The sequence below is a fragment of the Ictidomys tridecemlineatus genome, unplaced genomic scaffold, assembly GCF_052094955.1.
Source record: "Ictidomys tridecemlineatus isolate mIctTri1 unplaced genomic scaffold, mIctTri1.hap1 Scaffold_639, whole genome shotgun sequence".
Lineage (NCBI taxonomy): Eukaryota > Metazoa > Chordata > Mammalia > Rodentia > Sciuridae > Ictidomys > Ictidomys tridecemlineatus.
This window is the reverse complement of record NW_027524431.1, coordinates 21,351-165,529: the sequence shown is the minus strand read 5'-3', so window position 1 is coordinate 165,529 and position 144,179 is coordinate 21,351. Positions and strand designations below refer to the sequence as shown.

Sequence of the window (144,179 nt, the reverse complement as noted above, 5' to 3'; positions counted from 1 at the left end):
AGATGGGGATCCTGACAAAAAAACACAATACAACATTACATCTGAAACATAAATTAAACAAAGACTAAGAGAAATTTTAACTTTCTTTTTGTGAAAAAAGCAGCAAAATGCATCCCTGTTTTACAATTTCACCTTTAAACAGATCAGACTCTCATTATTAGCTTCCAAAAATGTATTTAAATTCCAATTCCAATGTGAAGATTAACACCAAATTATATATATAACTTATTCAAAATGTTACTTGATACAGCTATAAAACCTCAAATTACATGAATAAATACCAACCAAATTTGTTATTTTTATACAAATAAGAGATTTTGCTACACATAATTTTAGTTTGGAGAACACTAACTTTGCAAAGCTTTGCATTCAACTAAGTTTAACTTTAAAGTGCAATTTAGAATCCAGAGTGTATAGTAACAGTAATCACAGGTCTCTATGGATTAACAAAATCAATAGCCTTAAGTTTCTTATACATTTAGGAAACAGGGTTAATGATAAGAAATTGACTTACTCAAAGCAAACATATATAAGACAGGTCTTCAATTGAGAGCATGGTCCTTCAATGTCAGATACAATGTATAAAAGAGAGCACTTAGTGTTTATCTTGCCAGTAAACTTGCATATACTTTCATTTTATAAACTTTTAAAAAATATTTTTCAGTTGTAAGTAGACACAATACCTTTATTTTGTTTGTTTATTTATTTGTTTCTTTGTTTTTATGTGGTGCTCAGGAAAGAACCCAGGGTCTCTGTTCTACTGCTAAGCTACAACCCCAGCCCCTCATTTTATAAATTTTTACATAATACTTATACAAGGCTTAGATAGCCATAGTTCTCAGTATATGTGACTAGGTATAATGAATACATTATACCTAGTCACATATACTTAGGGTGACATCTATATTGGTAGGTTTAAGTAACAGTTGTTTGATTAACAAGTTACAAAGTAATTATTTCAGACTTTCAAAAAGATACAAACCTTAATTACTTTAAGACTTAGTTTCCACAAGCCCAACAAATAGAATAAAATTATCTTGATAGATAAATTATAGCCAAATTAAACAAACACACACCTTCCCCTTCCCCAAACTTTCTGTAACTTACTTAGACATTCACAACTTTACATCCTTAGTTTTGTCACCTTTAATCTGGGACGTTAGCACAAGAATATTACTTTACCAGACAAAATATTTTCTCATTCAGAAACATTTCTCTTACCTTCTAATTTTCCATACTAAAAAATGTATTTCTATACCTGTAATTTTCTTTTATATTTACTATTTTGGGAACCTTTTTAAAATTTATATTCTGAAACAATCCTTATGAATGTTATCTGTGCATTTAATTTACATAACAAATTTCATCCCAGGAGAGGGTTGGACAATCCAACATATACAATAATTATGATTTAATCTTTTTCTCCTATGTTGCTTTCAATGACATTTTTGAGCCTGACCTGTCTCCATGAACACTATCACAATGCCATCAACTTTAAGTGAGTTCCCCACTGTCACTTGTACCCAGAGGCTCCATTTGGGCCTTTTCTTATACTAGCAGACTGATATGCAATGAAAGAAGCCCTTTCCATTTTTCTCTTTAGGAATTCTTGAAGATCCCTTTGCAGAGGCTGCCTATGGAACACAGGTTGTCCTTAGTTTCTGTCTTTTTCTTTTCTGGGTGCAGTTATTTGTCCTGCCAGACTCCCCAGGCTTTTAGTTTATGGGATAGTGTTGTAGCAAGAACACTGCTTTGTCCCAGTGATGAATTTGCCCTGGCCAAATGGAGTGTCCTGTCAGATCTTAACAATGGAGACTATTCCTGTCCCCAAGTCATAAACTGACAGAGCTGGGACCTACTATCACATCCTTTGTAGCCAGAGACCTCCACCCCCCACACACACCAGAACAAAATGGGCAGAAAGGCAGGACAGAGTCCAGGCTTTCTTTGGCTATTGTTCTAGAGCCCAGGCAGTTTTCTGTGATTTTCCCCCAGGTTTAGGGCTGGTGTCCATGACCCACAGTGAGATGACCTGCAGCTGACAGGGGCCAGGATGAGGAACAGTGCTAGGAGTTCCAGCTCTGGGTTTAAAGACTGAAATCTTTTGACCCTTTCCTCTGGTGTCTTGCTATCCTTGCACACCAGCAGCAACACCTTTGGCACCTTATGCTTAGTTCCTGATGGTTGAGAACCCTGATCTTCTTAAGTGCCTGCCCATACGGGATCCTTCATATACTTTACTCCTGATAGGCCTACTTCAACTTCTGAATTGTATAATAATCCAGAAAAACCATTCAAAGGTAAGACTGTGTTGCAGTAAACTGTCTTTCTCTTAGACAGGTTTATACCTATTCATGGTGAAAGAAAAGTAATCACTGCACTCGGAGCAATCAAGGGATCTTTATTGCAGCAGTGTCTGATTGACTCGGAGAAAAAGAGGAGAGAGAGAGGGCCCAGCAGGAGAAGGTTTTTAATAGCTCTTTACTGTGCTAGCTGCCTTGTTGGTGTACAGTGATTGGGTCACACTGTAGTTGATAAGGGTGTCATCTTCTGCCTTCAAGCAGATTGGGCATGGGCTAGGTGTGGGTTTCAAATTAAAAAACAACAAGAGGAAGTAAAGGGAAAAGGTGCAAAATAATCATCCCAAAAGGAAGGGCTAATGAAGGGTGGGAACCAGACAGGTGAGCGCTGAGTGTTCAGCCTGCCCCACAGCTAAAATTTGTTCAGCCTGCTCTGCAACTAACAGTACTTCCTTATATGTGAAAGGCACTGGGTTTGACATTTAGCACCACATAATACTAAATAAGATAAAGGTATTGTGTCCATCTACAACTATAAAAACTTATTTTAAAAAATGTAAAACCACAGAATGGTGCTGTAATTTGGTGGCAGAGCACTTGCCTAGCATGTGCAAGGCACCGGTTTTCATACTTAGCATCACATAAAAATAAAATAATTTTAAAAAGTAAAACTATGAAAATGGTATTACCTAATATTTTCCATAAGGTTAGCCCACTATTCAAGTTTGTCTGAAACATGAATACTGTTCAGTCTTACTGTGTGCACATTCATCATAGCCCAGGAATGGAACTTACTTGAACGGGAAATTAGAACTCACTGAGAACACTGAGGACTGTCTTTATCCTGGCTCTCTGCCCACACCCAGCACTCCCATTTTCCTGTTTCCAGGTCTATTCTCTTCCTCTAAGTCCAAGATTCACTCCACTTAGCTGAACACTAGAATTCTTGTCTCTGTTAAAGTTAGGCAGAAAATCATTCAGTACTTGAAGCTACCAAACATGAATGGCAATACAAGAGTGGCACCCAGTCTGAAGCAAGGGATGGTGATCAGAAAAACATGGAAAGGACCAGACATTGAAGGGAGGTTTATAACCAATTATTTTAATTTCTGACTGTAAAATTGATTCATACTGATCACACACCATTTGAAAAGTAAGAATGCATAAATAACAAAATTAACTTACATGTACATTAACAACCCAAAGATAATTAGTGTGAGTGACATTAGGAAGATAGCCATGTAGGAGTGCTTCAGCTTCATCCTGCCCCTCCCATAAAAATTCACCCCACAAATATCCACAGACAAGAGTGACCGGAGACAAACATTTAAATCCAGAAAAGCAAGGTTCAAGTGGTAAGAGAGACCATTTTTTTCCCAAGTTCTCCCTTCCCCAGCTGGAATGAAACCACACATGGCCCATCCCCCTACACACCAGGGTTTCTACAGTGGAAAATGTGAGGTGGAGGTGGACATTCAGCTTCACCACCATTCTGGAGCCCTTCACAAGAGGCAGGCCCCTGTCTCTCCCCACTAAAAACATTGAGAAACCTTTCAAAACTGGATCAACTGTAGCATCTATAAACAAAGACAGAAGAGAGAGAGAACTCACAGCAAAAGATGTGTAGATATTGGTGGATGCCCTATGCTCTGGCCCAGGGCACACTGCAAAATTCTGACCTGGCCGGGCAGTTGTGGCAATCCTGGTCATATAGTGGTAACTAGTGGTCCAACAGGTTCTTCAGAGAGACCAATCCAGATAGTCTGATGGGACTTTCTGAATAGGATGCCTCTTGGAAAACCTCACAGGACAAAGTTAACTAGGAAGAATGGAGTAAGTATACATACTTCAAGCTTTATAGTGTACATGACAAATATACACAATATTATCTGTCCATTTTTTAAAATAATAAAAATTTAAGTTTCAGCCAATTAAAAATAAAACAGAGGTCAGTATGGTGGCTCATGCCTGTAGCAGCTCAGGAGGCTGAGGCCCTAAGTAAGCAACTTACTGAGACCCTGTCTCTAAATAAAATATAAAAAGGGCTGGGGATGTGGCTCACTTGTTTAAGTGCCCCTGGGTTCAATCCTTGTTACCTCCCCAATATATATATATATATATATATATATATATATATATATATTTTCACATTTCCCAATCAATTAAAATATAGCCCATAGGGCTAGAATTGTAGCTCAGTGGTAGAGCACTTTCCTTGCAAGTGTGAGGCACTGGGTTCAATCCTAGGACCACATAAAAACAAAGGCATTGAATCCATATACAACTAAAAATGTTTTTAAATACTTATTTTTTAGCTCTAGGTGGACACAATATCTTTATTTTATTTTTATGTGATGCTGAGGCTCGAACCCAGTGCCTCAAGCATGCCAGATGAGAGCCTACCACTTGAGCCACATCCTCAGCTCCCAAAAAAATTTTAAATAGAATAAAATATACCTATAGACTACATAAATTTATCTCTCATGCAAGCCTGCACCCTCTGGCCTTAGCCACACACTCAAGATAAAAAATTTTATGGGATTATTTGTTATCCTCCCAGGGAGTCTTAACTCAATTTCAACACATGGGAATCTATTCTCCACTGGAAATTTTGTTAATTTTAGGCTCACTATGAATACTGTCACATTCTTGTTGAGAAAAATTGGACCGCTTTGCATTCCTACCATAGTAACAATTTCACTTCCCTTGTCAACGCTGGGTCTTAACAATTACAAGTTTTTACAAAAAAGTTGCCCTCGATGAAATGATGCACTTTTAAATTGGATCAATTTGCACAGCATTTTATTCTAGGAAATTGTATACAGGTTTAAACATGTATGATTATTGCAATGTTCTCTTTTTGCTAAAGTAACTAATGGGAGACCATCTTCATCTTCATCAAAGAGCTGCCTGCATATAAATCTGATGGACAGTCCATAGATTGCCATGCAGAAGGAAAAATAAAAGTCCTTATAAAATGAGCTAGTCTGGGAGGATCTTTAAGATGTAATATTTTAAGATATATACTGAGAACAGCTGAACGTATATGGGCTCCATATTTGCTTTGAAAATAAACATTAATACTAGACACAGCTCACCTTTCCCTAACGAGAAGTGTTCCCAAACTCATTCCAAGTTTTCCTGTCTGATGTCAAAAAATAAATGTATTTGAAAAGCCACTAGTATTAGTTATCAACTCCCCTGATTCTGCAGTGTCCGACAATCAACCTAGTTTATTGTCAAATTAGAACAAGAACATGATCCCAGCTCAGAAGCTTAAAGGTGTCGCTTGCTTTGGTAGCAAAGAAAAGCAGAGTGTGCTGGACATGACTAAGCTGGGCCCACTTCTCTGCCCCCTAGCTTCCCTGGGCCAGGTCCCAGGATCTGAGTGGGCGCCTGCTCCTCACCCACCTCCCCACCAAGTACAGCAACAGCTGCCTGACAGGACGTTACCACTAGACAAAAAACTGCTGTGCTTTTTTAAACACACATGTAAGAAAAAAAAAGAAAGAAAAAACAGCACAACTTGTTTGGGACGAAAAGACTTGCAAAACATGTTTTTGATAAAATCATTTAAAAAATTTTTTTAGTTTATTTATTTTTATTTTGTTATATGTGACAGCAGAATGCATTACAATTCATACTACACATATAGAGCACTTTTTTCATATCTCTGGTTGTATGCAAAGTAGAATCACACCATTCGTGTCTTCATACATGTACTTAGAATGATGATGAAGTACATGAAGATGTATGAAGGCACGAATGGTGTGATTCTACTTTGATCAAACCATTTTTATGGAAAAGAAAAGGGCGGAGACTAGAAACGATGATGCAGAAATCAAGGGAAAGCAGCCTCACTCCCTTCAGTGAAAAGTCTCGGGCAAGAGGAAAAGAGAAATTTCAGTAAAGTACTAAAGCGGAGGCCTAGAAAGTCTCCAGGATGCACGCCCACCACAGTGCCTAGCCCGGCCCACACCCCCGCGCCTCCCCCGCACCCAGAAATTCCCAGCACCCCCTGCTCACCCTTACCAGCATGCACAAATTCCCTGCTCCCCGCTCCCCACTCCGCCCCGAACCCCGCTCCCCCCTGCTCCGGGTGGATCCCAGAGCCCCACTCCAGGGCCCCAGCCCCGCCCCCTGGCCCCAGCTCCGACCCCTGGCCCCAGCTCCTCGGGACTGCCCGGCACCCCTCTTCAAGCTGCGCCCACAGAAGGTCTGTGCTATGGGCCACCCGCCTAGCATCCAGCTTCCCGCCTCGTCCTGACTCCTGCCTCCTGCCTCCAAACCGGTCTTAGCCCAATGTATAGAAGTCTCCACGCCCAGCTCCGCTCTCTGCCCCCGCGCCCGCGGATCTTTTAAAAAGCAGCCGGCACACACAGGCACCCCCTCGCGCTCCAGTGTAATCCACACATGGCTCTGGATACCCTCACCTGGCTGCTCTTTTCTGTCACCCTAGCTCTGCTTCTACTGCCCGAGTGTTTCTGGCCGGCGCGGACCGGTGAGTTCAACTGAAGAGGACTTGGACCAGGTGGGACTGAGCCTGCGGGGGCGGTGGAGGGGCCTGAGGAGGGGACCCAGGCTCAGTCCTGCCATCAGGTGTACATACGTGATGCCTGTCACATGACTTTCTGCCACCCCTTAAGTTTTATCTTGTCTGGTTCTCATCCTCAGGCCATTGAGAGGAGCTGGAAAGAAAAAAGTAAGGGCAGGAGATGGGAGGGGCAAGAGGAAAGGAGAATGCAAGCTGGCAATCCCTGGTGATGTCTCCCAGCCTTACCGCTGTCTCCCCAAAGCATGCCTGAGCCACAGCGACCAGGGCCAGGTGCACAGAGGCGTGACCCCACAAGATTAGGACAACAGATATCCCTAGGCCCGTCTCTGCTCTACAGACTCTCATCCCAAGGCTCTTCACCCTTGAACTTCCCACCACACTTTGCCTGGGGATCTCAGAACATGCGCCCACAGAGCCTCAACTGCCACCAGCCACAATCACTTTTCTGTGATTCAGTGAGCTACCACCCAGCTCACCTCCCTTCACAGCTTTTCTCATCTAGCCATGCCCCATCCAGGGCCTCCCTACCTTCCCATCCACCTAGGAGACCCTAACCTCCACCAGGACCACCTGGCACCATATACCCATGCCTGAGGACATACCCTGCAAACATCCCCACCTCACCCACAGATCCTAACACAAGAGGAGGGGGCCCCATTTTTCCAAGTATGACCTTGGTAATGGTATAGAGCTGGGGTCATCTAAGAAACAGATAGTGCAAAGACCTCTTCAAACCCCAATTCTTTTGATCAAGTCCTAAAGATTTCAGACATTTTGCCAGAATAACAAAAATGAGTTTATTGAAGAGATAGGAAAAGGAAAAGGCAGCACTCTCAAGGGAGAGAGTGGGTTCTCTCAGAGAGGAAAGAGACAACCTGCCTCTCCTGTGTTCCAGTTGTATTGGGGATCCCAGGAAAGTTTCCTGCCCAGGCCCATCTCTTGGCATATATATATATATATATATATATATATATATATATATATATATATATATATATATATACACACACACACACACACACACACTTTAGGTGTAGTGGGACACAATACCTTTATTTTATTTATTTTTATGTGGTGCTGAGAATCGAACCCAGGGCTCTGCATATGCTAGGCAAGCACTCTACCTCTGAGTCACAACCCCAGCCCACCTCTTGACTTTTGACTGACATCAGGGTGACATCAGATTTCAAGTTAGCTTTGCCATGACAACTCTCTCTCCTTGGCCCATGCTGACTGGTTCTAAATGGAATTTTAATCATTTTTATAGGTTTTATGGTTAGAAGGAATTATCTTTATATTCCAAAATCTGTTCTGTGAAACACCCTTCACATAGCTCTCCCTTCAAAGTAACTTGGGTTCCTCTTATCAACATTATTTTCTGCCTAAATTTCTTCCAGATAACAGGTACTTTGCTGAGGAATGTGACATATCCTGTCCAGCAGAGTTAGATAAATTGCTTTTTAGCAAAGAAAGCATATGGGGGTCAGCACAGTGGGACATTTTATAATTATTATTAAATTATTCTCTTGACATCATGTTCCCACCATTGTCAACTGTCTAACAGCAAAGGTGCTATCTATACGTTTCTGTTGTGGGAGCATCTATAGACTCCTGACCTTGGATCCTAAGCCTATGTAGTCTACCTCTTGGGGAGCCAACATCTTATAGTGGTATAAAGTAGGCACAAGTTGCAGACAGTAAAGGCAGACAGTAAGCACTTTCAACTCTGCAGAACACACTATACCTGTCCCTATATCAAATACTCAATTCTGCTTTACTGTGAGAGGAACTAAAGACAACATGAAAATGGATGGGGCACTAGATTTGCCCACTGTCCTAGTCATCTGACCCTAGATAGAGTGTCTCCAATGTTGGTGCCCATTCCCAGGTTGTCTTCCCCAAATAGTTGCTGGTTGTCACCCAGCAAGCACTTTGGCCCTTACCAGTCATCATCAGTGACCTCCTAGACAATGTTGATGCCCTTCTTGCCAGGTTTTTCATTTTGTTTTATTTTTAATTGCTACATATAAACATAAAATTATATATATTAAAGGAGGTGCCATGTGAAGTTTTAATACTGTGTGAGATTTAAATCATGTTAAATGTGTCTGTTGCTACAAGCATTTATAATTTCTTTATGGTGAAAACTTTCAAAATCCTTTCTTTTAGCTACTTGAGATACACAGGACTTTGTTGTTGTCTATACTCACCCCACTGTGCCATAGCACACCAGAACTTCTTACTCCTACATAACTGTAACTGTAACTTAGGACCCCTCAGTCAACATTTTCCCAGCCCTCCTTTTTCAATTACCATATACAGCCTCTGGAACCATTCTCAATTCTCAACTTTTGGGATCAACTTTTTCGGATTCTATCTTCAAATGAGATCATATGGTACTAGTCTTCCTGTGCCTGACTTACTTCCTTAACATAATGATCTCTATTTCCATCAATTGTGTTGAAGATAACAGGATTTTGTCCATTTTATGGATGAATAGTTTTCCAGTGTGTGTTTTGTATCACATGGTCATTATCTGTTCATCAGTAGATTGTTTCTGTTCTTTGTCCTTTGTGAATAGTGCTACAATAAACATGGGAGTGCAGGTGTCTTTGGCCTTTGTGAATAGTGCTACAATAAACATGGGAGTGCAGGTGTCTTTGATAGACTATATTTATTTCCTTTGGCTAATACCCAGTAGAGGAATTCCTGGATCATATCCTGGTGTTATTTCTTAATTTTTGAGGACACTCCATACTGCTTTTCCTAGTGGCTCTATGAATTGACATTCCCACCAATAGTATATAAGGGTTCCAAGCCAGCACTTATTATCTTTTGTGTATTAATAATGACCATTCTTAGTGGAGGGAAATGATATCTCATTGTAGTTATGATCTGCATTTCAAAGACAATTTTTAGTACTGAGTACTTTTGCATATGCCTGTTGGCTATTTGTGTGTCTCTTCTGAGAAATGTCTGCTCAGATTTTTCTCCATTTTTTAATCAGGTTGTTGGGTTGTTATTTTTTTTAGTTCCTTATGTAGTCTGGATGTTAACCTCTCATCAGATGTGCCATTTACACACATCTTCTTCCATTCAGTACAGTGTCTCTTCACACTGAAAATTGTTTCCTTTGATGTGCAGAAGCTTTTTATCCTGGTCTAAGTCCAGGCCTTGTGTAATGGTATAGTGAGGATGCCTAAAAATCTGTTCCTCATAGAACTTTTGATAACAAGTACAAATGTTTTCAACAATCAGCTTTGTCAGGCCTCTGAAAATCAATCAAAACTTACACCAACGTGAGGAGAATTTATTCAAGAAAAATGGCCAAATTTCAATAAGAACAATGAGATTTATGGCATGTTAACATGACCCATTCCCATTCCCCACACCCATCTTGGAAGTGGCCTGGAAATGGAGCGAGTGCACAATGTTCTAGGAAAACTAGCATCCCAGCCCAGAAGGTGCACTCTGGCCTTGGTGCACTCTGGAGTTGCCCCATTCATAGGTCTCATCATTATTTGACTACACAGAACTCATTCTTGGCAAAAGTGGGCAAGGGGAATTCCTACAGCAAGTTTGTCTTATATATATATATATATATATATATATATATATATATATATATATATATATATATATATAAAGATATATATATATATATATATTACTTGTAGATGGATATAATAATTTTAATTTAATTATTTATTTTTATGTGGTGCTGAGGATCAAACCCAGTGCTTCACATGTGCAAGGCAAGCATTTTACCACTGAGCCACAACCCCAACCCCTACCTTCTCGTTTAAAAGCAAACTAATTTTATACTTAAGGGACTCCATCTTCATGGCCTAATGCTGCGACCTGCACTGCAGTTAATTCAGGAAACCAGATGAGGGGCAATAGGGGATTAGAAAAGACAAATAGATGGTAGAGTGCTTGCATTGCATGCACAGGTCCTGGATTTCATACTTAGCACCATAAAAAAAAAGACAGACACAGAGGGAGAGAAAAAGCTTGGACCTGGTAGATATTACACTCTGGTGGAGTGCAGTGACCATGAGTCAGCTCAGCACATTTATTATATGTTTTATCATTAAAAGGGTTTTGTGAGAAAGTTTCTTTAAAGCAAGCAGAATCAAGATCATAGCTATAAGCAGCCCAATTATGATAATTAGCTTGCACCCATAACTTTCTACCCTTGAACAGCTGGCATCTGAACCTCAAGGTCAAGAACTGGATAACTCTGTGGCTAACAACCTCCTATTGAGCAGGGTGTCACCACAGCAACTGGGCTATCTCAATAGCACCTTCTCCCTGAGAGTTCCCAAGAGAGGCATCACCTCTGTCACAGGACAGTTCAAGACTCATACTTCAGTCACCACTCCCAACAACCAATGACTTTGTCACAGGAGAAGAAATTTCTGGAGAAGGGGTCTGAGGATTCCATGAAGCAGGCTGACTCAGCTCAGGACTAGCTGAGTCCTTGGCATATGCATCAGAGAAGAATTTCAGCATGAGCCAGACAAAGATATAGACTGGGCTTTATTTAGGAAAGTAGATACACATCCAAGGGAGAACGCAGCTGACTTGAGTGAGGAGCAGCCCTGACTTGGGCTGGGGGCCCAATATTTAGAGATGAGCTGTACTAGAAGCTGGAGTGGAGGTGGATCCAGGGTGGGGCTGCAAAATTTCTCCCAAGTTTTTCTGCACTTGTGTATTTCCCTCATTTTACAAGGGCACGGGCCAAGGTTTGCAACTGTGTCTTCTGCATCTCGGTGGCATGATTCTGCACTTCAGTGGCTTGAGGGTGTTTCCCTTAAGATTCCATATTTCTCTCTCTTTATCCTAAATCCCTAATACACATTGTTGATTAGGTTTCAACATATAAATTTGAGGACAACTCAAATATTCAGGCTATAATAATCCTTCTGCTGAATTGTCTCACCAAATAGATGAAGAAACTTGAATAAGGCACATAGCCCTTGTATTTGTCACTTGAATATTATCAGAGTAAAAACCAAAGGCCTAGGTATCTCTATAGTCAGGCCAACCATTCCCTACTCTGTCCCCTGCTCACTTAGTCCCTACCCCAGTGCTTACTCGCTGGTCTTCAGCATATTGCAGAATTCTCTAGCCTAAGAGCCTTTGCACTGCCATCCTTTCAGACTGGACTGTTCTTCCCTGAGGAATCTACTTGTGTCATTCTCACATCTAGTTCTCAGGTGACACACCCTTCTATGCCTCCCCCTTTTGAATCCTTTATTCATTTATTCTTTATTTAATTTTTAAAATTGTCATATATATATATATATATATATATATATATATATATATATATATATATATATATATTTCCCCCTTTAACCATTTTGTTTGTAAAGGTATCTATTTAAAATTGTAATACCTCCACCTGCTGGAACAGTCCTGAACCTTCTCAACCTGAGTTTTTCCCCTCCCCTCATTCTGTGACCTATTTAAACACACTGTGCCAGATTTTGATTGCTACTGTAATAAATTACATATATATATTCTTTCATTGTTCTGAAGATGTAAACACCAAACTCTCACAGGGTTATAATCAATAATCATTTCTTTGTAAGGCTGTATTCCTTCAGAAAACTCTAAGAAAGAATATATTTCCTGGCCTTTTCCTGATTCTATTCTTTAAGTCTATTGATGTGATGAATTCCAAAATCCTAAATGGAACACTGGACATCTTTTTTGTTTTAAGTTTAGTTTTAATTTACACTTCTCTAATTGCTAGAGATGTTGTCATATAGTTTTTGACCATTTGGATTTCTTCTTCTGTGAAGTGCCTGTTCATTTCCTTTGCCCATTTATAGATTTTGTTTTTTAAGTTTTTTGAGTTCTTTGTATATCCTGGAATATGATCCTCTGAGGTACAAGTTGCAAATATTTTCTCCCATTCTATAAACTCTCTCTTCATGTTCTTAATTGTTGCCTTTGCTGAGAAAAGGCTTTTTAGTTTAATGCCATCCCATTTATTGATTCTTGATTTTATTTCTTGTGCTTTAGGAGTCTTCTTGAAGAATTTGGTTCCTAAGCTGACATGATGAGAGATGGGCCTATATTTTTTTCTACTAGGCACAGAGTCTCTGCTCTACTATCAAGGTCCTTGATCCACTTTGAGTTGCGTTTTGTGCAAAGTGAGAGATAGGGGGTCAATTTCATTCTGCTATGTATGGATTTCTAGTTTTCCCAGCACCATTTGTTGAAGAGGCTGTCTTTTCTCTAATTTATGTTCATGATGCCTCTATCTTGTATGAGATAACTGTATATATGTGGGTTTGTCTCTTCTATTTGTTTGTCTCTTCTATTCTGTTCTATATATTCCCTTCATACTGGACTGTTCTTCATAAATGTTTTTATGCCAATACCATGCTGTTTTCATTACTACAGCTTTGTAGTACAATACAAGGTCTGCTATTGTGATGCCTCCTGCTTCACATTTCTCACTAAGGATTGCTTTGGCTATTCTGGGCCTCTTATTTTTCCAACTGAACTTCATGACTGCTTCTTCTATATCTATGAAGAATGTCATTGGAATTTTAATAGGACTTGCATTAAATCTGTATAGGACTTTTGGTAGCATGGCTGTTTTGATAATATTAATTCTGCCTATCCAAGAACATGGAAGATTTTTTTTTCCATTTTCTAAGGTCGTCTTCAGTTTCTTTCTTTAGTATTCTATGGTTTTCATTGTGGAGGACTTTTACCTCTTTGTTAGATTGATTCCCAAGTTTTTGTTTGTTCTTTTTTTTAGGTTATTGTGAATGGAATAGTTTTCCTAAATTCTCTTTCAGCTGATTCATCATTGGTGTGTAGGAATGCAATTGATTTATGGGTGTTAATGTTAAACCCTCTTACTTTGCTGATTTCATTTATGACTTTTAGATGCTTTTTGGTGGAGTTTTGGGTCTTCTAAATGGAGAATCATGTCTTGGCAAATAGGAATAGTTTGAGCTCTTCTTTTCCTATTTATGTTCCTTTAATTGCTTTCTTTTGTCTAATTGCTTTGGCTAGGGTTTTAAGAACTATGTTAAATAGGAGTAAGAAAAAGAGGGCATCCCTGTATTGTTTCAGTTTTTAGAGTGAATGCTTTCATTTTTTCCCCATTTAGAATGATGTTGGCTTGGGTTTAGCATGGATAGTTTTTACAATGGTAAGCTATGTTCCGATTATCCCTATTTTTATCCTGTTTTGAGCACAAATGGATGCTGATTTTTGTCAAATGCTTTTTCTGCATGTACTCACAGAATCATATGATTCTAGTCTTTAGGTCTATTGAATTACATTTATTGATTTCCATCTGTTGAAAAAAACCATGCAGCACTAGAATTAACCACATTTGATCATGATGCAGTATCTTTTTAATATGTTTTGATATGCTACTTGCAATTATTTTATTAAGAATTTTTGCATCTATGTTCATCAGGTATATTGATCTGAAAGTTTCTTCCCTTGAAGTGTCTTTGTCTGGTTTTGGTATCAAGATGATATTAGATTCATAGAATGAGTTTGGAAGGTCCCTCTTCTTTCTTACTTCATGAAATAATTTGGTGTAAGTTCTTCTTTGAAGTTCTGGTATATTTTGGCTGAGAGCCTATCTGGTCCTAGGCTTTTCTTTGTTGATAGCATTTTGATGGTGTCTTCAATATCATTGTTTGAAATTGGTACATTCAAATTTTTTATGCCCTCCTGATTCAATTTAGTAGATCATATGTATCTAGAGATTTAAGACAGAAACTTTTGACAAACTGGTAAACTGTTTCCTTAAAGAAACTTCCTCCAATACCAGAGATCTTGAATAGCCTCCAGATCAATCATCCAGAAACATCTCTCCACATAATTGAAGAACTTGGCTTCCATTTTGGGAAGAGAAGGACCCTTTTGTACTTTCTTTCATTTCTGTTTTTTTGCTTTGGCAGAAGTGGGTCTTTGGTTTTTCAGGAGTTTTTCCCTGTGTTCTGGAGGATTCTTGACCTCTTGATCTAGGTGTCAGTGGTTTTTCATCTTCCCTGTTCTTATGTCATTGTTGTGCATTTTTAGCTGGAGAGTCACAAAGAGGTTTCCTCACTAGTGCTTTTATTTAGTTTCTTCATCAACAAAATCATCATCTTTAGTAGCAACAAGTTTTACTGCTTTCTGTTGAACCTTACTACTGCTTCTAGGGTCCAACTGCTTTTCACATTCACTAAAGAGCTTGACATCCTTCTATGCTTCTGACCTGGGATCTTCCTCCACAGTGTGCATAGACCAGGGACCACACTTCATATCAAGACCATACATGGTATAATTTTCAAGTCTCCAAGGGAAATTATTTACTGCACAGACATTTTTCAAAACTGCCACCATTGCCTTACTGGGACTGCCTTCATAATCCATTGCCTTTGTTTCAGCAAGGTGCAGTTCATTCTTTGCACCACCCATCAAAAGACCATTCTTAAAAATTACTTGTGTTCATTTTCATCATTATCCACCTGAAAGTGATCATCTTTGTCAGCCTCTATTTCTCAACCAAAAAGGTAATTCTGGGGCTCTAGGGCTCGTGTCTGTATTGACTGAATCTCTCATTGTGGGGTATTGAATGCAAATGGATCTCAGTCTTTAAGAAGACGGGTTTGAAAGGTTAGAGGTAATGGGACAGAGGAGAGTGAGGTTGGGAAAAAATACAGACATGGGAAGAAAGCAGATAGCAAAAGAGGCAGGGAAAAGAGAAGAAGCAGTATGTAGAAGGAAGAAACTCATATAACCTCCAGCAAGCTCTGCTTCCCCTACAGAGACTGGGTATTCACAGTGAATTTTGTTTTTTAACATCTGCATTTCTAATTTTTAGAATTCTATTAATAAGTAATTCTGTTTTGCATCACCTGCTAAACATGCCTTAAACAACCTTTTTCTTCATTGAGTTTCAATAGACTGGTCCTTAGTCCTCCAATGGTAGGTTTGGGGCATGCCCACACCCTAGAGGCTAATTTTGCGCATTTCTCTGAGACTTATTCTCAATAGAAAGTCTCCAGTATATTCCAGTAGCTATCTTCTTTTGCTACTTATGCTGCTAGTAGAATCTTGGAAGACTGTGAGTCATAAGTGTTAGCAAGAACTGGTTAGGGGTTGGGTTTGTAGCTCAATGGTAGAGCACCTGCCTTGCATGTGTGAGGTACTGGGTTTGATCCTCAGCACTACATAAATAAATAAAATAAAGGTTTCGTGTCCATCTAAACTAAAAATAAAATAAAAAATAAAAAAGAACTGGTTGGGAACAGAGAGAAGAGATTGGGGCTCCATGCTGGGCACAGATAAGTGGATACCTCTTCTAAAGAATGGGGAAAGGGTGTGGTTTGGCTAGAGAGGTTCCCTGGAATCTGATGATCAGCTCATAGGGCACCAGCCTAGGACACCAGACTAGGTTCTGTGCTCCTGTGTGGCAGCTCCCTTCTGCTGCCATGTTCCTGTATCTACTCCATGATGATCTGCCTGAACACCAAGACCATGATGAATTGACCTGTGATCCCTGATGCCTCCTTTTTCTCTCTGTTGGAAATACTGACTGTTCAGCTAGGTTTTAAGTTTCAGGAGGACAGATACCATCTTGTATTTTTTGTAACCAAAAGTTAGTAGAGGTCACTGAAAGTGCTTTCAGATTTTCTCCTAGTAACACTGTGCCTGTGAGGGGTCCCTGATAGAACAAGAGCATCCTACAATCTCAGTTAAATGTGACACCAAAATAAGGATCTAGAAGATTAAGGGGGTCTAGGATAAAGAGTCCTCTATCTGCCAGCCTGGCCCTTCAGAGGGAGTCTGAGAGTCACAAAAGGATGGAAACTAATGGCCCTCTTCTCCCTGTCCTGAACCTCACATCCATATTTCTCTCACAGTTACCCACTCTCTTTGCCTCAACTTCACTGTCAAATCTCAGTCCAGACCTGGGGAGTCCTGGTGTGAAGTGCAGGGCTCAGTGGATAAGACTGCTTTCCTTCAGTATGACTGTGAGAGCAATAAGATCAAACCTTTGGGTCACCTGGGAAGGGAGGTGAATGCCACCAAAACATGGACACAATTGACCGAAATGCTGAGAGAACTGAGGCAAGATCTCAGGATGATCCTGCTTGACATGGACTTGGAAAAAAAATAAGACCATGGGTAAGTATGGAATGGGGTGAAGAGATAAAACAGGAGAGAGGAAGGGATGGAGTGTACATGTGGAGGAGGCTCTGGATGTATTTGTGTAAAAGAGATTAACATTGGCCCAGCCTTAGAGGGATGTGGGGCTTAATGGGCAAGAAAGGGCAAATCTGGAAGAAAAGAATAAAGGCCTCTAAATGTGCAGAGAAATGCTCAACTTATTGGGAGGTGATGAATCTATCAAGAGTGAAAGATGATAGTTTTGTTGTGTATTGCAGGTCATCTCACCCTGCAGGCCAAGATGTCTTGTCAGTTTGAAGGAAAAAATCACATTGGTTCATTCTGGAATTTCAGCATTGATGGACAGCCATCTCTCTACTTAAATGTGATGCACATGGAGTGGACAGTGATTAATCCTAGAGCCAGAGGGATCAAGGAGAAGTTGGAGAATGAGAAAGAACTGACAGAACGTTTAAGGAAGGTCTCCATGGGAGATTGCAATCAGTGGCTCGGGGAATTCTCAGAGCACTTGGAGGAAATGCCAGGTAGAGAGCTGAGTTACTATGAAACTCAGCAGGATGGGAAAGATGTGGGAATTCTCTTTAAAGGTCTGATGACTTCCCTGTGGGGTGTGAGCATGTGCATATAATGGAAAATTTGATGGGCTGAATGACTGACTTCTTCATCGGCTTCTTGACTGGACAATCAGTGATAGCCATGTGGAGTTGTCACTAGCCTCCTTTCTCATCTCACCTCCCAAGGTCTCTTCTTTACAGAAGCCCCCATTGTCCATTAATCAATGATGCAGTCATTAATGGTCGGCCAACTAGTTCCCAGGTATATATATATATATATATTTCTGTAAACTTCCAGGCCTTCTCTTGTTACAACAAATTGGATGGACTTTTGCTGTCCCCTCCAGTTGTAATGTGAGCTGTATAAGGACATAGCACAACCTCTGTTCATCTCTGTAGCCCCAGGACCTGGTAGAATAATTGTCCCATGATGAGTCAGTATATATGAGTTGAATGCACTGTATGGGGAAAACAGGTGCTGAACAATGGATATTTTTAATTTTGACAGGGATTTTGCTCTTTTGTTTGTTTTAGCACCAACATCAACAGTCCCAGTTACCAGTGGGTCTCCACGTACCTCATCTGTTTCAGTGACCAGCTTAGGGATCATCATTGTCTTAATTTTAGTCGTCAGTCATCATCATCTTCATGCCCATCAAGTTGTATAGGAAATCAACAGACACCATGAAAGGTGAGGAATAGTCTGTCCTCTGGCCTTTGGGTGGTGCTGTCTCAGTCTGGTAGGGCCTTAGGACAGGTGTCCCACCAGTTTCACCCAAGCCCCTGGCCACTGATATCTCTCCACAGAAGTAATGCCCTTCCTTAGCCTTGAGCACTGCCCATTCCACAGTAATGCTGGAATGACTGCTGCTGAGTAGAGGAGGCCACTGTAGGTAGCACAGCAGTGCAGTGAGAGGAGGGACACATAGGAGTCTCCTCCTGAGTGGGGCAGTGCCTCAGATCTGGAGAATCTGGTGGGTGTTGGCTCCAGATCTTTGGTTGAGGAGTTATTTGCTCTCTGGGAAAATATAACACAGGTTAATAGTTTTCCTTAATGTGTAGAAGCTGTTCCATAATCTACTATGTCTTCTGTGGACCATGGGAAGGCAACATCATCAGACCACCCTTGGTGGCAAGAAGTGTCCTTAGATGACTGTCTCTACTCTGCCACTCTTTCCAACAAACTTTCCTCCATTTGAGTGGAATTGGAAAGCCTGTAGACATTTTCCTTATTTATAGAGGAAGATGATTTAAAAGGATATTTATCTTGGTTTAATGAGGTTTATCTATGTATTCACACTTATTTTTGTATATAATTAAGTTACTGATGGACAGAAACCACAAGTCAACTCTGCTAACTCACTAGATATTATGACACAAATGATTAAGGCCATAGAGTGAAGTGACATGTGGATATATTAACATCTTGTTGTGACACCTGGCACAAAAGCTCTTAGCAACCTTCATTGCAACCCAGAGGAACAAGGCATGTTCTGTCCAAGAAAGATTGGATCTGAAGCCCTGGAGGTGGGCAGGAGGCTCTTTCAGATATTCTTTCCTTAAGGGCTCTGCCGCAGCCTTGGGGATAAGAGCTGCTCCCCAGACACATCATCTATGAATCTTTAGAGCTGTTTCCCTCTCAATAGATAATCACTGTTAGAATTAATAATTCCTCATACTAAACATTGCCTCTATAAGTTACTTTAGTTTTAGTTTCACAATTGGACCTAGAGTGACACCACTGCTCTCCAAATCATTATTCTGTATTATTTTGGCATGGCCAGTGAGTAACTCACCACACAAATGCCCCTTCCCAATGCATACTTCTCAGTCTTCTCTAAAACTACCAGTGAAGTTCCCAGTGACTGAATACGCTGAAGCAGAAGGATCACAAGTTCAAAACCAACCTCAGAAACTTTTTTTTTTTAATGGCATCTTTTTTTTCTTATAATATTTTTGTTTTGTTTTAGTTATTTATTTTTAGTATTTTTATTTGCTCTTTTTAATTATACATGATAGTAGAACGTATTTTGACATATCATACATACATGGAGTATAACTTCCCATTGTTGCGGTTTTTACATGATGTGGAGTTACACTGTTCATGTATTTATATATGAACATAGGAAAGTTATGTCTGATTCATACTGTTTTTCCTTCTCCCACCCCCCTCTGTTTCCCCATTTACCTTTGTCTAATCCCGAGAACCTCCCCTTATTGTGAGTCAGCCTGCAGCCTCAGTAGCTTAGTGAGGCTAAGCAAGTTCGGAAGACTGTATCAAAAATAAATAAATTTCAAAACACTGGCAGTATAGCTCCGTGGTACTGTGCCTTTGGATTCAGTTTCCAATATCAAAAATTTCTATTTCTTAATAAAAAGTAAAATTGTATAAGTAAATATTACCTAATATTTTCAAAAGATTAGTCTACCATTCATGTCAGTATGAAACACATGAGATCATCTGAACAGGTAAATGTTGTTGCCCCTGTACACCCAACATAGGAAGCCTATTTAAGAGCTGGAGGAGCACACTTGTTTCCTCTTGGAGTTCTCACAATTTGTCTTGAAAACTGGTTCAAGAATCTTTTACAAAAAATTATATTTTCCAAGTCTCATAACAAGAAGACTTAGGTAGTCCTTCTAGAACTCTCCTCTAAACCAGCACTTCTCAACTACAGATGATTTTGTCCATCAGTGGAACATTTGGCACTTTCTGGAGGCAAATTAGGCTATTACAACTGGGTAGAGGGTGTGAACTATCTGGCCCAAATGGCAGTAATTATCAGGCTAAGAAATCTCTCAGAATTTGGACTGGCCTGTGCCCATTGCCCATAACACATTACCACACGTCACTCACATCCTCCTTGGGTGAGGAAGTGGGTACCCATCAGAGGGATGGACTGCTGTGAAATAAAAGCAAAAGGCAAGAATTATATATTTTCAAAGCAATGTCATGACCTGTTTAGCTGACCAGAGGGGTCTGACTTCTAACAAAGAAAAAGCCCATGCTTGCTTATTTATAGTGGTACAGAACAAAGGGGATAGATAGAGATTTCCTTGGGGCAGGAAGGTGGACAGGATGAGAGTGGAGACAAACAGGTTGTTTATCCTTGGCAGGTTATGCCTATTTCCAGTGGCTGTGTTTGAACAGGAGCTTAGAGCCAGGTCAGGATCCCAGCATGATCTGGGATATCTCCAACTAGAGAATTCTACCCAGGAGTCCTGGAAGACTGACTTCCCTGCCTTAATGGCTCCAACATTGTACAGTTTGCATACAGTTCACACATGGCTCCTAACACATAACACAGTTCCAACAGTGGCCAATCTTATTGTCTGCACATTCATCAAAGCCCAGGAATGGAACTTATTTGCACAGGAAATTAGAATTTACTAGAATACTGAGGACTGTCATTATCCTGGCTCTCCCCAGGGGCACTCCTATTATCAGGTCTATTCTCTTCCTCTAAGTCCAAGATTCACTCCTTTTGGCTGAACTCTAGAATTATTGTTCAAACTGAAGTAAGGCAGAAAATCATTCAGTGCTTGAAGCTGACAAACATGAATGTCAATACAAAAGGAGCACCCAGTTTGAAGCAAGAGATGGTGATCAGAAAAAAATGGAAAGAACCAGACACTAAAGGGATGGTTTATAACTAATTATTGTAATTTCTGACTGCAAAATTGATTCATACTGATCACAGATTGTTTTAGTCAGCTTTTTCACTGCTATGACTAAAAGACCCAACCAGCACAACTGTAGAGGAGGAAAAGTTTATTTAAGGGCTCACAATTTCCAAGGTCTTATTTCACAGAAGGCCAGCTCCATTCCTCGAAGCTCATGGCACAAGAGTGTGACACAGGGAAGCAGCTCTCATGTTATCAGAAAGCAGAGAGAAATATTTGCCAGAAACAAATATATACCCCATAGCCACACCCCACTGTCCTTCAGTAATCACTCAGTAATCCCATCAGGTATTAATTCGCTGGCTGGATTAAGGCTATAACCCAATCATTTCTCCTCCAAACCCTCTTGCATTGTCTTACACATGAGCTTTGGGGGGATACCACATCTAGACCATAACACAGACCATTTGAAAATCAGTAATATATAGCCAGGTGCAATGGCACCTGTAATCCCAGCAGCTCAAGAGTCAAGGCAGGAGGATTGCAAATTCAAAGCCAGCCTCAGCAATTTAGTGAGGCCCTAAGCAATTCAGTGAAACTCTGTGTCTAAAGGGCTGGGTATGTGGCTCAGTAGTTGAGTGCCCCTGGGTTCAATCCCCAGTACCCCAAACAAACAAACAAACTTACATGTATGTTAACTACTCAAAGATAATTAGTATGGGTAGCATCAGGAAGATCGACAAATAGGAGTGCTTCAGCTTCATCCTGCCCCATTCATACAAATTCACCCAGCAAATTTCCAAAGACAAGAACATTACCCTGGGAGTGAGCCTAGACAACGTTTCTCAAGAAATGCAGGATTCAAAGGGTAAGTGAAACAGCTTTTCCCATGCTGTCCGTCCCCCAGCTGGAATGAAACCACACACATCCCCCTACACATAAGAGCTTTTACAGTGGAAAATGTGAGGTGGAGGTGGACATTCAGCTTCACTGATATTTTGGGGCTCTTCACAAGAGGCAGGCCCCTCTCTTGCCACCCCCCCAAAAAAAAATTGGGAGAACTTTCAGAACTGGATTAACTGTAGCAACTGTAAGCAAAAAAAAAAGAGCCCACAGCAAAAGATGTGCATATCTTGGTGGTTGGCCTATGCTTTGGCCCAGGGAACACTATAAAATTCTAATATTTACCGGGCAGCTGTAGCAATCCTGGGCATACAGCGGCACTAATGGTTCAACAGCTGCAGCAGAGAGACCAATCCAGATAGTCTGATGGGACTTTCTGAATTGGATGCCTCTTGGAAAAACTCACAGGACAAAGTTAACTAGGAAAACTGAAATAAATATACATACCTCAAGCATCATATTGTACATAAAAATACATACAATGTTATCCATTTTTTAAAAATTATAAAAATTAAAGGCTCAGCCAACTAAAAATAAAAAAGAAAGCTGGGTGTGATGATGCATGCATGTAATCCCAGCAGCTCTGGAGTTGAGGCAGGAGGATTGTAAGTTCAAAGCCAGCCTCAGCAATTTAACAAGGTCCTAAGTAAACAACTTAGTGAGACTCTGTCTCTAAATAAAATATTAAAAGGGCTTGGGATGTGACTTAGTGGTTAAGCGACCCCTGGGTTCAATTCCTGCTACACACACACACACACACACACACACACACACACACACACACATATATATATATATATATATATATATCACATCCTCACATTTCATGAGCAAACAATTAAAATATAACTTATAGTATGCATAAAGTGTCTCCCCCATGCAAGCCTGTATCCTCTGGTATTAGCCACACACTCAAGATAAAGTTTGATTAGATTTTTGTAATCCTCCCAGGAAGTCTTAGCACAGGAGAATGTATCACCCCTCCCCCCGGAAGTTGATGAATAATGTCACTTTTGTGTTAAAAATCGTTGTACCAGTTAGCACTCCTAGCATAGTAACAGTTCCACTTCCCTTTCCAAAGCTGGGCCTTAACAATTACAAGTTTTTACAAAAAAATTGCCCCGATGAAATGATGCAGTTTTAAATTGGATCAATTTGCACAGCAATTTATTCTAAGAAATTGTATAGAGGTTCATACACATATGGTTATTCCAAAGTTTTGTTTTTTGTTTGGTTAAAATAACTAACAGGAGACTTTCTTTATCTTCATCAACAGACAGCTACTTACATATAAATTGTCAGTCATTCCATTCATTGCCTTACAGAGTTAAAAAGAAAAGTACCTGTACAACGCAATGGTCTGGGACTATCTTGAATATGTATTATTTTAAGATATAAACTGAGAACAACTGAATGTATATGGGCTCATATTTGCTTTGAAAATAAGCATTAACCCAGCTCTCCTTTTCATAGTGAGAACATTGTTCCTATAACCTATTCCGAGTTTGCCTGTCCGATTGCAGAAAAATAAATGTACTAGTCGTCTACTGCTCTGATTCTGCAGTGCCCAACAGTCAATCAATCTTATTGTCAGATCAGAACAAAAACACAGTCCCAGCCCGGAAGCTTGAAGGAGTCTCTGCTTTGGTGGCAAACAGCTGGGAGTGTGCTGGACCTGACTAAGCAGGGCCGACTTCTCCGCCCCAGCTCGCCTGATCCAGCTTCCAGGCTCGAAATGAGCACTTTCTCCTCGTCCACCCCCCCCCCAGTACAGCAGAGGTTACCCGACAAGACGTCACCACTACACACAAAACTCCTGTGCTTTTTTAAACACACGTTTAAAATGAAGGGGAAAAAAAGCAGCAAAACTCGATTGGAAAAAAGTTGCAAAACATGTTTTTGATAAAACCATTTTCTATGGAAAGAAAAGGGGGGAGACTTGAAACTCGGGTGTAGAAACCTAGGGAAAGCGGCCTCTGTCCGTTAAGTAAAAAGTCTGAAATTTATCACCAAACCTCTGCAGCAAAGGCAGGAGAAGCCTCGGGAAGCTCCGCTCCGCGACCTGCCCCGCCCTTAGCAGGCCTCCCAGACCTGCGACCGGCCCCGCACCCTGCTCCCGCCCCTGTCCTGCGCACCAAGGGTCTCCGTGCCAGTCCCGCCTCACCTCACCCCGCCCTGTCAAGCTCCCCGTCCCGCGCGCGGTCCTCGCGCCTCACCTCCGCCCGCCCTTGTCCTGGGCGCGGTCCCTGCGCCTCACCTTGCCCCGCCCCTGTCCCTTGCGCGGTCCTCGGGCCTCACCTCGGCCTGCCCCTCTCCCTCGCACAGAAGGATTACGCGCCCCGTTCCGCGCGTGGACCGCACACCTCGGCACCCTCTTGCGCTCTGTCTAGTCCAGATATGGATGTGGGTACCCTCACCGCTCTTTTCTGTCAGCACCGGTGAGTTCCCACATTACAATTTAAGGGGTGTGGCAGAGGATCACTGGGACAGGGTTCCAGTCCAGACACCAGATCACAGGACTGAGCCTGGGTCCCTCCCCAGGCCCCTCCACCGCCCCCGCGGGGTCAGTCCCACCTGGTGCAAGTGTCTGGCTCTTCTCCTGAGGCCCTCGAGAGGAGCGAGAAAGAAAAGGGCAGGAGGTGGGAGAGACAATAGGGAAGGAGACCACAGGCTGGCAGTCTCTGGTGACATCTCGCAGCCAGGAAGCGGAGCCAGAGCCACAACCCCCAGGACCAGGTGTGGTCGTGCACAGGGGCGTGATCCCCCCAGGGTCAGGACAACAGACACTCCCAGACCCAGCTCTGCTCTACAGACTTTCTTTCACCCACTGCAAACCCTCAGCATCCCAAGGCTGTTGACTCTTGAACTTCCCACCACACTTTGCCTGGGGATCTCAGCACATGCGCCCACAGAGCCTCACCAGCCAACAGCCACAATCACTTTTCTGTGATTCAGTGAGCCACCACCCAGCTCACCTCCCTTCACTCCTTTTCTCATCTAGCCACGCCCCATCCAGGGCCTCCCTAGTTCCCTTCCTCCTAGGGACCCTAACCTCCACCAGGACCACCTGGCACCATATGCCTCTGCCTGAGGACATACCCTGCAAACATCCCCCACCTCACCCAAGATCCTAAAGCAAGAGCAGGGGCCCCATTTCTCTAATGACCCTGGTGATGTTATACAGCTGGGGGTCTTCCTAAAAACTGAGGCAGCTGGAAGACCCCCATCTTCAAACCCTGATTCTTTTGATCAACTCAGAAAGGTTTCAGACATTGCTCAAAGTAGGAAAAGGGACATTCTCAAGGGAGAGAGTGGGTCCTCTCAGAGGGGAGAGACAAAGAGCACTCTCCTGTGCTCCAGTTCTTTCTTTGGGGGGTGGGGGCAGGAAAGTTTCCAGAGAGTCCCACCAGGCCCACCTCTTGGCTCTTGACTGACAGCAGGGTGACATCAGAATTTCAAGTCTGCTTTGCCATGACAACTCTGTCACCTTGGCCCATGCTGACTGGTTCTATCTGGATTCTTAATCATTTTTACAGGTTTTATGGTTAGGAGGAATTATCTTTATCTTCCAGAATCTGGTCTGTGAAGGGACACATAACTTGGGTTATTCTTGTCAATGTTACTTCCTGCCTGAATTTCCTTGTAGATAATAGTTTGCTGAAGAATAAGACATATTCTTTCCACTTTGGTTAGTCAGGGCTGCAGGTAAATTGGTTTTTGGCAAAGAAAGCATGTGGGGGTGAAGAAAGCATGTGGGAATCAGCACAGTGGGACATTTCATAGAATTATTCTCTAAACGTGTGTTCCCACCCTCCTCATCTGTCTGTCCCCTAACAGCAATGGTACATCTATACATTTCTGTAGTAGCATCTATAGACTTCTGACCTTGGATCCTAGCCTCATCTAACTCTTGAGGATCCAGCATCATATAAGGGTATAAAGTAGGCACAAGTTGTTTACTTTCTCCATAAAGGCAGATAGTAAGGGGTGGCAGGCCTCTGCAGGCCACACTATAACTGTCTCTATATGAAGTACTCATGAGAGCAACTGAAGACTACATGCCAATGAATGGGGCACTGGCATAGATTTCTATGCCCTAGTTTTCTCACCCTAGATTAGGGTATCTCCTGTGTCTCCAGTGTTGGTGCCCATCCTTATGCTGTCTTTCCCAAGTGATTCTGCAGATGCATATTTTATGCTCCTGTGGCTTCAGATGGTCTGGTGTTTAGGAGGGGTTCCTGTAGATTGAGGCCTACTGTACCCCCACCCACACTCACACCCTTTGCTGCCCAGTGGATTCTTCGGTTCATGCGGATTATAGGGTACACTTTCTAAAGCCACAGGTGTGAGCTCAAGGTGAAGTGATACACTTAGTAGAGGACAAATGTGTGTTCTCCAGGATGGGATACTATTTTAAACATATTGGTCTGGGGAAAGTAGTGTCAGAAGATTGTACTTGACCCTCTCTACTAGGGTATCCCTGATTCCACAGGTGACTCACTAAGTCCATGGATGATTCATTTCAGTTACAAATTCAGAGAATTTGAAATAACCATTGAATGGATCTGTGGCCCCAGACATCTAGGAGAAGAACCTGGGACAGGTCCATTCCTCGCCCCATGTGAACCTTGTCAGAACCAGGGGGCCATCATGATGCTTCTTGAGACAGGGTCTCCCTATGTTGCTTAGGCAGATGAACTCCTAGTCCTCCTGACTCAGGCTTTTGGTACCTGGAATTACAGACACATGCTACCATAACAGGATCAACTTTTAAAAATTTTTGTTATATACATTTTTAATGGTTGATTTTTTTGCCCATTTCATTAAACTCTTATTACAATATGATCATTTCTGTGCTTTTGTTTCTGATATGAGTGAGACATGATCTTTTTGTTACCTGCTCCCCATTCTTGGTATCTATTCCATTGTTGTGTAAGTGATCAATATTTATTAATATTACTTATTAATATTGAGTTCATTTAACAGTTTAGTAACAATGATCATGCAGAAGTATAGAAAAGATGTTCTTATATTAAAAAATAAACAGTACTTCTTAGTGAGATAAGAAATATTAGGATTCTAGTCAACTAGATCAAGAAGGTCATGGAGAGAGTGAATGTCCATTTTAGATTTTCCCTTGCCATTTTGTATAAATTTATTTAGGCTGTAATTCTCTCATTAGCCTGTAAAGGAAGTAGCATTCTCATTTTAGAACTGGGAAGATTAGAGTATTTATGTAAATGTTGAAGTTATTGTTGTAATTGAAGGGCTAGGTTTTGATCTAAACCTTCTACTTTGATCTCCTGCTGCTTCCCCTTTGCTTGTCAGACTTAAGTTCCCACAGTCCTTTCTGTGCCTTGAATAAGACAAACTGTTTCCTACTTGGAACCTTTGTTGTTGCTCCAGCCTGTTCTCTAATACCTGGGAAGCCCTTATGCTAGAGCCACTTGTGGATGATTCCTCTCATCTCAGGTCTTGGCTCAAATGTCTTCTTACAGTATAGTTTTGAAAGGCACCCTGTCTACCTTAGCTACTCCACCAAGTTCTCTCTGCTTTTACACAGCATCCTGTTTGTATCCTTCATACCACTAATCAATCTTACATTATCTTGTTTATTTGTTGGCATATTTATTGTCTACTTTTCCTTAGTAAGGTCTAAGGTCCAGATATGAGTTCTTGATAACTATGTGTATCTTTAGCACCTAAAACAGTGATTGGAACATTGTGAGTACTCGGTATGCATTTATTGAGATGAAGAAAGAGATAAAGGATGAGGAAGAGCTAAAGGGAGAGAGAATAAGAGTGAGTAATGAGAATCTAGGTACAAGTTTCCAACTTTTTTCTCACTGGATGATTGACTCCTATTGGAATAAGTTATGTAATTACAACCTGTTCTTTTTGAATTTCCTTATTTAGGAATCCAATATGCCATACTCCTTTTAACTCAAATCTGCAAGACTCCAAAATTAAAGTCTGAGTAATTAGAGTAAAAACCATGGGTTGCACAATTAATAATGCTAAATATTCACCTTGAAATAATTGCAGGTAGTCACTAGGAACCCATAAATTGGGGAATGAAACAATAAATTTCATAAAATACTTTTCCAGATACAGATAGAATTGTAGAACATCTGTCTGTAGGCTTACATGCCAGAAAGTAATCAACCAGGACACAAGAGGTAATAGCATTATGTTGTTTGATGACTTCCCTGAGGAGAAAGTCTGCTGTGTGTGTGTGTGTGTGTATGTGTATGTGTGTGTACACACGTGTAAAAAATATATATATATGCATGTATATATGTATTTACACATATACAATAAATTTCATCATAAAAGGAATATTAGAATTATAACCTTGCTTCTACAAACCTTACCAGTGTGATAAGTATTGAGGAAAATCTACTGAGGATAAAGAATAAGATGTGATTATCTATTTCTCTTTAATTAGTCATCTTCAGTATCAATCTTTTAATTAAAATACTTCAGGAGAAGAGGTATTCTCTTTCACTGGTACCTCATATCACCTAGGACCTTGTACATTGGAGAACTATTTTATGGTTCATTTTCTATGAGGGCTCTGAGACTTTCCTTGGAGATCTTACAGTACTCTGAAAATACTGGTACCTGCAGTCCACAATGGACATTTTTATTTTGCTATGACATTCAGTAGTCAATTGCAGAGTCTTGAAATGATAGTGAAGCTCGGAATTTAAAATACATATATTAATGTGTGGTTAATACACTATAAAATATGATTAAAAGTATCAATTTAAGATATAACATATAAGACTAACTAATATATAAGTCTAAGATTATGATATAAGTCTAATGTTGGTCTATGTATTTTTTCTAGTCCTAAAGAATATTCTCACATATAATAAAGAATTTCCATTTGATGTTCAGCCTGTCCCATTAAGGTAAATAAATAAGCATCCATATTTTATCTTCTGATTTTATTATCTATTTTATGCCTGTTTTTCAAATATTTCTGTATTTTTTCCCTATCAAATTTGGTATTGGTGATATGGCTGATACCATTGGTAGCAATGAGATGATTGACATTGACATTTATATCAACATTAACCTAATAATCAGCATCTTATCTGGGAAGTTAGTGGCTATGAGGGTTAGCTGGTGTATTAAGTGGAGTAGCTCACTAATTTTTCTGTCCTTTTTTATATAGGAGAATTTCAGCCCCTGGTGAGGAAGAGCATTTGGAATTTGAAGAAGATGAAGAAGAAGGTGGTGCTGGAGCAGGGTCTCCTGATTCTTTTCCTGCTAGAGTGCCTGGTGGGTACAAAAAATGTACATTATATAATTCAAGGTCAGGTGTTTGGAACTTACTTTTGTACTTGTTAGTGGCGGGTAAAACATCTCCAGGTTTGCCAATCTTAAGCAAATTATCATGGCCATTCTGATAGCAGTAGCTAATGGTTTATTGTGAAAGTATCTTACTATTTGTGTCAGGGATCCTCAAAACATCCCGGGTTTAGTGATTGGCTAGGAAGACCCACAGGACTCAGCATATAGCTGTACTCACAGTTGTATTCTGAGTCATTACAACAAGAAAACACAAGAACAAAATTAGCAAAGGGTAAAAGCACACAGGCAAATTCCAGAGGAAACCAAACTTCTAAGAGTCCTCTCCCAGCAGAGTCAAATATGTACTTGATTCTCTCAACATTATTTCACACCTGTAAAATGAAAAATATTGTCTATTGGGGAAACACTGTAGAGATTCAGTGCACAAGACACTTATTGGGGTTAGCATGAACCAAAACTAAAGACTCCAGGAAGAAAGCAAGTGTTCAGCACAAACCATATTGTTTGCATGGACGGTTTAGGCACAGTGATCTTCTTAACAGGGCATGATGGGAATCCTGCTGAAATCCAGGTTCCCAGATGCTAGCCATGGACCAACATTGTAAGTAGGCTTTCTAGAGTAACTGTTTGCTATGTTAATTCTTTTCTTTATATATCTAGCTGTTCTTTAAATAATCATACATGATTGTGAAACCTGGACCTGGAGGAACAGATACTATACAGTTGCCCTTAACAGGGAAATAAAGAATACATAGCAAGTTCTTTTTATTTGTGGAAGATTTGACAAGGTTGTAAAATACCCTAGTCAAGCACCCTGAGTGAATTTTTTGCCTCTTCCACTTCTATAATTTCTTCTGTTCTTATACAGTGCACAGTTTTTACTTCTGATGAACTAGTTCATTTTTTGGAAGTGTGGAAATAACACTGTACTATTGTGATGCATTTTTTATGCTTTATGGTATAATTAAATATAATATACATATCATCCAGAAAACTTCATAATTAAAGTCATATTCCAGTAATTTAAATACTCTTTGGTAGAAGACGTTTGAAATATAAACAGTATAGGCTTAGACAAACAAGATACCTGCGCTTTTGAGTCTAACATCTGCCAATCAGTAGTTGAGTGACTGTACTTTTTTCTTTATAAAAGGAGATGTTGACAATGCCTAATTCATAGGGTTACAATGAAAATTAAGGCACCACATACAAAGCATTTGGCATGATACTTTTCATTTGCTGGGGTAGTGGTGGCTACTGTATTTTCATTATCACTTCTAAATGGTGCTAACAGTCCTACACCATAGGGTTATTGGAAAAATTACAGTCACTATAAAATGTTATTGTTAGTGTTTCTTTGATACAAGGTAATTATTTCCAATCTGTTTGTCCTTATGAAGAAAGAGCTATATTTTACTTGTCATATTTGTAGGAAATTTCAAGATTGCTGAGATGATGAGGTAAATAAATTTGCTAAAATTTTTCTGTATTTTTTATTTCCTTTTCAAACCACATGCTGTACTTGAAATAGATTCCAGTTCTATAAATTTCTGGTTTGATTATTTGTTCACTAGCTATACTTCTGTAGCAAACAAGATCCTTGAAGCAGATGATGTAAGTCATGAAATGGACAGATTAAGGTCTTTATGGGTTTCAGGTTGCTGAGTTGAAAAGAAACTCTGTAAATTAAGTCTATTTGCTATGAAAGATTAAGCCCAAAGTAATTAGATTTTTGTATTCTGATATAGCATTTTGGTATTTTATTTCAGAGATACAGAAAGCTCACTAAACCTTTCTATTCCCTGAATTATTTTCCTCAAAGTAAGAAAGAGTACATATAGTTCAATTGGCTATATTTGATTTTCGATCATATTTTCCAGGGCCTGTGTCATTATAAAATTAAAAATGTCATTGAAGGACAATTTGACCTTTAACTTAATTGTAGAATGGGGAAAATTGTTATACTGTGGACATCCAAGATTTCATTCATGATAAGGCTGTTGTGTCTATATTATCATGGCAGGGTGCTCCTAAGAATTATAACATTTTTATTATCTTTATTTTATGTAATTTATATAATTGTAAGTTTGTTGTATTTTTTTTTTTTGGTACTGAGGATTTAACACAGGGGTACTTTACCAGTGAGCCACATCCTCAGCCCTTTTTATTTTTCATTTTGAGACAGGATTTCACTTAGTTGCTGAGGGCCTCACTGAGTTGCTGAGATTAGTCTTAAACTTGGGATCCTCCTGCCTCAGCCTCCCAAGTCACCTGGATTACAGGCTTGTGCCATAGCATCTAGCTTATTATGATCTTTTGAAAAAATATTGATTAAGGTGTCCCTTACATATATAAAAGGCATCTTTTTTTAGTGTGCAGCTTTATGAGTTTTGACAAACACACATGCTAAACACTACTACTGTTAAGCTAATGAGATGAAGTATAATATATGACTATGGTATGACCAAGAGTAGTTTATTCCCATTTAAAATTAAAAATGAATTTTTATCCAACCTTTCTTGAAAAGAATAAAAAATTGTTAAACCTTTCTTTGACATTAATATCATTTTCAAAGCCTTCAATTCTCATAAGACAAACAGTAACTTTTGTGTACTGCTTTAAACACTAACTGGCTTAAGTACAAATAGTAGTTTAATTTTCTTAAGGTAATCTCAGTAGATTTCATTTAAATAGAGGATATAAATTTATAACCTATTATTTATTACCTGAAAACTTATTTATCATTTTGAATATTAAAGCTTCTAAATGATAAACCAAAGTAATACAAATAAAAAAAAATAGCTGATCAGGATTATATGCTTATAATCCTAGCTACTTAAGAAATTGAGGCAGGAGGATTGCAAGTTTGAGGCCAGTGGGGGCAACTTAGAGAGACTTTGTCTCAAAATAGAAAGAACTAGGGATGTAGCTCAGTGGTAGGGTGCTTGCCTCACCTGTGTGAAGCCCTACATTTGTTTCCTAGTACCACATGCACAAATAGCCATGACACAATTTTAGACAAAATTTAAAAAAACATTTCTGAGTGACCTAAACATAAGCCTAGCAATCTCAACATTATTCTAAATTTGTATTGGTTATTCATCTTTTATATAGTCTTAGATATGTACAAAAACTGTTTTTTGAAACTCAAAATGAAGAGTGAATCTTACTTCTTTAATATCAAGCCTGTACTTGTTTCTTTCCTGCATAAATATTCAATTCTGAGTTGAACTTGAGAGTTAAGCAAATATGGATTTCATTTTCAGCTAAAGTGCAGTGTTTTTCTTACTCATGCATATAGGAAGTTGAAAACTGCAACAAAATATTCATTGCTGTTCCATGAATATTAGGGCATCCTTATTTCACAGAATTTCAGAATATATTTAGGGTTAAGCAGTAAATACTACCAAAGTGTGCAGTTAAACTCTGGCTCTCCGTGCACTTCCTTTCTCTCAAAGTCTCAAATTCTCAGACTGAGCCGAACAGTCAGAGCCAGAGTCCCTTATCCAGTCATGTACTTATATTGAAAGGAAAGGAAAATACCATTCAATGTTATCTGGAAGTTCTCCTAGCTATTTTTCAATAGTTTTAAGGCTTGTTAATATTCTATTACTCTCAAGCAGTTTTGGAAACATTTTAAGATTTCTTTTTTATAATTTGTCTTGTTTGTTTGTAGTACTGGGGATTGAAGTCTGGGGTGCTCTACCACATAGCTACATCCCCAGCTCTTTGACTTATTTTTTTTTTATTTTGAAACAGGGTTTTGCTAAGTTGCCCAGGCTGGCCTCTCCTGCCTTAACTTGCCAAGTTCCTGGGATTACAGGCATGCACCACTAAGTCTGGCTAAGTTTTTTTTAATCCATGAATCTTGTCACTTGAAGTCAAAAGGTTTTCTCCAGAGCTTTGCAGAAATTGGTTTATAGGAAATTTCTATTGAGTATGCTCTTCATCAAGGCTCTAAGCAACATCTGGCCTGCTTTGTCTTGAAAGTCCTCTGGCCACTCAAATTTTTAACCCAACACCTGTAGTAACTCTTCCTTGCATGCTAAATGGCATCTGTGTATGAAGCATATACCCACTGATTCATCTTAGGTTTTGTGAGAGTATTTATTATTTTTTCCAGATATGATGGTTACACTTAAGAATTCAGCCATTATCCAAATCACATATTTCTGAACACAGAAAAATACATATTTCTAGTACCAGTCAATAAAGAAAATAAAAACAAGAATATATTCATATAACTTATATACAAACAACTTTAATCAGGTATAATTTTTCACAGACCTAGAAATATTATTATTTGAATGCTAATGACCCCTAAGATTTTTATCAAACTTTTAATATAATTTCAAAGTGAACAAACTTCTTATGATTTTACTCTTTATCTTGAAAGGTTGGACCAGTTTCTCAACTACTAATCAGTTACCAACCAAAAGAAATTGTGCATGTGTTTTCATATTTTCACACAATTTGTATGTGTGTACAAATTGCAGATGTGCAGTACAAATTGCAAAATTTTTCTCTTGCTAGATTTTTAAGACCCATTTCATGTTTTGTGCCATTTACAAAATGTTATGACCAAATAATGATTTGATAATACCATTATTTTAAATTATGTTAAAATTATCCCAAAATAATAGAAAATATTATTTTATATATATCATTTTTATTGGATTTTAAAATTACAAAGAAATGTGCACTTAAAAAATGTGTGTGACAGACTTTGAATTTGTAGTATCAAACATCTGAATTTAATTACAAGTATGATAAATCTAAAACAAAGAAGACATAAATATATAATCACACACATATGATAATGCTTAGTTTACATTTTAGATATCAGGTTCATCTCTGTCCTAAAAGTATGGACAACAAATTTTGTACTCCTTATTCATGACATTTAATTTACCAAGCACCAAGGCAAAATGAAGACTGACTCACCTCTTATTGAAGTAAATGCCTGTGACAAACATTTGTACAATATCATGTAAAAAGCAAATTCAAATCAGTGTTTTAAAAAATATAATCTTTGGTAATTTTCCTCTTTTAATGTTCTGACCTAGAAAATGATGTACTATTTTGGAATGAAGACTGTCATGCCATTTCCAATTTTGGACTAGAAATTGTCCTTATAGTATGATATGAGATATAAACAATAGAAATTTTTAAAAAGCAAAAATAAAAAAGTTGAAAGAAAAGAATGACTTCCTCTTCTGCATGTGAGGACAGGGTCTTAAGGATCCCATTGACCTTCATATCCATGTCACTCCAGACTCATCCTCAGGCTGGTGGTCCTTTCATTGTCTGATTCTCCATGATCTCTATGGCCATCCTACTTGATACTTAGACCTTCATTTTTCTCAGCATCCTCTTGGAACAAAGAAGTTATGGGCAGGGGGTGGGGGGCTTCAGATGTTCTCCCATTGTTTTTCTGTACCTGTTGCAGGTAGAGTGGTGCTTCATTGCTTGGTCTGTGTCAGTGCTGTGGGGTGACCAGCAGAGGCCGAGGCCTTACTTGCACAATTCCCTTTCCTCTCCACAGTGGCAGTGGCTGTAACATTCTTGGCTAGGTCAGACGCTTTTACACAGTTTTTAAAACATTCTTGAGGGAACTTGTCTATGTTTAACAAACAGCCATTTGGGGGATCCATAGCTACCTTCACAAATTGTTTTCCACAGATGAAGCACAATGAAATAGAACAACTTGAGTTTTTACCCAAGTACCACCTGTTAATAAACAGTTTCCATCAACAAGATGGACTTTTTGGTATCCCCTATTACAGTAGTGTGGTAAAATGGTTCCAAACCTTCTAATTCATTGTCATTACTTTATCAGAGTTGTCTTTAGGTTTAGGCTTAGAATCTTCCTCTCGCAGAAAATCACACTGAATTGAGTAATTCCTTCCAACTCTTTTTGACACCAGTGAGAGCATGCTTGCTCTGGTTGGTGCATAAGAGGTGGTTGGGGGCAGATAAGTCAGAAAAAGACATGCTTTCTGTGTTCAGTACAACTTGGGGCTCACCAGCTATCAATGGCTTCCTTTGTCTTGCAGTAAAAACTGAAAGTGGAATTAACCAAATGAACACAGTCCTGCTGCTCACTGCTATATGAGTGTTAAAGACCTATCATATTGCTATCTGGGCTGCTCAGTCTCTGTCCATTCCTGTGAATGTGCATTGCCCAGTGTACAAAGTTCAAATGTTACTCTTTTTTAATCACTCCCTTACTTGGAGTTCTTAGTGACAGCTCAATAACATCCATGGGATGTTATTGAAAACTTGGTTTGGACAGCTGTAGCCATTTAGAATTTTCCATATTTAAAAGTATGAGGCATAAATAGTGGCCTCACAAAAATGTCTATATTCTAATCCTGGGAACCTGTGACTGTTATGTTTACATGGCAAAAGGAACTTTGCAGAAGCTTGAGATGGGGAGGTTCTCCTGCAGTTCCTTTTAAGGCTTTAGGGACAATTAAAATAAAGATGTTAAAATGACACATGATGGTTAAAAGCATGGACTCTGTAGCCAAACTTCTGTGTGATTATGGATAATTTGTTTTTCTATGCCTCACTTTTCACCTCTGAAAAATAGAACTAAACTATTGTTGTGAGGATTAGATGAGAGGATTAGGATAGTATGTGGCACATCACAAATACTCACAAGTGTTAGCTATTTCTTATTTACATAGCAATTCCATGTGGAAGAACATTTCTTCTAATCTTTGCTCTAGATCTGAGAGCAGATGATCTAGCTGGAATAGCACAGTTTACACTGGATTGTGTGTAGTGATTTCTTTCTTATCCTTGTTAGTCTTCGAATTTTATGAATGTAGTTGACTTGTTCTCATATTACACTATGTAATTGGATATGTTAATTCTTCACTTAGAAATCTTCCTTTTAATGCATTGGCTCAATTTACAACTATCATGGTTTTATCTTTGATGCAAAAACATGCATATAGATGGTATGGTATTATTTTAGCATTTGATCTTCTTTTATGTTTATTATTTCTTCACTCATTGATATAGATTCTCTAGCCATTTGTTTACTAGAGCATGATAACCTCTAGAACTGAAAATTCAGTCATTCATTCAATAAAATATTTCTTCAACAAAGATCTGTTTATTCCTTGTGCATACTACAAAAGGAACAGTTCCCACACCTTTCAGGATGCTTATTGTGTAGTCAGCAAGACAGAGCCAAAAGCACATGATTATGATTAGAGATGTGCACCAATGTCATAGGTTGGCAAAAAAGAAGGGCTGAGGGAATTCAATAAATCTAGCCAGATTTAGGACTCACTGAGTATGTAGGAGTTGACCATGCAGAGAGAGAGAGCACATCATAGACCATTCTGAAACACCTTAAATAGGCACCTTTCTATGTAATCTATGATCTTAATTACACTCAGCTTCCTTCATAATGGAACACAATGTTTGCTATTCTACCTTGAATTAAACAAGAAATTCAGACTTGAAATCACTGCCTCCATATTAAATTATTCGAAGCATAATGATTACATTAAACCTTACTGTGTAGTCTCAGGCAAAAAGATTGTTGGTAAGGAATGTAGCATCAGCCCTACCATTTCAACTGAAAGACCTAGATGATGACAGGTTATAAAATTGACTCACCCCAAAGTAACAACAAGTTTAATATCAACTTGGAAAAAAATAATCTTAACATCAAAAAGACTTTGAAAGTTGTAAAGCAATCATCTTTTGAATGTCAAAAAAGGTAGTAAAGAGGTAATACATAAAAGAAGTAACATTCTTGGGGGTTTTGGGGGGTGGGGTGGGGTGGGTTCTTTTTTTGTCTTTTTTAGAACTGGGGTTTGAATCCAGTATTTTGCAAATGCAAGGCAGACACTTTGCCACTGAGCTACATCCCAACCCAACATTCTTAATATATAAAGAAAAATTTTAATTGTAATAACCAAAGCAGAATACATGAGAGGAACAGACAATATGAGCGAGCGCACGAGCGTGCACACACACACACACACACACACACACACACACACACATTTAAAAAACATCCGTTAAACATAAAAAGATACTCAACTTTATTTTTAATAAAAAACAGAAATTAAAGCTACTGTTGGTGAGTCTTAGGGGAAATAGGTACTTATTAATCACTGGTGGGAACAGAAAAATGGTGAGGTTCCTTTGGAGGGGAATTGAGCATTCTCTAACAACATATAAGTACATATTTTTTCCTTAGCAATCCCATTCCTGAGAATTTACTTTGAAGATGCACCCCCAAAATACAGGAAAAAGAGGAGGAAACATTTGCATATACACAAGATTCTCTGTTTAGGTGTTTTTTATAATGATAAAAAGTTAGAAATAAAGTAACTGCCATATGAAGATTGACTGAATAAACATAGGATGCTGTAGAAAATAATTCAGAAAATCTCCATGAACTAATGAGTGATTTTTCAAATTATTGTTAGCAGAATTTATCAAGGTAGTTCACATTAGCAGATTAAGGGGAAAGATTTCATAAAGTTGTCAACAATGCAGAAAAAGTTTTCAGTTAAGTTTGAAATACAGCCTTGATTTTAAACAATTCTTGTCAAAGAACAGAAAAACATCCTTAACCTGATAAAACATGGCTACATGACATTTACAGCCCAAAATCGTTTAATGATGAATTTGAACAAAACAAGAGTGTCTATTATTTCTTTTCATCAGCATTGTTTTGGAAGCTCTAGCTACTGCACTAGGACAAGAAAATGAAATATAAAAGGGGGGATGTTCTTTATTTGCACATTTATGAATATATAGAGAATATATGCAAAAAACCTATTCATAACTCATTAATAAGATAATGTGGTTCCTGGATAGAAAATCTGTACAGACAAATCAATTTTATCTCAAACAAGTAATAATTGCTTAGAAAATGAACTATTATAATATTTATAGTAGTATTAAATAATATCAAGGACCTTATTATAAATTCAACAAAAGAAATATAAGAATTTTATGTAGAAAATAAACCTTTATTGAAAGAAATAAAAGAATATCAAAAGGAAAAGGAAACTGGAGCAATCTTGAAATTAGGGAAAAAGATGGAAGAGTGACTTAATAATTGTTATGGTTGGTGAGATGTTGAATTGTACATTCTCTTTTACTTTTTTCATTTCTCTCAATTGAATTGTTTATGAGAATGCATTTTATAAAAACAGTGAAGTCATTATTCTTTTTTTCATTTGTTCATAATAGTTATTCTTGACATTAGATTCATTTGGACTAATTATAAATGCATGGGATATAATTTGCTCCAATTAAGTCCCTTCACCCTCCCCATCCTCCCTCCCACTGTTCCCTTTCATCTACTTTACTGATCTATTTATTTACATTTTTTAAAATTAGTATGTTATAGATATTCAAAATGATGAGTTTCATTATAGTATATTCACATATGTGCATTGAAAAGTTAATTTGGTTTCATTCCACAGTTTTTCCCTACCCACTCCCCATTCCCTTCTTTTTCTTTTATTGATTTTATTTTTTTTAAATACACGACAATGGAGTGTATTACAATTCTTATTACACATATAGAGCACTTTTTTTATCTTTGTATAAAGTATGTTCATGCCAATTCACGTTATACATATACTTGTTTTTTTTGCATTACAATTCTTATTACACATATATACCACAATTTTTCATATTTCTGTTTGTATATAAAGTAGGTTGACATCCAATATGTGTCTTCAGACATGTACTTTGGATAATGATGTCCATCACATTCATTCCACATTCATTAGGAGGCTAATCCCCTGCCTCCTCCCTTTCCCTCACTCCCCTCTTCCCTATCTAAAATCCATCTATTCATCCCATGTTCCTCTTCCCTACCCTATTATGAGTCAGCCTCCTTATATCAGAGAAAACATTTGGCATTTGTTTTTTGGGGATTGACTAACTTCACTTAGCGTTATCTTCTCCAATGCCATCCATTTACCTGCAAATGCCATAATTTTATTCTCTTTAAAAAACGTTCATAGTGTATATATGCCACATTTTTAAAAATCCATTCATCCACTGAAGGGCATGTAGGTTGGCTCCACAGTTTAGCTATTGTGAATTGTGCTGCTATAAACATTGATGTGGCTGTGTCCCTGTAGTATGTTGTTTTTAAGTCCTTTGGGTATAGTCCAAGGAGAGGAATAGCTTGGTCAAATGGTGGTTCCATTCCCAGATTTCCAAGGAATCTCCATACTGCTTTCCAGATTGGCTGCACCAATTTGTAGTCCCACCAGCAATGTATGAGTGTACCTTTTTCCCCACATCCTCTCCAATACTTATTGTTGTTTGTCTTCATAATAGCTGCCATTCTGACTGGAGTTGTATCTTAGTTTTGATTTGCATTTCTCTGATTGCTAGAGATGTTGAAATTTTTTTCATATATTTGTTGATTGATTGTATATCCTCTTCTGAGAAGTGTTTGTTCAAGTCCATGGCCCATTTTTTGATTGGGTTACTTGTTTTTTCAGTGCTTAGCTTTTTGAGTTCTTTATATACCCTAGAGATTAGTGCTCTATCTGATGTGTGAGGGGTAAAAATTTTCTCCCAGATGTAGGCTCTCTGTTCACCTCACGGATTGTTTTCTTTTGCTGAGAAAAAAAACTTTTTAGTTTGAATCCATCCCATTTATTGATTCCTGGTTTTAATTCTTGTGCCATAGGAGTCTTATTAAGGAAGTTGGGGCCTAACCCACATGATGAAGATTAGGGCCTACTTTTTTCTTCTGTTAGACGAAGAGTCTCTGGCTTAATTCCTAGGTCCTTGATCCATTTTGAGTTAAGTTTTGTGCATGGTGAGATTTATGAGTTTAATTCCATTTTGTTGCATATGGATTTCCAGTTTTCCCAGCACCATTTGTTGAAAATGCTATCTTTTCTCCAGTGCATGTTTTTGGCACCTTTGTCTAAAATAAGATGATTGTAATTTTGTGGGTTAGTCTCTGTGTCCTCTATTCTGTACCATTGGTCTACCAGTCTGTTTTAGTGCCAAAACCAAGCTGTTTTTGTTACTATTGCTCTGTAGTAGAGTTTAAGGTCTCATATAGTGATACTCCCTGCTTCACTCTTCCTGCTAAGGATTTCTTTAGCAATTCTTGGTCTCTTATTTTTCCAGATGAATTTCATTATTGCCTTTTCTATTTCTATGAGGAATGCCATTGAGATTTTGATTGGAATTGCATTAAATCTATATAGTGCTTTTGGTAGTTTGGTCATTTTGATAATATTAATTCTGCCTATCCAAGAGCAAGGTAGATCTTTCCAGAAATAGTAAATGAATTCAGCAAAGGAGCAGGATATAAATCAACACCCATAAATCAAAGGCATTTCTGTATATCAGTGACAAAGCCTCTGAGAAGGAAATGAGGAAAACTACTCCATTCACAATAACCTCAAAAAAATGATACTTGAGAATCAATTAAAGAAGTCAAAGATCTATACAATAAAACTACAGAACCCTAAAGAGAGAAATCAAAGAAGATCTTAAAAGATGGAAAGATCTACACATTCCCTTCTTAAAAGGAGAAAAGGAGGAGGAGGGAGGGAGAGGGGGAAGTTGGGCAGGGTCAGATCAGAATATGATAACCCAAAGGGTGGGGTTTGGCCTGCTGAGAACTTCTAACTGAAGGAGATTGGAATCTCAAAAGCAAGCTCAGCAGCAAAGCCTTTGCTCTCCTCCTGCCCTCCTGTCCGTTCACCCTTCTCTCCCAAAGCCAGTCATAAAACCTAGAAAGTGCTCTCTCTCTCTCTCTCTCTCTCTCTCTCTCTCTCTCTCCCTCTCTCTCTCTCCCTCTCTCTTTCCTTCCTTCCCTGCTATTCCCTTCCTGTCCCCCTACCCTCCCTTCCCCCCTCTCTTAAAAACCCTCATTCCAGACAGGACCTGCCTTAGGTCCAGAAGGAAAGAAGGCCAAGAAGATGACCAGACAGGGCTTGCTGGGACCCTGGCAGCCTTTTACCATTAGCTCACACCCCCTTTTCCAGTCATTTCTACATGGCCATCCATTCTTCATGGAACATAAACATAAAAACAGGAGTTTTCCCTGGATCTCTAGGTCTTTATTTCTGAAGGCTTTTAGGTCAAATAAAATTCTATTAAATAATTGTAATGATTTTTAAAATGTAAAGATATATACTAGTTCATAAATTAGAAGAAGCAGTTTATAAAGATAGACTCTTTCTGAAACTCATCTGAATTTTTATTGCAGCTATAGAATGAAGATACTGTATTAGTGGTAAGAGGATAAACAGTCCGGTAAGACAGAATAGAAAACTCAGAAAGTGATTGCCACATGATTTATGATTGAAGTGGGACTGCAGATCAGTGGTGGAAAATGTCAGTCTTTTTAATGAGTAGTGCTGAGACAATTGAGTATTTATGTGAAATTGAATGAAATTAAAGCCCCTACTATACACTGTAGTCAATAATTCTGTGTGACATATGGAATTAAGTGTGAATGGCAAAACAATAAAATGCTTTCAAGATAATACCTTTATGATTTTGGAGTGGGGTAAGTTGTCTTAAATATGACATAAAAAGCACTGATAGTAAAGGAAGATATTAAGAAATTTGATATTACTAGCAGTAAGTATTTATCATAATCAGAAGACACCATGGCAGAGAAAAGTCATTCTTAACATTCAAAACTAATACTTGGTGTTAGAAGTTAGCAATGGTTGCTATCTTTTGGAAGAGTGAATTGGATATGGTGGGGGGAAGGACACTCCCAGGAGGCTGATCATATCTTTCCTAGATCTGATACTAGTTATACAGGTGTATTAACTTTGTGGAAGTTCAGCAAACTGTACTAACAATTTGTACATTTTAAAATGTATATGCTCTACTTCAACAAAAAGTCTTTATAAAGGAAAAGTACTAAGAAGCTATTTGTAAAACATTTGTCCAGCAAAATAATAGAGACCTCCTACAGCTCAATAAGATAGATATCTCAATAAAAAATCGAGCAAAATAATTGAACACACTTCAGAAAAGAGGAAATCATATATTTGATTTATTCTAAAAGGTGCTCAACCTTATTAATCTTCAGAGGAATGCAAATTCAAATGATTGATTTCTTTATACCAAAATTGGCTAACATGAAGAATCTGAGAAAACAGTACCTAGTGAGGATGTGGAGCAATGGGAACACTACTGCACTTGGGCTAGGAATAAAAATTGGCACAACCACCTTGGGAAATGGATTGTCATTACATAGTAGGTATGGAGGTAACATGCCAGGTGACTTAGTGATTCCTCTGTTTCAGAAATGGGTGCTTATGGGAACCAGAAGATGTTCAGAAGAGTATTTATTATAGCCTTGTTAACTATATCCAAACACTTGAAGTAATTCAAATGTCTATCAACACAAGAATGTGTACATAAACTGTAGCATATTTATACAGCCATGTACTACATAATAGAATGAACTTTTCTGCAGAAAAATTCATATATGATATACATACATGTGAATATGTATGTATATAAATATAAATGTATACATATTCACATTTTTCATAAAATTTCAGAGGTGTTTTTTAACTCTCTGAAGTTCATCCCAGATGTCCAGGTACAAGCCCCTCTTCTAAAAGTACCCTCATTTGTCAATCAAAGAAGATGCATAAAAGGTATTATGTATATATTTAATGATATCAGCCTGAGCCCATTTAGGTTTGTTAATGCAACAGTGGACTGCAGCCTCCAGGCCTTCCCATTATTGCATTTGTCTGTATTGTCTTCATATTTGTTTAAATTAGAAAGTAATACATTTTTAACAGCACTGTTGAGGTATAATTTGCATTTCATAACATTTCCCTTCTGTAAGTATAAAATTCATCGATTTTTGACACCTCTATAGAGTTTTGCATCTGTCATCACTATACAAGTTGAGAACATTCCCATCACCTCCCAAAATTTTCTCAAGCCACATTTGCCATCAATCAAATGTGTATTTTCAAATGTAGTGTGTTTATTGCTTCATGTATTTCAAATAACTCATCATTAAAAGTAGCATAACACATTGTTGAATAGAAACTTGAAAAACATCAACCAAAATCTTTTGTTAAGTGTATTTTGAGGTTCTGTATACATACTTGATTAAAATCAGCTTATTTGCATCTGTTCTCTATTGCTAGTTTCAAAAAAGGGAACATACTGAACAGTTGATTTCTTCCTTCATATGTCCTTGGTGGGTGAATGTTGTCATGTTGTTCTGGGTAGGTTTTTAGTTTTAAAAATTTTAGTTGGTTTTGGGGAAAATGTTCAGTTATACAAATGGCCATTTTATATGGCAGTCTCTATAGTACTAATTTCTGAGAGAATAACTCATACAAAATAGAATGAAGAATAGAAGTTAGACTATATAGTTAAATTAAAACATAAATATCAAATTGTAAATTATTTTCTTTATTAGGAGTAACTAAAGAGAAGAATGTATTGATCAACTCTGATATTAAATGTCTCAGACTTTAGAACAGTATAACAAGTATTTTAAAAGCTTTTCTCGTCTTTGTTCTACCACTTCATATTAAGATGCTGAGTATAATATAGAAGTACATATGGAATATAAATATTATGTGAGCATATTATACAATTATGTATAATTGGGCTTCCTCAAGTAATCTTTTTAACATACTTTTATTATACATACTATATACTATTATTATAGAAATGATTATTTCTGCTTAAAGGTGATTTATGGTTGGGAAATGCAGATATATTATGTGTAAAATTAAATATTTTTCTAAAAAAGTATAACATCAGATGTTCATGAATTTCGGAAATAAAAATACATAATGCCTAGCTAGTTCCTAAGAGGTAGGCTATATCTTCTGTTTGTCAAAGTATTTACTCTGAATTGTTGGTGGAGCTAACTTTTACTGAGGTTTCTCTGTTGCCAGGTACTTTATTACCAAGGTTGCCATCAGAACCGGGAATGACATTACTCACTATCAGGATTGAGAAAATTGGTCTGAAAGACACTGGACAGTGCATCGATCCCTATATTACAGTTAGTATAAAGGGTAAATAACTGGCAAATTGCATTATGTTTTTTCTCATATGGGACAAAGTTTTTGACAGGGGATGGTCTTGTATATGTGACAACTTACTTTAATGCATTCTATAATGAGGCAAAATCCTAGAAGAGATCATAACAGAACATAGTTCGAAAGACTTACAAAAAATATTTCCTACTTATACACTCACTTTTGCTTTTGAGTTTGTATAGATTTTTGCTCTTCAGATTCCATCTAATGTGCAGACTAAACATACACATTGTCCTTAACAGCAGCTACAGTCTTCAGGATATAGATTAACAATAGCACCCCTCACCTTCTCCTATCCAGTCTATATTCATTTCTCTCCACAAAGCCCCATTTCCTATTTTCCCATCTCTCCTGCTTCAGCCCCTTCTTCTTCCTGTGCTACTGAGGTATCTACTTAGGTGAATCCTACAGAGGCAGATGAAAATCAGGGGACAGGGAAGTAGGGTGCAACCATAACATCCATGCCCTGAAAGCAATCCCGTGGGATGATGATGTGATTAAGGAATAAATTATACCATTTTACAGAAATAACTATAGTTAGTACAAACGGCTTATTTTAATCTGTAGTTTTGCACCAAAGGAACAGATCGGTGCTGAAATTAAATGGAGGAACTTTTATCAATTGCAGAAATAAAGTCAGATCCATGGGTTCATTAGTGCTAATTAAAAGAAAAATATGACCACAAAGAAAAACATTTATTTAAAGAACATAATCCACAGCACTAATACTGGTACACTTTTAAATTCCGAGGTTACCAGTTATCAAATATATAGTGTACCGGAAAATATTTACATTGTTTGATAGGCCATTTATAAAACTGCATACTCATTGAGAAAGTATACTTAAAACACAAAAATATTTAATGATGTTGTAAATGTTAAATTACCTTTGCATATGTTATACTGAAATATTTTTATGTAAATATTTTTTTAATTATTAAATGTACTAAATTGTTTTTTGAGCTTTTTGAGACACATAAATGAATAACACATAAACACTGAGGAGTTATTAAATGAGTCCATGTTGAATTTGACTAAACTGAGATTTTTAAACCCGGAAAATTAAAACTATATATAACGTGCCATCTGGTTGTTGTAAATTCAGGGTATGTTGTAAACAGTATAACCAGAATTTAGATAATATATATGAAAAATTATTCATTAACCAAAGGGTTTTTGTTGGCTGTTCTCATCCATTTTTGGTTCTTAACAGGGAAATTATGATAAGGTTAGGTTTAAAGGCTTTTCTAAATAAGTCATATACTTGATCAAAGTTAGAAATTGGTGGCAGAGCTCCATTGTGGCAAATTATATACTCCAGATTTTTTTGGCATAGAAATATATAGTGGGATATTCCCTATGAAAAAAAAAAAACATGTTTGTTCTTTTTACCACTTCACTATGAAGATCAAGTTTTGTCCACTTGGCCATGTAAAGGCTTCCTACCACTTCACTATGAAGATCAAGTTTTGTCCACTTGGGCCATGTAAAGGCTTCCTTGTCCCCTTCATGAGGTCTCCTATCCAGTCTATATTCATTTATCTCCACATACCCCATGAACTTTAACAACTCTCACATACTTGCTCACACCAAATAGGAATCTCTTAGCCTGAGAATCTCCTCTCAGCTCTTTCCATGCCTCTTTAGGAACTGTAACCTTTGCAGTTTCTATATTTTCCGTCTGTATATGTGAATGCTCATAAGCAGAAACTTAATTGTTTCTCCAGATCTGAATGACATAGATTTAACTCCTGTGCAAGATACTCCTGTGGCTTCAAGAAAAGAAGATACATATGTTCATTTTAATGTGGACATTGAGCTCCAGAAGCATATTGAAAAATTAACCAAAGGTTTGTAATTATCAGTTACTGACTTCTTAAGGACACAGTACTTATCTGGGTTTGTGTTCATAGTATACTTAACACAAGATCTTATGTCACATAGTTATGAATATTGACTTAAAGTCAAATCAAAAATTTTTTTTAAATATGAGAATTAGCAGTTGCATTATCTAGTTGTGTAATAAATGTGGTTAAATATTATTTGATAGGGAAGTTTTTCTCATAATACAGAGTTAAGGAAGCAGGTTCCCTAATAATTACCTTAAGTCCTTTTAGGAACCTAATGATTACTTTCTAACAGTTAAAGAATTATTTTTTTTTCTTTCAATAAGATGCATTGGGTAAAAAGATACTATAACTGGCAGTTAGTTTGTAAGAATATGGAAAGGACAATCTGGGCGTGGTTTCAGGAGGGAGAGAAATGATATAAGGTAGAATTTTTTTTAAAGGAACTCTTAAATTTCTATTCTATCTAATACAGGTGCTTATTGAAACCATTTCTATAGGTACTGCTGATACTTAAGTAACTTCTGTTTTTCTTGTGGTATTTAATATTTTATATTCTTTGGTAGTTTATGATTCTACCTGTGTACATAACTTACATTCTTGCTATACATTTTTGTTGTACTTTGTAGAATTAAATGATATGGAGAAATGTCACTCAGACATGCTAGTACCAGAGCTTGGAGTGACAGCCACAGTGAGTTATTAACAGTTGTGTCATCAGACTGTTTGACACATGTTACTTTGTAAAATCATAGGCTTCTGGTGACACATAAGAAATGTGTGGTCTCTGGCTTATGTTGTTTGTTTTAATTCCTTAGGTGCAGCTATCTTCTTTGATTTCAAACACTACAAGCCTAAAAAAGGTTTACCAGCATCAAGTGTTTTGCTTTCATGGAGATGGATGAGATTAAACCTGGGCCAACTGTAATAGAACTGTAAGTGATATACATATAGGATTCATACTGTTCTAATGGTTACTAGTTCATGTTTCTTCTTAGTCCCTCTTATCGAGAATGTAACATTGGAGTAGATCAATCATCAAAGTATTTTAAATCTATTGTGGTTACAGATACAAGAAACCCACTGACTTTAAAAGAAATTGCAATTATTGACCAAGAAACCACTTTATCTTCATCTACATCAAACTTTGCACAAGGAATGATTCTGACATGAGTAATGTGGAATTTCTGTGAATTTTACCACTCAGTAGAAACCATCATAGCTCTGTGTAGCATATTCATCCTTCAGGAGGCAGGAAGTGAACCATATCTATAGGCCAGTGAGTCCATTGCAAAGCTGTACCACAGAACTAAAGTCCAGCACCTCATTGTTATGACTCCTTTAGATACAGATTTATTGTAGATTTTGAAACTTGTTTTTACTTTTCTATTAATTGTGCAATTAATAGTCTGTTTCCTAATTTACCACTGTTCCTACCCTGCTTCCTGGAACAATATTGCTGTGGTAGGTATGCTCATCTTCAAACTTAATACAGCAATAAGAATGTGCTAGAGTTTACACATTTGCTCACTTTTGCTCCAATATGGTCTTTTGATTTGAATTAACTTCAAACTTTTGAATTGAAGTGGGTAGGATAGTATTAGATTGCTTTGAAAGGAAATTGGATCAGTTATGGTCTGTCTTTTAGGCTGTTCCTTAGAGCTGGCCTAAATTCACCCTCATCTGATAGTTCTACTTAGAAATAGTGTGCCTTGATCAGATCAATATCTTATATGGGAGTGTTCCCCAGATTGTAGGTGTGATTTTTTTCCAGATGACCAGATTGTTTTTCTGAAAGTGAGCATATTTTTAGTCATGTTGATTAGTTGTTCTATATCACATTGCTATTGTTTCTACGGTTAACATTAAATGATTCTAGGGTTAACATTAAAACTATCTCTCTCAGAATAATTACAAATTTTTGAGTGGGTTTACGTCGTCTAAATCATGTCATCTAAAAATAATTGAGTCAGATGCTAATGAGATACTGCAGGAACAACTGCTGTTTTTCTGACAACTGATTGTGAAACCTTAAAACCTGCATACCTTGTCTTTATAAAGTGATGAGTATGCAAAATTTGGAAAGATATTCTATTTTTTTAATATAGGTAGATACGACTGCCATTTATTTCCTATTTAGATATATTGACATTCATATGAAAATATGCAGGTTATTAGCCTATTATAATTTCACTATTTACATTACTTTTAACTTGATGAGACATATATAAAACTGTCATAGTACACAAGGTGGATATTTGATACACAGAAAATAAAGATTTGTGAGGAGCTTTTTTGTGGGTTACATGTAGAACCCATGTATTTTAATATTCACTATTTTAAATGAACAATGCATGAAGGGAATGCAATACTTGACCTATTTTTAAACTAGTGTAAACCCTAATCATACCATCAATTTGCTTTTTAAAACGAATAACAGTTATTTTAGCCCTTGCACTTCAAGAGATCTAGTCTTTAATTTTTCAGTTGTCTGTTAGGTCAGTTTTGTTTACTAGATGAATGTTAATAAAACTATATGAGCCTGAAAGAATTCTCAACCAAATTTAGTCTTTTCTTTCATCTGGATTGGGTTAATTTCACAAGTGCAAAAATAGTTCAGTATACAGTAGTTCTAGGAAATGAAGAATTTGCCTTAATAAAATGTTCACTCAACCGAAACTCTGAGTAGTCAAAATTTCCAGACTGTAAACTTCTCAAGAGAAGGGCCTCATCTTCTCCATGTCATGTAAACTTTCCAAGGTGCTTGGCAGCACTCTACTCTGTACCCTGTGGAGTGCTCAGTACCTTTTTGTTTGATGTTACTGATGTTTGATGTTGCTTCCTTAAAATCTACTATTAAAATGTAGCAAAACTGATACATTGTTCTTTCTGTTTTCTCATACTATAAAATATGTATATCAAAGTGATAATTTAAAAAAAACAAACTTTTTTTGGTTGTAGATGGACACAGTACCTTTATATTTATATGTGGTGCTGAGGATCAAACCCAGTGCCTCACATGCAACCCCAGCCCCTCAAAGTGATAATTTATATGAAGAAATATTTAGCATCCTTCACATAAGAATGCTTTTTTTTAACCTCGATTTATTTATGTGGTGCTGAGGATTAAACCCAAGGCCTTGCCTGTGCTAGGCAAGTACTCTACCACTGAGCCACAACCCCAGCTGCCACCAAAGAATGGGGTTATATGGAAAAAAAAGAGGATGCTTTATATGAATGTCTTTCATCAGCATTAAACAAACTTAAATTGAACATTGTCGTCAGCTTAGCTTTAATTCAGACCTGATTGACCAACCCCCCCAAAAAAAGGTGATTTTATCTTGAAGCAGTTAACACAAAGCAATCTGTATCTCACAAATTAGTTGTTTAAATTTACTTTCTAGTGTGGGAGGGGATGAGTCACTGGACAATAATTACAACTATAGCAGTAATATTTTCAGGTTGAAACACTACTGCTTCACAAATTAAATGATTTTAGTAACTAAACTGAAACACAATTTGCTGGAGAGGACTTCTAAAACTTTTGAGATACAAAAGTATAATTGAATCAGGGGACAGTATTCTCCACACAACCTGTATATGGGCAGATACCTTGGGCTTTGCTACAGAAGTGGTACAATCAACCAGATGGATGTAAGGAGAGGCAACTATGGGTGGGTTCAGAACTGCTCAGATAAACTACGTAGAATGCATTATAACTTACTAATAGAATAAATACAAAAAAGGCTTTAGAGGGAAAACTACTGTTGCTTTGAATAAAATAATAAATCTGCCTTTCCTTGAAAATCTATCTTCCTAGCTGACATCACCTTTATTTAAATGCTATTTTAAAATTAGAAGTTTTAGTAACTTCAGCATTGCCTTGTGTCCTGTAGAGGTTTAAAGATACATTCAAAATTGGTGTTTGTGACTTAAATTTTATTTTACATGGTTAAAAATGGCATAAGCTATTATATGGTTTTCCTCTTACACACACAGCTGCTGCTTCTAATATTAAATGGAGGTTATGTAGATTGAATTCTTCCTAAAGGACTCAAATTCTTTTTATTCTGAGTTATCTTCAGTAGTTTAGAGATTTTGTTTCACACTGAAGCTTTTGCCCCTATTTTGAGAATACTTAGGGGACATAAAAAGAACAATGATATGTTATGTTCTAGGTTTTAACAATCCTATTACTTTCTAGAATTTAAAAGAATGGAAGAATATGGTCTAGCAGTAAAAAAAAGTACTAGGCTTTTATAATTTTATTTAAATCTTAAACCTCTTAAAATGTACTGTTAAAATTGCCGTAATTAATATTACAGTTCTGGAGAGCTAGTTCTTAGAAACATTGTTTTAAAGACAGTAGTTACAGATTCAGGATTTGCTTTAATTGATTTTTAAATAAAATATATTTGAGTATCTATCAAAAAAAGAATTTAATTCAGCCCATATTTGCTGATTATAGACATTATAAGTTTATGAGTTTCATTCATTCTTAGAGGATTATACTTTTCTAATTTTTTTTATCATATTCCTTGAAAATCAGTGGCAAGGTATGGGAAAGAGAAGAGTGTGTTGTGTACATTTTTAAAAAGAAATTTCCTTATTTTATAGACACAACATACCACCTTATATTTTACTGTTATAATGCAATAATGGCAAAAGCAGTAGAACTTCAGGTCAAACAACTCTTGCTACTAATGTAAACTCATTCTCAGAAAACCATTCTCACATAGACAGTGGTTAGAAAAAAGTACAGGAATGTGCTACAAAAATAGAGCCACAAGACTTCTCACAAGTAAAAGAAATCCTCTATAGAAGTCCACAGTTGACCAAGGTCCAGCCTCCTTAACAGTGAGCAACAGGGAATATGCTGCCAAGTCACCATCTTCAGTTCTGAGAGTGAGTTTACATGCTTCCCCAATGGCACAAAGTCTCATGACGATCCAATGAATCAACAGACACTTGGGAAATATTAATAAACAATTTTTTATGAACTATTACAACAAAGAACTTCAGCAAGAAGGAAAATGAAGTTTATGATCTTTGAGTAAACATTTTTAGCGTAACAGTCTCTGCGACCAGATATTGAAAGAGAAAAAAATCAAGCTTATAAAACACCATTTCTCTGTTATCAACTGCAATACACTAAAAATAGGATAATGGAAATACATGTTCTTAAAGCATTTCCACAAGAAATGTCCATAATTATGACATTCTAAATCATTTAGCAATTGTATATGCTACATTAACTAAAACAAAGATATTCCTTATTGCACATTTTAAAATTGGAAGAATACTCTAGCTTAAGTGGGGATATTTAGGGGGAAAATATTTTGGCTCAAAATGTATACTGCGCCAAGGCAGCTTTATTCTAAAAACATAAATCTTTTAAAATAAACTTTTATATTTTGAAGCCAATAATCCTTTAACTCGATGAATAGTTCATAGTCCATTTTCTGACTAAGTGTCAGAGGTTAAATTTACAGGCCCTGTTTTAAGGCCTGTGAACATCCCTCACACCTGAGAATCAGGTGTAGGTGGAGCTTCATCTTTAAAGCCTGAATGCATTAAGTCTTTTGCAGCAGGTGGTGGCCCATAGTCTTGGGGACCATGAGTTGGAGGTGGTAATGGGGCACCAGAAATGAAGTACTCTCTTGGTCCAAATGAGCCTAAAGTTCTAAATGGTGCTGGTGCAGGTTCTGGAAAAAAATCACAAGGGTCAAAAGGCAAATCCCGTTTTCCAGGTGAAACACCTGGTGCATATTCTCTGAAGCCTATTGGTGGATGAATACCAGGACCTGGAAAATAAAAAGGAAGTTATGTAAATACCCAGAAATTTCTGAACTAGGGTGATTTCAAGTATGTTGATATTATAGTCTTTAATTTCTCTCAAGCCTAGAACATCAACTGGTGAACATCCTGACTTGCCAGATGAGGCAAACTGAAATGGAACAAGTTTAGGTTATAGACTTTGGCCAACCAGCCATGAAGCAACATATTAAGGATTTAAATATGGCTCTACCTAGCTCCAGGCTTGTCGTTTTTCTTTTCCTACTATATAATTGCAGAATTATTTCTATCTCACAAGAGCTCCATTTATATTTGGAAGTACTATATTACCATGAAAAGATGATAGATTATGAAATAAGAACTTTACTACATCAAAGAAATTTTGATAAAAGGAAATCCCACTATTTATTACTCTATCCATTAAAAATTCATGAAGTATTTCAGCATGGACTTTACACATGCCATCAGAATCAAGGTGCAGGCCCTCCAGGAAAAGGCCTTCCACAGCCACCTAATTAAATCAGCAACATTTATTAGATCACTGTTAAATCCTCCTCTTTAACACTTCCCTCTGACTTTTCTCAAGGTAAGGAGGGTTTGACTTTTCCTTTTCTATATTCTATAACCTACTGCTTATGCTTCCATTATGGGTGATTACAAACTTTATGTTGTAGGATTTTCATATCTGTGACAAAATTTTAAGTTATGGCATGCATCTCATCCACCTTTCCATCTATTGCAGTGCATATCAACAGATTTTCAACAAACATCTGCAGAAGTAATATTTCTGGCTTTTCTGTATATAGCCCCTTATCCTTGTCTATGAGAGATAGCTATTGCCTATCTCAGTATAAGATTATGTAGTGTCCCATATGTGCCAGAAAACTGGAGGAAAAGTTAAAATGTACTCAGCTTTATCCTTTCATTGTTAAGACCTGAGATAGCAACCAACTGTTTTAGCAAGCAATAGAAGTGGAAGATGAATGTGATTTATAAGTCAATCACTACTATTCAGATCATCATACCAAAAGGTGGAGGAATTGGCTGAGGCCCAAAAGGCCCACCGAGCTGAAGTGGCAGTCCATACCGAATGGGAGGTGGTGGAGGCCATCCCATTGGGGGTCCCATGGGGGGGTCCATGAAGGGTACCCCTGAGAAAGGAGGGGGCCCATTCATAGCCATATGAACCTGCAATTTAAGATTTGAAAGAAGTTAAAAGTTTTAAAATTCCTATGTATTAAGACAAAGTACCAACACCGATAAAAGCTAAAACCCCAAACAGGCACCTGTCCAGAGAACACCATCAGTGCAACAAAACTCTACCCACCCCTCCTGTGTATTCCCACTGACAGCTTACAGAAGTTGGAAGGATGCCACAAGAGGGACCAGTTTGTTACTGATTATATCTGCACAGGAAAGGGAAAGGCAAGAGGACTGGCAGAGGTTGTTAACAGAGGTGATTTCTGACCAGTATGTCATGTTGTATTCACTACAATCTATTTCAAAGGGACTCCCCCCCTCCCCATCACTTCCCTTTCATCACAATAGCTCATTACTTCCATATTAAGAATGAACAGAATAAAATGAAAAATCCATTCTCTACCCATGTAATAATAGCTACTATTCAGAGTATCTTCGGTAAGTCTTTCATATATTATTCAACCTCTGAGATCTTTAAGTAGACTGTCTTGTTTTAAATAAGAGGGAACAAAAGCAAATGGAATATCATAATTTGTTGAAGGCCACACTGCATATTAAAGAAACTCAATCCCAGGTTTGCCTCCAAGCCATGCTTTTCCCACCTCTACTCCTCTCTAACAATGGGTCTTTGCTCTCTTTTAAATCTTCTACTACAAAGGGGTTTGGGGTCTTATCTAAGCTGCCCTTAGATTTCTCCAGAGATGTATATTCCTAGAATATATATACACTGGAACTTGAGAAGTATTTTCCATCACAGTGCTATATACACAAATTAGGAAGAAAAGGCTTTAATATTTACTTTCATTTACTGTACACCATTTGAGATATTGATTTATCATTTCCTATGAGTAGTGGGTTTGAAACTAAACAATTAAAAATTTATTTTATTATAGAGCTTCAGAAGACCTACCAGATATAATAGCAACACAGTTACAAGAGAATACACTTATGTGAACAAATGAGACCATTGCTTGGGACTGGCTCAAGAGGTCATTTCAGATTATCATTGTTTCACTGAAACAGTATTTCACTTTCAGAAAATCTGATACCAATCTAATTCAAATCACTCAAAATAGGGTTTGCACAAATGGAGGAATTCTTAAATAACATTCTTCCAAACAAAAATAAAAATGATGAATTATATAATTTATAATGAATTTACTTTGCCTTAGAAGATTCAACACAAAACACCATATAAAGTTAGAGTGATAACTTTTTACATTCTGTAGTTCATTATAGTTGTACACACTTAAGCAACATTCCCAAGTTAAGGAGAAAAGTAAGCTCAATATTGCATGCAGTTTAAAGCAAACAAGATCAGTGTCATGCTCTGAATATCCTTCCCAGAAATGCACAGAATAAAACCCAATTCAGTTCTCAACCTCTAAGTACTTACTCCAACTGGATGCTCAGTCAAAGAAGTAATGGTGGAGACTGAGGGGGTCTCAGGTTCTTGGGGAACAGTTTGCTTTTTAAAAAACAAATGGGATAGTACAAATAGAACACAAAGAAGGATAAAGCAAAGAGAAAGTACTGTAGGAAAGCTACATGTTCCTGCATGACCACATGATTCACAGTAACTACAAAACTTACCTTGCCCTCATTCGTCACCTTAGCTGGAGAAGAACTTCTGGAGCTGCTGTTCATGTGAGCTGGACCACATCCTGGGTCTGTTAGAGATCAAAGAATGGATTCAGACTTATTCTAACATGAAAAGAATAAAAATCCTCCATCCACAATTACAGATTCTTTGAAATTACTTGGTCCTTTACCAGAGGCAATGGGTTTCCCAGATGCCTCAGAAGACCAGTACGAGGTAAAGGTCCATCCATTGACCCTTGGGAAAGAAAGATCAGAGCCCTTGTATGTATTTTTCAGAAGAAATAAACCACTGGTGGACAGGTCAGGGTTCAACAATAACTGGAAAGCAACATTAAAAATGGGTTGCCCAGGGGTTGGGGTCATAGCTCAGTTGTAGAGTGTTTGCCTAGCATGTGTGAGGCACTGGGTTTGATTCTCAGCACACATTTAAAAAATAAATAAAGATATCATGTCCATCTACAATTAAAAATATTTTTTTTAAAAAAAATGGGTTGCCCAATACATAAATCACAATTTATAAAGAGACTTAAGAAAAATAAAGAACTGCCTTGGGTTGATAGAACAGCAGATTAATAAGTACTGGTCCTAAACTTTAAGCTATAGACTTGAAGTATGTGTAGGCTGTTTTTTCTTTAGTCTGTATAACCTGAATTCCAATCTTACCAAGGCTACAGTCCTATTTAGAATTGGAAATAAGACTCAGTATTTCATGTTGGAAATATGTATGCTACATAAAGTTTAAGGCTACTTTTATAATATTTTGGAAAGGAACACCATAGAGATTTAATTTAAAGATAAAGGTTTACACTTCACAGTGTAAAATTTAAAAGAAAAAAACAATACAGGGACCTCCAGGAAAAAAAAAATGTTTTCTATTCTAGAACAGATTTTACAGAAAACATTCACTAAGATAACGTAAGAAATTATCTTCTATGTATTGTACAGGCCCAAATTCTATGTTTTTATTAGAATATTCAAAAGGGAAAAAAAAACAAAACCTTGAAGCAGTTTACTATAAAGCAACATGTGAATGCTCACCAAATCCGTTTCTGGGCATATCTTTTCGATTAAGAGTAGCAGAAGGAGGTCTTCCAGCTGGCTCTGCTGTCAGTGGAGGGGAACATTCTCTATCACTCACGGGGGATGGACCAAAAGAGCCATTATGGTTCAGTGGACCTAAAGACAACAATGCCGTGTTACTACTTTAAGGTAGCCTTCTCCCTGACACCAACCCTCACCTCCTGCTTTAGCAAATCATTCAGATTATTTCATAATCATTACAGACAGAAATAAAAAGTAATTTACATACATTCTGCACCAAGAAATAAAATAGCTCCTTTTACAAAGTGCCCCCTACCTCTCAGAGGAGGATTTTGTAAATTTGGTCTTCCCGGCATAGGTTTTACAATCATGGGTTCATCTTGCTGCATTGCCATCTTTTGGGTCATTTCCAATAGTCTTGAATATTGAGAAAGAATGGGCTGAATTATGAAACAGCAATCTATTCCTTCATAGATAATATCTAGCATAACCTTAAAACACTATAAAACATATAGTAAGATACCAAAATCACATACTTCTGTCTCAAATTAGCAGCTTCCCTTTTCTCTTCAGCTATAGCTCTTTCTGCAGAACGAGCTTTGAGCTATTAAAGAGAAAATATTCAAATTCAGTTGCGGTAGGCTATGCACAAAATAAAGAAAATGGGGAAAAAATCTTACCCAATTATCATGAGCTTTCTTCTCCTGCACAGCAATCTGAAAAAGACAACACATTAAAAAATATGTTTTTAGGGACTCATTATAATAGCCTATAATTGTCTGTATTAGATACAAAGAATTCTGCAACTATAGGACAGTATTAATTACTACCTGGTTTTTAAATGAGCGCTCGGTTTTCTGTAGTTCTTCTTCCAGTTCTTCAATTCTCCGCCTAAGAATTACAACAATTGAATAACATTTGAAACATTCTGACCATTTTCCCTTTATTCCATCAGCTATACTTTTAAAGACTTTATCATACATAAGAAAAACATTTCTATGGTTATATGAATCCAGTGTGATCAAAACTAATACTAACTACAGACCAGGTGCAATGCCACATGCCAGTAATCCCAATGATTGGGAAGCTGAGGCAGGAGGATCACAAGTTCGAGGTCAGTCTCAGCAATTAAGTGGGAACCTATGCAACTGAGACCCTGTCTCAAGGGAAAAAAAAAGGTCTAAGGATGTAGCTTAGTAGTAAAGCACCAAAAATAAATAAATAAATAAAATAAAAACCTAATACTAATAACTTCTTTATCATTTAATTGCTAAAGATTCTGAATGATAAATTATAATTTCTGTAACTGTTCATCAGTGTGTTCTCAAGTAATTCTGCTAGAAATATCTTCCTCCTTAAAACATTTTTTATTTTTTTCAAATTATATCCATAGAAGATTTCCAAGGTCTATCAAATGCCACACTTTTGTGGGTCTTGATACATCACACAGCAAACTGATTTCTTAAAGAATTACTACAACAATCAAAACCCGCAGAATTGTTTGCATTGACCAAGTTCCCTATGATCTTTCCCCCATTGGGTGTAAGTAAATTTTTTGTTAACATTTTTCATTTGTAAAGTTGAAATTTATTTTTTCTCCTGTGTGAATTGAATGTATTCATATCCTCTCGTTATTTATACTTCCATGCTATTTTCTTCTATCTACATAATGTAAAAAAAGATTAAAAAAGAAAGCTAACACTAGATCATTAGACATTGACACCCTCCTTTAGAAACTGAACTCACTTGTAATTTTTAACTTCCTGTACAGCGGAAACCACCGTTTCATCTGCAGCTGACAGCCGCTGCTCTTTTTCTAGTCTCTCATATTCTTCGTGGCTTAGTTTCCTAAAATAAAGCCAGTTATCAAATCAAAAGTTTCTCTTTGTAAATATCACTTCCCACAATTCTATAAAATGCTTAGGCACATAAAATAGAAATTCAAACCTGCAATTTCGTAAATCAAACTCTGGCAAATCACTTACATTTTCTAACTTCTCCTCTTAATTCTCTACTTACCAGTAAATAAAATAAATGTGAAAACAACATGTGCCCCAGGGGCAAGTATCCTGTGTGTAAGATAATAAAAACTCACTTTACTTCAATGTGGAAGATCAGGACTGATCAACCTAACATAATTAAACATATTAGGATAAAGCAGGGGATAATTCTTTTCTCGTTTCTGCCATGGGTAGGACACTAAGTATATCTTTGTCATGGAGGAACTCTTTTCTCAATCCAAGACTGGTACCATAATAAAGATATAGTCAGTCAAAGAAAAAATCTTCTAGAATATGTCTTTTTAGCTATGCAATTAACGACAGAACATTTTTCACACTTTAGATATCTATTTCAAAAGAATTGCAATTAAGCAAAAAGACAAACCTGAGTTTTGATAATGTCTGAAAATAAGCCAAACTGACCCACGATCAGAGTATTATCTACTGACAAGTTTTAACTCTGATCATGAAACTCAAGATGTTCATCTACTGAGACAAAGGTAGCCACATTTAATGATTTAAAAAATACTATTTTCTGCTATCCTTGTATTACTTTAGCCATAGTTCCAATTCAAAAGATAATTAAATTGAAACTTAATTTTCCATAAATCAGAAGAACTATAGTAAAAAAGGATTATTGATACCAAATAGAAAAAGGGGATTATATATTCTTATATAGCTTCTCATTTAATTCTTCAGCAAGTATTTTATGAGTGGCTATAATATACTAGTTACCTTGTAAGATGCTAAAGAATAAAAGATCTCACTGTTTCAGGTATAAATGACACCTAAAGGAATATAATAATTTTCCCCACTGGCTTAAGAAGGAATATGGAGAAAACTGAATCTTGAAGGACAGAGAGAATTTTGTTTCCAATTATCAAAGAGTTAGTCTGAGAGCACTAAGAACAATCAAAACATCTTTATAAGAATATAAAAATGTGTTTGAAAGGATCCAAGCTAAAAAGGCAGTGAAGATATATGTATGTGGCCAAGATCCATTAGAAAAAGGAATCTCAGAATTACAAGTAAGGCTGGCACTTTAAGGTACTTTTCTCCTAGATTTACCCACATATTGAAGATAACACAAAGATATAATGAGTTTGAACTAAGCCTTCATCAAATTCCTGGGCTTAGAGGTAAAAACAAGTGTTTGGGGCTACAAATAAAGGGACCCTTAATAAAAGCCCTAGCCTTTGAGTTTAGATTAGAAAGTACTGCACACTTAAGTGATGAACAGGCAAAAAATCCAAAAGGAACAATACTGAAACATTGAAAAGACAAGTCATTTTTGAATTATCTTAATTGCTGACTAAGTTTAAAGTGACAGACAATCTTACTCAAGTAACCTCAACACTTTTATATAAAAAGATAACTTCATCTTAGTCCTCAAATTTCATCTATAATTATCACAACAATGTTAGCCAATCAAAACTGATCAGGCACTCCATAAGACAAAATTCTGTGAGAAAAAAATCCCACAGAAAAGGAAACCACCTAATGGGGTTATCCGCACATGTTTTAAAATCACTGTGCTTTATATACTCAAAAAAGTAAAGTCAAGATTATGAATTTCAGGTTTGGGAATATAGTTTAGTTGTTAGAGTGCTGCCTTGCATGCACAAGGCTCTGAGTTCAAACCCCAGCACCACAAAAGAGGAAAAAAAAAAGATTATGAATTTTGTCAAAGGATTAGAAACTATAAAACCAAGAAATAGTTGAGTGTGGTGACCTACCTACAATCGAAGATACTCAGGAGGCAGAGGCAGAATGATGAGATTAAAGATAGCTTGGAAAGCAGTAAGACACTAGTCCCTTATGAGAAAGAGCAAGGAGTCTGGGGAGGTAGCTCAATAGTAGAGCACATGGCTCAAGGTCCTGGGTTTGAGCCTTAGTACTGAAATAGGACTGGGGTTGTGGCTCAGTGGTGAAGCACGTGCCCCACATGTGTGAGGCACTGGGATCAGTCCTCAACACCACATAAAATAAATAAAATATTGTGTCGGGCTGGGGATGTGGCTCAAGCGGTAGTGCGCTCGCCTGGCATGTGTGCAGCCCGGGTTCAATCCTCAGGACCACATACAAACAAAGATGTTGTGTCCGCTAAAAACTAAAAAATAAATATTAAAATTCTCTCTTTCTCTCTCTCTTAAAAAAATTCTATAAAAAATAAAATAAAATATTATGTCCATCTACAACTAAAATAATATTTTAAACCCTGAACTTTTTAAAATCCTAAACTCAATGAATGATTTTAGCAGCAGATTTGGGAAGTAAAATAAATCCTAGCGCTTTTAAGACAGGTCAGAAGAAAATATCCAGAAGAAGTAAATCCAGAATGTAGGAGGCAGGGGAAATCAAATTCTAATATGCATTATTATAATCAGAAGAGAGAATGAGGTAAAATCAACATTTAAAAAAAGACTCAAGAAATATTTAATGGTCCCAAACAACATAACTGCAAGAGGAAAAAGTGGGTGGGGTGGGGAAAACTACACCTAGGCACTTCCCAATAAAACTGATAAAAAAACAGAGAAATGACTACAGGAACTAGGGGAGGGATAAGACCAAACAACAATGATAATGGACTCCATAAAGAAAAAATTTAGAACAGATGGTAATTAATTGGATATTTTTAAATTGCTAAAACTAAGTAACAGTCAAAATTCAGTAGCCAAAAGAGAGATCCTTTAAAAATGGAAACTGGTTTTAACTCTAATCATGAAGTTCATGTCAACCTAATACAGATTATAAAGGTAGCAATATTTAGTGGATAAAATACTATTCTGTTTATCCTTGTACTACTTTGATACACTAATCAAATCTATCATTAAAGGACAATGTTCAAATAGAATGAAAATAATTTCAAATATGAAACCAACAGTGTAGAATGCAGAACTACAGAAACTTTAAATATGTGTATAAATTGAATGAATGTCTTATGGAGTTCACAGTATATGAAGTACTAACATACAATGCCACAACAGTTATCTGATTCGGGAGCTACTTAAAGCCCATAAAAAAAATAATAAACCTATTAATCTATGTCAGGTTTTTATTAAATCCAGAATATATACCATGGCCTTTAAATTATGAGAAGATGAATAAAATTATAATTATAATTATATAATTACAATTATATAATTATAATTCCATTATAATTTATGATTACATCAAGCTTATACAGGGGATGAGGAAAATAATTAAAAATATTTAAACTATTAAAAAGATACAAGGAAGAAAAAAAGAACAGGTCATCAAATAGAAAGCAAATTCTTCATAAACCACAGGCACATATTGACATGGACAGACATATTTTAGAAAGTCCACTCAAGCAGCTATAGAGAAAATTACTAAGAATTTGAAATAAATTATATAAAAATATAAATAATGGAGAATGAAGACAGATGACCTAGGTTAGAAACAGAAAAGATGACACAGGCATGAACTAACATAGTACCTGGGGATGAGTAAAAAGAGTACAAACCACAGATGATGACTGAATGAATTTTGGAGGAGTTGAGGAAAATAGTGCTATAATTTAACTGCATTACAAAGAAAATTAATTGCCATTTAGGTCATTCATATTACTAGTAGGGACAGAGAAAACAAGTGTTCTCTTAAATAAAAAGTGATAAAATGAGAAATGTTTCTTTGAAACAGGCCAGGCATTTAGAACTGGCCTGAACAAAAATTTGAGATTCTAAAAAGGTCGCTTGGAGATCACAGAATTTTAGAAAAGTTAATGGGAAGGTTTCAATATTTAATGCATTAATTAGGCAACAGAAGTCAAAATACCTAAAAATAGTTAGGTCTATAAGAAGGTCTGTCTTTGCTTTAACAAGATATATATATATATATATATATATATATATATATATATGCCGAAGAGTAAAATCAGGTGCAAACAAACAAAATCTGACACAAAAAAACCTATTTTTAGAGAATTCAAGTATTTTTGTGGATTAAAAACTTCAAATGAACTTTCAAAAAATAACTAGCTCCACACTGAGAAGATTAATATATAAATATATACTACAAACAAGTACTTCTGTAATCATAACTCCTAAGGTCCTTGCCACAGTTCAATTTTTAGTGTGAACATCTGAGATATTCAAGTCCAAAACTTGTACCATCAATAAGTAAATATTATTCCTTTTTGAAGTTTTTATTCTACTAAAACATGTCATTCCAAATCACTCAGTATTTTTAAAGGTCCAGAGTTAGAGATAAAAGTTCAAAACATTAGAATTACATAACTGATTACAATGAAAGGTAATTAAAATAAATAGTGGGATCATAGAAAGGGCCTAGATCTTTTGAGAGGTATTTCCACATCAGTGACTGTTAATACCAGTTTACCACTTCCTGCCTTCATATGAATTTGACAATTGATTACGATGTCCTCACAGCCTTAGTTTATGGTTCCAACTACCTCAGGACTCTTAAGACTGACGATGGAAAGAAAAATGCAACTTATAGGACACAAAACACAAAGGAAAAAAGACAAATCTCTACTTATTACAACTAGAAAAAATTGTAAATAATCTTAAGAAAAGATAAAATTATCTGTTAGTTCACACAGTGATAACAATAACAAACAATGAAAATCTTACTTTTGTAGTGCCATCTCATTTTGCTGGTAGAGTTCATTTAAAATCTCCACTTTCTGCCTAAGAGTTTTGCATTCCTCTTCCAGTTCAGCTTTAGAAGACCGTAGTGAATTGCAGTCACTTTCTAATTTCTTTATTTGGTCTGTAAAGGATAAAACAGCTTATCTCTATATGTGTACAAGGACTTAAGAACTTGTTTGAGGGAGTAGTGCCAAGAAAAGTAAGAAGCATGAAAGCAAGAAGCCATTCTTTATCTTTCCAATAAAATTTTAAGTCTTTTCAACATGGCAATTTCTTCTCAAGAAGAACCCACCTTCTAGATTACATATTGTGGACATCAAGGTGCTTTGCTTAAGTTGTAAAAGTTTTAGATCCTCTTCAACTACTGATATTGTAGTTTGTGTCTAAAAATTGCAGAAAAGAGAGGTATTCTTAAAAGTGAGGCATAGGAAGAATTCACAGGCACTATGGGACTCTTACAAAGAACTATACCCGAGAGACATCCATCATCTGCTTAATTTGATCTTTGATCTTCTCGTTCCGATCACCTAAAAAACAAAAGACTTTTAGCTTTTCCTTTCCTTACTTTTAACTCTATATTCTCCTAACTTCCCCAAACTAAAGAATGATTGTGTTCAAACACCGGAAGAAAAAAAAATCAATTAAATAATTAAACTGATTAGACTAATGACTTTTAAGAGAATTGCAAGCTTAGATTTAAAAAAAAAAAGAAAGAGGTGAATTTCAGACTGGGGTTGTGGCTCAGTGGTAGAGTGCTCACCTAGCATGTGTGAGGCACTGAGTTTGATCCTCAGCATAAAAATAAATAAAAGTACTGTGTCTGTTTTTTTTTTTAAAAAGGTGAATTTCTAGTTTGCACAACTAAAATGTTATCTATGTTATTCTTGTAAGATAAAAGCTTTTCTTCTCTCTCAGATCTATCTTCACCTGGGCAAGTAAGTGTCTTGTTTTGAAAGATTCAATCCTCTATTTTCTCCCTGAATCTACTACCAGGTGTGGTTTGAAATACTTGCTATGTAAGCAATATCCAACTTGGGAGAAAACATCTGGAAATATTTTCCTCATCAGTAAACATTGTTACACTCCCTCTCTAGCTTTCTGATAGTCTCTAGCCTCTGTTCTCACAGCCTTAGTTTATGGTTCCAACTACCTCCGGACTCTTAAGACTGACTGTGGACTTAAAACCACAGAGCCATAGAGATGATGAGTATCAAAATCAAGTATCATCTGCATAAGTTAATAAATAAATTTCTCTTACTGTACAATGTTCAATACTTAGAGGTATAGGATGTGACTATTGTAGCTGCAGTGTACTTACTAGTTTTCAATGGGATAGGAAAAGTCAAGTGTTCTTCATATGCCTATTGCTACATTATACCCCAGCAACCCACCTCTGCCAATGCAACAGACATATCTATAGATCCAGTGATATGTGTCTACAACCCTGAAGCTTAAGAAGAAATTCAGCCAGCTGAAAAGTGGCATCTGTATACTTAATTAAAGACAGGAAAGAAAAAAAGGATTCAACCTCCCTGAGACTGATCTTACCTGCTAACTCTCCATTGGTTAATTCATCTGACTCATCTCGACTTTGATCCTCAGATTCAGATTCACATTGTAACCGATTCAACTGTGTGATGTAATTAGTTAGAGCCTAGAAAAGAAGCAAAAGGTTGGAAGACTCTCGATTTTAATTCAAAGATTTCAGGAGAATTCATGAGATGAAACATGTATTTGGAGTATAAACTTACATTAATAGTATCATCTTTAAGACTAAGCGTTACTTGTAAATCTTTCTGTAACTTCTCAAATGATTTCATTTGTTCACTGAGCTCAGCGTGTGATGTACTCCAGTCTTTCACTTCCTGCTGCAACTGAAAAGTCAAAACACATGAATTCCTATGGGTTAGGGAGGGGTTTCTGCACTGGATACATCAGGACTACAAGACTTAGACAAAGAAATACAGAGCCATACTCCTCGGTGGCCTCCCTCAATCGAGGAGGTTGAGACCTTGGTTAAGGAAGAGGGCAGAGTGGCCTCAACTCTCACAGCTGCAGTAAGAACATCAGAGCTATCAGGAAGTTGACCCTGTTTATTGCATTCCCCAGAAAATTGCTGCCAATTCAAATAATTTACCTCCAGCAGGAATGGCTGGGCACATATGACTGTCTCCTAAATTTAGATTCCTTATCATGTAATCTTCCCTTGGCCGGTGAATCAGTAACTACTCAAAAGAGGATCATAAAATACTTAATTTTCTGGTTTAAAAAGTTTCTTTGAGGCTATGCAAGTTAATAACTGATTGACATTTGATAAGAAAAGCAATAATCCAAAAATCCAAAACAGATGGAGACCATATATATGCACTCAATTTGGGGAGCATTGTTTAAACTTTGCATATCTAGAAAAGGTCCTACATGAATATTCCTTACCTCAGAAACAGATCCAAAAAAGATACAAGATAATGATATTCACTTCTCTAGTTTACATTATGTATGACATCAAATTTTATTTACCTGCTCTTTCTTCTTCTTAAGCATGGTATTTTCTTTCTGAAGCTGACAGCATTCCAACTTCACCTTCTCTTCACAAAGCTTAGCTTCATTAAGGACAATGTGAAGCTAATGCAAAACACTACAGTTAGTGAATTAATTCCAAAGAAAAAACAAAGTTATACTTTCCCAAACCACACATCATACAGTTCTCATTTTTTGCACATTTTAGCACACCTCAAATTTTTGGTCTGCAACAAAACTAAGATATAGTATTAATATCCGTTAGCAAGAGTTGGCAGCTTTACCTCTGAAAGTTCAGAAGTATTCACTGAAATGACATCTTTAAGCTTCTCTATAGTTTTCTTATTTTCCATTATCTGCCAGGTGAAAACAGAACACAAAATATGCATTAGGATTTCAGTAGAAATACTGATATATATGTGTGTGTGTGTGTACACACACATATATATACTAAAAAGATAAACACAACAAAATTTTTGTCAAGCCATCCCATTACATTTCAGGTAAATGCAGGGGATCCAGCTTTGGACTAAGCAAAAAATCAAGAACTGAAAGAGATGAGGGAAAATGAAGTCATAAATATTTCATGGCATCCACAACCTTACTGTTTATGAGATAACCAGAAAAAAAAGGTCAAAGTATAGAAAATCATAATGCAATAAGTAAATAAAATGTTTTAAAGCATAGAAAATTAACTAATTAATTACTGTTTCAAGTAAACCAGTTCAAATTAGTAATTTTTTTCTAGTGATAGAGAAAAAAATTTCCCAAGATCATTTTTAAAATTTTCTTATCTGAAGTAAAAAATGATAAAATTTAAGGAAGAATAGACTAATCTCACATACAGAAGAAATCCAAAAAATTTATAAATATACCCGCTCCTTAAGGAAGTGGATATAACTCTGCAATCTTTGTTTGCAATGCCTGGGATTGAATCCTGGGCCTCATGTATGCTAGGCAAGTGCTCTACCATGAGCTGCATCCTGAGCTTGTAACTCTTCATACTTTAACTGTGGGCTGTGCATGGTAACTTCCAAAGAATACAATATGAAAAGGATTGGAAAGAATTTTTACAGTGGAGAAATCTGATAAATACTACCTCAGCTAGGTGATCAAGCTTACTTGGGGGTAGGATATTTTAGAACACACTCTCTACTATCTTTTGCAACTTTTATGTAATTATAGAAACTTATAAAAATTGAAAATGAAACATGAATTGAAAATGAAATAAATTTTTTTAAGTACAGAAAATTGATTAATTCATTACTCTTTCAAGTAAAAAGTAAACAAATACTGTTCAACTGGACAATAGTTTTTTAGTTGTTCTGCATGTTTCCAAGGGCAGAGCAAAGCAATATGAAAATTATCCAAGGTTGAGAATAAAAATATTTCCTAGGCCCATAAAAATAATTTGTTGTATCAGTACTTAAAAGTTCCACAAAATGGGCAGAAGTGGGTTCAACTTCCTTGGCTCCTAATCTTACTTTAGTTAACAGCTAGACTAAGTTTAACTTAACCAATTTTACAAAATATTCCAAAAGCCAAATTGCAGTAACACTTAGCAGCAAAACTCTTACCAAGTCCTGATTCTTAGCTTTCTGTTCTTTCTCAGATTCTAACATAACATGAAGACTTTTAGCTCTCTCATCCAGAAGTTCATTAGCTTTTTCAAGAAGCTTCATTTTATCCTGGAAAAAATAGGTGTCAAGATTACTCACTCATTACATTTACTTTTGAGTTTAGAATGTAATTCCCCCCAAAAAAGGGATTTTTACCTTGTAATTAGTTGTTTCATCAGAAAGAATCATTTTTTGTTTCATGGTTTCTTGAACCTGTTTCTTTGATTCCTTCACCTATGCAAATAAAGCATTCAGAATTAAGATACACAAATTATAGTGCTACTATACAAGTTACTTCCAGACAAGTGACCCTTTCCAGAAGAAAGCAGTACTTAATACATGACTGCTTAGAATTTGGATGATTTGTAGGAAATAATGAAAAAAATTTTAAAATACGATTTTTAAATTAAAACAGGTAGAAATGATTCAAGCTAGAACCAAAGGAGAAAGAAACAAAAAAATAATTATACCTTCTGTTCATAATTTGACAATTTCTGCACTAGTTCTTCATTTTCTTTTATGAAATTGTTCACCTTTTTGGAAATTTGCTGTTCATTGACTAAAAGGGGGAAATATACAAGATTATTACAATCACTAAATGAAATTCAATTATTCAATCTACTAAAAGCAAAGACATGTTATATGGTACTATGAGGAAATACTTCTTAGCATAGCTATTATGCTTTTAAAAAGAAATCTATGCTTATTAGCAATAAGAGTATAAAAATTATTAAAATTTAAGAAAAATATAAGAACAATGATATTTTGCTTGGTGCAATGGTACACACCTGTAATCCCAGTGGCTCAGGAGGCTGAGCTAGAAGGATCCCAAGTTCAAAGCCAGCCTCAGCAAGAGCGAGACACTAAGCAACTAAGTGAGACTTGGTCTCTAAATACAGGAGGTTGGGGATGTGGCTCAGTAGCGTGCCCCAAAGTTCAATCCCAGGTACCCCTCCCATCCAAAATGATATTTAAATTTAAGCTTATTTCACAGATGGGAAATACAGTAAAGTGTTGTAGCTTGATATTCCTCCCTTCTCAAAACACTTTCTTTTCAGAAAATGGAATCATTTAATTCTTTGCAAAGAAAAACAGAAATGAAAACATACTGATTCACATTAACATTCTTTAAATTATCTACTCAATTACTTTATGCATGATTAAATCATTAGCATAGAAATACTCTTCAAATGTAATACATCTGCATTATATCAATATTCAAAGTTAATCTGCCCCAAATTAAAACTTATCATCTCCCTATCCACAATTTGTTCCTCCTCTTTATCTCCTATCTCAGAGTTGGAACCATCATCATCTACTCTATTATCCATGCTAGCAACCTAGGAACAGTAAAATTTTCAGGAGGTAAAAAAGATAATAGACATTAAAAGTCACTGTATCTACTTCTAACATACATAAAACACACATCAAACACCAATACAAAGGGTTATTACAAGTTTAAGAGACCTAAAAATTTACCTTGATATACTCTATCTTTTACCTAGAAGAGAGAAAAAAGATTAAATTTGATATCAAACATCTGCTCAATAGAAACAGCATTCCTAAAACAACAATCAGAATCATAACCAAGTGAGAATTTAATAACATTCTGGTTCAGGATAATAATTTATAGGATTAAAAATAAGTAAAGGTTAACAAGCCTTTTAAATTTAATTGGTAGTGATATTTCATAAATAGCCTCTGACATAAAAACACTAAGATATGCACCTTATTTCACAGTAAATATGTGTGTGTGTATGTGTGTGTGTGTGTGTGTGTGTGTGTGTGTGTGTACTCAAAATCATTTACTTGACAATTCTAAATAACCAGGATAAAGTCTAGAAACAATGACTATTCAAAAGGAATCTGAGGAAACAATATTAAAGGCATAATCTTTGTACTAAGATATGCCACTTTCACTCACAAGAAAACATCTTAGAACTCCAATTTAAATTTGGCTATTGGCTGAATTTAGAAACTAAGAGGCTACATCATCTTATTTCTGCAAACCACTAAATGTATAGCAAGAATTCTGAAAGGGAAGACTGCTAGAAGAAAATGCACAAGAAACAAGAGAAATGACAATTAACATATTCTGGAAAGGACAAAAACAATCATTTCCAAAAGACAGCAATAAACTACCTGATAATAAAACGTAAGCAGAAATTTTTTTAAAACATCACTAAATTTCTTTATAACTTAGCATATTACTTGTCCTTTCAAATGTTATAAATGGTGATGGGATACTCAGATGTGTCCATGGATCATCCATGGGATCTTCGTAATAGGAAATTGCATTCAGAAAACTCCAACACAGAAAGAAATGAACATTTCTTTAATGTCATAGCCTTGCTAACCTTTTACTCAAAATGACAACAGAGGAAAATGGGAAGTAGCATAAAAGCAGTCATCTAAGGTAAGGACTAAAGTTCCAAAGTCAAATGCTGAAACTGAGGAGCAACAAGCTAGGAACCAGATCCCACATAACCTAGTGAAAAGAGAAACAGGTACCAGGGTTTTTGAAATGAAAGAAACAAGAGAGAGAAATATAAAATGTTGTCATGTTTTTCCCTTCTCTTTATCCTTCTATTTCCTTTTTCCTTTTAGCTGAGAAAAAGTTCAATGAGATTAGAAAATTCCTCACAGGAATCCAGGCAAACGATTCTTCTATTTAAGAAGGGAATACTTTCTAGGAGATTTTACACTCAATTGTACAAGGAGAGGAAACTTATCTTAACAATGATATGTCTGATATAATTAAGAAATCAGAAAAAGAACAATCAGATTTGAAAAGATTTGTATCCAATGCTTTTGACCTCTTTAACTGTTAGGCTTTTCATATGCAAAGTCCATTTACCTAAAATAATTTTCTTCCAATTATGTTAAATAACTATGAAACAGAATGACCTACAGTACAAACATAAGTATGTATAAGCACATATATATATATATATATATATATATATATATATATATATATATACACACACACACACACTTATACATATATGTACACATATACACAGAGATAGACTAATTCTGCTCAGGAAAAAAAAAGACTTAATGAACAAAACATTTAATGGATTTTTGGACAACACATAATCTATACTTCCAAATAAAAAGGTATGTTCTGAACATATGATCAAATCATAAAATCTGGGAAAAATTTATATAAAAGACTGGAAAAATTATCTCATCTCCTTTTTCTCATTTTACTGTATTTCTTTGCAGCATTTCCCCCTGTTTATATGTGTTTATATTAACATACAGTTCATCAACATTTAAATCTTAGTTTCTGCTTTTTTTCCCCACTTCACATTTAATTGTGAGCATTTTCTGTACCTCAAAGCTTTGAAATAAATACATCTGCCTACTATTCCATTAATTGAACATACAATAACCCCTAAATGAATTATGTTGTGCTAAGTCTTCAATCTAATACACTGTTCCATTGAAAAACATTACCAAAATCTTCAAAGCATAGTTATTTCTTTAAGATAGATTACTAGACATATATGCTACATAAAAGGATATTTATCTAACCTATCCCATCTTTTATCCCACTTTTAAGACTTCTGATACATATGAAACTACTGGTCAGGATGGCTGTAAGAATTACCAGTTCTACCAACTGCACCCACACTAAATTATTTTATAAGGTTAGTTTGACTTAAACCACTAATTTGTGTTTTAGCAACTGAAAAAGAAAAAAAAGGGGGGGGCAGTGACTATATAAAATAATCCTTGTGCTTATGTGCTGAGGTATAAGTAAGTTAATTTACTCACAACAAGAACAGTTCTCCAAAAAAAAATGACAAAGGATACAATCCCAAAGAAAACAGTGAAAACTACAGGCTTCCATGGTAGTCCATAAAAATCAGGCCCAGGTTGAGTATCATCAGGCAATGTAGTAAACAGCTGAAACAGACAAATTAGAAGAAATGGGAAACCTTAAATTTATAACAAAACAGTCACAAAGAATCATGGCAATTCTAAACCAACCTCCTCATCAGAAATCAACCTCCTCAATATTTTCCAATAGCTTCTTCAAGAGAGAGGATACTGGCAGTCTCACATTTTTTGTTGGCTTGCAGTGTTTTCAAGTATAATGAATCTAAATACTTTTTTAAAAAATATTTATTTATGTATCTTTAGTTTTAGGGTGGACACATTGTTTTGTTTTTATATGGTGCAGAGGATGCAACCCAGTGCCTCATGTATGCTAGGCAAGCGCTCTACCACTGAACCACAACCCCAGCCCGAATCTAAATACTTTAAATTGAGCATACATTTCCAGTTTGTAACAGGCCCTATATCATCACATTGTCTAACACCTGGCTAGAATCCCTCTGGATCATTCTTTTCTCTTAGATAACCTGGTTTTTATAATTTAAAAAATTCATTTAAGACAAAAACTTAAATATATGAAAGAACTAATTAATTTTATGGCAACAAATAAAAACAATGATGATATAAGATTTTAAATCTTACTTCCATTCCACTCTTATATAAACAGATAAGTGACATGTAATTTCAGACAACTCTTGAAAACTGGCTTAAACTTCTCTGAATTTAACATCCTTCTATAAAATTCAAAGCCTAATTTTAAATGGTTGCTCAAAGGCAGTGCAGTAAACACCTGCCTATTCTTCCCTGTTTTCACCGCCCTCTACACGTAATAGGAGATAACTGTCATTTGGGCCCAATTCCCCAGCAGTCTCCGTAGGGAAAACACCTGTAGTAACCTTAGCTGTTTGGATTGTTGGCTGCATTTCGGAACATACCATGAGGTTGTCACCTCTATTCCGTCAAAAAAAAAAAGTGCAAGTGGGGAAAGCTCAAGTACACTCTCACCGGCCTCGCTTAACAATACACTCAAGTCCTGCCTGACTTGGGCCCGACACACTCCATTTCTCCGTTGCCATGACAGTCAGTGCACCCACTCCGCCAGAACTCAGCCACCCGCCTGCCAGAGCTGGGGTCCCTCCCTGGGAATGGGACCGTCACCTCCAGTAGCTTGGCAATGAGGGCTGCGTAGAGCACCGACAGGGGTCCCAGGAGCTCCGGGTCCCCCGGTAAAGCAGTGACAGAAGGCACAGTGGCAGGTACTGAGTCCATGGTGTAGGGACAGCTGAGCGGAAGCAACGCTTCCATGCAGAACAGCACAGGACCCTCTTTCACCGTTTCCTACTTCGGTAGGACCCAGCGCAGGGGGCAGGTACTGGGAGTGAACTTTGCCTTCCTCCACCGCAGGCGCTTTCCGCCCAACGCAAGTAAAACGCGTCATCAGAGGAAGCCCCTGGGCCCACAGCAGTGAGAGGACAGAGGATGCAGAGGGGCGGGCAGGGAGTGGAAAGAACCAACTGCGGAGCCCAGCGGGGGACAGCGCAAGGAGAGCCCAGCAGAAGAGTCCAAATGAAAGGACTCCAGAAGGAAAGAGGCTCACCTGTCCCCGGAACTGGGAGAGGACCAGCGATTTAGAAGGCCCTGGAGGAAGCCAGGGAACTAGCAAAAGGGGATTATAGGCAGAGACTAGGAAAAAGGAGAAAGTCAGGCCTCCCAGCTCCTCCCAGAGCAAAACCCTTTTGTCAACGTGTTGAGACACCAGGTACCTACCTGCCCCAAAAGTGCAGACAGAAGAGGAGAAGCTTCTCCTGCTCCCTTATAAAGGACTACTGCTTGGACTGGGCTTTCCTTCCCTGCTCAATCCAGTCCTGTTACTTTCTCCAATTGTGGATGACACTCTTTTTAAAAAGCCTTACCCTAAGGAATCATGTCATTATCACCCCACTCCGGTGGCTTCATTTCTGGATGCCACATTTTAAGGTTGCATGACTTGTGGAAAAGAACAGAATCATGAATAGCCCCCGAAAAGCACGTGCTAAAATTTGAAGAAACTGGGGACGTTTAACTTGGGGAGGGAATGAACATATGTGGATCTTTAAAAATCTGTCATCAAGTTGATTATAGTCAATTCAAAAGAACAAGAATAAGCAGGAAAGCACTGAAAAAGAAGAGCAATGAAGGGTACAGGGAGGGCAGACTATATAATTAATTCATGTACCCTCGTCCAAGCCCAAGAATACATAGAGATTGTGGGACAGAAGAGAGAATCCAGAAACAGAACCAACTGGACACTTGGGGTACAATAAAAGTTAGTTTGGGGAAAATAGACTTTCTAATAAGTAGCGTTACCACATGGAAAATTATAAAATTGGATTTTTCTCTACTTATTCAAAAGATAAACTACAAATGGATAAGAAACATGAATGTAAAAATAGAAAATAAACAAGTACTAGAAAATATTGGGTGAAATTTTCTATGTATTATGAGTGGGCAAAACCTGCCTCATTGAAAAAATCTTTCCTGGCTGTATCTAAACCTGCTACACACACACACACACACACACACACACACACACACACACACACACACACACACAGTTTGACAATGACAACCTGAGAAAAAATATTTGCAACCTATTATTGTCCAAAGAATCATGTTCCTGAAATATAAAGAACATTATAAATAAAATGGCCAGCAAACCTATACAAAAATGGGCTGAAGAAATAAACAGATCTCAGGAAAAGAAATGCAAATAGCTATAACATATGGAAACATGCTCTGCTTAGCTCATAATGAACAAAATACAAATTAAACCACACCAAGATACCATTTCTCACTTGCATTGGCAAGATCCAAACGTTTGACCACATACTCAGTAGGTGAGAGAATGTGGGGGAATACAAATTCTCAGATAAGTATACAAAATGATACAACCCTTATGAATGAGATTTGGCAACATCTCCCAAAACTGCTTATATATTTACCTATTAACTCAACAATCGCACTTTTTTTTTAACTTTTTCAGTGCTGGGGAAGGGTATCTAGGGCAAGTGCTCTACTGCTGAGCTATAGTCCCCCAGCCCTAACTTCTAAAGATACTGGGAATACAACAACAAATGTTTAAAACTTGTATTTACAAAACTATGTTATTCAAGCATTAATTATAATAATACAAGATGGTCACAAAAGGCTGAAACAACCGTCATCAATGAAAGTTGTTGAATAAACCAAAGAAGAAAGAAAATAATTTTAAATACTGCTAAGAGCTGGTTTCCAGAATATATATTTTTAAAATGAAGTAGAGAAAAATATTTGTAGAATACTAATTGTATCTTAGAAAGTGAAAAAAGATGAGTATATTATTTCTTATAGCTTTGAGGTAAAATTGACATGCAATAAATTACATGTATTTAAAGTGTGCAATTTGATAAATTTTAACATGAAATTATGAAATCACCATTATAATCAAGATAATATACACATCCTTTACTTCCAAAAATATTCTCATTCTCTAGGTAATTCTGCCCTTTGTCACCCTTCCTTCTTGCCCCCCACTTTCCCATTCCTCCAGCAAAATGTCTATCTTAATAGATTGCTTTGTATTCCTCAAGTTTTATGTGTATGGGATAATGTATTTTCTATGGCTTCTCTTATTCAGCATAATTTGAGATTCATCTACATCAGTTTATCTATCATCTATTTTTATTGCTGAGTAGCATTTCATTATATGTACATACCACAATTTGTCTATCATCTATTGATAGACATTTGGATTTTTTTCCAGTTTGGGGCTTTTACAAATATAAAATTCCTCCTATTGCTATATAACTTATCTTTTCTTTGGAAAAGAATGGTTGGATATGACTGGTATATGTTTACCTTTTTAAGAAGGTGATTCTACCACTTTATATCCCCACCAGCTGTGTACCCATCCAGTTCCTCCATCTCCAACCACTCAGCACAATTGTCTTTAATATTAGATATTTAATAAGTGTGTAGTGGTAACTCTTATGCTTCAAAATTGCATTTCCCTGATAATTATGTCAAGCATTTTTAATGTCTTTATTTACTATCTGTTTATCTTCTTTGATGAAGTGTTATTTTACAGGACTATATTTTTTCTAATGAGTTCTAAGAGTTCTTCATATATTCTTGATGCAAGTCTTGATAAATGCTTTACAGTAATTTCCTCCCAGCTTGTGTTTTGTCTATTTCATTCACTTCAAAGTGTATTTTGAATTACAGAGGTTTTAGTTTGATGAATCCCACATTGTCAAATCCTTTTTAATGCTTTTGTTGTCAAATTTAAGAAATCTTTGCCAAACCTAAGTTCAACAAAAATTTTTCTCTTATTTTTTTCCTAGAGGTTTTGTAGTTTTGAGTTTAATATTTAAGTCTGTGAGTTAATTCAGGTGTCTAATGCAAGGCATGGATCAATATTTTGCATATAAATATGCAGTAATTTCAGTACCATTTGCTGAAAAACTTCCCATTCTCTACTTGTCTTTCCATCTTTGTCAATGACTGTTGCCATATATATTGTGTATCTATCTCTGAATTCTTGGCTCTGTTCCAATGTTTTGTCTGCAATCCTGATTACTGTAGCTTTAGAATATTTTTTTTCTTTTTTTCCTCTTCGTATGGTACTAGGGATTGAACACAGGACCTTGCATATGCTAGGCAAGTGCTCTACCACTGAGCTACATCCCCAGGCCTAGATTAAGTCTTGAAGCCACGTATTCTAGGTCTGTTGCAATCAGTTTGTCATTTTCTACAAAACTCTGCAGGAATTTTGATTGGAATAATGTTGACTCTGGTGATTAAACTGGGATGAATGGACACCTTAGTCTTCTGACTCATAAATTAGGTATATCTCTCCATTTAGGAGAGATATACCTAATTTTATCAGCAATATTTTATAGTTTTTAATATATACATTTTAGTTTTTGCCACGTTTATGTTTAAATACTTCATATTTTTATTCTATTGTACATGGAAATCTTTAAAATTTCAATTTCTAATTATTCATTGTTAATATATAGAAAATATAATTGCTTTTAGATGTAAATTTTATCTGTCAACCTTACAATAGCTTTTTTCTAGATCATACCAGATTGTATCTATATATATTCATGTTATCTGAAAATAAAGAGAATTTTATTTCTTTCTTTCCAATCTGAGTGCATTTTATTTCTTTTTCTTGCCTTAGTATACTAGCTATTTCCTTACTGCACCCCAGTACAATGCTAAATAGATGTAATGAGAGTGGACATCTCTGTTTGGTTTCTGATCTTGGGGAAAAGTATTCAATTATCAACCATTAAGTATGAGGTTAGCTGCATTTTTTCAGAGGATATTTTAAGCTCCCTTCTATTCCTAGTTTGTTATTTGTTTTTCTACATCAATAATAAATGCTGAGGGGCTGGGGTTGATACTCAGTGGTAGAGCACTTGCCTAGCATGTGTGAGGCAATGGGTTCGATTCTCAGCACCACATATAAATAAGTGAATAAAATAAAAGTCAATCAAAATCTAAAAAAAATTTTTAAATAATAATCAGGGCTGATTTTTTTTTACATGTCGATGGGATTTATTGTCACCTACTTGTACATGCACACAAAATAACAATATAATTTGGCCAATATTACTCCCCAACATTTCCCCCCTCTGCTATATTTTTTAAATGCTTGTTTTGTATCTCTTGAGCTAAACAAGAGTATGGGATATGTGTATGGAATAATGTATTTTCTATGGCTTCTCTTATTCAGCTTTTAGGTACATCAATGTGGTAAATTTCATTGATTTTCAAATGTTAAATAAATTTTGGATTCTTGACATAAATCCCCATCATCAGTCTAGTTTTTGTCTATGATGTATTTTCCTTTTACATATTGTTGTATTCGACTTAAATTTTTGTTTAGAATTTCTGTACAGATTCATTGGAGATCTCTTGAGAGGTATGTGATTTTCTTTTCTTGTTATATCTTTGTCTTGGTTTGGTGTAGTGATAACACTGGCTTCATAGGAGAAATATTTCCTTGCTTTAATATTCTACAAGGGTTTAGTATTACTAATACTATTAGGAATTAGTATCATTTCTTCCTTACAGGAATTGGATCACCAATAAAGCTATCTGGGTCTTATATTTTTTTCTTTGTAGAAAGGTTTTTACCTATACCTTCAATTTCTTTAATAGTCAACAAGGTTTATGAAGTTGTCTGTTTTTCTTGAGTGAACTTTTGCAATTTGTGGCTTAAATAGAATTTCTTCATTTCATCTAAATTGTCAAGTTAATTAACATAAACTGTTCATAATATCCCCATTATCAGTCTAGTATCTGTGAAATCTGTAGTTATATCCCTTCTCTGATTGCGGATATTGGTAATCTGTGTCTCCTCTTTTATTTCCCTCACTAGATGTTGATCAATTTTATTCATCTTAAAGAACTAGCTTTGGGTTTCATTGATTTTCTCTTATTTTCCTTTTTTAAAATTTTACTGACTTATAGTCTTTATTATATCTTTTTTTCTTGCTTACTTGGAGATTAACTTATTTTTCCTTTTCTAGTTTCTCATAGTAGGAACTAAAGTCAATGACTGGAGACTTCTTTTTTAATAAAGCTATCTTGGGCCTGGTAGTGCTATAAATTTTCCAATAACGCTTTAGTGACATTGCACAAATGGATATGTTGTTTTCAGTTTTATTGAACTCAAAATATGAATTTATTCTTTGATTTATTTGACTCAAAAATTATTTAGCAGTGGGGGCTAAGGTTGTAGCTCAGTGGTAAAGTGCTTGCCTCACATGTGTGAGGCACTGGGTTCGATCCCCAGCACCACATAAAAATAAATGTACTGTGTTGTTCATTTATATATATATATATATATATATATATATATATATATATAGCAGTCTGGCACTAAAGTTTTCAAATATTTGAGAAATTTCCAGATTTTTCCATTATTGATTTCTCATTTTATTGTGTTAAGAGAACAAGCTTTGCCTGACTTTGAATACTTTTATATTTACTGATAATTTTTTTAAGATCCAGAATACAGTTTATCTTGGTAAATGTTCCATGTGCACTAAGCTCCTTGGGAGTTTTCTATAAACGTCAATTAATTTCAAATGGATGGATTGATTATGTCATTCACACTTTCTACAATCTTACTTTTATTTTTCATTTTCTGCCAATTGCTGAGGAGAGGATATTAAAATCTCTAAATGTAATCTATAGGATTCATCATTTTCCTCATAATTCTATCAATTTTTATACTTCATGTATTTTGAAGGTCTAATATTAAAAGTACAAGCATTTAAGTTTATTATATAATCTTGACTGATTCCTTTATCATTAGGAAATAACTTTCTTGAGTCCCGATGATATATTTTGCCCCACAACCTCTTTTGGTTTAATGTAGCTACTCCAGATTTCCTTTCACTAGTGTTTAACATGAGATACCTTTTTCAATCATTCTAATTTTGACTTCTTTGTGTCTATTTACAGTGTTACTCCCTTAGACATCTATTTGGGTCTTGCTTCTTTAGGCAATATGACAATCTCTGTTTTTAACTGATGTATTTAGATACTTTCCACTTAATAGGATTACTGCTGTGCATAGGTGTAAGCTTAATATAATCTTCTATTTGTTCCTTCTGTTCTTTGTTCTTTTTCTTTTCTTTCTGTCTTCTTTTGCAGAAATACCACTATCGGTATTTTTAGTGATTCCTCTATTGGCTTATTAAGCTATAACTCTGTTTTCTAATCTTAGTGCTTCAGGGTTTAGAATGTACATCTTTAATTTGTCACAATATACCTTCAGATGATACTGTATTACTTCACATATTCAATAAGAACGTTACAATAATTACTACCCTTCTGAGATTTATACTGTTGTCATGTATTTTACTTTACATGTTTTCTAAATCCCATACTACACTGATGTTTGTCTTTAAACAGTCAATGACTTTTTAAAATGTTCAAATAAGAAAAATTATTTTAAATATTTATGCACACAGTCACCATTTTCAGTGTTCTTTACTCCTTTATTCCATTATTTCCATCTGCTGTCTTGGTGCAAGTGTAGGGTGAATTCTTTCAGCTTGTATGTCAGTACAAGTCTTCATTTTAGAAAGATATTTCACTGGGCATGATATTATCAGCCAACATTATTACTCTTCAAATATATTAAAGGTATCACTCCACTATATTCTCTTATGCCTAATTTCTGACAAGAAATCTGATGTCATCCTTAGTTCTTCTCTACATAAATGTTTTCTCTAACTGCTAAGATTGCTCTTTATCACTGGTTTTGAGCAATTTATTTATGATATAATATACCTTGATATAGCTTTATTCATGCTTTTTGTACTCTAGTTCCTTTTAATATCTTGGATCTGCAGATGTACAGTTTTCACAAATTTTTGAAAATTTTTGGCCATCATTTCTTAAAATATTTTTCTGAATACCTCTCAACGCTCAACTTGAAACTGTCCCACAGCTCACTGATGCTCTGGTTCACTTTTCTTTAACAGAAGAAATTTTCCCTGTGTTTCATTTGGGGTACTTCTCCTGTTATGTCCTCAAGTTCACTAACAATTTCATCACAAATGCTTATTCTGACATTAATCCCATCCACTGTGTTTATCATATATTTTCAACTCTAGAAGTCTGATTTTCTTAAAATGTATCTTCTATATCTCTTTTTACCTTTTTAACACACGAAATATAGTAGTAATAACTTTTTAAAAAATGCCATTACCTCATTCTAACATCTCCGGCAGTTCTCGGTTGGCTTTGATTGGATGATTCTTCTCCTCATCATTGTGGATTGTATTTTTCTTGCTTCTTTGCATGCCTGGTAAGCTTTGATTCGATGCCATACATTACGAATTACTATTCTTAATATTTTGTATACAATTAAATTACTGGAAACAATTTGATTCTCTTGGGTCTGAATATTTGCTAGGTATTACATAAATTGTAATAGTCAGTCCGAGGTAACGCCCTTCTGATTATTCTACCCAACTTCCTTAGATAGTTTTTTCCAGGTGCTATTCTGGTCCCTGTGTTAGGACCTGTTCCTTCTAATCACTTAAGATTGTTTCTCTGACTTGCTAAGCAGTTTCATCACACTTATGTGCAGATCAATACCCTGCTGAACACTCAGAGAGCCTTTCACAGATTTCCAGAATTGTCTCTCAATGTAGCAACCTTCTTTTGGTACTCCACCCTGTGAATTCTAGTCACTTCGGTTTTCCTGGAATCTCAGCACCATCTCTCAATTCAAGGTATCCTCTGGTTCTGCCTGACTTCCCCTTCTTTGTCATGGCTTGGGAATCTCTTAACATAGTAAAAGCTGGGAAAACTAAAGAGCTCACAGCATTTGTTCCTTATGTTTCCAGAATCATTCTTTGTTGCTTGATCTTCAATGTTGCTGGATCTTCAAATTTTATCTGTTTGTGGGTTTTTTTTTCATATTTATTTTAGTTGTTTCAGTTGGGAAGGTGAAGCCAGTACCTATATAAAGCTATCATAGCTAGATGTAAAAATCATTTGCTTTTCTTTTTCTTTTTATGGTGCTGGGGATTGAACACATGGCCTCATGTATGGTAGGCAAGTGCTCTACCACTGAGCTACATATCCCTTTTCTCATTTGCTTATTTTTTTAATAACAGAATACATAATGAAATAAATTTTAAAAGTTAACTATAAAAGAGAGTAACATCAGGGTAGACAGAACTGGGACAAAAGCTAGAATTCTTTCAAAATCAGGCAGGAGAATCACAAGTTCAAAGCTAGCCTCAGCAACTTAGCAAGTCCCTACGCAATTTAGTGAGAACTATCTCTAAATAAAAAATAAAGAGGCTAGGTATGTGGCTCAGTGGATAGGAGCCCTGGGTTCAATCACCAGTACTAGAAAACAGAAACAACTTATTTTTACAAATTAACTTTGGCTCTTCTAAATATTTAAATAATTGTAAAATAAACAAAAAAATCTTTATAAAGTAATACCTAAATATTGAAAGCAAAAATGAAACAACCTGTGACATCAAGTTGGTGACAAACCACAGAAATGAATTAGTTCAAACATACCTTAGTGGGATATAGCTTAAAGACAAGAGAATTTCATTTCAGGAATACATTCCTGAAAGTATTTTAAATAACATAAATATAGTCTTGTGTTGCTTAATGATGGGAATAAATTCTGAGAAACACATCTTAGGCAATTTCAGCATGTAAACATCATTGAGCATACTTATACAAACCTAGAAAATATAGCCATTTCCACACGTAGGTATTCATATATGGTATATCATCGCTTTGGGGATAAAAACCTATAAGATATTATTATACTGAATTCTGTAGACAATTGTAACATTGTAAATGTTTATATATCTAAACATATCAAAACACAAAAAAGATATTAAAAATACTAGGTGACAAGAATTTTTTAGCTCCATTATTATGCACTAATGACCAAAATGTCATTAAGTGGCACAAGACTGTAAACAATTATACTGATGTCATTGAAAACTGGAACTCCAACATCAGAGAAAGAAAACACAAATCTAAGATAGATGAAGTGAAGTAAAATCTCTCCTGAATTTTCATGGGAATTATCTAAATGACATGATGAAAAATCCCCACATATTTCTGAGCTTCGTTCACTAAAAAGGCCTACAAATGACAGTCAATTTGAGCAATAAGCAATCCTAGTACTTGGAATGTAGCCTCTAAATATCATTTCCTATTGAAAGGAACCAAAGTTCTTTTAGAGAAATAGTTCCTTCAAGGTCTGGACAGGGAATGTTTAAGATGAACTTGGAATATCTCATAGTTCAAAAGCAAGGGAAATAGGTAACAATGACCACTAGGTGGTGGCAAAGGGTCCCAGGAGCCAAGATAAAGAGGCTTCTACAAGGCAAAAGGGGGAGAAATTGAGCATCAGGTAAGAACAATTACTATTCCTAACTGGATTAAACACACCAAATATTTTTAAATGCATGACGTCATATTGACTCTTAAATAAAAGTTAAAAAGATTTCAAAAGCCCCTTTGGGTATCATTTGATAATGCTAGAATACCACCTTACTATTCTGAAAAGTAATGAAGAAAAGGAATCAAATGTTTATCTCCTGCCTTAACTATACAAACCAAATATCTGTGTAAAGAGTAATCAATCATAGCCAGGCGTCGTGGCACACACTTGTAATCCCAGTAGTTCGGGAGGCTGAGGAGGGAAGATAGCAAGTTCAAAGTCAGCCTCAGCAAAAGCGAATTGCTAAGCAACTCAGTGAGACCCTGTATATAAATAAAATACAAAATAAGGCTGGGGATATGGCTCACTAGCCAAGTGCCCCTGAGTTTAATCCCCAGTACAAAAAAAAAGAAAGAAAGAAAGAATAATCAATCATAAATTTTTATTTGTATAGGCATCCCAGCCTTTAAATGAAGAAAGAAAAATCCCAGCAACTCAGACCATTGCTATTTTGCAACCTGTAATATATTAGCAAATCTCACCAAGGTCACTGTTGACTAGTAGTCAACATCAAAGGAGAGGACATGCAGATGTCAATGCAATATTTTATTAAGTTTTCATAAGAAACAGAATTGAACCTAAACCTGACTACCAATTTCCAAGAAATATAAAGCAACAGAGAAAGGCTGAGGTTGTTAGCTCAGCACTTGCCTAGAATGCATGGAGCCCGAGGTTCAATCCCCAACACCACCAAACAAACAAACAAAAAAAAGGCAATAGAGAAAACAGGTTAAATTGTTGTACCAGGGGGATGTCATTTATTCACCAAAGCTACAATATATCCTAGAAGTCCCACAAACATATTTTTTTCAATTATCGCAAAAAGTTACAACAAAAGGATAAATCAATAGAGAGTAACTTATATGAGACTTGTTCTCCCACTGAAAGCAACCAGAAAGTTGGAATATATATATATATATATATATATATATATATATATATATATTTTTTTTTTTTTGGTATCAGGGATTAAACTCAGAAGCACTTGATCACTGAGCCACATCCCCAGTCTCAGCCCCATTTTGTATTTTATTTAGAGACAGGGTCTCACTAAGTATAGCACCTCACTTTTGGCTTTGAACTCATGATCCTCCTGTCTCAGCCTCCCGAGCCACTAGGATTAAGGCATGTGCCACCATGCCCAGTGAAAATATATTTTTAAAGAGCTATTTTTCAGATAGAAAGCCACAAGGGACATGCAACTGTCACCCCTAAGAGCAGGAGAACAAATAGATGAGCATTTCACCTGGAGGCACCCTCTAGACCTCAGTTTGGGAAGGGGAACCCAAATAGGGCATAACAGTCTCACTGAGGAGAGAGAGACCAGAGTTCCAGGAGATTAAGCAGCCAAAAATATGTAGAGAAAACTACCAGAAAGATGGGAGCCACAAAGAAAGAGAGTTCCAGAAATCTGCATGGAGGTGGTCTTCAGTTTGGGGCTACATTCTAAGCAGTACCTGCGAGGGCCAAGAACAACTATAAGCTAACCAATCCCACAGTTGGCACTGAGCTGGGAGAAGTCTGGATTCCAGCTAGCCAGAGAGAGTTGACATACAAAAACAGTATGGTCAACAAGCTCATGAAGAAGTATTTGATCCAGGCATCATGGCACATGTCTGTAATCCCAGCAACTCAGAAGGTTGAGGCAGGAGGATCCCAAGTTTGAGGCTGGCAACTTATCAAGGGCCTAAGCAAGTTAGTGAGACCCTATCTCAAAAGAAAAAAAAAAGTTCACTCAATATCATTAATTATCAGGAAATAAACTCACAAAGACATACCCACTAGAATGGCCCAAGTGCTAGTGAAGATGAAGTCAAGTGGAAGTCTCCTAAATTGCTGGTGGAAGTATAAAATGATTATGGTCATTTTTTAGCATGGCTTGACAGTATCACATAAGATAAAAACATACATTAAACGTAGGAGGCAATTGCACTCCTAGATATAAATGAGTCCATTTATAGTGGCATATATATGAAATAGTACTGTAGGAAAAATGAATCTATAGTTTAAAAAAAAAGTTATCAGTGGTTGCCTGGAACAGGTGGTGAAGGAACTCACTGGGAAGGATCCCAAGGAAACCCCTTTTCTAGTGAAAAAACTGTTCTATATCTTGATTATGGTAGTTTTTACATGGGTATCTACATTTGTTAAAACTCAGAGTGTGCTTGCTTTGGCAGCACATATACTAAAATTGGGACAATACAGAAAAAATTAGCATGGTCCCTGAGCAAGGATGACACCCACATTTGTGAAGCATTCCATAGTTTTGTGGAACCAACCCTTCAACAGATGAATGGATAAAGAAACTGTGGTACATATATGAAATGGAATATTACTTATAGCCTTAAAAGAGAAAAAAATTACGGCATCTGCGGGTGAATGGGAATATCAGGTTAAGGGAATTAAGCCAATCCCAAAAACCAAAAGCTGTATGTTCTCTCTGAAAGTGGATGCTGACCCATAATGGGGGTAAGGTGGGTGGTAAGAGGCATGGAAAGAATGGAGGAACTTTGACTGAGCAAAGGGGAGGTAGGACAGGTGACGGGGCATAGGGATAGGAAAGATGGTGGAATGAGATGAACCTTATTACCCGAGGTACATGTAGGAATACAAATGTGTTGTGTACAACTAGGAAAAGTTTTGTTCCATTTATATACAATGAATCGAAATGCATTCTGCTATCATGTATAACCAATTAGAACAAATTAAAAAAAACTCACTGATATTAGCTATCAAGGAATTACTGTTAAGTTGGGTGATGGCCCGTGGGTTCATTATACTACTCTCTGTGCTTTTCTTTAAAGCTTTTCTAATTAAATTTATTTTTTAACTAGTACATAGAAACAAACATTATAATTATTGAAGTAGGTAACATGACATTTTGATGCATGATTACACTATGTAACGTTTAAATCAGTTAAATATATCTACCTCCTCAAACATCATTTCTCTATGGTAAAACTTTCACAACCTTTTCTTCTAGTATTCTAAAATGTACAGTATGTTATGGTTACCTATAGTCCCCTACTATTCTCTCTGCTCTTATTTGAAAGTTTCCATGATAAAAATACTAAAAATAATTTTTAAATTAAGATATAACTTCAAATATTTAAAGGATTTCTATGTAGAAAAGAATTCAGTTTTATAGAGGAAATCATGTGGAGGAAAATTTGGAGTCAATACAAGGATGAACTAGACAACAGAAGAACATATAGCCTTGTAAGAGAGTGACTCATGCTAGGAAATACTGGTGTACAGGCCTCATAACTACTCGTCAGGGCCACAGTAAAGAAAATAACAGCAATGAGTGAGAAACTAGACTAACAGCCTTCCAAGGTTTCTTCTAACACTAAGATTCTACTAAGATTCCATTGATCAATGAACCTGATTGGTGCACATCTCCCAAACACATCAGAGCCTATTACTCTCCAGTCCTATCAGATATCATACTACTTGTTTAAGATTTTACATTGATTTGTTCATAATTTTTGCATATATTTGTTAAGTCCTTTTCTTAAGGCTTTCAAAAATCACAATCATGCCTTACACCTGTTAGACTCTTTTAGTCCTCACACAATGTCCTGTACATACTGGGCCATCAAAATGCCTTTTTGAAATCTCCTTTCAAATCAGTCTTTTAACATTGTGCCTCTTCTTTGCCACTCACGTCTATGTCTTACCTATCACCGTACAATCACTGACACACCTGCACCACATTCGTGTCCCCTGACCTAGACCTAGAGGAGGGCTCTGTGAATACCTAAAAATATGAATAAAGAAATCCTTTCCATATCGTGAGGCTGTTAACTTTCCAAGTGATGCTGATTCATTCTGATAATCAAATTATGACTGTGGAAGACTGCTTTAATCACTGGAAATATCATTATTCTAACTGCCTGGCTTGTACATACCCCTTACCCAGATGGCTGCCACCATCATGAACAAACATGGAGCCAACTGAAAAATGATTTGTTTCTCCCCACCACATCTTTTCCACCCTGGTGGTCTTTCCTCCCCAGGTATTCATTGATTTATACCACCTTCTGACTGCCTACATGAGAATTAGGGGGTGCGTAGGGGTAAAACCCTTCAAAATGCCAGACACCTCACCAGACATTTTACCTTGTCAAATCATTTAATTCTTATGATTGGAGTAAGCATTATCTACATTTTTCAGATGAGGAAAACTTTTTTCAAAAGTTTACTTATTTGCCCAAACTTCTAAATGATAACCTTGGGATTTGAAACCACATCTACCTGGCTTCAAAATCTATACATTTTACAAGGAAAACAACAACATCATCTTTCTTACACAAGCCTTGAAATAACACAATCTACAGGAAACAACTTCAGTTGAGGAGGATTACTGTCACAAAGGCCCTAGGACCTCCAACCTCTAAAAGCTTTCTCATTCCTATAATTAAATTCTAAAAGTCCAATATCAACAAATACCAATGGGGGGGAGGTAAGTCCTAAAATGCTTAGATAAGCTTCTAGACAGATTAAATGTCTTGTTTGAATCATGATTTTCTTTAGAAAGATCAGCCTTAAGTGACTCTTTCTAAGAAACAGATCTAACCTAATTCCTTTTCATTCTTAAAACTTTCTAAGGATCCCCACTATTAATGGTCTAATGCTACTTTGGCTCATGACTTCAGTTAAGATTTGCTGGCCTCTCCAACAGGCCCATCCCCCTCCAACTTCACACTTTACAACACCAACTATTCACATTCTCCTGCCCTCCCCAAATATCCTTTCTTCATGTTTCCATTTCTCTGAACACATTTCTTCTGACTGCCAGCTTCCCCCACCACCCCAGCCTGTCTAATCAACAACAAACCACATGTCAGACTCCTGTTTGCCCTTTGCCTGTGCTTCAAACACATCTCAACCACTTTCTGACCTTATTGATCACCCTTCCAACCATAATAAATGCATTTATGGACAATAATGTTCTACCATCGAATAAATACCTCTCTTTCTGTCATTATCTTACTGTGTTTCAAGTGAATGCTGTTATCTCCCTGCCAGAATGAAAGGTTCTGAGGGGAAGAACCAAGTTTTTATAGGTGTGCAAATGTCCAGCCTTGGTAGACAGCAAATCTTCCTCATGTGCTAAACCAAGTAGCCATTAAAGCCACACCCCTATGGCTTTTGTTTCAGGAGCTATCTACTCAAAGGATCAGGAGTAATTTTCATAAAGACATTTTAAGTTCTTCACTTCATGACCAGAAGCCACTTAAAAACTAATAAATAATCAACATTCTAATTGAAGAAACTATGTCAAACTTACCATCTTAGACAAATAAAGCAAGAATGAATGTAACAAGAAAAGTATGGTGGTGGCATCTTCTGGCTCTTCCACCTTTATCTCTAGTTGGTTTTCTGTATCAGCAGCATCAACAGGAGTACCTTCTGTTATAAGTAGCTCTAAAATTGAAAGGGGAAATGGCTATTTTATTTTATGCTATAGAATAAGAATTGTCTCTCTTCAGTTTCAATATTCATCGAGTGTTTCACTAAATATATGAGTCACAGTGCCTGGAATATTTGGCTCTCCTAAAGACAATTAACACAGAGAAGAAAACTTCATAATCCTAATTAGAGCTATTAGACCCTTCAATTATAAAATGAACAATCTCTAGTCTACTCTCCACTACTTCAATGGCCATAGAACTGCTACCAGAACAATATTCACTCAAGGGAAAATTTAAAACCAGAGATATATAGACCAGGGTCACATTCAACAAACATGGATTTAGTGCTGGTGAAACCTTGTGTTTAAAATTTTAGGAAAGCTGAAATAGAGGGAGTCTTGGTTTGCAGATTTGCAGGTGGAATGAGCCAAGGCTTAACACAGTATCTGGCACCTGGCAGAGATACTCAACAATTATTTATTGAATGCACAGATGACAGCTATTTAAAAAGAACACAGAAATATCAAGAGAGACTAAAGGGAATTGGATACAGACCTGCATTGAGGCTCTGTGAATGAGGTAGAATTCCAGTAAGAACTGAGAGCTTGTAGGGGTGGAATTTCAGTATGAGTTACAGCCTGGGGTACGTTTGATTAAACAGCAGGAGTCCAACATGCAGTTATTAAGAAGTTGGACCAGTTGCTTCTAAGGTCTTTCTCAACCCTGAGATTCCCATTCACTACTATTTTTTTAAGCTTTTGCCTAATTTTTTTTAGTTTAGTTTTTGATGGACCTTTATTTTATTTATTTGTATGCAGTTCTGAGAATCAAACCCAGTGCCTCACATGTTAGACAAGCGCTCTACCACTGAGCTACAACCCCAGGCCCTCCATTCACTATTGGTCTATGAATTTGACTGCTGGTGAAGTCTGCACCATAGGCTCAGCATCTCAGCAACCTGAACGGGCTGGCTGAGGCACCGGCAGAGCCGGAGGGGACACACGCAGGGTCCTGAGGCTCTGTCACTCCTGCGCCCCACCCGTCATCCTACGACCCCCTAGCCCAGCCCACGGGGCAGGGGACCGGGGGATCAGAGCCCCATGCGGCCCCAAAGAGCCACCACGGAGACCCTGGGCTGCCCGCCCACCTGTGGACTCACTGCTGCATTCGTCATCTGCACAGAGTTTGTGCTTCCACAAGGGCCAGCCGGTGCTCGGGTCCAGTTGGCCCGGCACTCGCCAGGTCAGCCACAGCACGAACAGCAAGAAGAGCAGCACTGGCGCTGCAGCCATGTTGTGGTCACCTTGGGGAGTCGGTGACAGGGTGGAGTAGGCTGTGGCGGGCGTCAGGGGGCGGAGGCGGGGCTCAGGGGGGCGGGTGGGGTGGGTAGCAAAGCACAGAGGGGTGGCGCCCGGGAAGGCTTAAGCCTTTCCCGGGTGACACCTCAGCAGGGATATCTGGGGGTCAATCCACAGACTCTACTGGAGAACACACGGAGCTGGAGCTCCGTCCTTCTCTAGTCAAGACCTTCTCATGGACTGAAGACCTTCTCCTCTAGTCGCTGCCTTGGCAACTAGAACTCTCCTTCTCGTCCAATCACCTGCCTTTGCTCCTGTGACCTCACAAGCGACCCTCCACATGATTCTAGTAGTCACCCACCCATCCCCCCCCCTGCCAACTGGTCCTTTCTGGCTTTCCTTAATGTCTCATTTCTGGTCCATCCTAAACTAGCCCACTCCACTTCACCATCACTCCCATCCCCCATTCCTGGTCTGGTACCTCCTTTTCTGAACTACCAAATCCCACCCATGACTTGTCACAGCTAGTCTATGGTTCCAGGCTCCCTCCCCTTCAATCTCTTTGAGGTTCCTTGAAGCCCCACCCCAAGATCCCTCTGATTAGGAAAGGGGAAGGTGAATAGAACTGTGAGTGAGGGTGTAAACTGGAGACAGTGGCCTGCTTTTTTTTTAAGGCGGGGACAGGTGGGGGCAGAGAGATGGACATTAGTCTTCAGGCTAAGATCTTGAGATTCTTATCTTTATCCGTAAGGGAAGAAATTATTTAATTCAAAAGCATATTTTTAATTCTCATTTTGTGCTACCAAAGCCCTAGCATGGTGTGGGAGTGGATGAAAATCAAAAGACAAGATATCTGGTCCTGGTCGGAAAAAGTCCACAACTTAGTGGGAACCAACTGACAAAACCGATTGTCAGAGAAGAAAGCTAGTAGCTAACATTTCTTGAAAGCTTTATGTCCAGTTGTTATTCTGAAGGAAATTTTATTTTATTTTTTCTGACCTCTAAGAGGGATCTTACATTTTTCTACTTCCCTTTCCAAGACTATTCCCTCTTTTGCACTGTGTAATCTTGAATTTAAATCTGAATTAGTTGCATTGATTTTCCCTTGTGTTAATAGTCAAATTATGATACAATTTGAATTATTGAAATGCATATGGAGGGGTTTCTTTTCTTATTTTTAATGAAAACTCACGTTTTTTAAAATTAGCACCTAGGGGACTATAGGTGGAGACTTAATATGTAGAGTCATCAGCATGATAATTGTGATTAAATAAACACAAATCAGTTCATGACAGATGATTTCACTTACTATTATAATCAGCTTTCTCCTCTATAAAACAGCACAATTAGTCCTAAATTGACATTCACTAATTGTATATTAGAGTTTCAAGGAAAACAATGAAGAGTTGGTAACTAGCATAATGATTGAGATGTGTTTTGACATCAGTAATTATTATTATTTTTAAGATGGGGGTCTTGCTATGTTGCCTAACCTGATCTCCAACACCTGGACTCAAGCAATCCTCCTGGCTTGGCCTTCTGAGTAGTTAGGACTACAAGTCACCAAACCAGCCCAGTAATTATTGTTTAGTAGATCTCTTTTTGGACACTAAAATCACTACTAATATGATTGTATATGTTTGAAATTGGTTTTAGGAGCAACATACAGATTTGATGCAATTCCCATCAAAATACCCATGAATTGGTGTGAATATACTTAGTATACAATGAGAGATATGAAAAATTGTGCTCTATATATGTAATATGAATTGTAAAGCATTCTGTTGTCATATATAAATTTAAAATAATAATAATAATAATAAATGTCATTTTTCCAGAACTAGAACAAACAGTCCTGAAATCCATTTGGAAGAATAAAATATTCAGAATAGCCAAAACAATTCTAAGTCAATAAAGCAAGCTGGAGGCATCATCACAATACCTGACTTCAAATTGTACTACAAAGCTATGGAAATAACCACTGCATGGCTCTGTCATAAAACCAGATACATAGACCAATGGGAAAGAAGAGAAGACACAGAAAAAGATCCAACACAGTTAACACTCATCTGATTCTCGACAAAGATGCCAAAAACATATTGGGAGAAAAGACAGGCTTTAAACAAGTGGTGCCAGGAAAATTGGTTATCCATATGTAGACAAATAAGATTAGACCCTGTACAAACTTGAAAGAGATCAAAAGCCCAGGAATTAGACCAGAAACTATGCAAATCCTTGGAAGAAAATATACATTTGAGACTCCAGCATATAGGTACAGGCAATGACTTTCTTATTAGAACTCCTAAAGCTCAGAAAATAATGACAAAAGTTAATAAACAGAATGGCATCAAATTAAAAAGCTTCTGCACAGCAAAGGAAACAATTAGTAACATGAAGAAAGAACCTAAGGAATTGGAGAAAATATATTTGCTAACTACTCTTTTTTTTTTAAGAGAGTGAGAGAGAATTTTTTAATATTTATTTTTTAGTTTTTGGCGGACACAACATCTTTGTTTGTATGTGATGCTGAGGATCGAACCTGCACTGCATGCATGCCAGGCGAGCGTGCTACCGCTTGAGCCACATCCCCAACCCTGCTAACTACTCTTTGACACAGGATTAATATCCAAACTATATAAGAAACTTTTAAAAACTTAACACCAAAACCTCAAATAACCTAGCTTAATTGGGCAAATGAATTAAACAGATACTTCTCAAAAGAAGAAATAAAAATGGACAACAAATCTATAAAAATGTTCAACATCATTAGCAATTAGGGAAATGCAAATCAAAACTACAGTGAGCTTTCATCTCACTTTAGTCAGAATAGCAGCCATCAAGAATATGAACGATATGGGGCTGGGGTTGTGGCTCAACAGCACATTGCTTGTCTAGCACGTGCAAGGCCCTGGGTTCGATCCTCAGCACCACATTAAAAATAAATAAATAAAAATAAAGGTATTGTGTCCAACTACTTAAAAAAAAGAATATGCACAATAATAAATGCTAGAGAGAATGTGGAGAAGAAGGGACACTTTTTTCTCTGTTGATAGGATTATAAATGAATATAACCACTATTGAAATCAGTATGGAGGTTCCTCAAAAGACTAGGCAGGAGACCACCATATAACCCAGCTATACAACTACTCAATGTTTATCCTAATGAATTAAAGTCATAATACTAGAGTAGTACATGCATACCCATGTTTATAGCAGCACAATTCACAGTTGCCAAACTATGGAACCAAACTAGGTGCTTATCAAGGATGAATAAATAAAGAAAATGTGGCATATACACACAATGGAGCTTTATTCAGCCATAAAGGTGAATTATGTCATTTGCTGGAAAATGGATGAAACTTGAGAACATTCTGTTACACAAAATAAGCTAAACTCATAAGATCAAGGGAGCCTATGTTTTCTCTCGGATGTGGAAGCAAGAGAGGAAAAAGGAAAAAAAAGTGAAAATCAAATGGAGATCAGTAGAGTGTAGGAAAGAGACCAGGAGAGGGAGGAGTGAAGGGAAAATACTGGGGAATGATATTGGCCAAACTGTAGTGTTATATTGTGCATGTGGAAATATGTAACGACAAATACTGCCATGATTTACGACTATAATGTATCAACAAAAAAATGGAAAAAATAAAAGAAAGCAAACAAAAGAACAAAATTGCTTTCATGTATATATGTATGTATGTATGTATGTATGTATGTATACAGCCTAGCCAAACATCTATTGTGAGCATAACATTAATACTCTGGAACAGTGTTGAGCAAATCATAGCTGTAAGCCTGACACTGTTTTTTTAAATTGTTCCCTTTATTCCTTTTTTCTCTTTCTTTCTTTCTTTCTTTCTTTCTTTCTTTCTTTCTTTCTTTCTTTCTTTCTTTCTTTCTTTCTTTCTTTCATTCTTTCTTTCTTTCTTTCTTTCATTCCTCTCTCTCTCTCCCTTCCCTCCTTCCCTCCCTCCCTCCCTCTCCCCCCCCCTCTCTCTCTCTTTCTTTCTTTCTTATTTCCCAGGCTGGCCTGAACTCCTAGGCTCAAGTAATCTTCCTGCCTCAGCTTTCTGAGTAGTTGTGACTGTTGGAGCACACCACGGTGTCCAACAATGACACTTGCTTTTGTAAACAAAGTTTTATTAGAACACAGAAGCTTATATTATTTACCCATAGTCTAGGCTGTTTTTGTGCTACACTGGCATTTGAGTGGCAATTAAGACTTGCCTACAAAGTCTAATATGTTTATTATCAGTCTCTTTTCAGAAAAAGTTTGTTGATCCATGATTAGATTATAGACTAAAGTCAGCAGAATGAATACATAAACATTTCTTTTCTTACGACTAAAATTGGCTGTATGAAATGAGATAAATGATCTATTAATTGCCAAGATATATGTCTCTTCCCTATAGAAAGTGTGTATTCAGGACTAGAAATCTTGGCACTGTGTCATGTCAAATGTAGGAAAAAACCTGGCAGTTCATTTTGATGAGACTTAAGAAATTTCTTTTCCAGGGCATTTTGAGGTGTATCTAAAATTTGTAGATAATACAGGGAAGAACATTTTAATCTGCAAATAGATTATGTTCATTATTAGTTTGTAATCATTTCACAACTATCATATAATATTAAAGCATCATAAGAGACTGCCTATCATAATAGAAACTTTTATGACTCTAGCCATTAACTTGTATTTTTCTACTTATTGTAGACCCATACTTTTAAGCTAGTGCTATTGGTAAAATATATGATTATTTAACTCTGATTGCCTTACTAATTTTGACCAGTTTATTTTTCAGATATCCATTTTGGGGTTTACTCTTTCAATTAATTTTGGGTTCCATGGGCAATGAAATTGTTGTTGAATATGTAAGATGTTGCAGTTTCTATGTAAGTTCACCTAAGTTCTTCTACCACTATTGATGGGCAAGGATATAACTAATTTAGTACTTTTACTTGAAACTGTTATAGTTCTACTGTACGGGATTTGTTTTCCTGACACAAAAGAGTATAAAACTAGAAAAACTAAACATTTTCAGGTATTAATTTCAGAGGGATGAAGCTCAAGTAAGATGGTGGTCATACTGAGTTAAGGAGAAAATTATCAAAGTGCAAGATTATCATAGTGGTTGGAATTTTGTGGACAAGAATGTCTGAGCTATTTATGGTGGGTGCAATGTGATTATGTGTGTGTGTTAGAGAGAGAGAATACTAAAAGCCTGGAGGAAATTTATTTTTGATATGAATGTACCAGATGAGACTCTTTAAGGCTTAGCAGAGTTTGACTGCTATAAAGGAGACTGAAGATGATGCTAAATGGCAATGTTGGAAGAAATTAGGTTTTCAGCAGAGTCAGGTTGCAGCAGCTTCACTAATATATCAGGTACTTAATTAAGAGTTCATAAATAAGCCTTAGCAAAAAGAACCACACAAAAAAGAGTAAAGGGAAAATGGTAGACCTAAATTTGAAACCAAAATTGATTCATGCTGAAAATGTATGAGGAAGCCAGAAAGGAAAAAGGAAAAGAAAGGTGTGTGTGTGTGTGTGAAAGGAATCTGAGGGCAATCAAAGGGAGATCAGTAGAATAGAGGAAAGGGATCAGGGGAGAGAGGAAAGCAGGTAAAAGAGAAATACTCAAGAATGATATTGGCTAAGTTTTATCACTATATTGTACATATGTATGAAAACATAACAACAAATCCCACCATTATGTACAAGTATAATGCACCATGAAATATGGAAATAAAGAAAAATACCAAACCTAGTGAGGCACGGAATATGCTTATAATCCCAGTGACTCAGGTGGATGAAGCAAGAGGATCACGAGCTCAAAGCCAGCCTTAGTAAATAGAGGTGCTAAAGCAGCTCAGCAAGACCCTGTCTCTCAATAAAATACAAAATAGGTCTGGGGATGTGGCTCAGTAATTGAGTACCCTGAGTTCAATCTCTGGAACCAAATAATAATAATAATAACAATAATAATAATAATAATACCAAATCTAATATGATCAAAACAATTCACCAGTAATTAGCCTGCATGACACATAAAACAGAATATCCTTTATAGGAAGAAAACATAATCCAGACTTCCTATGATGTATCATCTATAAATGACCAGAATATAATTAAAAAAATTTTTTTGGTACCAGGGATTGAACCCAGGGGTGCTTAACCATTGAGCCACAACCTCAGCCCTTTTTTGCATTTTATTTAGATACAGGGTCTCATTGAGTTGCTAAGTGCATCCCTTAGTTGCGGAGGCTAACTTTGAACTCTTGATCCTCCTGCCTTAGCCTCCTGAGTCGCTGGGATTATAGGCATGTAGAATATCATTAAATTTTGCCAGGATGCAAAGAAGATAGAAAAATGAGAACCACAAGAGAAAATATCACATATAAAAAAAGTTCTGTGAGCTGACCCAGATGTTAGGATTAGCAGAAAAAATTTAAATAGTTTTTATAACTAATTTCAAGGAGTTAAAGAAAAGCTTAATCATAATGAATACGTAGATATGGGTGTCAACATATAAATGAAAAATTTCTTTTAAAAGAAATAAAAAGTACGGTATTGGAAACGAAAAATTTATGAAACAAATCTATCATCAGATTGTATAGTGCAAAAACAGCAAAAAGTTAACTTGGAGATAGACCAATAAAAATTATCTGGTCTAAAAATTAGAAAGAAAAAAATAGAGACTTGGTTACTATCAATACAAAGTGACCTAACATACATATAATTACATTTCTAGAAGAATAGAGGCATAAATTGTACAGAAAAAAAATATTTAAGACAATGATGACTAAAATTATCCCAAATTAACAAAAAAGATGTCAAGAGATTTAGGAAACTCAGTGAATACTAAGGTTAGTTACAAAGCAAATCACATCTAGATGCATCAGAGTCAACTGTAAATGATCAATTAGAAGGAAAAAGGTCTTGAAGGCAATTAGAAAAAAGTGGTGTGTTATGCATTGGTAAAAATGACTAAAATGATAGCTGACTTCTTATCAGAAATGAGAGGTTAAAGTTAATGGAAAGGTTTAAGGTGCTAGAAGACAAAAACTGCTAATCCAGGATAAATCTCTTCAAAACTGAAAGCAGAATAGACATTTTAAAATAAATAAAAAGTAAGAAAATTCAATACCAATAGATCTCTACTATTAACAATGCTAAAAGAACCTCTTCAGGATAAAAGGAGATGATCCATCAGGTAGAAACAGATGCACTGTGTGTTTTAGTTAACTGTGTAATAAACTTAATGGTTTAAAATAAAAATTCTTTGTTATTTTTTCCTTATTCTATGATTTGGCTTTACATAACCTGATGAGTCCTTTGCTCTAGGTATTTATTACTGCTTATGTGGTTTCCTTTCGCAGGGATTGTTTAACCAAAGGTAGAACTGACAAAATCCTCCTACCTCAGCCTCCTGAGCCACTGGAATTACAGGTGTGCACCACCACTCCCGTCGGAAAGCGAAGCAAAATCCAAAGGACCACCAGGTAAAGTGACATCTTACTCCCCTAGTCCAGCCGCCGTCCCCTCTCCACAATCTCTATTTGCAATGGAAATCTTACACCTTCTGGATGGGACAGAATGATGCAAATCTCTGGCCAAACAAATGGGAAGGCAGCATCCTATAGTCAGTTCTTGGTTCACTTCCGTTAGCCGGTAGCGGCTCAAGGGGCGGGCAACTTCGTTCCAACCTTCAAAGGAGGAGTTGGGGCGGGGCTAGGTTTTGCGCATGCTCCCAAGGCAGGTTTTGGGGCATGCTCAGAGCAAGCCCACGCTCACAATTTCCGGTGAGAGCTTTCTTCTGGAGTGGAGGCGGTTTCCTGCGGAGCTCCGGCGGTAGGTGGGTGAGTGCCGCGAGTATAATTGCGAGCTTACTTGTTTAGAAGACAAAAAGGGTGTGCTTGGATTTACCCGTGTTTTCCTTCCGAGTTTTTTCCCCTTATGCTCTAAAACCTTGGGTTCTGGGAAATGAGAGCCAGCTGGAGAAGCTTTGGTTACTGTGGCAACCATGTGTTACTGATTCTGGTTTTTGAGGATTTTCCTTCCGAGTTTTTTCCCCTTATGCTCTAAAACCTTGGGTTCTGGGAAATGTGAGCCAGCTGGAGAAGCTTTGGTTACTGTGGCAACCATGTGTTACTGATTCTGGTTTTTGAGGATTTGAAAAGAGAATTTGTGTTATAACTCCTCAAAGTACATGCTGGGTCGCATTCAGAGTCACATATTATTTCAAACTTAGGTGTTTAACCCCGGAAATTGACTTTAAAGGATTTAATTCTGGTAGTAATGTGGAAAAGCAGTATTTTAGGCAGGGTAACTAGTTAGAAAGCTAATGCAGTGATTAACACAATTTCAGGGTGTTGTAGAATTCCAGAGAAGAGGAAATATTGTAGAAATTCTAGGTGGTAGGATCAGAAGCTTTAATGCTTGGGTCGATGTGGGAAATGAGGGAGAGAGAAACTGAGCCTCTTGAGGATTAATTCCAAACTCGCTTTTGCATTTGTATTTCTAGTTTCGTTTGCCACCTGCAATATCATTGCCTCCTACCTATCTCTTGTCCTAGTTCTAGTCATGCCTAGTAGTTTTATGTTCTCTGAATTTCCTTGTCCTCATTTTGTGTGTGTGTATGTGACCTTGGACAAGTTTCATAATTTCACTCCCTTAGTTTTTTCAACATAATGTGGAAGAAAACAATTAGTATGTAGTGTGAGTGTGTGTGATTCTGTGTGGGAGGGATAGAACCCAGGGCCTCATGCACACTAGTCAGGCACTGTACCACTGAGTTACATCCCTAGCCCCAAATTAAATAATAGACCAGGTATGTAGTAAAGATCCAATAAATATTAGCTACTACTATTTGTATTGTATTTGTTATTTGCATTTTATTGTTTCTTTCTCTAGGCTTGAATTTTTTAAAATTAAGGGGAAATATCTTTATGTGCTTGGAACATAGTAATAGTTGAGTAATGGATTATTTATTTTGGCTGCTTCTGACATAATTAAATGCTTTTTGGGTATGTGGGGGGGTACCAGGTGTTGAACCCAGGGGCACTTAACCACTGAGCCACTTCCCCCAGCCTTATTTTGTATTTTATTTAGAGACAGGGTCTTACTGAGTTGCGTAGGGCCCTGCTAAGTTGCTGAGGTTAGCTCTGAACTGTGATCCACCTGGCTTTAGCCTACTGAGCTGAACAGATTACAGGCCTTGGCAAATTTATTCTTTACTTTAAAAGAACTGCCAGTTGCAGGTTGGAGTTGTTAAATGGGTAGAGTGCTTGCTTAGCATGTGTGAGGCACTGGGTTCAATCCTTAGCATCACATAAAAATAAATAAATTAATAAAGGTATTGTGTCCATCTACAACTAAAATATATATATAATTTTAAAAAACCTACAATGCAGTTAGTTAGCTTGTCCATTTATACAAAAAGATTCCCTGTGGTTTTGATAGGAATGATAGGACTCTGTAGACTAGTTTAACAATAGTGGTCTTCCAACCTGTGTATCTGAGGTGTCTTTATATTTATTTGGGTCTTTTGAAATTTGTTTCAACAATATTACTTTTCAGATGGAACTTTTCATCTCTTTCGTAAAACTTACACCTTTTATTTTTAGTTTTTGATGCTTTTACAAATGGCATTGTTTTCCTAATTTCATTGTTTGCTTCTTCATTGTAAATTCATTTTTTGTATTTATCTTGTACCTGGCAACATTGATGAATTCATTTATTAATTCTAATAAATTTTAATGGAATTTTAGAATTTTCTAGACAGAAAATATAGTTTTCCTTTTCAGTCTAGATGTCTTTTCTATAATTTGCTGAAAGCCCTAGCTAAAACCTCCAGTATAATGAATAGAAATAGTGAGAGGGGACATTCTTATCTTGTTCTTGATTTTAGGGAAAAAAAGCATCCAATCTATCACTATTAAATTTCATGTTTACTGTGGGTTTTTCATAGATACTGTTTAATCAGATTGTGGAAAGTTCCTAGATTGTCCATGGTCACAAGATGATCATGTAGTTTTTGTTCTTTGGTCTACTGATTTGGTTTAGATCAGTAGATCTTTATTTACATTAAGAGATTTTCAGTTGTTAAGCCAACCTTGCATTCCTAGAGTAGATCCCACTTGAGCATGATGTATTATTCTTTTAACAATAGCTCAGTTTACTATTGTCTTAACAGAAGTTCTCAATACTAAACGACTTTTCTCTCTTTTTTGTTTTTTTGTGATGCTGGGTATTGAACTCTGGGCCTTCACCAAATGACTTTAAAAATTTTTTTATCTTCGAGCAGATGAAAATGATTATGCATACAGTTCAGCAACCCAAAGTATGCTCAGTGACAGCTGAAAGACATCTGTAAATATTTGTGGATTGATTAAAACTCCTGGAGTTTGGGACCCTTTTTTGAAGAGTTATGTAGAGGTAAGTAGACTTTTCATAAAATTGTATTGGTTTTATTTTTGTCTTAAGCCTATGCGATATTGCATTTCTAATTATCTTTATTGATCAGGAGGAAATTTAATGGAGAAAATTGTTAGGGTTAGGGGTTAAGGGTTAAGGGTTAGGGGGTTAGGGTTAGGGTTTAGGGTTGGTTAGGGTTAGAGGGTTAGGGTTAGGCGTGAGGGTGGGGGTGAGGGTGGGGGTGAGGGTGAGGGTTTAGGGTTAAGGTTAGGGTTATGGTGGTTAGGGTTAGGGTTGGGGGTTAGGGTTAGGGGTTGGTTAGGATTAGGGGTTAGGATTAGGGGTTAGGGTTAGGGGGTTAGGGTTAGGATTGGTTAGGGTTAGGGTGAGGGGTGGGGTTAGGGTTTAGGGTTGTTAGGGTTAGGGTTGTTAGGGTTTAGGGTTAGGGTTGTTAGGGTTTAGGGGTAGGGTTGGGGTTAGGGTTAGGGTTAAGGTGTTAGGGTTAGAGGGTTAGGGTTAGAGTTAGGGTTAGGTTTAGGGGTTGGGGCTAGGGTTAGGGTTGGGGTTGGGGCTAGGGGTTAGGGGCTGGGGCTAGGGCTATGGCTTAGGGTTGGGGTTGGGTTTAGGGTTTAGGGTGAGGAGTGAGGGGTGAGGGTTTTGGGTTAGGGTTAGGTTTAGGGTTTAGGGTGAAGGTGTAGGTGTTAGGGTTTTGGGTTGAGGGATGAGGGTGAGGGTTTTAGGGTTAGGGTTATGGTTATTGTTAGGGTTAGTGTTAGGGATTAGAGTCAGGGGTTGGGTTTAGGGTTAGTGTTAGGGTTCGGGGTTAGGGTTGGGGTTAGGGGGTTAGGGGTTTGGGTTAGGGTGGTTTTGGTGGTTAGGGTTAGGTTTAGGGTTTACGGTTAGGGTTAGGGTTAGGGTTGGTTAGGGTTAAGTTTAGGGTGAGGGGTGGGATTAGGTTTTAGGGTTTTGGGGTTGGGTTAGGGGTTATGGGTTAGGGTTTGTGTTTAGGGTTAGGGTTTGGGGTTAGAGGTTAGGGGTTCAGGTTAGGGTTAGGGTTGTTAGGGTTAGGGTTTAAGGTTTAGGGTTAGGGTTGTTAGGGTTAGGGGTAGGGGTAGGGTTGGGGTTAGGGTTGGGGTGGTTAGGGTTAGGGTGTTAGTGTTAGAGGGTTAGGGGTTAGGGTTAGGGGTTATGGGTTAGGGGCTGGGGCTAGGGTTAAGGTTAGGGGTTAGGGTTGAGGTTGGGGCTAGGGCTAGGGGTTAGGGGCTGTGGCTAGGGCTAAGGCTTAGGGTTGGTTGGGGATGGGGTTGGGGTTAGGGTTTAGGGTGAGGGTGAGGGTTTGGGGTTAGGGTTAGGTTTAGCTTTAGGGTTTAGATTGAGGGTGTAGGGGTTAGGGGTGAGGGTGAGGGTGAGGGTTTTAGGGTTAGGGTTTTTGGGTTAGGGTTTTAGGGTTAGGGTTTTTGGGTTAGAGTTAGGGTTTTTGGGTTAGGGTTTTAGGGTTAGGGTTAGGGTTTTGGGGTTAGGATTTTAGGGTTAGGGTTAGGGTTTTAGGGTTAGGGTTATTGTTAGGTTTAGGTTTAGGGGTTAGGGTCAGGGGTCAGAGGTCGGGGTTAGGGTTTAGGGTTTAGGGGTTAGAGTTTAGGGGTTAGGGTTTAGGATTTAGGGTTAGGGTTAGGGTTGGGGTTAGGTTTTAGGGTTTAGGGTTAGGGGTTAGGGTTATGATTTAGGGTTAGGGTTAGGGTTGGGTGTTAGGGTTAGAGGGTTAGGGAATACTCTCATGGACAAAGCAGATAGCAGGCAGTCTTTAAAAAATTTTTAAATTGAGTTATAATTAGTAAATTGGAATATACGGGCAGAATGTGTCAAAAATGCATTTTTGGAGATCTGTCAAAAAAGCAAAGTATAATTTATTGTATCAGTTTGAATTTAATCTTGATTTTTCAGATGATGTCTAAATGTTTATTTTCATAATAAGCTTCAGTTTCTCATTTTTTGTTGTCTATGTGAGGGGAAATGCTGAAATATTTAGTTAAGAAAAACACTTTCAATGGAAAAATTGTAGACAACCAGTTTGGATGGCATGCATATTTTAAAACCAATATTGACATGATTCTTGGACATAAAATGATTCAAGCATAGAAACCAGAACTGTTATTACCCAGACAAGGGATTTAAGTGCATACTTCCCGTGATACTTCCTAAGAAGTATGACAACTATTTGTTTTCAGCTCTGACCCAGTGTTCAGGAGTGCCTGTTTCTTCAAAAAAAAAATCTCCCCAGCCCCTCAAGCAAGAGAATGTTGACCATGAAGGCAGCAAGCAAAGAGCTCAGAAACACAAATTCAGGACCCGAAAGCCCTCAGTTACATTACTCCCAGAGTGCTAAATACCTGGAGGCCTTTAGGTTACAGGAAGAAAGTTCAGGAGGGCTGCATCCTTTCAACAAGACTGTCAGCAGCATATTTATAACCTGGATTTCTAGTTACTGTAGACCAATAAATAGACTGATGATTTTTTGCAATTAATTATAAAGACCCTGATATAGAGAACAGAGCAGCCCCATATTAGACAGCACCAGACAAGAATGGTTTAAGACACACTGAACATAACCCTAGACCAGAGTCAGTTAAACAAAGACACAAATCCTAGCCCAACCAGAAAAGATACAAAAATATTAGTACAAAGATGTGATTGTATATCATACAGACGTCTCCTGAAGTGGAGGTATTGTAGTGCACTAGTCTGAGCAGAGTTGGCTCAGATCCCAGCTTTGGCATTTTCTAACTATTGAACCTGAGAACAGGAAACTAGCTATTGTGTGTCTCACAGTGGGACTTACTTTATTTGAAAGCCTCTACTCTGGTACCCACCAGGTTGCAAATGGACAGCAAGTAAGACCTATTTTTCTTATGTTCCCCATTCTCTTGTTGCCCTAGTTACTCCTTTGAGATGAACGAGTAAGATACTGTATATGGTTCTCATTCTGCTGTGTCACGTTCAAATAACCTTTATGTTTTCTTCCTAACCGCAGAGTTTAAAAATCTCCTCTGGTCAAAGTCAAGAAGCAGTTTGTGGAAGGATCTTCCCTTTGTATTTTCCATGAGAATGTGTGTGGTAGAAAATTCCTGAGCACATGCAGAGCACCAACTGCAAAGGAGTCTGAGAGATGTAGTTTTCAGCATTCAGACTATGAACCAATCCCAGGTATTGTCCACCAAAGTCTGTAAAGATAGGTCAAGTTGGAATGGTCACCAACTGCTGGAAAAAGATTAAGAAATTATTAGAAGTGCTAAGGAAATTAGAATCATGCTTTCAATGTCTTAAGAATTTGATTTTCCCTCAAAGATCACATAGATTGTATACTACTACCATTCTAAAAAATTATGTGTTTATTTTACATTGTATTACACTAACTGCCTGTTATGGTTTAGATATCAAATTCTCCCAAATTCCCATGTGATAAAGTGCCTTTTGAGGGGTAATGGAATCTTTAAGAGGTGAGGGGCCTAGTAGGAGGTCATTGGGGGTGTTCCCTTAAAAGATATACTAGGACCCCAATCACCTTCCTGCTCTCCAGCTCATCAGGAGCTAAGTAGTTTTGCTCCACCATGCACTCCCACCATGGTGAGCTGACTTGCCATTGGCCCAGAGTCTTGGGGCCGACTGATCATAGACTGGATCCTCTATGAGCTAAAAATAAGCCTTTTTTTCTTTATAAGTTGATAGTCTCCAATACTTTTTTATAGTGACAGAAAGCTGACTAAAATACAGTCCTTTTACTTTTTTTATATTATAGGTCTTAAGAATGTGATTCAAGAAGAAAATTGAAAAACAACTACATGAATGCTTTATCTAGCTGTATAAGAGATTCTTTTTCACTTCATGGGTGAAAATGCTAAATCTGAAGACCAATGAGTCTTTAAGTCAAATAACTATTTTATTAGTTTTCATACAAGGAATGATGGACAACCTGTGGTCAATTATGATCAATTTAGCTTAAGCCATTTGGAAATAACCACAATTTCCTATTCAAAGTTATCTGTTCCAGAAATTATGGAATGACATTATCCACAATATGATATGAATTAGATGTCATAAACTTGAGATTTCATAACCTATGAGTAAACATTTGAGAGTAAGGCAGTTGGATTTATAAGCAGTTAAAACACAAAATAAAAATTTAAAGGCTGGTCTACAAGTTTTAGCTGGTCATTCACGTTTCCCTAATGTTTCTTTCTACTTGCCAAACAAACATCATAGCTCCTTTCTCATATCAAATGTCCTCTGCCATTTACTTAGCACTAGGACCACACAATAAACGAGCACTGCATTCTCACTTTCCAATCTCATCCTACTGTTATCACTAACAGAAATCCTTATTAAGATTGATATGTTGCTTCTGGGACCCATGACAAGCAATCATTTACATTTACTTAAATAGGGAAAAAGAAAAAAAAAACTCTACTTATAAAACTAAGGAGTGGAACACAATACCCTCACCCCTCAGAATTGTGATTATTCTAAACCCTAGGTCTTTCACATATTTTTTCTTCCCATTTATGTACACCACTTTGTCAGGTGTTTTAGTCATCATTTTTACTGCTTTGACAGAAAGACCTGACAAAACAAATTTTAAAGGAGAAAGAATTTATTTAGCCTTCAATGTTTGAGAGGACTTCATCCATAAATGGCTCTGTTCATTGTTCTGGGCCTAAAGTTGAAGCAGAAGGGCATGGTAGAGGAAAGAAGCTCAGGACTTAGCACCAGACCTCAAAGAGACTTGTTTGAACCTACAAGTGTCTAGTGACCTACCAGTTATTTGTGCCCAGTCAGACTGCAGCACCCCAAGGGCATGAACCGGTGATCTATTTCCTTCAGCCACTCTCCATCTGATTATGGTGATAGCCAGATTAATCCATATCAGTTGTCAGGTTAAAGCTTTCATAATCTATGGGCTGGAGTTGTTATTCAGCAGTAGAGTTCTCCCTACCATGTGTGAGACACTGGGTTTGATCCTCAGCACCACCTAAAAATAAATTTATTATTTTTTTAAAAAAAAGCTCTCATAATCCAATCATTTCACCTCCACATTTCTTTGCATTGTCTTACATAATAGCTTTGGGGGGATACCTCATATCTCAAACATAACCTCATGCTTCTCTATTTGTAAAGTATCTGTGAAAACTAGAAACATAAGTGCATAGTAAAGAAACGTCCCCTCATCCTTAAATGTCAACAAACACAGACACACACACACGCACATACACAAATGAATATTTGTGCTTCTTTTTTAAAAATTTTATTTTTTAGTTGTAGGTTGACACAGTACCTTTTATTTTTTTTTTATTTTTATGTAGTGCTGAGGATCAAACCTAGGAGGATCAAACCCAGTGCCTCAAGCATGCCAGGCAAGCGCTCCACCTCTGAGCCACAACCCCAGCCCCTTGTGCTTCTTAATCTCAGTTTATTCAAACAACACTCATTTTAAAGATATATCTGGCTCCTAATTTGAATGTATTCCTGAATTTATTTCATTTAAAAAATGTGTTTACAAGGGATTCTCTCTTGGTAGTTGCAGAAATGGAAACTGGACATAGTTTCATTGGGTGTATAAAAATAATTCAAATGTCATGCAGTGATTCTGTTTTTAATTGGACAACTGGGAGCCTGGGATGAGGAACTTTAAGTAAAGATTGCTCAGCATCAGTTGTTACATAAAGCTGCCAGAGAAGCAAAGGAACATTGTAAATGAGTCCTACTACCTCAGGTCTTAGAGAAAATTTTTAAAATGTCTGATCAGGGAAAATTAAAGAAAATTAAAAAGAATGTATGGACAAATTACAAAAGAATACATGTAATTAAGTCAAGTCATAAGGAGTTTAATGCACATTGGTATGTTGCCTTATAGAGCTATTTTCCTTTGTTTAAATATCTGCTTTCTAGTGTGTAAGAGAAAAAAAAAGTAACACTTTTTGGAGCTTGCAATGTTTGCATAAGATTGCTCATAGGTTTCTTGCACCAAACCTTATAATAGCAAAGTATATTTAGTTTTATAAATTACTTATAAAGCAAAGTATAATAGCAAAGTATATATAATAGCAAAGTATACACAAAGTATAGTTTTATAAATTACTTATAATAGCAAAGTATACAATATCAAAGTATTGAATATTTCTAGTATTATGGTGGTTTACATCAAGAAATCAATGATTCTCCAAATTCTGAAATTTATTAAGATTTAAAATATGATTTTGGAGAATATTACTTCCTTAGAAGTTTCTCTGATAGTTGGGAAAATAGAAATTTTACAGGACATGAAAGCTATAAGTGTCCTTGGAAGTCATCCAAACCAATACACTTGTTTTATAGCAGAAAAACAAAAACAAAAGCAAGTTACAAAGAAATTCAGTTGATTGACTCAGGATTGGGCAATTAAGTAGCATAATTACATGTTTCAAACTTATGTGTCTAGATCAGAGTTTTACAAATAAACTTCACCTTAAAACAGTTTAAAATGTTTAATGTATTCTTAGCATATTCATCAAAAGTAATATGCATCAAGATTTTTTAAATTAGGAAAAATAATTATTATATTTTCTCAAAATATGATACATGTTTGAAATAAGAATTTAATACATCCAATAATGTATATATAACATCATACTGATATAATGCATTTTAATATGGTTAACATTTTGAAGTGATACATAGTTGCTACCAATTATTCATTGCCATTTTCATCTCTATTCATAACCCTCCCCAAACCACTTTCCCCACTCAGAATAAATTCCAAAGTCTTTGCAATGTCCACCATTCTCACTGCTCTGAACATCTTTAGCTTCATCTTCTAACTTTCTCTTCTCCTCCCCAAGCCCACTGGACTCCTCAACCATCCTACAGTTCCAAGGTCATTAACACTACTGGCCCTTATGTTTGTTCTTTTCTTGACTCGGCCACTAGGTAGTCCATGGCTCACTCACACGGCATTACATCTGCTCTAACAACTACTTATTCGAGAGACCTTCCAGTAATACACTGTGTAAAATTTTATCCACTCATGTCATTGCACTCCAACCTCCTAAACTGCTTTATCCTGCTCTCTACACTTATCATAATCTAACCTATTAAGTGTATGTTCATTTCTTTGAGATGGAAGTCCCTCAACATCAGTTCCACAAGGGCAACTACCTTGTCTGTTTCATTTCCTGCCAGACACACAGTGTTGCTGAGAATATATATTGATTCAATATATTAGGATTTCACCTAAACTCAAACACTTCATGGAATTCGTTTTGAGAACTGCATCTTCAAGCCATTTTCTAAAATAAATAAAACAATTTCAATTTTATCTTGTTTAGTCATATTTCCACTAAACAAAACTACTCATCCTGACTAGTGATACTTAATCCATATGCAAAATATTTGAACCAAAAAAGGTTGATATATATAAAAATAAACTTTAATTAAATTTTGATAAGAAATATTTGAACCTTAGCTAAATGGCTTAAACATATCCATGTTTATTTGTTTGAAAATGTCATCTAAATATACCCCACAATGAGGAATTATATTGTTTACATATACATTAGCAATATTTTAGAAATATAAATACTTTATGTAAACTTAATGTCACTAATAATCCTTACCATAGGCAGATTCTGCTTCTTGTAGATATGCTCTGAAATCTTTCTTGGACATCTATGCTTTTAATAGAATAAAGCTTCTGAGCATTTAAGTATTTTGAATATTCTTGCTTCTCATCATAAATTACTATCTCAAACGAGTTTAATTGGAATAGATTTTAACTACCAAATGTCACAGAATGGAATGATAATTTAGGAGCATATTTGTACCTTTAAATACATTTCCACTCATTATGTCCTCTATCCGATATTGCATTAAGCCACAGAAAAGGTGACTCAGACATGCCATTAAGATTGCCAAGGCTTAAAAAGCAGTACAATGGATAAAAAATGTATTACTCAAATGTGTCTTTATTAGTAAACTTCAACTCCCTGATAATTTTACTTTCTCATGGATAGTTCCCTGAAGTATATCCCCTGAGTAATTTTATAAACCTATACCTTGAAAATTGTTCTATGCAATAAAAAATTTTAACTATGAAGTAAACACATTAAATTACTCATATTTTCCATTATATCAAAAATTAAATTACTCATGTTTTCCATTATATCAAAACAATCCAGCTGTTATATTAGTAAGTGTACTAAAATGTATAATTATATATTCTAATATATATGTTGAACACATATACATTCACTCACATATTTTCAAAAGTTACCTCAACTTTAAAAAAAAAAAACATGGTAGTTGTCAATTGACTTTTATTTTATTTATTTATATGGCATGCTGAGAATCAAACCCATTTCCTCATGCGTGCTAGGCAAGCACTCTGCCACTGAGTCACAACCCCAGCTCCTATATGAGCATTTTTAAGATAATGCAATTTAAAATAGAGTTGTAAGTTTCATAGTTTAATAAAATAACAAAAGGCATGCTTTATACGGGTCTTTGTGACATATGTGTCATTAGGTAGAAAACAAGAATGATGAAGGAAGTCTTGAGACTCAGAATGTGGGTCCAGAGCCTAATGGTTCTTTGAGAAGCGTTCATTCCTTTCTCTAGGAATCCTCCATTCTCTGATACCCTAAGCCAGCAGATACACAGTATAAAAAAATGGCTTAACATGAAATTCTAAGATACAAGAGCTAGTCATCCTAGGGGCTTAGTATGGGCCAGCAGCACTCTAGTCTTTGAGACATTGCCTGTCAGGTCCTACTATGGAGTGAAGCATTGTTCACCCTTTCTATGATTCTGTAAACTAAGATGCTTCTTCCTCCTGTCCCCAGGACTGTCAGAGTTGGAGAGGAAAGGCTACAGTTTTATTCACTTCCCACAGCAGGTTACCACAAATGTTTGCAAATTCTTTTAGAGGAAGATAATAAAAGATGGCATATCAGAAGGCCTTACCCCTTTTCAAAGACATCTGCAATATCTCTCACCCCACATGCACTTCCACAATGTGATTTTGTCACCTACTTTCTGCTGCTTTCCCAAGAAATGAAGTCTTTTTAATCTCCTTGAATCCTGGTGATCTACAACTACACAGACCTCTAGAATATGGCAGAAAAGAAGTTGTGTCCATTCTGGGTTCAGCCATCAACTGGCCTAGCAGCTTCTGTATCCTTCCATTTGGATCACTTAGTCTTGACTTGTTCCATCTGAGAAACCAAACAACGTGCTATGAGATTTACAAGCCAAGAGGAGAGACCACATGCAGGCATACTGATTGACCAACAACCACTACTGCCAGCCACAAGAGGCTGCCATCTTGGATGACCAGGACAGTCTAGTCTTCAGATGACTGCAACCCCAGCCACCATCTAACTGCAATGACATGAGCTATCCCCCAGAGTGTCATTTGTTTTTAATCAATACAATTTAAAAAAAATCCTCGTTGGGTGATGTGGCTCAAGCTGTACCATGCTTGCCTGGCATGCGCTGGGTTCCATCCTCAGCACCACACAAAAATAAAGATGTTGTGTTCACCAAAAACTAAACAAATAAATATTAAAAAATTCCTTTTCTCTCTCTCTCTTTAAAAAAAATCTGACTTAGTCCTATTATGATGTTTCACAGATGGTAAAATGGATGCGCAAAGAAGAGTGGGAATTTTGAATTGTTCCTTCATGGACACAGTCACCCATGTGGTGGCCAGGTCTGATATTATTATATATACATGACAAATTGGAATAGGGGTATCTAGTTATCTATTACTGTAAAAAATTTTCTCTTATACATAAGTACAACCAAAACATTCAAATTAAATTTTTTTCAGGATCTATATATCCTAATATCTTCTACGTGGTCATTAAAGATGAATATCAAATTTTTTTAAAGTTAAAGGAGAAAGGTAGAAAACATAATGTCATTTAATATTCAACTAACATTGTCACCTATGTCAATCCTGTTTTGGTAATAATCATCAACTATATAACAAGAGAATTTCTATTCCAATGTTACATAATATTCTATTTTTTTATAAATTTTACGGAATCAATGAAATAATAATAACAGAAGTATCATTATAATAATAGAAATATCATTTATTATAGATAAATAATATTTATTTCATATTACTACTAAAAAATTTCAAACTTTTTATTTAACTTTGCTTGTGCTAATTTTACTAAGTGTAACAATTATAAGATTTTCCTTTTATGTGCTTCAACTTACTTAAGACACCATATGCCGTGTGTATCTTACTCTGGAACCATGTTTATAGATTTTGTGCTCCGGCCCTAAATAACACTTAATGAAACTAAAATATGTGCTTTGCATTTGGCTAGATGTATACAAGGGTTATACTTCCATTGTACATGATTTTGAAAGATTATATAAAAAAAAACATTTTCTAAGTATAAATACTTTGTGATTTTTCTAGGTATAAATATTTTGTAATATTTATGAGCTGAACACAATGAAGATGGGATGATTCATTGAGCTTTGGTATTTTGAGGCTAAGAAAAAGCAAAGATAAAATAAATAAATAAAAGAACTCAAACCAAAGATTTATACTCTTACACTTATCCACTGAAATAAAGACACATCATAATTCAAATATGTCAGTTGACAAGAAATAAGCTTACACTTACAAAAACTGACAATATATTTATCTTAGAGAAGTGTAAATTAATTAAAAGTTTTAAATATGCTCATAATTATCCTTGACAGCTTCTTAAATGACTTCCAGTTATCCCTGCATAGGGTATTAGTACTCTGGTAATCTCTTGAGTATGTAGTGGACCTAATGATTTGCTTCTCAGGAATTAAATACTGCAAAAGTGATGTAGTCCCAGCAACTTGGGAGGCTAAGGCAGGAGATGATGAGTTTAAAGCCATCCTCAGCAATTTATCAAGGTTCCAAGCAACTTATTGAAACCCTGTCTCAAAATAAAAAATAAAAAGGGCTGGGGATGCGGCTCAGTGGTTAAGTGCTCCTGCATACCAAACAAAGAATCAAACAAACAAAATTTTTAAAAATGGTGTGGTACTACATGTAATAATAGATAATCATTTTTTAAAAAGTGTCCTAATGTCTTGGAGCTTCTTTTGCTCATTCTGATGAAGCCAGCTGCTGTGTTTTGGCCTGTCCTATGAGGAGTCCACATGGCTAGCAGCATCAATAGCCACCAAGGAACGAATTACCTTACTCAGCCTGTGAGACATGAACCTGATCAACAGTCACTGAGAGAGTTGGAAGGGGAGCCAACCCATATTCAAGCCTGAGATGATGCTTCAGCTCAACTCTTGCATTGCAGCCTGTAAAAGAAGGATCCACCTAAGTCACATCCATATTTTGGATCCACAAAATCTATGAAATAATATGTGTGTAATATTTTTAGCAATTAAATTTTGAATAATGGCATACAGCCATTGATAGCTAATATAAATAATATTTTACGTTAGAGTCAAAATAATGTTCTATTTCACAAAATGGTTATAATCTGCCATTTTTCAATATTTCTATTCTCTAGTCCTTTGTTACAAAATCTGAGAATTTGGGAAGAATGTAAATATAAGATTCTTTATTATTATTTCTTTGTTTAAATTGTATCTCACTTACTTCATTGGATTACTAAATTAATGCCTAGATTTGATATTAAATTAGTAAATAAGAATTGTAAATATTACATCATACATGCATAGACAAGTACCTAGCTCAGTGCTGTTCACTATTAAAAATGTTAGAAAAGAGGAGGAAACAGATGTTTGTAGGGGATGGAATGCAGGGAAAGCAAGCCTGGAGTCTCAGCTTAGCTACTGTTTATTGGCCCATTTGGGATTTTCAGATGGACCAGAGGGGAGTGCTTGGGGGCTAAAGTTTTCATACACTCCAATAGAAAATGTTCAATCTCTCAGCATCTTTCACGATTTTTATTTTGTTTATACCAATTTATAAATTTTGTTCAAGATCAATTCTTAAACTTTCTGTAGGAAAATGTTTAGTATGTCAGAATAAAAATAAAAGTGTGAAATACACATTCACAGCCATACATTTTCAAATTTAATAAGCACATGATTTTGACAGGGCTATAATTTGAAAATCTGAAGACAAAGGTGTGGAATGATGAAGGAGCACATACTCTGAGTTTTGTATATTAAAATTCAAAAATTTAGGAGAAATAGAGAATACTGATATGAAGCATCATTTTGCCAAATTATCATAATAGATTAAAGATATTGGCAAATCTTTTGCTACTCCTTTCATTGAGAGTGCAGGAAAAATTCAATTCCCCTTTAAACAAGCTGGATTAATTAATTAGCTTGGCAAGTGGAATAGGGTGAATTGGTCTAGGATTTTCAAAGAAGAAAGGGCTCTTAGCTTTCACCAAAACCTCTTATAATGCCAACAACTATATGAAGCCAGCAGCTACTTAAGAAACTCTGAAACCCTGAGATCATATAGTGAAGAAGCTGCAGGTAGGTCAACAGTGTGAGCTGAGTCTAGCCTTACAGCTATACACATTGTGTGGGTGAAGTCATATTGGATGCTGCAGACAACTCTTAGCTAATTGAGTGTTATAGAGTAATGACATTAGAAGCCGAACAATTACCCAGCTGAACTCTCCCCCTAATTCTTGATGGGTCATAATAAAATGGTGGTTGTTTTAAGCTACTTAACTTTGGAATAGTTTGTTACATAATAATCAATAACTGGAAATATCAACATACTTGCCTAATTTATTAACATAGTAATTAATTTATTAATTAAATAACACCCCCAAAAAGAGAAAAAACATTTTGCAATATTATCTAGAAGTGACAATTAAGGCTTCTCAAATACATGAGATTAAAAATGTCATTGGAGATCTAGAAGAAAATCACAATAGATAAATAAATAAGACAACGGTAGTCTGTTCAATATGCTAATTGTGTGACTTTAGAGAAATTCTATATTCTGCTTGAATTCTATATTCTGCTATGTAATTAAATATGAAAATGAATAGAAAAACGTGTGAATACAAAATACATATGTGCTTGTGTTATGATTATTATATTTTGATATAGAAGTTATGAGTTAAAGAATACATTCATTTTGTTGTTCCATGTAGACTGCTACATTGAATGAAAAAAATTTCATGCCTGCTTCTAATAGACAGGATAGACATAAATAACCAGATCAAGAATGTTCCTGAAAAGATTCATAGCTCTTTATATAGCATGTATGTTAGTACAGAAATAATAACCCCCTGACCCAAGACGAGAAACATGAACATATCTTTCTTCAGGTTGATACTGAAAACTAACAAAGGTATTAGTTTGGTGTACAAATTCCTACAGCATTTTCTTTTTAAAAAACCTCAGTTCACAGAACTATCTTGTATACTGAGTAGGACCCTATGATAGATATATTCAACTTGATAAAACTCTATTGATGATTTTCCATAGTGATGCATAAACATGGTTTTCAAATAAAGGAAAGAAAAACCTAGGCATATAGAAGATTTAATGAGAAGGATCCATCTGGTAGCTGCTTCAATCACAGTTTTTCTTAGTGGCAACCACATTTACTTGTTCATTTCTCAAATCTTTTTGTGTTTCCCTCATGTCCCCAATATCAGGCTTATACTACTACTTCATGATTTATGTTTCTTGGATAATGAAGACATTTAGACATTTTCTGTTGACAGTTTTTCAGTAATGATTAGTGATGAGAGATAGATTGTGTTTCTCATACTGTTCCATTCCCTTGCCTTTCTCCTTAATTATTCTTAGTTTCTTAATTCTACTATTCAAATTCAAATGGTACACTTAATTTTTTTATCCTTAAACAAATAATATTAAATTTTAATACAAAATACTTACAAAATCCTGATTAACTCAATTGCAACAATTCAACATAATATTTAATAATTTTCTGAAAATGTATCAGTTTTAAAATTAAAGTTTTTAGGTATTTTTAAAATTATTCACATGTGATGACATCAGTTTTCCAGAATGTACTGATCAGATATGTGTATTTTAATCCAGATCATTTCCTTTAACACCCAGTAAAAATTTTTTTCAGTGAGGTGTTTTGAAATATATGTATTTTAGAAGAATCATATTGGAAAAAAAAATAAAAGAGATTTTACACTGAAGAAAATTCCTCGGTGTGGCTTGTTAAGAAAATATGTCTCCTCAGTCTCAGAGGCTGGCACATCATAGTGTGATACTTTCTCTCTACTTGTATGAATCAGCATGATGCCTCAGCACAGGAAATCTATAATGTCATAATGTTCCTTAAATACCACCAAAAAGGTAATTTTCAAGTTAAGAAAGAAACAGGCACTTTTTGTTAGGAAAAAAATAATTAAAATATGTTTAAATGTTTTTATTTTTATAGTAATTAACAATAGACAAAATGCTTAAGGTCATCTCTACAGAATTAAGTATTAATTACAGAATTTGCACAATGAAAGTGTTTTTGTTTTTTTCCTTATTCCAATTACCTTGTTTGCTTCCCAGATGTTATGGTTTAGATATGCAGTGTCCTCCAAAATACTCATGTATGAAACAACACAAGAACATTCAGAGGCTAAAGTATTAGATTATAAGAGATGTGGCTTAATCAGTGAATTAATCCACCAATATGGATTAAGTGGGTGGTAACTCTAGAAGGAAAAGTGTGGCTGGAGGAGGTAGGTCACTGGAGCCTGCCTTTGTGAATTATATTTTGTCCCTAGTGAGTAGACTTCTCTCTCTGCTTCCTGATTTCCATATCCCCTTCTTACCCTTCTGCCATGATTTTCTACCTTACCTTTAACCCAGAGTTATGAACTCAGAAAACCATGGATTGAGACCTCTGAAACCCTGAGTCAAAATAAACCTTTCCTTCTCTACATTGCAACCAATAGCTGATTAAAACACCAAATAAAGTTTCTTCAACAATCTGTAGAGATATACCCTTCTTTTCTTTCACATGAAAGGTGAACATTTAATTTTGAATAATTAAAGATAAGGCTTTGTCCATATTACATTCAGTGGTTAATATTTTTCCTTCTTTTCAGTAGATAGAGGCAAATGTGTTTCTATTTGTTGCTCACAAAATGAAGATGAGTTTCCTTTGCCAGATTTTCTTTCTGAGCTTTTAAATGCATGACTAAAGATAGTATCTTCTTGGAAAAGTTATATGTGTTTGATTTCTCATCTACCTGTGGTGAAACTCTTAAACATTTCTCTTGTTTTAGTTTTCAAATAATATATTTCCTTAAATATTTCTGTTATATCACCATTTCACACATGTTTTATAAACAAAATAATTTCCAGTTTTTAATTTAATTCATGAAACTTTAGTATCTAGCAATAAAACACATTATATGTCCTGAAAATATTCTCATTAAAAACACCAAAGTAAGATAAATGATATGGAATAGTCACAGTTTAAATGTGTAAGTAGATCACTAATAATTAAAATAACTCTATTTGGGGAGATTCACAAATCTTCCAAACGGTGTCACATGACAAAGAGAAAAACTCATCCCTTGACACATAGAATTAAAACTATAAAACACAAAAGATGCCAGGGAGATTTTAAACAGTGACAGAAAGAAATAAAAGATGACCAGGACTAACACCAGAGTTTTGAAAAGTCATTTTCAAGAAAGAATAAATAATACCTTTCAACCTATGAGAAAAACAATAATTGAAAACCTATAATTTTGTACATGGTCAAAGTATTATTATAGAAAAAAGCAGCATATAAACATTCGCAGAGAGGTAACATTCAAATCTGAGAAAAATCTCAAGCATGTCTTTCAAAAGGAAAACAAATACTAAAGGATAAAAATGAGTTATAAGGAAGAAAGATCTTCAAGGCAATAATACATTAATTTCAATGCAAAAAATAAGAGAAATGTGTGATTCTGGGCAAAAATAAATGTAAAAATATAGGAAAAACATCCTCCCATATGCACACTGACATAAAGTTTCACTAGCTATACCGGCATCCCCTACCCAATCTGTAGACATGAAATTTGTCATTCATATTAAGGATATAGAAGAGATTTCAAGTGATATGAAAATACAATGACTTTCCCTATATGGATGAATGTAAAATTTGTATGACTTGGAAAATTTCTTCTAATAGTAACTGAAGAAAAAAAATATCATATAACAAGTAGAAAATGTTTCATCAGAACTTTCAAATCTATCCCCCAAAAATACACACCAAAAAAAAAAACTATTAGGAAAAAAATGGTGATTTAATTTTAATTGTCAAAACATTCAAGAAATTGATAAGTACAAACTAAATAAGCCTTTTAAGAAAAGTAAGGGAAAGCTGTTACCAAATTAATTCTGTTAATACTATGTAATAGAAAATGTTTCTTGAAATAGCCAATTAGCTGATTGTTGTTGATCAGCAGTTGGATTAGAAGTTTATACTAGAATGTAAATCAACACACTGCTTACTTCCCTGAGAGAGGTTGGCTTCGAATGTCATTTCAACTAAATTGGCATGCTTAGTTATGTAGTTGATTTACAAAGGAAGGAAGGAAGGAAGAGAGAGGGGGAGGGAGGGAGGGAGGGGAGGAAGGAAGAAAGAATGATGAAAGTGGAGAAGGAAGCAGAGAGGGAGAGAAATGAAAGTAATCCAATAATATGAACAAAATACAGCTACAGAAAATTGAAGGAAGAGGAAACGTGATTTGTGTGTAAAAATATTTAATCTCAACAGTAATATGAGGATTGCAAGTTAAAACTACTATAAGAAACCATTTCACACTAAGAGATTGGGAACGTTTAAGTCTGACAATAACATGTTTTGACAAGGATATGGAGCAAAAATATTTCTATGTCCTGTTATTGGGAATTTAAATGAATACAACCAATTTGAAGAGTAACTTTATGATATCTAGATAAACTTAATATGTATGTGTGTGTATATATATATATTTTTTTTCAAAACCCAACAGTTTTTCTCTAAAGAGGCAGCTGTACAAGGCCATATGCTCATAGAATCACTTATAATAAAGAAAATTTAGCAGCAACCTTTAAATTTTTATATTTAAAGGTAATTTATATTTACCTTTATATTTTCATAAAGTAAAAAGGTTCATACATAAGTGTGTGTATATTTATATGTATATACACACATATATGTAGAATTTATTCAATATGTGTGAGATGGATGATCATTAGTAAGATAGTCAAGGTGTATTATTCTCAAAATGACATTGAAGAAAAATTAGCAATTTGGAAAACAATATAGACAATAAAACATTTGAATGGATTTTAATAAAATAGATATAAAGTATATTTTAGAAATAAAGCATAATGTAAGTTCTTACCAAACTGTAAGAATACTGAATTAAGCAAAATGATTACTATTTAGAGAATATTTCAATGGAATTGAAATATTTTATTTCTTAAGTGATTGAACCACACTTATTCTTTTAAATATTTTAAGACTACAATTTTTGAACAAAATTGCCATCAAATTATGCAATATTACACATATTGAGCTCAATTCAGTGGAAGTGAGAAAAGTTGGTAATATTCTAATGAAGAAAATGTTGATATTAAGTGGACTATGTATATGGGAAGGATCTTCTGAAAATTTCATCTGCCTAGTAACAGGAGTCTAATTATTGTGCTGAATCAGAATTTCAGTAGTAGAAGCTGACCTTTATGAGAGGAAAAAATCTGCTTATGACTAAAGCTATTGAGATCTTCAGGAAGACAAATAAAACAAGATTGAGAATAATGGAATTTGAACCTTCAAACTTGATCTCAGCTAAGCTCAGCTTTATTAATTTCAGCACTTACAAAACCTACACTACTAAAACTCAATATTTTATATGTATGCTGTATCTCTTTAAGTCTTTTAAAATGTTTTTACAAAAATTTCAATGAGAAAATTATTAGTATCTACATGTATCTGCATGTTTGTGTGTACATACATATGTATTATATAAGCACATATGTGTTTACTTTCTAAGAATGTCTAAGAGTACACAAAATTGTGAAATTAACTAAAATACATGAAAACAGAAAAGTTAACCCACAAAATTGTGAAATTAACTAAAATACATGAAAACAGAAAAGTTAACTAAGTTAGAGATAGAATACCTCTGTAAGTAACTTGAATCAGATCCTGTAACATTTGATTCAAATGTATGATATGTCAAGATCATTGTATTGTCATGAGCAACTAATTAAAAAAAGAAAAATAAATAAATAAATAAATAAAAAGAGTAGAAAAGAGGAAATGAATATCAGTTCTGCCTATTTAAGCAAAGTTTCTAAAGTCATCTGGTGCACTCTATACATTGCTAAGAAATCCATATGTAGTAGCATTTATAAATCTTTTACACAGTGTTTAATAAAATCAGTAGTTTTTAACCACATTATCACTGAGAGAATTGAGCCCAATGTAGGGCAAATATATGATCTTAGTTCTGGATAGAAACTATGTGTCACATTGTTAGTTGGAATTACCTACTGGTATTCCCAGGACAAAAGGTCTTGTCAGGGCATTGTTTCATCAGAATCTTCATCATCATTAGTACTACCACCACGATTAACACAAAAAAAGTTATGTACAATTTAGAAAACATTTAAACATGCTTAATAACTCTTATGTATGAGTGTGTGTGTGTCCAGGTGGATGGATAGGAAATATCTTTTTAAATTATTTTTGATCTGAGATGGATTGTATTGTTCTTGCAGCAGGATTGACTGACAGGTCTTTTAAGCAAGAAATCAGTAGTTACTTATACCTTTTGCCAAAGTCAGTCTAGTTGATTTGAGGAGAGTAGTTTGTAGAGGAAACTTAAAGAGTCTCAGCTGACAGATGATGATGGTTTGTACTTAGTTGGAAAATAGTTACCAAAGATGTTGATTTGAGATTTACTACCATGTAAAATGATATCTAGAACCATGGGATTTAAATGACAACACCTAAAACATAGGAATTGAGTGGAAAGAGAAAAAGTGAGGGATAGGATCCTAGTGGGTACTCCACTACTTACAGGATGATTCTAGAGTGAACCTCCAATAATGGTGCATCATCTTTAATGGAGGATGGTGTGGAGTAGCCAATTAAAGTGTTCTAAGAGGTAGATAAGAGTTGGATAATTTTAATACTGCTTTTTATCTACGTCCTTGGAAAAGTAGGAACCATTGTCTGATGTCACAGGTGCTGACTTTCAAAATACTGCTAGTCCAATGAGGTCCACATTGTTCTGGGAACAAAGCTTTCTACTTTGTATTCAGGGTATTTACAACTAGATACCACAGCATTTCCAATGTAATTCACTTAGAATTGTAACTGTCTGGGTTTTACTTCTTAATAACTTTAAGTCCAATGATGAGTCCTAAAATTTTTATTTCAAGTATTACTGTATAACACATGAGAAAATTTTCAATTAATATTCCATCAACAGCTGGGGGTATGGCTCAGCAGTGCTCACCTAGCACATGTGAGGCCCTGGATTTGATCCTCAACACCACATAGAAATAAATAAATAAAGGTATTATGTCCAACTACACTAAAAAATAAAGATTTTTTTTAAAATCATTCTATCAAAAGTTTTGTGATGTGTATGTGAAATTTTATTTCTTATTTATATATCAATTAAATGATAACCTTTAACAACGTAATTCCTTCTGGAAGAATTTGTGCATAAATAAGAAAATAGGCAAGTAAATAAATCTGATTCTCATTATCTGTTCACACATTTTGGGTATATTGAATTTGTTAATGAGATTTATTTTCTTTAATATAATAAACTGTAATTTAGATAAGTATTTCATTACTATTATAAAAGTAATTATGGGCATATTAGTTTGTTTGGGCTACCATAACAGAGTGCATTAGACTGTGTGACTTATAAACAACAGAAATTTGTTTCTCACAGTTCTAGAAATACAGAAGTCCAGGCTAAGGCACCAGGCTTGCCTGATGAAGACTTGCTTCCTCATTGACATGCCTTCCCACTGCATACTCACATGGGGAAAGAGCTAGCTCTCTGGGGTCTCTCTGGTAAGGATAGTCATCCCATTCACGAGGTTAGAGTCCTCATGACCTAATGCTATCATATTAGCGATTCAGGGAATCCAACATTCAGACCATAGCATATGTAAGTATAAAGAGGGTAAGATCATATCCTTATCTTGATTATTTGTCTCTGTTTATATCAAATGTACAGTATCATTGTAATATTTTATAAATTTGAATAAATTTTTGATACAATTAGCAATCCTACTTTTAAAATTTGATCCAATGATATTATTCTTTTATAATATAGTAGACACCCCCCACCACCACACACACACACATACATAAATAATAAACCATCATGGCACACGTCAATGTGCTGAGAGGTAAACCACACTGAAATGATTTATTTTATTGAAGTTTAGATATAAATTGATAGAGCACTGATAAAGCACTCATTAAATGTCTATGCTTTTACACCTCCTTCAATTCATCTGACACTTCAGAATATCACTATTGCAAAGATTATGGTTGGATAAAACTCTGCAAAGTCTGAAGTGTGCTCTGTATAATCTTCCTTCTGATTCATTTAATGTAACCTTTATGCAGTTAATTAAAGATAGAACATGTTGACATGGAGAACGTAACATGATTCAATTGAGAGTGTTGCATATTATTAATGTTTAATATCTTTCTCTTCAGGCAAGAGCCATACTTGCCTTGCTAGACTAAAACTCTTATAACACTCCAAACAGTATGTGTGTGTGTGTATGTGTGTGTGTATATATATATATATATATATTTGTTTTTCTAATTTAAACAAGCATTTTATAGTAATTTAGGAACTATAGTTGTTAATTTAAAACTATGAGTTTAAAAACTACCATTTATTATGTGTATAATATGTGTAAAGTGAAAGTTTATTGCATGCATTATTTCATTGACTCCTACCGATTCTATAAGGTAGATGCATATCATCAAAATTGGTATATGAGAAATTTGAGTCACAAGTTTAATAACATTGTTACCAAGTTGGTAAGCAGACCACAAATCTAAATCAATATCAACATTACTTTAAAAAATAATCTTTTGTGTTTGCATGATTTTTGAAACAAATACTCTGCCAGAAGAAGTTAAACTTAAAAAAAAAGAAGAAGAAAAAAGGAGAGGGAAGCTTGTTAAAAGTATAACTGCGTTTGTGTATAGTAATAGTAAAAAAATAAAGTACACCAATTAATGTTTATTAACATCAAATTTAATGTTAATTAAATTGACCTATATTTCTAGATTACAATTGTTAAGGGAAAGATGAATTGCTAATACAGTCACCATTATAACATGGTTGAATCTTTCTGTTAGTATAAAGTTAGTTTTAGTAGTAGTTGAATGTCCATTAAAACAGATGATAATAACAATATTGTGTATTTTAAACACTCCCTATAGCCAGGGCAGTGGCACACACCTGTAATCCCAGTGGCTCAGGAGACTGAGGCAGGAGGATTATGAGTTCAAAGCCAGCTTCAGCAGAAGTGAGGTGCTAAGCAATTCAATGACACCTTGTCTCTAAATAAAATGCAAATTAGGACCCAGAATGTGGCTCAAAATCAAGCATCCCTGATTTCAAACTCTGGTATCCAAAAAAAAAAAAAAACAAAAACCTCCCCTTAGTGTTTTTTTCAATTTTTTCCCACCGTTTAAATAGTCAGAATGATTACTAACCCCATTTTTGAGATAGGATCTTTGTGGTTCAGAGATGTTAATCGTCCAAGGTCACATATCTAGAAAACAAGAGACCAAATGTAAATATGTAAGCTGTGTGAGTCATATATATGCGTGTGTGTGTGTGTGTGTGTGTGTGTGTGTGTGTGTGTGTGTGACAGGTAGGTCCCTATATTAGGTGCCTATATGTTTGTATGTATATATATATATATATAAAATATATGAGTGTATGTATATGAATGCATATATATATATATATATATATATATATATATATATATATATATATATATATATATATATCAGTATGAACCAGGAAGTGAGCCTTCACCCAATGCCTCGATTCAAGCCTCCAGAATTATGAGAAATAGGTTTTGCTGTCAAAGTCACATGGTCTGTGGTATTTTTCTTATAGCAGTCTGAAAAGATTGAAATATACATACACACATCTATTCACAAATACTAGACCCTTTTTTTGCTCCTTTTAAGTTAGTATTTCTGAAAACAATGATTACTGTGAAAGTGTCTTTTACTCCCATAAAGAGTAAATGGAAATCTTAATGGGTGATTCATTTCCAGCTACTAATACATTCTTTGAAAGACATATTGCTAAGCCTTTATTTGTTATATTTAGAACTTAATCACCAAAGTAAATTTTATGTATGAAAATTATGGATGAAACTCTGTTTTAGCTAGCATTGGATCCTCAAACATTAAGGAATTTGTTTTACTCCTGTTGGTCTAAAAAGATAAGAGATTTACTTTGTCAGTAAGTATAAATTAAAAAATATTGATAGCAAGGATATATTCTAGTGGTAGAATGAAAAATCTGCAGTGAATTTTAATAATATAACCATAAATTTTAGAGGATATTTTCTTTTTTTTTTTACTTCTTAAATTCATCTTGTTTAAAAACCATGGAACACCTGATTTAGAGAGTAGAATGCATATGACTAATACTATGACCCCATAAAAGCAAGGGAAGAACTGTCAGAAGTGGAAAAAAGGAAGGAAGAATGAAGGGAAGGAGTTGGGACAAACTACAGACCTCTGTTCATTTACTCATGATCTGTAAGTCAGCATCAAGATGATGAATTGAGAAATACAAATTAAAGCATAACCTCCAAAATTATAAACATAATTTACAATGAATTAAAACTCTGCACCTATCAAATTCAGGTGGTGGTAGGAAAGAAGCAAGAAGGAAATTGAATTTAGAATAAATATAAAGATATATTATTTTCAACATTACAATGGCAAGCAAAAAAAGAAGTACCAAAATAAATATTTTAATTCTAAAGGATAAACTAATTTTTCTGTTTATCTTAAGCAAACAGCTCATATGAAACTAAAAATTTCTTGGGTGCACAATCTACTGCATCCAGGTTGTTAGTAGTAAGCAATTCTACTCAAAGATTGAATTGTCAAAGGATATGTTTTGCAGTTAACTCTCCGTGGTAGACTCATTGATTGCAGTTTTGCACGAAAGTATCCTTTAGGAATCATATATAGGTTTCTTTATGACAGAGGCAGACTGGCTCCCACCCAAAATAACTCCCAGGATAAGATAATGTCTTGCATGCTTCTGGATCAGAAGTCTAGGCCTACATCAAAGTATGTGTTTGGAAAATAAATATAAATCAAACTGTTTTTTGAGAAACTGACAATGACTTTAGATATTCTTGTGTTTAACCTCCATATTAAATAGAGGACTCCATCTAGACTTAAAAGTGGTATTTTTATTTAATTATATAACAAAATGTTAAATTTGATATCTGTGTGCTTTTTACATAAAAAATATGCTTGGCTTTAAAATATTAAAAAGACTCCCCAGTTTAGGAATCTATCAAAGTCAAAGCCATTGATAATGGTCTATTATTTCTCCTGGAAAAACTCCACTTAGCCAATTGATAGTAAAGTGGGAATAATATAAAATATGTCAAGGCAAACATTCATTTCTCAATTTTCTCTACATCCCAGCTTTGTATCTTATCCAATTACCAGCAAAATATATTAGCAATATTTTTGCATATTAAGGGTAGAAAAGGCTTCATAGAATTATAGATTTATGATTCACAATTATGAGTTTGGTAATTGAGACAAGTGAGGCTTAAATAATACTCATAAATAACACATGTGCAAAGTAGTTTTTTTCAAAATATCCCCTATTAAAATAACATTTGTGCAAAGTTATTTTAAAAAATTTAAAATTTTAGGTCATGTGTCAGATTATATGAGACTGAGTATATAATGTTTTATGAAGAACAAATAGGATTTTCAAATCTTCTCTCTTTATTAATTTTTAAAATGAAATAAAGCAAAAAATGATATAGCTCTGTCTCTTTGTAATGATTTACGGTAAGACCTGATATGAATATATTTAAATATGCATATACATATGTTTTTTTTAAAATATATAGGGTACATAGAAGCTTTGTAAATGTTCTTGCAAGGAAAATTAGTATTTTTAAAATAATGTACTTTCTTGGAAAAGTCTTAGGAAGTTCATAAAATATCCTATTCCTCTTCAATATGTGTGGTAACATTACTCACATAAAAGTTGTTGCCTTGGTTTTAGAGTCTCCTCACCATGGACAAAATGTATACACCAAAGCACACCCCCAATGACTCACATCCTTCAGCCACACTCAACTTGCCTACAGTAACCACCCAGCTAATCCCTATCAAGAGACGATTCTGATTAATTGGGTTAAGACTTCCATAACCCAATCATTTCACCTCTAAGATTTTTGCATTGTCTCACACACGAAATTTTTGGGAACACCTCACATCTAAACCATAATACCAGGTATATTCTACTTCAAAATCATTTTGTGGCTAGGAGTTTATCATCCTGCTAGTGAATGCCACAAGCTTGAAGGCTATGATATATGGTCACTAATTTGTTTACAAGAAAGTTTTGATTTCAACCATTCTTCTGACAGGTAGTTTTCAGTAGAGAGAGAGAGAGAGAGAGAGAGAGAGAGAGAGAGAGATGCAGACATGTTGTCAATTATGTTCTACTCATTTGGATTACAATAAATTTAATAATTTGTTTGCCTTAAAAATATTTAAGAGCGTGGTTACTCACTGCAATGACTGGAGAAAAATATTTGAAATGCATATATCTCACAAAAACTTTATATACAGGATATATGAAAAACAATAAATTAATTAAAAATGACAACACAGGAAAAAAATAAACATTCAAAAGAGACCACTAAATAGAACAACTAATGGATAATAAGCCTATGAAAAAGTATTAAATTGCAGAGAAATACAAATTGAAACAATAAAAAAATACAATTACACACACAAAACACAAGAATGGCTAAAATCGAAACACACACATAAAAATGCTAGTCATTTGTGAGAATTTAAGATTAGAAATCTCATACACTTGTGCTATTAGTCTATGCAAGTGCAACCACTTTGGAGAGCTGCCTGAAAGTATTTATTAAAACTGAACATATGGGGACTGGGGTTGTAGCTCAGTGGTAGAATGATTGCCTAGTATTTTGCAAGCACTGGGTTCAACTCTAAGCACCACAAATGAATAAATAAAATAAAAGTTCATAGACAACTAAAAATACATATACATATATTTAAAAAAACCTGAACATGTGTATGTCACCCAGTCTCCAGAATTCACTCCTAACATACACCCATCAGTAATGTGTGTCGATGTTTACAAAAAGCCAACAACAACTTGAAATTTCTCCCAAACCCCATCAACCATTAAATAAATAAATTCCTACAACGGAATATCAAATAGCAAAAAAAAAAAAAAAAACAAACTAAATATGTTAACTGCGTACAAGTAGCCAGACACAATAAAGCACATACTGTATGGTTATTTAGAAGAGAACTATATTGACTAGTTCTTATCTCTTACATATTTCTTTTAAAAAGAAAAGAGATAAAAAGATAAAGTTCATATCTACCATATTAATTCAGAGGAGTCATTAAAGAGGTAATGGCCAAAGGGAGAACATATACTGAAGCTTAGGTGATGTTCAGTTTCTGAATCATGTTTACCTGGTTTTGTTTATTTTGTGAAATCTGATACCATGTTTAAGAGTTTTTATTTAAAGAATACAAATGTCCACACATGGTGAAACACATACGTACAGTGCAGAAAAGCAAGTTTCCTTTGTGACAGCCCTGCTCTATCTAACCTAAGTCTCTGCACTCCAAGGGTAATATAAATAAATATCTCTTTATTACTGAATTTAAATTTATGTAACACCTTCTCACATTGGGGACACTTCTTAATAAGGTAGAAGACAGAGGATAAAATATTTTTATGGATATGTAGCTGTTTAAATTAATTGCCACAGATAGCATTGGGTTCAGGAAAACAACAAAATTTAGGGATTGTGTTTCCCACAGAAACTTAGTTTGAATTACTGTTTTCAAAACTCTGAATTATTTTTCTATTGAAATATCTTTTCATGAGGTTTGAAATCTACAAATCAGTCTTTCAGAGGCGGAACAAAGATATATTTTTTAAATGAGGGTCAAAACTAAAAAAATAATATACTTTTAGAATTTTAAAGAAAACAAAAGACAAAATTCACTAACTACAAGAACCTATGTCTCAAATGTGGTCTATAAAATCAAATGTTGCCTTATCATAGCTCTGGGTACAAATGAGAGAATATTCCCCAACATACCCTGATCTACTTAAGCAATTTAGGTTATGTTTAACTATTTTAGCCTAAAGAGCCATAATGATGCAGCTCCAAATTGTCAAATTCTTATCTTTGAAAAAACTCAGATCTGAGCTGAGGAAAAAATTTCACACAGATACCATGATTGCATATAGATCATGACATTAATAATTGAAATATTTCTTAGAAATTGTGGTTGAAAGCCAAAAGAATCTCTACTAAATTATACCCATGCCTCCTAAAAAATTACTTTCAATCAGAATGTCAATATAGCTATTAATAATCTTTCAGAAACTTCTTTATACTTATTTAGGTAACCAAGTAGCTGTTATTAAAAAAAGAGTTTAAATTCCCCTGCCCCATTCTTTTGCTATGACAGAGTAATCCAAGTCTCATTAATCAGCAGTGATATCTTCCTGTTGTCAACATGCATGGGAGAAATGGTTTTAGTCTGGGCTAATATTAGAAGGTGGTGGTAGAGACTGCTCCCAGCTCCATTTAGTTTATGTGTACCACCTTGGTATTTGTAATTGAAGGCTTGACCATTCTTTTATTAGAAGAAACATGAGAACCATCCATCAGTGCCAAAGGCAGGAAGTTGATATCATAAATCAAGTGTCATTTAACACTTGCACATCATAAAGAAAGATCAATTATTACAATATTTATTATAAACTTCTCAAGTTATATGCACAAAAGTAAGACATCCATCTTTATCAGTTACATACATACCTTTTATTCCTAACATTGTTAACTGGATATTGCGTACCACTGCCAGCCACTCTCTGAATTCTGAGAAAGTAATAATTTTTAATTTCATTTAGACATTTCTCAATTTATCTTCATCATTCCTCTTTTTGAATTCAATAAGTTCTTGTTTTATGAATCCAGTCTGTAAGGCCTTGCTGAATCAACTGTAATAACTGCACAGTGTTGTTAAGTGAGAAGTGACTCTGCTACCTCATTATGTAAAACTGTGGGGAAAAGGTTGGGTGGAATAAGTTTTCCTCAGTAAAATCACACTTGGACTCTTGGAATTTACACAGAATTTTTTGTTGACAACCAAGTCTTGTGAATAAGAACTAGTAAGGAAAGAAATGAAAAGCATTTGTAAATAAAGACTAAATTTCTAGTGACCGTGTTACCAGTTTCATTTCCTTAATCTATTTAAGCCTCCCCCAGTTGTGCTTTATGTAGAAAGTTGGGATTTGGTGCCAGGGAATTGCTAGATTTGATCTTAATGATTTATAGAAGTTGGCAATAGATATAATCACTCTAAGTGTTATGGGAATAGTGGCTATGAATAACTTAAAGTCTAGAATGAGGATTGGGTAGAGAGAACTAGCATTCCTATTACATATTCAAAGTATCCTTATTTACAATGCAGAATGAAATCTGTTCTCCTAAATCAAACAAGAGATTGGTGATGAATTTGCATTTAACTCTACCAAGGAAATGGACAGCTCATGGAATTTAAACTTAAACACTTAAATAACCGATTCAAAACAGAGAGGCAAATAAGGGATATGGGGGTAGGAAAGATGGTGGAATGAGATTGATATCATTACCCTAGGCACATATATGACTACATATATGGTGAGATGCTATGTTGTGTTCAACCAGAAAAGTGAAAAATTGTGCTGCAATTATGTACAATGAATCAAAATGCAATCTGCTGTCATATATACCTAATTAAAATTAACTAATTAATTAATTTTAAAAGAAGACATAACAACTTAAACAAAAATAAAATAGTCATAGAATAAGAACATAGATGTTATTGTGCAGTTATTGCTGCACATGAAAAAAATGTCTATTAGATGCAGTAAGCAACATTTTATGATTTTTCTGATTTCACAAGTTTCTTTTCAATATTTTCATTTTTCTGCACAATTTCTTCAAAAAATCTCTAAAAGTAATTGTACTTAGCATTTAATATTTATCTTCAATTCACTTTGAAGTGTTACTATCATTAACATTATCTTGACTAGGTATTAACACTATTCTAGTTTTGGAAAAACTCTCAAACTAAATCTTGAAAGAGATGAACTCATTGCACTAATATCATAAATATCAACCCAAGGTTTGTGCTACTGACCTCTACTTGCCAGTCCCTGTATTTCTCCTTTCTATATCAACTTGAATCCTACTTAGGTTCCAATCCCAAACTATTGTAAACTTTTTTCATTATCCTAACTGACTTTCATACTTTATTACCCAATAGTTTGGTTTGGTGTCTGGTGACTGAAAATTTGCTCTGAAATTTTACTGCCCATGTTTAAATTTTCCTCCTTCAATCATTGGCAATGCCAACTTGAATAAATAACTTTTCTTTATTTCACATCTCCATGTGTAAGATGCAGATAATCGTATCTTCTTACAGAGATGTTGTAAGTATCCAATGAGGTAGGTGATAACCCATATGAAACTCTCAGACACGGTGTACAGAAAGCAAAGAATAATATAAAAGTAACTATTTTTATGGCAATGTACACTTTATGGATTCTCTCCACTACACACATTTATAATTTTTTTTTATATGTGAAAATATTCAATTCCATATCCAACCCTATGAAACAGAACTAGTATTTCCATTCAGAAGCATTGGATTCTATAAATCTTGCCCAAGTCAGAGGATGTTTGCTGTTGTAATGTGCTTTAAGCTGCTCTACATTTAGATCTTTCATTTCATCATTTGTAACTAAAATACACAGAGAGAAATTATTAATAGAATTATATTAATAGAATTATAGAACCATACTTTCCCCTAGAGATGACTATATGATGGCTCATGTAACATTTGAGACATCATATTTAAAAATAATTTATTGATGATGCTTTACATCTATAGAGACATATTTCTGAAGATGATGTTTTGGTTAATAGGAAAACTGAATTGAACATCATATGTGTTTGTTTTGTTGGACGGAAGCGTAAAGATGAAAATAAGTGTAAACTAGCTAAATCTTTGCCTTTAAAAAAAGAAATAAAGATGAAAATAAGTGTAAACTAGCTAAATCTTTGCCTTTAAAAAAAGAAATATATCATATATAAAGCAAATAAATGAAAAATCGTGTGGAAGCATGTTACCTGATATTGAGGTAACAGCAGCAAAAAAAAAAATACAAAGCTGTACATGCTTCCTCTAGAGACAAGATTGGACAAGAAGGATTCAGAATGGTGCTGCTGGCTTACCCTATGCCTCTGATAGCTGAATAATACAGCAAACCATGAAGAGTTAAGTAATCAGGAGGTCACATTTTACAGAATATATTAATTAAGCAAAACTGCAATGATGAACAGGGAAAATTCTTGATAGTAAAATTGTGGGCAATTATAGATCGAAAATGAGGGTAGTTAGGACTAAGGATCCCAAAATTAGAAAAATGCTTTTCCAGAGTGTTCTATCAGGGACAAGAAAAACATAGGGCATAGAACTAAAGCAATAAAGCAGATACCAAATTCAAATCAGCATAGATTTTGGACCAAAAATAAAACTTTCCTTTAGACATACCTGGAAACTATTCACTGTGTTTGTAATGAGGATAATACACAGCTCCTCATGTGTAATTACAATTAGAGAATTTTTTGTAATTGGTATACACTTTTCATCATGTTTTGTGAATTCCGTCAGCCACCCTATAATCTTTCTCTTTACATAGCCCTGGATGAACATTCTATTGGGCATTTTTCAGGCAAATCCCTGACCTGAGGGAAGTTGGCATCTTGATGTGTAGGATAGATAAACCAGGTACCGATTAGAAGATTGCCTGTGCCAGAATTACATTGGAGCTACTCATAGAAGAAAGATGTTAGAAAAATTCTCCTTGCCTACTTTATTAATACCTGAATAAAAAGAATAGTATCAGTAATTAGGAGTCTGCCACAGCTATGTGCAATCCAAAATGTAGGAGTTCAGGAGAAAAAATTTTTAAAAAATTTGCAAAACTTACCTAAAGTTTCGAAATAGTTGAATTAAGGTACAAAATGCAAGCATAGCAATATTCAAACCAACACAGATTCTAAATTTTCAGCTCTTTTGGGGGCATACCTTCATTTCTATTGTAGATCATTGATGTGACAGTTTAAAAACATCCCCTCTTGTAAGATCAGGACTTCAGATTCATTGATACCTGTTCTACTTGGAGGACCTTATTGGATTAGAGAGCACCAGAGAAGATACCAACTGTAACAATCCCTAAAATTCAGGAAAGTTTTTAAGAAAGGCAAATAATACATATATACTCTCATATTATGTTTTCTTCTAATTCATAAATTGGTTTATTACTGATAGGTTTCTAATTTATAACTCATGTTATATGTCCAGATGTTCTGAATGTAGAAGTGACAGTATCAAGATCTTATTCTACAATACAAGAAGCAAATCAATCTATCATACCTACAAGGTGGATGATAGGATATAATACATGATTGTTTTTTCTTCACAATTTTATCAAAAAGCAAATAAGAGATTATACAGTGAGTCAGCAGAAGAAAAATATACCAAATGTATTTTTTAATTATGCAAGATAAAACAACTTCTACTATGTTAAAATAAAGAGGAAGTCTTCCCATCGTATATATTAATTGTCTAAAAACACATTTAGAAAATAGCTGCAATTTTCCTTTCTTATAAGAGAAAAGAAAATTATATAAGTACTAAATCAAGCAAAAAATTTGAAGGCAAGGGCAGCTGTACAACCACTTAGAAAAAGTTTGGTGATTTAAAAAAAATAAAATTAAGGATAGATATTCTATATAACCCAGTAATCCTACTTCATAGGTATTTATCTAAGAGAAATGAAAACATTGTTCACAAAAAGACTTGTGTAGCGAGAAGCTTTACTCGTAATGGACAAAAATTGAAGACAATTCAACTATCTTTCAGTGGATAAATGCATGTGCTATTGTACATCCACACAATGGTATGTTAGCAACAATAAGGAAAAAACCTATTAATTCACTCAATACACACATAAATGAACTTCAAAAACATTACAACAAGGGAAAGAATCTAGCTTCAAAAGATTATAAAATACATAAGTCCATTTATTCTGGAAAAGGCATACCATAGAAGAGAACAAAGATCAATGATTGCAAGGGCTTGGAGTGTTTTAGGGTCTCAATATAAAGGAGCAACCTGTGGAAATTCTTTGGGATAATGGAAGTATACTGTATTCTCTCAGTACTAATGGTTCCAAGAATGTATGCATGTATGAGATCAAATAGAAATTAATATCAAAAAGCAAATTTTTCTGTATTTTAGTTTTTAAAAAGTAACATCCAATAATATATTCTATCAAGGTGAAATTAAGGGTGGTAGGATAAGACAGCTTTCATAGAGATAAGAAAAGGAAGACCAAAATAGCAATATCAAGCAAGATTATGTTTGGAGAAATCTTCCTCAAATGAAAACATAGATGGTCCTACCTAGAGATAAATATGAGGCTAAACTAGCAGTGATATATACATATATATCAACATTCTACTATTTTTATGTATTACTTACTCCACTCAAGTAAAAGATCCAGAGAACCAACAGAGAGAATCATAAGTAAACATTGCTCTCACAGTGTGCACTCTAAGTGAAGTATTCAAAAAGTTGCTTTTTAAACTATGACTAAAGTTCTAAAAGCATGCAATTATCCATGCACAACAGAGATGTACCCCTGTGTAGCTAGGAGAAGCACTAAGAACACCATGCTTTAGTAGATGTGGTTAGCTGTTCAGAAAGGAAGACAGAGCACAAATGACAGGCTGCTCTTTATAAACCTCCAAGAAAAGCTAAGGAAGATGTAGGACAGATGGAAACCAAGATGTTCAATAATTAGTATGTGATAATTTAGAGAAAAAAATTATGTCCTTGACACCTGGCAAATTAATTTTCTTTAACAGTAGTGACATTGTTTTTTGAAAATGATACCTCTGCCAAATAAATACAAGAGTCAAGAACCTGGGCTTAGAGAAGGTCCTTATTTTCCTAAGGAAAAGGGAAGAAAAATTTAATATTTTTAAATTTTTAATTATTTTTACCTCTAAATTGTTACATTTTCTTTTCATTTTGCCCCCTCACTATTTGAATAAGGTATACTCTTAATCTTATAAAAAGAATTATTGTTAATAATGCTCCCTATTTTTTTGACTTTCAAAAATGTTGGCTTTCTTTTTTTAAACTTGTTTTTTAAAAGCTTGCCAGAAAACAAGAGTGTAATTAAATAATAGGAAGATTGGCTTGCCAGAAGGGCATGATTGTTTGTCCCTGTGGTCTAAAGGGAACTTTGAAAAAGAAAAGGTGTGTGTCTCATTCATATTTATTTTAAAGTGATGCTATACTTTATTTAAATTTTTGTTGAGTTATAACTCACATACAAAATAGCCACAAAATTCTAGAATACATGGAAAACTAAAAGACAGAAAAGAACTGTTCAGTACATCAGTTAGCATGAGGTTGAAACACAGCTGGCCCAGGAAGGCTGGAGTACAGCTGATGTTTGAGTTACCTAAATATTTGAATGGTTTCCGCCAACACTCTGAAAAAAAATCAATAAATAAATGACTGCTACAACATTTCTGTAAATTACTTTCTGCAGCTCTCCTGATGGATTGTACCAGGTGAAATATATAACCACTCTCTTTTGGAGCAATGTGGGGGTGGAGGGGCTTTTCCAGGAAGAATTTCACATGGAAGAGTCTCTTGTACTATTCAGAAATCCTTTTCTCTGGGGATAGTTCTTATCTTTCACCACCAAACTCCTCCAACAGCAGCTTGGGAGGCTAAAAGAATTTTGCAGCCTGACTTGGTCAGGGTATTAATCTATGTTTTGTCTTTGTTCCCTGTTTGCCCTTTTTATATTATAGTGCCCAACTAGGCAAAAAGAAGCAGCAAAATAATACAGCAAGCCTTCTTATTACCAATTAAAATGTGAGAAAATTGAGGGTCAAGTATCAATGCATTCAGGGTCACACTACTTGTTATAGGCAGAGGCACAAATTAAATTCAGAGTTTTTCCCTTTTTCTTTTTTTTCTTTGTTGCAGGTGTTTGCTCTGTTTTAGTCACATCAGAAGAACATTCAGTTATGGGCAAGCTTTTAGAAAACAAGTTTAAAGGAGAAAGCCAACATTTTTGAAAGGCAAAAAAATAGGAAGAGTTATTAACAATAATTCCTTTTATCAGATTAACAATATACCTTATTCAAATAGCAAGGGGCCAAAATGAAAAGCACATATAACAATTTAGAGGTGAAAATAATTAATGACATAATTATTACTTTAAAATAAGGAAAAATATCATGTTTGGATTTTAACTTAGCAAGCGAATATGTTTGCTGTTGCTTTCATTTTAACAGTGGAGCAAAGGATCTGTTTTTGTATAGGTAATTATTTAAATCAATATTAGAACAATTTTAAATTATTCTATGACTATTTCAATGTTACTTATTTTTTTCAAAAGAGTTCCTTTCAGATTTTCCTTGAATATATGCATTAACATTTATAATTGTGTTATTAAATATGAAAGGACATTATTAAACTGTCACAAAAATCCTATTTCAATTTGTTTTGTGCTATTTCATTGCCCCATTTTTTTTTCTTTTTCTTGACTATTCTAAGAAAATATGAAATATACTTTACTTGGTTTAGGTTTGGAGACACTTATTTTTTTTTGTCTTCCTGGATGCTACTCTCTGAGATTGTGTTTCTTTTGAGGAACTCTGTCTCCCAACAAGGTGGCTCTAAACCAGCGAGTTAAGTTCTCTCAGAAGCAGTCTTTGCAGAGATGTGGTAACAGACTGATGTGTCAAGATTAAGTCATTTTTTCAAAGAGAATCATGATGAGAGAGAAAAGGAGAGAATTTCAGTGGTGTGCAACTCTCTCAGAACACTTATAATAAATACCTTTCTGTTTGCTTCAGTCCAAAGCTGTGCTCCAATTATAAATAAGCAGAGAAGAACCAAGAAACAGAAAAATACAGACACTAGCTAGGCTTTGCAGCAAAAATGTAAAAACAGAGATAAATTATATACCACATTTAAACCCAAAAAGTTTGGGAGTGTTTATTTATTTATTTTTTATATATTTTTTTATTTTTATTTTTTTTATAATTAAGGGAAGGGGTGTGTGGGGTGAGAAGGATGGTGGAATGGAGTGTTTAAATTTAAGCTTTTATTTATAAAATAATCTTTTCATTTTTATTTGCAAATTTACTTGAAAAATTTTTTTCTACCTTTTTATTTTGAAATAATTTTAAGCTCTAATTAAAGCTGAAATCTAGTATAAACATCGAATATAACCTTCACATAGCTTCCAGTACATAGCTGGAGGCCCAGATATTGCCATGAGACTCTAGAGGTGGTTTTCTAATTCTTTAATTCCTTTTAGATATATGAATTGGAAATTTCCCTAAGAGGGACCTGTCCCTTTTCTCTCTTAAATGATCATTTATTTATTTATATTATAATTGATCATAGATATATTTTTGTATATTATCATGAAAGAATACTAAGTACTTTGGTGCTCAAATTACAAGAGCCTTGGCCATTAGAAATGCCTTTTGGACTGGATTGTGTCCCTTTCAACTTGTCCTTTATCTTTCAGTTACACTCCCTGACTATTTGGATATAAGGTGCCTTACATTACTGTTGGGTTTTTCCTTCTCCAGCCTTAGAAACCATCTAAGGGAGTTCTGTTCTTCTGATTAGAAAATGATTTTAGAACAAAAGTTCTGGCCAATATTTCTGGGGTGCAGCTGCTACTTAGCTTTCTCAATATACAGAACCAGAAAATATATCTGCACACCTACTCTATTCATGTGCACATTTATATTTATTTCTGTGTCCATATGTATTCTGTATCTCTATGTATTTGCATTTTAAAAATGAGCTGAGTCTCCAACGAAAACCACAGGTTTTATTCTAGTCTTCAAGATGTCTTTATTTGTATTTTCTTTTCCTGAGAGTGAGAAACTTAGTTCTCGGTTATCAACAATATACTTACCTAAGTCTTCAAATTTAACAAACAAAGTAATATTAGAATAGTTAAAATAATCTTAGTAATTATGGAGTACAGTGTTTGTGGGCTATAGTTCTTTTTGTTGTCATCTATAAGGATCCAGCCCAAATGTTATTCTCCAAAATTGACTCTCACATATCAATTTAGTATCTTATGGCTATGCCATTGCTTAACTCATTAATCTTTGTTGTTGTTGTTTTTTTATATACTTTGATATTTTCCACATAGCCAATCATGTTGTATGCCAATAGAGACATTTTTTTTTAACTTTCTGCTCTGTATGCCTTCATTTTTTCTTTGCCTATTCAATAGTTAGAACTATTTGTTAGGTTTAGTAGAATGTTGAATAGAATTATTTCCAGCCTTAATGAATTCACCTTGTCACTATTGAGTATGATGTTAGCTTTGATATGTGTGGACACCTATTACTGTGTTAAATAAATCCTCTTCTATAAAGATTATTCATGTTTGATATTTGAAGTGACTCAAAGATTATCACAGAATGTACTCAGGCAAAAGCTTTCCATAAAACAAAGCATATGATACAGGAGAAGAAAGTACAGACAAGCACCAAGGGTTTGAGAGACATCAAGGAGCGGTTCCTCAGGGTTCATTTTAGTCACACAACATGCACTTTGTCTCCAAATTACACATCCAAAATTTGTGCAAGGAATCCTGGCCTCAGGAGAACTCATGATGGAAGTTCCCAGCAGGGTCTCTAATGGCCTACTGGTCATGTAACCAAGTCCACCTGGCTAAAGGATTACACAAGTTAAAAGCCATGAACAAACATGCTGGCTGCCTGTGTCTCCAGGGTACTTTTGAACTTTAAACAGCACTTCATAGACCAGTAGGTAATTGGTTAGTGGGCCTGTGAACTTTATCTTAGCTAAGACTCAAAGTCAGATATCCAGGCATCCCCAGAGAACTGTCTCAGTCCAGGTGTAAAAGTGATGCATCCTACCATCAGTGTGTTCCTACAATAGACATTTTTAATATGCTGAATAGATGTTAAATTATTCAACCATATTCTAAGTCTATAAAGATGGTCATTTTTTTTCTTTTCTGAACTTTTTGTATAAATTATAATAATTTATATTTTTAGAAATTCATGGTAGTAGAAATCAAATCCAGAACCTTGCTCATGCTAAATAAGGCCTCCACCACTGAGTTACATCCCCAGTCCATGTTTGTTAATTTTTGAACAATAAAACAGATTTTAGTTGTTGAGATAAAAACTACTTATATGTGATATATTGTCAACTATAATATATGAATGTTTCATTGATGGTTTTATTATCTATATCCATGAGGATGTCAATCTGTACTCTCTTTTCATGTAATATCTTCATCCAATTTTGGTAGTGTGATAATCACATCATGACACATGGATTTGAGAACAAGCTTTTTCTATTAGAATTTCCCTTTTAAATGTATACTAAAATTCTCCAGTGAACCCATTTGTTTTCTTTTTTAAAAAAAAACATTTTGTTGTTACTGTGATTTAAATTTATTCAATAAATATAAAGCCATTCATATTATTTGTTTCTTGGGTTAGTTTTGGCATTTGTTTTTGTTTTTGTTTGCCTTTCAAAGACTTGTCCTTCTCTCCTAAATATTGGATCTATGGGCATAGAGTTGTTTGTAGTATTGACTTGTTATTCATGTAGTATCTATATGGGCTGAAATGATACCCACTCTTTTACTCATGTGATTGATAAATTGAATATTCTCTCTTCTTTCTTATCTCAGCTAGAGATTTATTAATTTCACTGCCTGGTTCAAAGAATCAGAGTTTGGTTTTATTTATAATCTGTGCTGTTTTTCTACTTAACTTTTCTTATTTCTATTCTTGTTTTCCTTCTTTCTTTCTTCATTGGGTATTTAAGTTTTAATTTAAATTATTTATTCATTTATTTTTTGTTCTTCTTTCATTACTTTGTTAAAATAGATACTTAGGTTACTAATTCGAGCCTTATTCTAATAAAATTATTAAAAGCTATTAATTTCACCATACCTCTATTCATCTTCTTGCCTCTAGTCTTATGTGCTATTTAATTTTTTTTCAAAAAAGTACAAATATATTTTAATTTCATTTGAGACTACTTATTTGTCTCTTCAGTTATTTAGAAGTGTGATATTTAATTTTCGGTTGAAGATATATGAATATTTCTCTATCACCAATTTCTAGTTTAATGCCCTTGTATTATAAGAATATATTTTGTGTAATTTCTATTATTTTAATTTGTTAAATTTTGATTTAAGATCCAGAATATGGTCTCCTTTGGTACATGCTCATTTTTAAAGTGTAAGTATTTTGCTCCTGCTGCATGGAGATTTTTATGTCAATTAATTCAAATTGATAAAGTTTTTCATTTACTGAAAAACTTTTATCAATCATTTTGAATGGTTTTATATCTATTGAATTTGGTTTTAATTCTTGCATTTAGATCAGTTATTTCCTACTGCTTTTGTCTCTCTTTGTTAAGTCAATTAATGAAAAAGCAGTTTTGCAGTCTTCAGCTATAATTGTGGATATATCTCTGTCATATTTCTGTCTTATCAGTTTTTGCTTTATTTATTTTGAAGCTCTGTTGGTAAGTGCTTATACAATTATACCTGTTATAGTCTCTTAATTGATCTTTTCATCATTCAAATTTCTACCTTAACCCTGTGATATTGTACTGAAATCTATTTCTCTGATATTAATCTAGTTCTTTTCATTACTATTTAAGTAGTATACATCTTTTTATTTGAACTTTTTGAAACAAGTTTATTGAGATATGACTGTCATCCACGTAATTTACTTGTAGAACATCGAGAGTCTAGTGGTTTGAGTATACCATAAAACTGTGTGAATATTTAGAATATTCACTACAATCAACTTTATAATATTTTTGTTTTTCCTAAAAGAAAATCTGTATCGAATAGAAATATCTCCCTATTCCTATCCCCATAACTCAACCCCAACCAAACACTAACCTATTTGTTGGCTCTATGAACTTGCCTGTTATGGATATTTGACATAAATAATGTCATATAATATGTGATCTTTGTGATTGGCTTCTTTCATTTAGTATAATATTTTCAAAGTTCATGTTATACCATGCATATGTATTTTGTCTCCTTTTTTTTGGCTGAATAAAATTCCAGTTGGTGGATATATCCCATTTTATTTATTTATTCACTGTGTGTAAAATAATGTATATTTGAATGGGAATATGAATATTGGGGATGTATCCATTTTCTGTCTAGTATGAATAAAATTTTCATAAAAATTTCATGTTTTCTTATATGTATGGCTATGTATTTTTTTTCTTGGACAAGGACCTACATGAAGAATTACTGAATTATGCAGTAGCTCTATGCATAATATTGTGAGAAATTTCCAAACTGTTTTTCAAGGCAGCTGTACTATTTTACAATCCTACCAGCAGTGAATAAGTTTCTGGTTTTTTTATATCCTCACCAACACTGGTTATTTATTAATTTTTTTTTATCTTGTTTTACCTTCCTGGTGGGTGAAAAGTGGTATTTCTTTTGTGTTTTTTACTTGCATCTCCAGTAATGTTGAATATCTGTAATAAGGTTATTGTATATATTGAACATTTGTCTATATCTTCATTAAAAAATATCTATTTCAATTTTTCCCTATATCATTATTATTTTTTTTAGTATTTGAGCTCTAAATGTTTTTGAAGTATTCCAGACGCAAGTCTCTTATCATATTTTCTTTTTTGCAAATAGACTCTCCATCCTTTGAGTTATCTTTTACATCACAAAGATTTTCATTTAGATGAAGTCCAATTCACTTGTATGTTTTTGGTTTTGTTGCTTTTGCTTATTGGCATCTTACTCAATACATTGTTACTAACCCAATATTGTGAAAAATTTCTTGTATTTTTTTTTTCTTTTTCTTTTTTTGGTTTTAATCTTGCATTTAGATCTATAATCCATTTTTAGTAACTTTTTGTGTGTGATGTGAGTTAGGGATCCAATTTCATTCTTTAGCATATTATAGTTGAACTGACACCATTTATTTCTTTAAAGTATGTGTTGAAAATCATCCAGGTATAATTTTTTATATTAAAGTTAATCTAATGATACACTTGTATCATATTTTTCTATTCAGTCTGAAATATTCTTCATTCTAATTGGTAGATTTATTTGGTTCACATTTAATGTGACATTTTGATATTATAGAATCAAAATTTAATATATTTTAGCAGTTCTCTATTTATTCATTTTGCTTTTTCTCACTCTTCTACCCTGTTTTCTGTTTTTCTTTGGACTGATTTAGTATTTTTCCCTCTTACTTCCTCTATTCACTTTTTGCTTTTATCCCTTTTCAAATTTTATTGGCTATCCTATGATTAAAACATATATCTTTATTTAATACATCAATAATTTCTAATAAATGAAACACTTTATGTGTTATACGAGAATTTTGAAAACTATATGCTTAATTTCCCTTTTTAATCTCTTATGTGTTTCATAAAAAATTATGAAAAAAGTATACTTGGCCATTATTCTGCTTCACACACTCAGTTATTTTTCCGAGACATTATAAATATGAAGGCCAATAAAGTTTACTTTTAATTCTCATTTATTGTATTTTCCAACATACATAATTTCATTGTGAATATTAAAATTCCAATACAGTGTAGCATTCCTTTTATGAAAACCTTTAACAACTTTGTAAATGAGATCCTCTAGTAGTGAGCTCCTCAAGTTTTTCTCTGATAATGCTCTATTTCTACTTCATTTTTTTTTAGAGAGAGAGAAGAGAGGGAGGGGGACAGGGAGGGGGAGAGAGAGAGAGAGAGAGAGAGAGAGAGAGAGAGAGAGAGTTAGTTTTTTTAATATTTATTTTTTTAGTTTTTGGCGGACACAACATCTTTATTTGTGGTGCTGAGGATCAAACCCAGGCGAGCGCGCTACCGCTTGAGCCACATCCCCAGCCCTCTACTTCATTTTTAAAGGAAATTTTACTATTTAAAACTCTAGATTAACTTTCTGCTGTTATTATTGTTCAACACTACAATTTAAAGGCATTTCTAGATTTTCTATTGTATTTTTTATATTTGTTTCTCTGTATGTTGTCTGGCTTTTCTTTTCTGGTTGCCCTCAAGATTCTCTCTTGGTCTTTGTTTTTAAATATTTATATGATTTCTTTCATTCTTGCTTTATTTGGTGTTTTTATGACTTGCATGTATGATTTGATACCTGTCCTTCAATATAGAGAAACTTTGATGGGCTAAGCACAGGGGCTCTTGCCTGTAATCCCAGCTTCTCAGGAGCCTGTGGTAGGAGTATCACAAGTTTGAGGCCAGTGCATGCAACTTAGTGACACCCTGTCTCAAAATAAAATGGGTTGTGAATGTAGTTCAATAGGAGATTATTCTCCTGCATTGGATATCCACTTCTAAGAGAGAGAGAGAGAGAGAGAGAGAGAGAGAGAGAGAGAGAGAGAGAGAGAAGAAGAAGAAGAAGAAGAAGGAGGAGGAGGAGGAAAAGGAAGAGGAGGAGGAGGAGGAGAAGGAGGTGGAGGGGAGTGGAGGAGAGGGGAGGGGAGGGGAGGGGAGGGGAGGGGAGGAGAGGAGGGAAATTTTGAAATTTGGCCTTTATTTCTTCAATTATTTATTTTTTCCTCATTTATCTCCTCCCTTCTCATTCTTTCTTCTTGAGGAGATGTCAGTTATATGTGTTAGAACTTTACTATTAATATATGGCTATTGTATTCTCTTTTATTTTTCACTTATGAATTTGTTTAACCTTGTTCATTTTTTTTATTTTTTGTAGCTTTTCAAAGCTAATTTCTATTTCCAGTGTCTATCTTTGCATTCACTGGTTCTGCTTTCAGTTATTGAGTTTGCTCTTGAGCCTATAGAAGAAAGTCTTCATATCTGTGTAAGTATGGGACTTTATAATTTGTATTTGAGTTTTTCTTATAGTTTTCTTGTCTATGCTAAATTTAGCCATCTGTTATTCTATGCTCTTGCACCCCTCCTTTTTTTTAAAAAAATCAGAGGACTTCATATATTAATTTTGGTTATATAGGCCTTTCCATTTACATGAATTAAAGAGAAAAGAAAAAAATCTATAAATCGAAAAACATTGATTATACAATGATCACATTTTTATGTCATGCAAAATGAGAATTCAGCAAATCATACTCTGTAAATAATTGTAGGTGCAAGAAAAATAGGAATTATTTTAATTTTTGGAAAATTAGAAAGCATGTTGCATGGGTAAATCTGGAACTGGCAATTGTCACATGGAATATAGCTAATTAAGGTAGTTGGAAATATAAATCATGATTGCTGGGGATGTTTTCTCCCCAAAACTGTGAAAAATAGATTGAATAAGTCAGAAAAGCAAATCAAAATCATTGAACTAAATAAAAGAGAATACCAGGAAATTCTCCATACTCCAAAAATAAAAAATATGGAAGATAGAAAAGTGAAAAAAAAAAGAAAAAAAAGGAGGATTAATTTGGGAAATCTTTTCTATAGGAATCCTTATGGTTATTATAGAGGTAAAAACTGAGAAATATATTTTTTCCTGAAAGTTTATTATTTATAGTCTATTTTCTTTGCAAACTTTGTTACATATGTATGAATACTATATATATATATATATATATATATATATATATATATATATATATATATGTACACACATACATACACACATATTTAAGTTTCTAAGTATAATTACTTTTTAACATAAAAAATATTAAGTGTTAAGTGTCTGGCAAATAAGTCACAGTCTTATGAAATGTGTAAATTGTAAGAGTGATAAAAATTGTCATAAAAATAGGTTATATATAAAGAGAAAATACTTGTAGACTAATTATCTACAAAATTAAAGCTTAGAAAAAATTGGGACAATTTCAAGCTTACATTAAGGCAAAAAGTGTGCCATTCACATTCTCTTTGTGTAAAATAATGTATGTATCAGAAAATAATTATATCTGCATTTTCCTGATTAATAATTTACACAATTATAATTCATTTTAGACCATCCCCTCTATGCAGTGCATGTAGAAAACTCTTGGCATATTACATTTAGATTTTTATCATTTTTGTATATAGACTCATGAGAGGTTTTCACATGTTCTGGAAGTGTTTTGCATTTATTATATATGGGGCATGTTTTATATTTTTCTTGTATATTTTGATATATAGAAATTCCTTTCAAAGGTAGCCGCCTCCAGCAATTCCTTTTTATGATTTTCATCTGTGTTTTTTTTGTTTGTTTGTTTTTTCAATAAAGAAATCCATTCCTTTTTTGCGGTTGTAAAACTATTTTGCCTTCTTAAAATTCTACGGTTTCCTTTCATATTTAGATTTTAAATCTATATAGAATTAATGTTTGTTTATAATATATAGAAAAAAATTAATTCTCACTTTACAAAAAAAGAATGGATGATAATCAGTAACTCCAAGGCAACATATTTAGAAATATCTTCCCCATTGACTCCCTTATATGTGATTGTGTAGGAGTGAGTTCCTTGTGTATTTGTTCAGCTACATTTGTCTATATATCTTTGACCAACCCTGTACTCTTAATAATTATAACTGCATCATAAATCTTGATATTTTGTACTGAGATTCCTCCCTGTGTATTCTTACATAAAATTAGCTTAGATACTGTTAGTTCCTTTTACTTCCCTTTAACTTTAGGTTAAAATAATTAATTTAAGTAAATATACATGTATACACATAAATTCACATACTATTGGATATTACTATTAAACAAGTTTGGAAGAATTTTTATTTTGATTATTATTGACTATTTGAGCAATGAACCTGTATGTCCACCATTTATTTAACTTTTTAAATTTTTTTAGGTATATTAAAAAATACATTTTTACAGCTTTTTATAGTAAGTTTTCTAGACGACTTGTATTTTTGCTGTCATTCAAACTGGGGTTTTTTTTCATTATTTTTAATTCCATATATTTTTGCACTAGTGTTTTGATTTTTGTTAAGCCCATATCTAAACTCTGTGATTAATTCTAATAATTTATTTATGTATTCTATCAATGTGTCTTCATTCATAATGATCATGATCTATACAAAATAACTGAATTTTGGTTGTTGATATTTTTGCTTTCATGTGCGTATGATTTACTTCTTTGCCTTTGTACTGAATATCTAATTTTGAACAGTTATTGGAACAGTCACATATTTCTAGTTCTTAACATTAAAGGGAATATTGTCAAACTTTCACTATGAAATATTGCTTATTACAGTTTTTTGTATCAGATTAATGTATAAAATATTAAAACATTTCTTCAAAGAAACGTGGAAGCCAAAATATAAAAATGACCAATAAATCTTGAGTAATTGTGTTTCTGCCAGAATAGAAATGATAAAAATTATATAGTTGCTATAGTTACTACTTTAAATGATAGATTGTGAAAAATTGTTCTCTCGTTAATTGGTTTTTAGAAATGACATGGACAAATCTCTAGAAAGTATACCTGTAAGTATGGTTTCTAGTGACTTAAACAGGTTTTTCAAAAATGACTTCTCAAAGCCTCATTGAGATTTCTTTATGTTAAACAATTTAATCTATACAATTTCAGGTTCTCGTCCCTAGATTAGGGGATCTTCCCACTTGAATAAATGCTGGCAGTAAGCAGGAAACATCACAGAAACTCCGATATCCTCTTTTGGAACCTAACATTCCATATATTTACTAATTAAAAATACTTAGAACATCACTTTTTGTTTAAGTCTTTACAAGGTTTTGGGTGAAGTCCAGAATCTAAGAATATTTTTAAAATCTTTAAATAACTTACAAACTAAACTTCTTGTCTCCAAGAAGAATAATTTAAGTATAGGTGATCTCTAAAGGAAACACATTATTGAAAGTGGAAATTTCTGTTTGCCTAATGAAAATAAATCAGAGTGTACTACTACTAATTGTGTCAGTGATGACTGTGTCAAATAGATCTTTAAAAATACATAAGCAATCTACTCCTATTAAGATTATTTTTGAATACTTCTAGCAGGAGCACTTCTGTTTACACTTCTGTTTAAACCACAGATACACCCATGATTATTACTCCTAGCATAATTTTCTTTCTGTTTGGAGTCTTTATGAAATAGAGGTTAAATAAGTTAGTTATGGGAGCAAAAAGGAAAACTACTTTTTGGAACACAGTAGCAGAAAAAGAATCTGCTTCCAGCTACTTCACTTCTTAAATTTATTTCATATGATACTGCACTCTACTGAATTTCCTTCCCAAAAATGTTATTTGATGCTGCTTGTCAATTCTTTAGAACAATCCCATCTCAGGTTTCAATTTGAGACAGAGTGAATTTCTGTTTCTTAAAAAAATAAAAATAAATAAATAAATAAAGGAAAAGGAAGGGAAAAGCTTTTGGCAGAATACACTCTATGATACTTATTTAAAGTATATGCCATGTTGAAATTGTTCTTATTGTGCCTTGAAATAAGAATGAGTAGACTAAAATATATGTAGAATATACTTTTAATGATAAAATAAGTAAATGGTAGTGGGCTGGGTTATAGCTTAGTGGTATAGTGATTTCCTAGCATGTGTGAGGCACTGGGTTTGATTCTCAGCACCACAAAGTAAAATAAAAATCTACTGACACTAAAAATTATTTTTTTAAAAATAAGAAAATAGTAGTGCCTGGTCAGATTTGGTATCTTATAAATTGATCATGGACTAATAAATAACAGTGTTTTATTAGAAGGAAACATTCAGGGAATATGATAGAAGCCAATTAAATTTATTTATTCTGCTTGGATACTAAAAACCCTACTTTTAATATTTCTAATGTTTTGATTATTCTCCTACAACCTCTCTGCCCTCTTCATACAACTCATCTGATGTTCTAAATAGTAATTTCTATAGCCAGGGTCTTAATCAATATTTAAGTTTGTTTAGACCATTTTCAAATTACAATGAAAGTACCTTCTTTACATTATTAGGTTTTTTATTTCTTTTTGTGATACTGGAGATTG

The 144,179-nt window shown here is 35.2% G+C and overlaps 2 protein-coding genes, 4 long non-coding RNA genes and 1 other non-coding gene across 11 annotated transcripts; 5 read left to right on the top strand and 2 right to left on the bottom strand.

Moving 5' to 3' along the window:
- The first annotated feature begins 16,668 nt into the window (after positions 1 to 16,668).
- Positions 16,669 to 19,108, top strand: LOC144374321 (uncharacterized). Its single transcript, XR_013433762.1, has 3 exons — positions 16,669 to 17,019; positions 17,280 to 17,546; positions 18,111 to 19,108. It is a non-coding gene; the product is annotated as an uncharacterized LOC144374321 (long non-coding RNA).
- Positions 19,109 to 28,931: 9,823 nt separating this feature from the next.
- Positions 28,932 to 46,488, top strand: LOC144374317 (axin interactor, dorsalization-associated protein-like). The gene is made up of 4 exons (XM_078037185.1): positions 28,932 to 29,020; positions 29,287 to 29,393; positions 44,354 to 44,476; positions 46,228 to 46,488. The coding sequence occupies exons 1-4, from the start codon at positions 28,932 to 28,934 to the stop codon at positions 46,356 to 46,358; spliced, it is 450 nt and encodes a 149-aa protein (XP_077893311.1). The 3' UTR covers positions 46,359 to 46,488.
- A 91-nt stretch (positions 46,489 to 46,579) lies between these two features.
- On the top strand, positions 46,580 to 91,708 carry LOC144374319 (uncharacterized). The gene is made up of 2 exons (XR_013433760.1): positions 46,580 to 47,282; positions 90,197 to 91,708. It is a non-coding gene; the product is annotated as an uncharacterized LOC144374319 (long non-coding RNA).
- LOC144374316 (transport and Golgi organization protein 1 homolog) lies at positions 51,324 to 87,045 on the bottom strand. 4 transcript variants are annotated; one of them, XM_078037182.1, is made up of 22 exons: positions 86,937 to 87,045; positions 70,543 to 70,674; positions 68,236 to 68,257; positions 67,227 to 67,315; positions 66,913 to 66,990; positions 66,715 to 66,825; positions 65,422 to 65,493; positions 65,138 to 65,242; positions 64,372 to 64,494; positions 64,169 to 64,274; positions 63,092 to 63,147; positions 62,913 to 63,003; positions 62,603 to 62,741; positions 57,733 to 57,834; positions 56,817 to 56,877; positions 56,667 to 56,702; positions 56,523 to 56,590; positions 56,303 to 56,403; positions 55,984 to 56,121; positions 54,937 to 55,013; positions 53,169 to 53,331; positions 51,324 to 52,151 (listed from the first exon to the last, which is right to left on the bottom strand). In XM_078037182.1, the coding sequence occupies exons 1-22, from the start codon at positions 86,937 to 86,939 to the stop codon at positions 51,868 to 51,870; spliced, it is 2,157 nt and encodes a 718-aa protein (XP_077893308.1). In that variant the 5' UTR covers positions 86,940 to 87,045; the 3' UTR covers positions 51,324 to 51,867. The 4 variants fall into 4 exon arrangements, with proteins under 4 accessions (XP_077893308.1, XP_077893307.1, XP_077893310.1 ...); XM_078037181.1 differs by lacking the exon at positions 86,937 to 87,045 and adding an exon at positions 71,764 to 71,990; XM_078037184.1 differs by lacking the exons at positions 53,169 to 53,331; positions 86,937 to 87,045 and adding an exon at positions 71,764 to 71,989 and having other exon boundaries at positions 51,928 to 52,151.
- Positions 83,805 to 83,911, top strand: LOC144374323 (U6 spliceosomal RNA). The gene has a single exon (XR_013433765.1). It is a non-coding gene; the product is annotated as a U6 spliceosomal RNA (small nuclear RNA).
- A 4,392-nt stretch (positions 91,709 to 96,100) lies between the features above and the next one.
- LOC144374318 (uncharacterized) lies at positions 96,101 to 102,964 on the top strand. Of its 2 annotated transcripts, none has more exons than XR_013433758.1 (4): positions 96,101 to 96,208; positions 98,660 to 98,790; positions 101,798 to 101,970; positions 102,563 to 102,964. It is a non-coding gene; the product is annotated as an uncharacterized LOC144374318 (long non-coding RNA). The 2 variants fall into 2 exon arrangements; XR_013433759.1 differs by having other exon boundaries at positions 96,106 to 96,212.
- Positions 101,886 to 120,641, bottom strand: LOC144374320 (uncharacterized). The gene is made up of 3 exons (XR_013433761.1): positions 120,491 to 120,641; positions 103,579 to 103,792; positions 101,886 to 102,024 (listed from the first exon to the last, which is right to left on the bottom strand). It is a non-coding gene; the product is annotated as an uncharacterized LOC144374320 (long non-coding RNA).
- Positions 120,642 to 144,179: the final 23,538 nt, after the last annotated feature.

Excerpts from the sequence above, each read along its gene's own strand:
- LOC144374317 (XM_078037185.1), top strand. The coding sequence starts at position 28,932 with ATGTTGGTCTATGTATTTTTTCTAGTCCTAAAGAATATTCTCACATAT. Across the intron at positions 29,394-44,353 it reads TTTTCCTGCTAGAGTGCCTG|GTACTTTATTACCAAGGTTG; the intron begins GTGGGTACAAAA and ends CTCTGTTGCCAG. Across the intron at positions 44,477-46,227 it reads TATTACAGTTAGTATAAAGG|ATCTGAATGACATAGATTTA; the intron begins GTAAATAACTGG and ends TTGTTTCTCCAG.
- LOC144374316 (XM_078037181.1), bottom strand. The coding sequence starts at position 71,910 with ATGGAAGCGTTGCTTCCGCTCAGCTGTCCCTACACCATGGACTCAGTA. Across the intron at positions 68,258-70,542 it reads TTTGGAGAACTGTTCTTGTT|GTAAAAGATAGAGTATATCA; the intron begins GTGAGTAAATTA and ends TCTCTCTTCTAG. Across the intron at positions 56,703-56,816 it reads AGCGCTCATTTAAAAACCAG|ATTGCTGTGCAGGAGAAGAA; the intron begins GTAGTAATTAAT and ends TGTCTTTTTCAG.